General features: G+C 35.3%; 3 protein-coding genes across 4 annotated transcripts; 1 reads left to right on the top strand and 2 right to left on the bottom strand.

Annotated features, from left to right (window-relative positions):
- Positions 1-8,512: 8,512 nt before the first annotated feature.
- On the bottom strand, positions 8,513-65,058 carry LOC121419330 (protein sel-1 homolog 1-like). Its single transcript, XM_041613744.1, is given in 18 exon segments — positions 8,513-11,890; positions 27,541-27,663; positions 44,534-44,706; positions 45,386-45,460; positions 46,477-46,642; positions 47,264-47,412; positions 48,062-48,149; positions 48,927-49,067; positions 49,535-49,603; positions 50,467-50,523; positions 51,060-51,232; positions 52,655-52,736; positions 53,204-53,317; positions 54,093-54,255; positions 56,155-56,215; positions 57,417-57,467; positions 58,397-59,641; positions 64,577-65,058. Coding segments are annotated over 18 exon segments (3,117 nt in total). The 5' UTR covers positions 64,629-65,058; the 3' UTR covers positions 8,513-11,755.
- A 10,256-nt stretch (positions 65,059-75,314) lies between these two features.
- LOC121419329 (N-alpha-acetyltransferase 40-like) lies at positions 75,315-82,885 on the bottom strand. Its single transcript, XM_041613743.1, has 8 exons — positions 82,546-82,885; positions 81,449-81,493; positions 80,481-80,578; positions 79,254-79,349; positions 77,491-77,649; positions 77,060-77,143; positions 76,312-76,389; positions 75,315-75,869 (listed from the first exon to the last, which is right to left on the bottom strand). Exons 1-8 carry the CDS (start codon positions 82,549-82,551, stop codon positions 75,713-75,715), a joined length of 723 nt encoding a protein of 240 aa, XP_041469677.1. The 5' UTR covers positions 82,552-82,885; the 3' UTR covers positions 75,315-75,712.
- Positions 82,886-89,925: 7,040 nt separating this feature from the next.
- LOC121419328 (mitochondrial 2-oxodicarboxylate carrier-like) lies at positions 89,926-109,882 on the top strand. 2 transcript variants are annotated; one of them, XM_041613742.1, is made up of 9 exons: positions 89,926-89,998; positions 101,158-101,309; positions 102,322-102,370; positions 103,313-103,396; positions 103,912-104,041; positions 104,724-104,831; positions 105,510-105,674; positions 106,103-106,284; positions 107,118-109,882. In XM_041613742.1, exons 2-9 carry the CDS (start codon positions 101,258-101,260, stop codon positions 107,230-107,232), a joined length of 885 nt encoding a protein of 294 aa, XP_041469676.1. In that variant the 5' UTR covers positions 89,926-89,998; positions 101,158-101,257; the 3' UTR covers positions 107,233-109,882. The 2 variants fall into 2 exon arrangements, with proteins under 2 accessions (XP_041469676.1, XP_041469675.1); XM_041613741.1 differs by lacking the exon at positions 89,926-89,998 and adding an exon at positions 100,437-100,548.
- Positions 109,883-129,922: the final 20,040 nt, after the last annotated feature.

Genomic DNA, 129,922 nt, shown 5'->3' with positions numbered 1-129,922 from the left:
TGCTAAAGTGTGTACATGTCTTCAATCCATAGTGTAATGTGAAAATGAAACGTTTTGTATCATGTTGGAAGATTTGAGTTAAGAGGAGATAATGACAGTGAACGTAAATGTAATGTATATCATGGTGAAGTTTGGATATAAAGGAAATATATCAATTAACAAAACATACACAGCGTAAATATTATTCTCAAACTATGACACTAGTTTCATCTAAAAAAAAAAAAAAACCCTTAATAAATACCAGTGCCGACCGCACAGAAACGTTGTTAGCCTAACAGAGCGTTAACAGTAAGCTCAGTCACATATTTCAGATTGTTAATTCAACACATTTATTGCAATGTTATATACGTATTTAATGCATTGTAATATTCGGCACTGCGGCCACATTACCAGTTGTAACATGGCCTCTGTTAGTGCACTGTTAGAGCTAACAAGTTTTCTGTGCGGTCAGTACAGATGTACCAATAGAGGTGCAAAGCTGCTATTATCTTGTATAATACCGCATACTTTTATAACTCACAATACCCATACACATGTCTTTTATTTCCAATAATATGTCTACTTAATAGCACTCTCAAGATTGGATTTTGCGCAAACTTCATTGATTAACACTAAACCATATTTAAAAGTCAAACGAACAATGAAAATTGAACAATACAAAAATTATATAGATAATTATAAAGGCAGATAAAAAAAAATACACACATACAAACCCACCCACCCACCTACCTACTCACACATACATCATGCGTTCGTTATCGTGTTATCATTATGGCAACATCAATAGCTGAAAATTACCAAACGATTGAATAAATTAGCTTGTATGAATTATGAAAAGACTGGCAGTAATTGAGCAATTGAAAGTCGCTCAGTAATATTTTCCTTGAACTCACTTTTCTCAATTCAAACTTTGATAAAATCTTGATGACTAAAAATTACTTTCACTTCTTAGTAATATAATGAAATTGTTCTGTCTCCAGAGTATTTATCACACATCAGAACATACATATTAAATGATAATGCCTGGTTTGAGCTACTTCTAAGTTTAAGTTTTAAGATGAATATAAGATATTGTGTGGTTTATTTATTAATAAATCTCGTTAACTATATAATTAACGCCACTACGATATTGTTAAATAAGAAAAAAAACACACAAGAGACCTGTGAATATATTTTGGATCTCGAACCAAAGATGAAGAAGACCTAATAGGAAGTAACGTTTACTCAAAAACAAGAGAAAACACTTTTTTGATCATCATCTCTATGTATCCATTGCATTCAAACGGCCTATAATATACGATAAGATGCACTGGGTGATACTCTGATAGTTAAACCTTGGTTTAATCCTAGTCTAGAATAGAATTTTTAACCATATTTATATGGAATGCTGGTTCGATATTATTGTGGAAATTATTTCGTACCAATTAATTCATCAAATTGCATTATATTTCTGTATTTTCCCATTTCACGAATCAATAATAATGTTTGAATTTTTTTTCAGCAGGATGAAAATAATTTTGATTGTTGAATAAGTTGACAACCAGCATTCCATAAAAGTGTATTCTAAGTTAAACCTGGTTTAAGTTAAACCTGGTTTAACCATGATAAACCATGGTTATCAGAATACCATCCACTGTAACTACACAAAGAAGGTATGTCTATCATCAGTAATTGGTCTCTAGTTTTGTAAAACTGCATCAGCAATGTAATATAATCTGGTTTACCATTCATCAAAAGTTGGTCTAAATTCTACAGGGACTTGGAAATCCAGTTTTCAAGATAAGAGGAGAAGTGCATAATCATATATTTTTAGATTTTTTTTTCTCTCTACATAGACAGCCCCATCCCTCCTTCCTCCCTCCCGAACTTTTCTTCAGCAAAAATGGGGACCATAAAATATACTGTCAGCATGCAGCAAAATCATATTATCCCCAGTTTTTAGACAAATCTTATGGGTCCTTAAAGAAATAGTAAGCTTTTCTGCATTTATTTCACCCTTTAATGTTCAACTATAATGACGATTGTAACAATGAGAATGATGAAGATGATGATTAATAAGTTGATGTCATATTAAGAATTTCATTTAATTAAAAAAGATGCCCATCATGAAACCTGGAAAAATGATTGCATATCGACCCCTTCCATCCACTGTCTACGTACCTGCGAGTAATCAACGGATATATTTTTCTTTTCAATTATGCCACTATTTTATTTGTATTTTGTCTTTGATTAATTTTGCAATTGCTTTATTCATATCTACCTAAGATCGTAAGTTAGAAGAAAATCATAAGGAACTAATTAAAGAAAGGTATGGTTAGAGTCAAACTCACGGCGTTTTCTTTCATCTTATGATCGTTACACACACCTAACCTCAGACACTCGTTCAATCAAAAAAAAAAATCCCGCATAAAATTGTACCAATAATTCCTAGGCCTATATGACTACTGCGTGAGTAAAAAAAAACAAGTGGAACGCCTCTGGCAATATCGGCTGCATTGCGCGATTCGATATAGCACTAGTGCTGACTTTGAAATCAGCTAATGAATAATTTATTCACAAAAGAATAACTCATATGATAATAAAATACCTTGTCCATTGACCCAAAATAACCTTTGATCATGTGACCCAAGACGTGAACTAGATCTATAAACTTTCAAAGTTAAGACGCCAATATTATTCAGCAAATACCTTCAACGCGGCAAAAGTTATTGACCTTAAACGACCTTAGATCTTGGTCATGTGACCTGAACTCGCACAATATATTCAGGGATACATGGTTGCTTTTATGTCCAAGTTTCATGAACGAGATTTGTAAGTTATGATGACAATTCCACAAATACCCCATGACCAAATTAAGTTCATTGACCCTAGGTGACATGTGACCTGAAACTCAGGCAGGATCTTCAGCGATACACTAAATTACCCTTATGTCTAAGTTTCATAAACGAGGTCCATATATTTTCTAATTTATGAAGGCATTTCCAAAACTTAACCTTGGTTAAGATTTCGATATTGATTCCCCCAACATGGTCTAAGTTCATTGACTCTAAATGAGCTTTGGCCGTGGCTATGTGATCTAAAACTCAGGCAAGATATTCAGTAATACTTGATTACTCTTATGTCAAAGTTTCACGAATGAGGTCCATTTACTTTCTAGGTTTTGAAGACATTTCAAAAACTTATTCTTGGTTAAGATTTCAATGTTAACGACGCCACCCCTAGAAAAGCGGCGCCTATAATCTCGCTCTGTTATGCATAATTAACTTGACTCCATACAAATCCTTAATCTAAAGGGGGAAAAATATGTCATGAACGCATGATCATTATATGGATGGAGAGAGTATTTTCTTCCAAATAATTTGATATCATAATGTAACATGTTCAGGATGTATTTCTTTGCAGTATTGTATTTTTTTATTTGCAGCAAAGTAAGAAATAATTTCAATTAACGAAACCAGATGTAATGATGTCATAATCCTACAATGGTTGCATTGAAATCCATTGTAAAACAAATTTTGACAGAAGAAGTGTTTAACAAACACTGTTTAGTATCAATTCTCAAATTAATTTCACTGTAAAGGGATTTGCAAATAAGTAATGTTTACTAACTCATGTAGGATTATGACATTATTGGCAATTGGTGGCGTGGCTGCATGGAATCGAACCTTCGACATTCATGTGTAGCCAGGCGCCTTGGACAACACCTTCTCACGCACCCATATTATATTACACACTCGCCCACACACACAACACTCACAACACAATCGGACTCATATACCTTCGTATCCACATAGGCCCGTCAGACGCCTACGACGACCTAAAATTCCAGTTCAAATATGACATACCAGGATTCTATGGAGCTCAATGTGAAGAATAAAAAATCAAATCACACAGATTAAAGGATATGAATAGCCATCATAAAGCGCAGGAACGCCCTAAAGAAAATTATAGTTAATGTTGTAATCAATCATACGATATATTGGCAAAGCCAAAGCAAGACTTTATTTTAAGGTTATGAAGAATGAGTAAATAAGAACGCCAGAGCCGGAGGGCAAGGATACAAAAGACATTCGAATAAGATCATATAACTATAGAAAATATCTTGTAAGCCCAACCTGATTATTATAATGTCTGGAGTCTAAATCCTAACATCTCTTCTATACTAGATTCCTTCCCCAGTACGGTCCTGGGAAGGACGAAGTAAAGTACTTATTAAAGACCAGACTTGCTGGGCGAGAGACAGAGATCATGCGGCTTTAGGCATGATGTGCAGTATGTTTACATGGACGGCAGAAATAAAACGTTAAAAAGAAATCTTTTGAGTGGCCATGTTAACACATTTGTTTCTATCGGCTTAAGTGAGAGGGTATAGGAGATTTGGTAAAAGAAGCCCCAAATATGGATACACGGTATCTAGGTAAGGAGAAATGAAAGTGCGCTTAAAGAACTGACTGGGAAAACATTTAGAAAATCAGAAGCCTATCAAACAAAATATTTTTCAAGTAATGAAACAGACATGCAGGAGATGTCATGTTGTTCGATACTCAATATAACATTTTAGGAAAATTATACGACTCCTGCCCGCGATGAGTCCTAAATTACCATAATTTGATAATCTGGTATGAGAACAATTATCAGCTTCCATTACAACCTCATCATTTTCTTTAAACCCCCCCCCCACACACACACACACGAGGCGTTTAAGGTGACATGACTGGTCTGTAGTGATTGGTAAATGAAAGACTGTATTGTGGTGCTGATCCACGAATACTATGAAAGGCAAGATAAAGATAATCCGGTTTTTGATAGGGAGCCAGTGCAGCGAATACAAGATGGGGGCATGGACCTACTAACACATGATGGGGGTGATATGTGAGCGTTTACATGACAAAGTGACAATGCGAGCGGCTTCATTCTGAAGCTTCTGAAGCTTATGTAACTGAGCCTGCGGTAAATTAAACAAAAAACAAAACAAAAGATGAAACGAGTTACAAGTCGACAGAAAGAGTAGATGAAACGAGTTACAAGTCAAGAGGAGTAGATGAAACGAGTTACAAGTCGACAGAAAGAGTAGACGAAACGAGTTACAAGTCGACAGAAAGAGTAGAAGAAACGAGTTCCAAGTCGAGATTACGAGTAGATGAAACGAGTTACAAGTCGAGAGAACGAGTAGATGAAACGAGTTACAAGTCGACAAAAAGAGTACTGAGCAATGAATACTAAAGTCAAACGCTCTGTATCTTTGTTGAAAAGGCGTTTAGAAGAGGTGACTTCAGGTAAGTTTGTAAAAAGCGGAAACAAATAAAGTAATCACGGTTGACGAAAATATATTAACCAATAACAGAAATGTTTTACAGTTTGCAACCTCGCGAGTGATTTATCTCCATAAACTTCACTATCATAATTATTCCTCTATTTTGTTATCAAAACCTATTTGACGTGAAGGCACACTTCCGCCTTTAATGTAGAGTTGATAGTCTACTATTGATTTAGGGGTTGTTGATGATAACAGAGAGTGCGTGGATATATTCAACATGCTGAAATCGAAGAAAATATTCACTAACAAGCAGGAGGAATCTGGGATAAACTTTCATTTATAAACGATTTACAATCATAATCTCATTTATTCCCAAGACATTCCAACCTTTGAAAAACGCAAGGACGTTACAACAAATACGGGTAACTTAACGGACAAGTCCACCTCAACAAAGAGTCAATACGAATAAGAAGAAAAATCCATCAAGCATAAAAATGAAAATTCCATCAAAATCGGATGTAAATTAAGAAAGCTATTACTTAAAAACTATAAACTTAAAAACTGAGTTAAAACTATGCACATCCTGGTCAGCATGCAAATGAGGAGACTGATGGTGTCATCCACTCACTATTTCTTTTGTATTTTATTATATGAAATATTCTTATTTTCTCCTCATGGCAAGTGAAACAAAGATAAAAAAATCATCCCTGGAATGTGTAATTAGCATTATTATAATACTACATGGTTTAGTCAAGTTACACCTTTTTGTCATATCTGTAAAAGATTAAATATTTCATAATTCAAACAATAAAAAAGAAAGAAATAGTGAGGAACATCATCGACGATCTCATTTGTAGGTCACCGAGTAGTACGCATAACTGTTTTCTGAAAAATAAGCGAAACTTGAAAATGTCATAACTTTCTTTTACATCCGATTTTGAAGAAATTATAAGCGTTAGGTGAGTTTGATTTTTATCTATTTATTCAAATCAGCATTTTTCTGGAGTGGACTTGACCTTTAAACCGTTCCGTGTTTCAACTGAGGTCATCACTAGTTACATGCTTTGAACATCAGGAGTGATGTATCTTGGATATCTTATGGGATTTTAAGATGGCATAACCAACTCCTAGGCCAAGACACATACTGGGGTAATCCCTTTGCATTCAGTTGACGGTTAGTCTCTTTAGGGAGTAATTATAGTTGGACAAAATGACATACAATAATTCCAATTATGTAGTTCGATTTCTTTTTTTTAACATAATAGTGTTCCTGTGCTTAAGTGAACGAAGGGGTTGCTCATCATATCGTTACATTGAATATGACACATTTTAAACTTTTTACTTTATTTTTGTACGAGCACTTCGCCCTCAAAATTACAGAAAATTTAGCAATAAAGTATCTAAAACCCGATAGGAATCTTTCAGATTTATGAAAATTATGCGGGATTAGAAAACAGGTAATGGCGGCTGTTTGATAAAGATTACCATTACAAAATATCCTATACAGTGCGTATCAAAAAAAGTTTACACTTTGAAAAAGCCCTGGGAATTAAAAAATATACATGTGGGTACTTTGTTCACATATAATCTTGGGTTTCGGTCTCATCTATCTAATGAAAGTAAACGTTTTGACAGAATGTTACACTTGAGTGAGCACTGTCCATTTTTGTAAAGCTCGCAGAAATCTGTTTGCGCAGAAATGCTTTACACGCTGTGTCCAGGAGAAAGGGTGAAATCAAACTTACCCTGCGAAACATTTCTCACACATTTCCCTTGCACTTTTAGTCAATTGAAATAAAACGGATACGTTCAAACATTTTGTAACAGTTTTGCCACCCAAATTGGAATTTCAACACTTAGTAAGCACAACCTTTACCCTTTTTGTGCCAGCTGGATCTGAGGACATAACTGAATCTGAACAAAAGTTGATATCAGACATCTCCAGCATTTTTTCACTAAGTTTTTATCATTTAAAGTGGGTTTACATTTCATTTTTCATTTAATACTTGTTTCTCCACACTTTTCCCAAGCTTGACAATGATTAACAAAATGAAAATCAAGCCTGAGCCATTTCATGTAAATCACAGTTCAGTGTAAAGCAAATATCGTCACGATGACCCTCGGTGTGTGGGGGAGTGGGGTGGGGCGCAATGCACTCTTCGAAGTGTTTTGGGCAAGGAAACAAGTTGAAAAGGTAAAAGATATCTTCAAATCAATTTTACTAGCTAAATTCCATGTGTTCTTCATGATTAAGGTCTACTTTTATTCGCATAACTATTTCAAAGTTCTGCGCAAATCATTTTTCACTAACTTTTCAAAAGTGGTGCTCACTCAAGCGGAAATATTTTTCGACATTTATATCGTCATTTGCTTAAATGGATCTGTACCAATGTGAAAATGTGGAAAATTCCTCAGGATATTACAAATGTATGATTTTACAAGACTTTTTTCTAAGCGTAAACTTTTTTTTGATACGCACTGTATTTCACGACCTTGCCTCGATTCTTGAACAAAGAGAAAGCGAGCGAGAGGAGAAAAGAATCGCACCGCAGAGATGATTACCAATTTACACACTTATAATGCTAATGACAATCATTCATTCTTTTTCTATCAGTGTTCATTGGACTAATATTCGAGCCCCCCCCCCTCCCTCATGATAACAAGACATGTAAGACAAAATCAATGATGTTATTTGATTCTCACAACGTGCATCACTGAGGTTGTACTACACGAGAGGGAACATAGTAGACTGGGAGGGCCAAAATATCATATTTCCTAACTATCTGATGCTTCAGGCTAACCTGATAGAAGATGATATATCACATTTATGATGTAGCTTTATGTCTTTGATGTGACAGGTGATGGGTGTTGGAGATTATTAAAACCTGGTCGTTATGTCAAGGGTAGGACATGCTTCGACTGTTTGTTGAACAGTAGCGGAATAAAATAGAGTCTTTGTCCTTTCACACATGTCAATATCTTATGAGCAAACTCAGCCAAATAACCCAATCTAACATTTAAAAAGAAACTCTTGAATTCTGAAATACAACTAATAAACTAATGCATTTCATAAGAAATTGATAAAAGCAAACGAAGTTGAAAACAAGAGAAGCCACCAAATTCAATCACTACGCATAATTTCCCCATATTTTTTTAAGGAAATAATATTCTTCCGACCTTATTGGATCTACAATATATTCTGATATAAAGTAGCAGAGTATACCACAACAGAATCACAACATATGAAAACGGTTCTTTAACAACATTTAAATTAATTTATTTCTCTTCATCATTTACCCAAACACATAATATATTCATTAGCACTATTTTTACACAATGATTTTTTCATAGGTCTCCTTATTGAAGATACAATACAAACATCATTGTATGGTATATTACTCACCAAGGGGAAAATCTCTTCAGTGTACATAGGGGCAAGTCAACCTAGTCTCTACGATCAAATAATGGCCTACATCAACTAAATGAGACTTGATTAATAAGATAAAAGCATTCGCAGGAATAAAGTCCCTGATAGTAATATATCGTATTATCAAGGGCAGGCTGTTTGATCCATCTCACCCATGTATGAAATGAAAATGAATTCCTTCACCTTGTACATATATACTACCACTAAAAATGAGAAATACAATTGAAATTATTTAGAAGCTGTTAAATAAAAGAAGAGTAAAGTTTTTAGTCCATAAAAATATTCATGTTGAGTACTTAAGCCTTTATTATTATTGTTATTTTGCACGAAGTTGCTGTAATCACATAAAAATGAAATATTCAAATCATTTCATACTTTGTTTAGAATCAATTGGGTGTTATATAACAGATCCAGACAACTGAAGAATTTTTCCAATTTATTTTAGTATGTAGATAATTAGATAATTACCCAACAAGGTGAGTTTCACTGACAATAAGTTAAGATTAAACCAATAAAGGCTGCTTGATATATATGCTTGTCACTGAATATTAATTCATGAGCTATAAATGACATTTTCATGCTGAAGTTAAATGCCCCACACTTAATTTGGGGGTAGTTTGCAAATAATTGGCAATTATGCAATATGATGTAACTGTCTTTCTAGAGTGAAACTGAGCAAAAATAGTGTTAGATCCATATTAATGATAAAGTGCTAGTACTTCTTATTGCTTGAAATTAATAAAGGGGCAATGAGCTTGATATACTAGATTTGAAATGCTTTATTTTCTTTAGTAACTCCAGAAAAAAGTAGGGTGTACATCATATTCTTCAGGAAAAAGACACCTTTTACCAAGTCTAACCAAGTCTGAAGAAAATTTGTAGTGAGCTTTGTTAGTGAGCCTTGAACCATGTTTAATACAATACCTAAGTCATGATCCAAATTGCTGTGTGATTTCTCTAATTCACACAAGAGCTTTAAAGACCAAGATGTATCATGCATGGACATAGGTTGTTAAATTCACTAATTTACATCTGAGGTTCCATCCACATTTTTAAATCAATAATTAAAAACAATTATTCATGTGTGTGAATTCTTGAATGGCATATTCCTCACACATGCATATTTGAATTGTTGATACCTCTAAATGATGTATTAGAAAGTAAGAACATAATATATTTCAATCAGTTATTGATTTTCTGTTAGAGAAAGCAAGTCATATTATTCAAATCATTTTTTTTAAATCAAGGCATAACTATACTTAACCAGGTTCACAATAAACACAATGATTACTGCATTTCTATCAGCAAACTATCACTAGTAACCTATATCCTACATGTAGATATAATTAAACATGTACGGTGAAGATATGAAATGAAAATCAGAACATTTCCGGAAATCATTAATATGGTATTTTTGGCAGAATTGAACTCATCAACATACTTTTTTGTAAATGTATCCAGCATATTTAAGTGTAAATAGATCAAGACAACATCTGGATACCATTTGCATGAATTCAGATCTATGTTTCATTAAGTTCAACCACCTATAACAAAGCATATCATTTAGATTTTCTACCTGAACAATGTATGTCAATAAATATGACAATCATATTTCTACATCATGTTATGTATCTTTTTTTCTGATATCATATTCATTCATCTTCCATTTAATTGTGCATTTTATATTTTTGTAATTCTTTTGCAAATAATGGCTATTTCAATAAAAAACACCTTCAATCAGAAAACACTTAATTGTTAAGTATTAATAACAAATGGTGATACGTAGTAACCAATAGATGTGATGACATTATCTTTCTACACTATATGAAAGGTAAATATAAACTTCTACAAACAGCTCATGAAAAAAAAAGAATATAAGGCACTGTTTGTTATGATGAAAAATAATAACTAAATACTTATATATTAGTGCTTTATTGATAACCCATTGAAATCATACAAACTTAAACCAAAGCAAACACAGATTTACATCATATTAGATAATGTAAATCATAATATTAATAAATGAACTTTTTGAGATCAAATATAGAAATAAAACAAATTCAAATAAATCACATTATCTAATTTACAACCAATGTGATAATAGAATATATGGCAATAAAGCCATTACATTTACAACAAACAAATAATGCACTCATTGAATTGAAGATAAAAATTCATAGAAATCCATATAATTGAAATGACAGATATATAAATATGATAGACTAAAACTGGAATGAGACTAGGCTGTCATATTTGAATTTACCCAACATATGACCCATGTGTAAATAGTATGTCCTCTCAAAATTTTATATCCTGAACAAGGTTAACAAGTAATTGTCATCATCGAAAATAGTTGGAAATTGAAAGATATGTCAAAGATATGTACAACCCATCCTTATCCTTTGGCCAAGATAGGCCATATTTACTTCAATTAAATGCAAAAAACTATTCAAACAGATATGTTTAAAAAGCAATTTGCAATGTAAAGTGATCTGAGCCACATATTTCTTATGGAGAAGACCGAAAGAGAAATGGATTATATGTTGAATCAAAAACAAAGAAGATAAACCATTCCATCAAACCATGGAAGGGGGAGGTGATTATCCTACTATTGCGCCTCTAAGGTATTCATTACCAAAACTAGCCTTAAACTATAATCAAATAATGCAATCATTCACAGGTTTTATTCAATGAAACAAGGTTTCTTAAGTAATCAAGATTGGTTGCAGGTGGGAGGGGGGGGGGGGATAGTTACATGGATGCACCATTTTATCCTTACAGCATAATTTGGCAAAGTATTTGCATGTTGGGATGATACCAGCAGTCACGACAACTTCATATACTACGATGGGCAAAGGAAAAGGGGACATTCAATTCGTTATACATGTACATTCTACTTCCTTTCTGGTTGGGTTTAAATGATGATGAACAATCAAGGCTCATTACAGTAATACCCAGTCAAATTTCTATGTCCATTGGTGGGAATTAAGAGGAAGAATGGAAGGGTGGGGATAAGAATGGGAAGAGAGAGTAGGGAGGGGGGGGGGGTGTAAGGATGAGAAGAAGGGGGATTAAACAAAGTGTCTCCTGGCTAAGACAAGCACCCCAAGCATGATATTGAGTCCTAATAGAGCTGTGATGATGTATACATCCCAGTACTGACCAAATAATGCATCCATGTCCAGTGTCTTTAGTACATCTGAATTCTGTGGGAAATACAACAAAAGAAGAAAGAAAAAAGAGTAATAAATTGGAAACTCTTCCACATTATGAAAACGATGCAGCTTAGTTTTCTAATACAACGGTATATACATGTATGTATATTAGATTTCAATCTTGGAAGTCCTATCGAGGCAAAATGTTATCAGACGATTACAGTTTTACGTGTGACATACATATAAGCACTTGGAGAAATAGATGGTCAAGAAATTAGACTATATAATATGGGGGATGTAAAGTGTTGGTAAATCAAATGTTGAGAATGTGTTTTTTGTTACTTGTGCATGCATCGCATATGAACTGTGAATGATCAGGTTGTGTAGACATTGCAGTATATCAGAATTATGAGCCTTCCCTGGTATATTGAATTCATAAACTAAACAAACACAGTGGCAAAAAATAGACAATTTGCCTGGGGCTCACAACCATTCAATAACTTATTTTCTCTCTTGATCCACAGTATACATCACATGTATGATCTGTTGATTGAAACAAATTAGCAATCAAAATGAATTCACAAGATAGGTCTAGAGCCTGAGGGTGGAAAATATAGAGCAATACAGAGGAATTAGTGATCAGTTGCTGACAGCAGCTTGACACACATCACATTGATTTACATGCAGAGAAGTGCTACATTGGTTATACTGTTATGCACCCCCCCCCCCCGAGAGCCAGAGGGTGACCAATATTCTTGCGTAGGTAAAGCCGATTATTTCATATAAATGTAAATTACAAGGCAAGGGTTGCGGAGAAGACCTTGTCCAATATTTCTCTATAAATATTGAGTAAATTATGTGGATGTCCATCCTTCATCAGCATGACTTGATTTTAAGTCCCTTCTCATATGATTAGGAATTAAAAATTTGATATTTTAGTTTTCAAATAATGCTACATTAGCTGCTTGTTTGCACACTTAATTGACAACTAATTTCCAGAAGTTATGATATACATATATGGAGCAGTTCTTACATATTTTCATTGATGCTATGTAATATGTCTTAAACAAACAATTATGACAGTTTCTGTATCATATGTTTTAGACAAGAAAGTTGATATTGCACACATTGACATCTTTCCCTGTGTGAATGATCAAAATATATCACAGGATAAAATTATATATTTTATAAAGAGGAGATCAAATTGAGAACAGATGTCTTCTATTTGCAACTACTTTGCAGGAAAGATCCAAGAAATGAAAACTAAATGTGACAGTCTATTTAGTTAATCGTTCATCGTCAACCATTTGCGTGATGGCTGAAGCAAGTCAGAAGGTGTTTTCCATCCTACTGTTAATGGGTACTGTTAATCATTCACTCATGTTACAAGTCTATCCTCCATATGGCCTTTCATCATTAGAAAGCATTCATGCTCATTAAAAACAACATAAATCATCATTCACTATCAGAAGTTGGTTCCTAAAATCTTGAATGCTATCTAGCATCCTGCCTGTTTGAAGAATAGTAAGTAAACTATGCTAGAAATATCCCCACATTAAAGTTTAACACAATTCAAGTCTTTACTGTTAAATAATTGATGTGAAAATAGCTCAAACTTCATAAAAGCAGCCTGTGAACTCTTGCCCATAGTCCCCTCCCACAAACCCCAAATAATTTCATGTTGATTTGTATACCAGGGTTTGCCTACATAGTAATCATTTCACACATTTCTACAAGCAAATAAAAATATATGTACTTCGAAGCATAACGTCACAGTCAATGTCAGCTATGTGATACTTTGCATGGGGTAATAAAAAATATGACAAAGTTATCAGGTAACCTTTAAACCTTTCACATTACATCCAGTAGGTTCATATCTTCACATGATAAACAGGTCATACAGGATTAACATGATATAAGAGTTTGAATGTTAAAATAAAATTTGTGTCATATCCTTAAAATTAATACTTTATTTCCAGAAATAAATAAACCCAAGCATATGAAAATGCAAGATAGCAAAAATTACTAAAAAAAAGTAGGGGCGTAGTAGGGGTTAGCGGTGGGGGGGGGGCAAGAGTCAAAATTCCCGGTCATATCATGGCATAAACAGGCAATAGCGTAAGAAGGCAAAAATTTTGAGGGGGCACACCACTGCAAATGTGTGAAAATTTATAAAAAAGTAGCCAGCGAGCCAAGCAAGCCAGAAATAAAAATGGCCTTTTGAAATAAAATTCTAATTACATGATAGATTGTTACATCACAGCAAACAGCATGTGACATTAATTCTCTTCCATTCATTTCATTTGTTGCTTCCTTTATTTTCTTTAATTTCCCTTTAGCTATGGAACCACCATTCCTCCCCCCCCCCATATGCCAGTGCTAATTCAAGGTAAAGCTTAATCCAGGAAGGGTCTATACAGGGCCCGTTAAAGAGCCCTCTAAAAGTTACAGATGAAGAGCCCCATTGCAAGGGATCTTGGGCAGAAACCCCGGAGCTTTAGCAAGCTTATGATAGACTGCAATACATAAGGTTTATACCATCCATCTTTCTTCCCGTTCTTAATTTTCGATCCTCGGCTGCCTGGTTGTGTTATCTTGTTCCTTTTCTTCATTTTCCCATTTAGCTTTTGGTCCATTCCATTCTACCATAATTTCCTGCTTTTTTTTCCTTTTTCTCATCGCATGTTCTTCTTTCCTTCTTTTCCCCTTTTTTATTCACTTTTCCATTTGTATGTTTTTTCTTAGTTTTCTTTTCACCTTTTATCTCTTTCCCTTTCCTTTTTCCACACTTTCCTCATTTTCTTCCCTTTTTTTACTTTTTCCCCTTTCCCTGTTTTTTCTATTAGATTTTCCAGGGAAATCCACCAGGGAGGCAGCTTGCCCCACTGCCTGTTCCAACACTGCACAAGAACACTATTGAGGAACCATCATTTTAAGGATCTTCCATACAAAAAAAGACAACTCTGTCCCTAAATTTAAATTATTTGAGTCTGACAAAAATCCTCGAAAAATAATGATTTCCTGATGGTGTAAATCGTCACCAAGGAGGTGCCACATGTTAACCAAATTTCCAAATCATAAAAGCAAGACATGGTCTGTTGACCTACTTATCCATCCCTTTTCCCAGAAACCTATGGAGTTAAAGCTTCTTGTAATTTCCTCTCAATGACCCCACTGAATTCCCTGAACTGTGCACCTCTTGACATCAACAAATCTTATCCATAACAATCCACATGCCAGACAATGAACATGAAGGAGTACACTACAAATAACACTTTACCCATAACATACTCCTTTTATCACCTGCCTGGAAAGTCTGTGGACATGAGGAATTATTCTGCTCTAAAATTCTCTACAACGCCTTGGCCATATATTAGCGTTCCCAAATACCACCATCGGTATCCCAATTTCCTCTCATTTCATGGTCTGAGTGTCTTCAAGTTACATACCAGATAAGGCTCCATTTCAATAACATTACCATTTAGTTAAATGGGCATTAACAAGCTGTAACTTATTCCCTTCCCCTCTATCACATTCTCTCTTTATTTTTTTTTCTATGAGTTGATCTGAACCAAAGCAGAATCGCAGGCAAATACAATGTAATGTGTGAAAATGTGGAATAAATTTAAAGCAACGTTACCATCACAGGAAAATCGACGAGGTGAGGGGAAGGAGCTGCAAAAACTCAATTAATGAAATCACATAGAAAAAAAATCACAATTGAAAGATCTTTAAGGAATTTGAACATGTATTGTGGTGACCCAAACTATTGCATGTCTTCATTTCTACTCCAAATGAATAATTGGTGGTGATTTTTTACCTGATTGCTAAGAAAGCATGAATGCTTGTAAGCAAGCAACCAGAGGACCGACGGCCTAAGGTCCTCTCTGAAGGACCTGGTACTGACGATTAATGCCTTACCAAAGGGCACTAGAGCACCAAGTGGGAATCGAACCCGGGTCACCGGAATACGAATCCCCCCGCTCTGCCGACAGAGCTATCGCGCCTCCATAATCAATATCATCACAATTTGTCAAGCTGATTAACGATAGCCCATATCTGGGAAATACAATGCTACATCAGTGGTGGTTTTAATGAAAAGACATCCACAATAGAACAAGAAACTTACTTGTAAGTACCCAATGCAATTAAACACCAAAATTACACTTTGTAAAACTTTGTATTAGATATATTTGATACTCATTTCAAACATACATAATGTAAAGACTATCTTGGCTAATATAGTGAATACTATATTAAATCCTCTGATAATGAAAAAATTTTAGTTGTAAATGGTGAATTTAGTACTCTTGAAATGATGCATATTTTTTTTTTAATATCATTCCCTGTTGTAAAGAGTAGCCTTTAAACTGATGCAGTGAAGGTGTGGATTTCAGATGGTTGGGATTGTTGACGATGTGTCTCCAATGAGCACCTTACAGTGTGTGTGATCAACCAGGCTTAATAGAGGATGGTGGAAATAGCCCACAAACATAATGGGTGACACTTGAGCTTTATCCTAGTGGTATCTTCATATTCATTCACACCAGTAATAATCAGCTTTAGAAAAAAGTTCCAGAACTGTGAAAATTTAATTACATGAAATAAAGCCTAACAGAATAAATGAAATCATCATCGATGTGTTTAAATGGGTTGTATGCGAAATAAATCTGGTGGAAAATTGTAATTGTTCACTACTAAGAAAAATAAGCGTAACATACTGTCTGCAAAGAAAGGGATTTTTTTACTATATCTTATTTTATATAATAAACATGGGCCCATACGAACTTGTATTTGTAATTTTTCTTATTCAAAATTTTCAGCCCAGATTTATTTGTTCCCTGTGACCACTCAAGTTTAGCTGCCTGTAAACAGTTTCTCTTCTATAATTAAAAATCAAATTTGTCCAAAATGTTGTCGGTGATATGGGTCTCATGGTATAAAGGAAATTGAATTCAGTTTCAAGTGAAGCCATCAGAAAAAACACCACATGAATCAAAACCTGTGTATGAGACTGAATAAAAGGACACAAAAATTCCTTAAGTATTCTTTTGTTTACCATTAACCAAAGGGCATAAGCATGATTATTTAAAGTGTTTAATTCTGTAAAAGCAAAACACAGTACTTATTCTGAAGACCTCTTTATCAAATATTAATATACGAGCAGCAGAATTCACTAAAGAAATTTAGTAAGGATAATGAATGAGTTTACTGCAGTGTAAATGAACTATTGATAGTTAACATGTGGAAGGAAAAAATGTAGAGCAATTTCTCTTCGAGGACAACATAGTTATTTTTTCACAATGGAGCTTTAGTGGATAACATAATGTCCTTAGAATCAGACACAAGTGTTTTTAATAAGATTGTTATGCTTAAGGTGGCGATAAGAGTTGGTACCTAAGGGATACATTTTTTACCACAAGACAAAAATAATATGTATTTCACATATAAAAAATAATATAAAAGACGTATTTGTTCCCTTTGTTCTCATAAGCATATCTCACTTGAATAGTTCATCAACATAAGTCTAAATCGTTACGAACAATAACAATCATGAATGGAAAATATGTATACTTCAATAATATTTCACAGTGAATAAAAATCATAATGACACAAAGATGCCAAGTTGAAAGACCAATGATGCATGGGATTTTCTGTGACTGTGAAGTTTAGATCACCAGGCATGAGGTATAACTAGAGTTTCAGACTGTCAATCACCAGAGTACCACACGTTCAGACTAAAAAATACCCAATAACGACTTTCCGCATTCAAACCACCCCAAAGCACACCCTTTTTGGCTAAGTTCCTGAAGCTCTGAGCATGTGCAGTAAGGTCTAATAAGCAGGCGAGGCCCAACTGCTCACTGGATGGAGAAAGTTCTCATAATTTGCTTTCACACTGCCAAAATCCGTACAACCTTGGAAAAATCTCTTTGAAAGTTTTCACAAATTTAGCAAGAATTGACAATGTTCCATGGTTTTGATTGACTGGTTGAAAACTTTCATTAAAAAAAACTCCATGATCATATTGGCTTCTCAATTTGGTTTCATAAATAAATTTACCATTACCTCATACTATAATTAATATCTTTATTTAATTTTTTACTAACAACTTGTTGCAACGATCCTACACTTTTTAACATCAGATGTAATTGTGCAGAAAAAGGTGTGTGGGTGTGGATATTTTACAGCTATGAATTTTTGTATATTTCACAATCGAGATGAACTATCAATGACATAAATTTTGCAATTTATTGGTAGATTCAGTGCTGAAAATATGTATGAGAGGCCTTCATCTTAATATCTCAAAGACGAAAGTACTTCTGTAACTATGAAGACAATTGTCACATTCATGCAATCATCTTTTGGGACCAAAAAAAAAAATCCCCAAAGAGAATCCCATTTCTTAATGAATGAATTCACCATTCTCAAATTTATTCCCTTGCTTCATTTTCCAGGGAGCAACATATTTGTGGAAATTCTTTTTCAAGAAACTAAACATTCATCAATGTCATTCTGTCTTCTCTCATTCAAGAGTAAAATAAAAATTAAATAGGTTTGTATTTAATAGATCTGAAAATCTGTGTGCACGTTTTTTGAGGGCATTGCTCTCTATTCATTTCATAAGGTAAATTTAACTGATGTTTTTCATTGAAGTACATACATGTACTAGCTTTAGGATGAGTTACTACTTAACAGATTATATTCTTGAGATTAAGGGCAAACTAAGATTGGGAAGGATAAGGACCACATTCTTTAGTCACCAATTCTAATTTCAATTTACATGCATATCCTAAGGATGAATATCCAAGAGGAAGAAGAAGAATATCTCTGGATCAATGGATGTAAGAAGGATAGATATTTATCAAAGCTTAATTATGGAAACTTTTCACTAGACAACATGGCTTTATTTGAACTTCATTATCTTTTATGTTTTATCATGCTTTAATAGTAATAATGAATTTAAATTACATACTATTTGGAATTGCTTGAAGCAGCACAATACCAGAAAAGGGAGAAGTATCTGGATGTAAGCTTGGTACTTATGAACCTTAATCAGAGAAAATTTTCAACTTGGAAATGTGGCATGCATTTAAAAAAATACATTTTATTATAAATTTATTGAGCTTCAATGAAAAGTAATAAAAAATGACCCAAACATTATATAAACTAGAATGCTAATTCGTAAAAGAATTCATACAGATATCGCAGAAACTCATAAAAGAATGTTAACACAAAATGTTAAAATTCATTTCCATTAAGATTATAATGAAATACTAGAATCTTATTTCAAATAATCTTTGACATTTCACATTATATAATCACATCTATAGGCAGTACAACTCATTGAAGGGAGTGATATTGTGAAAGCCCTATATCTCCTCATATGCAAGGCGATGTAGTATAATACATATTTAATCATATACATTTATAAACAAAATCCCCATACCCCAGAATGCTGAAGGCTTCAATCCAGAATGCATACATACCAGTCATGCAAGAACAACAGTTTTGACTATTTCTACTTCAGATGAACAAAAGAAATCATCAACTATTGCTGTAAGTACATACATATAAAGGGAAAGAAATTATCAAAGAAGCTTTTTCATCAGTTGAATCTGGATAATGGAATATGAAAGTACACTAACCTGACTCAACAACATTAGATGGGGAAGAGAGAACAAGAGACAGACAGACAAAGAGAGAGAAAATTCTGTTCTACCCTGATTTCGATGTTTTTTTTCATTAAATTAAAGCCATTCAACATCTTTCTTCCCTCCCTTATAGCCTCTGGCTTAGCTGATTGCCCCGAGGAAAAAGTACCTTTGTAATCCAAAAACCACAATGAAAATCACACTCCAATCAATAAAATGTATACATTTTTAAAGCGCTCTCATGATACAATAAGTCCCAATACAATAAGAATCATGGAGTCAGACTCCCCTCCCCCTCTGCCCATCTATAGGGCCATCTGCGCCATCCCGAGTTTTCAAATTAGCGCGCTATTTCTGATCTGGCAAATTATCCCGATCTGAACAATCTCGAGATTATTTGCAATGCAGACGCAATTATCGCGCTATTTCGTAGGATTAATCTCGAGATTGCAATCCCAAGTCAACTTGGGATTATTTGCAAAATAGCGCGCTATTTCACAAATTATCGCGCTAATTCATACGTGCAGACGTACTCAGGATTATTTATACACGGCAATGCATTGATGCCTTGCTCGAGCAGGAATTGCTCTTCTTGCGATGGTGGAGACGGGGTTTCTTGAATCCCGAGATTAATCGCGAAGAGGGCCGATCGGGCTAAAATCTCGAGATTGGGCAAACTCGGGATGGTGCAGCCCCAGGGGGGGCACTCAGTATATAATGCATAGTGGGTATGTGCCGCGGAGGGGACCCCCATTTTCAAACTCAAATTTCCGTTCCAAGGAATAGCATTTTTGCCTTGTTGAGAAAAAGAACAAAGAAAGCCGCTCCAAGGCTTAGCATTTTCTTTTTATCGAGAAAAAAGAAGAGAGAAATCCGCTCCAAAGCTTCACATATTTTTCGTTACACCGCTCCGATCGCATTGAATGAGCCACAATTTTGGTGAAAAGCGGCTGCAGAGCTCCCCCGGCGGAGGCCGCGCTAGCTGCATCATGCACACATGACCGTTCCATAGGGATGCATACGCACTCACACGCTGGCGATCCGTTGCAAGGACCCCCGTTTTCACAAACATTTGTCGTTCCGAAGCCCGTTCCGAGGACCCTCCTTTTTACAATAAGCCCGCTCCAAGGCCCCCGTTTTTTGTCTTGCCCGCGGCACACCCCCACCACTTTTTTGGTCGAGTGCCCCCCCCCCCCCCCCGGGGTGCAGCACCGCCTTATGTGTCTAGAGTAACTGAAGGGGAGGAGAGAAAAATAAAGAGGGGGGGGGGGGAGAAAGAGATGGCCATTCTTTCATGATATTCAGTGTTACACAAGTAATTCTCATACATGTATACTCTAAATTCCAAGGATTTAAAATTCAAGTTCTAAGATAACAGCCTCTTATTTAACCTTAGTACATTCTAAATTCCAAGGACTTCAAATAAATCCACATCAGCTGTGAATAGTGACCAGCAGAATATTAGATTAAAACCTTCTTGATTTAAATATAAATCTAAAAGATTTGAATTTAAATCTTTCAAAATTGAAAAGTTAATCCTTAAGATTTAAAATAAATTCAAAATTAGGCAGGTCACTATTCACAGCCGATCTGGATTTATTTGAAGTCCTTGGAATTTAGAATGTACTAAGGTTAAATAAGAGGCTGTTATCTTAGAACTTGAAGGACTTTATATATATTTTTAGTATTTAAAACATATGACAATAGAGGTACAGTTTGGAAAAGAGGATTGGGGATTTTTTTTTTTTTTTTTTTTTTAGAAAACAAAAATAATCAAATTTATTTGATTTAAATCAGATTTTTTTAAAGATCAGTTTTGATTTTTTTTTATACAAATTTTTATAATAAGCACAAACACTAAAAATATAACCCTTTACACTGACATCAATTTTAAAATCATACATTTCACTACTAGAATTATTCTAAACAATCTATTTCATAATTAGATCCAGTCCAAACAGAATTTATAGAAAATATTTAAGTCTTGAAGATGCTGACTTTTCTGCTGTGTCTGCATGTTTCTACTGACTGGTTCAATTCAAGTTGAGGAACTGTCTTGGTACATGGAATGCTGTAAAGTTTATCTTTGGAGAATTTGAATCTCTGAGTCATGGAATTCTTCCAAATAAACTGAACACCAACTTTACAGCATTCCATGACTCAGAGATTCAAATTCTCCAAAGATAAACATTTTTTTTTCATGCCAAGGATTGAAGATCATGTTTGTTTGTTTAAACATTAGTTAGGGTGTGCAGTTATTGCATTTTTTTGCAATAAAACAGCAGTTTCTTTACAAAAAATGTGTTATAAATAAAGAAGAAGCGCAATCATACTGAGTTTGATTGATGCAGAATTTCTGTTCTGTAGCACTATGAGCCAACAGTGACTTAAAAGAACTTTAAAAGAGATATATTTTAACAACAAATTGTGACCATAACTCCATTGGTATTTATTTTCTTGTTGAAAGGATCAGATGTTTGATAACAAGGATTAACAATGCAAAATCTGTTGACAAATATTCATCATCCATTTGACATGACAAAAGTTGTTTATGTGAATGATCAAAATAAAAGAACTGCCAACAACCATTTACTTTTATATTTTCTTGAAAACTGTCCTCTAAAACACTTTTGGGTGTTGACATAAAGAACTTATGTCAACTGATGTTGATATAAAGAACTTCGTTTTACTATCAACAAAGTAAAATTTCACAGGGAAATTTTTTTAAAGCCCAGTACAATAGTGGAGTGGGAGTCGAGGTGTAAACTGCATATAGGCTACATGTACATGTACATCTTTGGTTTTGCAAAATTAACCTGTTTTTATTGATCTGATTTCAATTGTTAATGAGTAGATATGAAGGATTTATTCATGTTTTGATGGCATAAAGCTCACTATAATTATTCTTTTTTGTTTGAAAAAAAAAATACTGCCACTTAAGTTACAACCAAAACATTGTCAATCATTTGTACATGTTCCAATGAAGTGATTTAAATCAGTGATTTTTGTATTAAAAAAATCCTAGTGATTTGAATATACATCTTTGGTTTTGCAAGATTAACCTGATTTTATTGACTTGGTTTCCGTGTTGAGTAGATATGAAGGATTAACTTTCTGATGATATAAATTTGATAAAATCTTTTTTTTAATACAAAACGTAAAAACTGCTACACAAAAAATTAAATAATTTGTACATGATTTAAAAAAATCATAGTGATTTATATCGCGATTTGAATTAACATGATTTAAACCAGCCAACCCTGTTAGAAAATTTTAAAAAAAACTCTATTTGTAATATCTGTTCCCTTATTTATCATGTTTGTTTCAAAGGCCATTTATTTCCTTAGTGCAACTATGAAAAAGAAATGATATACGGGGATGTCAAGCTGCAAGAAAATGCACGTCACACAGGAGTAAACTACTGCACAAAGGTACAATAAATTATATTAGAAATTTATTGAATCATTTGCTTGTTATCTCAGCATATCGCAGGGGAAACTTGAAGCATTGTTCAGAGTTCACAAGACTGGACGTAAAAGAATATTCAAAGTACAGCAAAATGCTCAAAGCAGACATGAAAGCAAGCTGTTAATATTGACTAGCCTGGATATTGAAAACAAAATAAAAAGTTTATGAAACACAAAATGTCATTTGAATTCTGTCAGGCATGGAAAGGGTGACTGATTGTACAAATCAACTATTTAATTTGGAGGCTTCTCAAAATTCTGACTAAAAAAGATGAATTATTAGAAGATCATTATGAGTGGGTCTGTGATTTCTTGCTGAATCCTGTATTACAATGTATATTACACTTAAATAACACTGTATTGATGAGCTGAATTAAATCACAAATCAAAAAGCAAATCAAAATTAATCAAATTAAATACAATTGCTAATCATTCAGTTGTTTCTAATTTTCACACATGGTACTGGTTTGGATTGTGTAGGGGTTACATCCATATTATACTTTTTCATAATCTGAAATGGAAAAGGGGAAATGACCTCACATTTTCTGTGACAATTTGAGAAAAGTTTTACACCTTGAATGTAGATTTGTGCAATAGTTAGCTTAGCATTGAATAAAGATTTTAAAAGGAATTACATTGGAGACGCTCTTAGAAAATGCTCTATATTTTGAATTATGCATGAGACACAATGCCTCCAAATACAATAATTCAATGCACTACAATAATGACTGAACTATTAGGAGTTTATGCACCGAAATGAAGCCATATTTGGAAATAATTTGCCTCATAAATGAGCTATCATTATGCCATTTAGAAGATGCTTAGAAGTGGAGGCAACTGGCATGTGCCGGTCCCTAAGCTCAAATCAGAGAAGAATTGGCTAATAGCTCTATTCAAGAAAAAAAGCAGGATATATGCAGGATCTAAAAGTACATGGTATTCACTATTCAAAACCAGAAATAAATGAAAAAGAGGAGAAATCAATTGATTTTTATTTCTCTTCTTTGTTTGTGTATTCAGCAGTATTGATAAAATCATATTAAAGGGGAAGCTATTTTCTCATTCATCAAACAACTGGATCATTACAAAATAAATCATTCAAATTGAATATTTCATAGAAAACTATACAGTGCATATCAATGAAAAGTTATACACTTTGAAAAAGTCCTGGGAATCGAAAATTATACAACATCGGGTAATTCTTTTCACATATATTCTTGGGTTTGGGTCTCATCTATCAAATATAAGAATTTTTAAAAACAATGTTACACTTGAGTGAGCTCTGTCCATTTTTGTAAAGCTCGCAGAATTCAGTTTGTGCAGAAATGCTCATTTTCACGCTGTGTCTAGGAAAAAGGTGAAAACAAACATACATTTCTTAACATTTCTTTTGCATTTATTGTGAATTTATTGTGAATTGTTAAAAAATTGATTTTTTTAAATATGCATAAATTAGCACAAAAAACGTTCTGGACAAAATTTCAAAATTCTGTGCATAAGTTTTGAATCCCCCACCTAGTGTTATCACATAAAGCAAACAGAATTGAAATCGGACTTGAAATGGTGAAGAAGTAGCATTTTGAAATTGTGGACAGACGTCAGACGACGGACGCCACACCACGGCATATAATTAAGCTAATTTGGCCCTTCAGGCCGGATGAGCTAAAAACTATGTAGTAGATTTGATTACTCTATTCTGGTTATATATTTCAGTAATATATTTCAATCGATTTTCAAGAATTAAGAGTATGTTTTATAAATAATTATCTCAATATTTATTAAGGGTTCCAAGCTTTTCAAGAAAACGAATTCCCTGATGTAGTTTAAAAATTCCCTGATAATTATATAAATCCATTCCCAGTTTGTATGTTTTCTATAAAGTTGTTGCAGTGAATTATATGTCTTTTTAGTATAAAAACAATGATGTAAAACTCCGAGTCATTGGTACCACCATAACCAGACATTCAATGGATTCAGTGGTGACATACGCCCTCACGCCACGAACGCTATTTGCTATAAGGTCCAGGCTGCCAGAATGGCGTAACGAAAAATATGCGAAGCTTTGGAACAGATTTCTTCCTTCTTTTTTTCTTGATAAGAAAATGCTATGCCTTGGAGCGGCTTTCTTTGTTCTTTTTCTCAATAAGATAAAAATGTTATGCCTTGGAATGGAAATTTGAGTGTAAAAATGGGAATCCTCTACGCGGCACATACGGCGCATTATAAACTGAGTGCCCCCCCCCCTCCCTGGGCATAGGACGGCTGCATCATTTCAACTGCACTTTTTCAAATGAAAGAACATTTATTGAGCATTGAATTCCACAATAATTGCAACCTGAGCAGTAAAATGCACATACATGTACAAAATTTGGACTCGTACAGAGTTTACAGACGTGTGAGATGTTGAAAGCCATACATGTTCAGGCTCTTACAAAAGAAAGCAATCTTGCAAACAGAGCAGACTACCCAGACCAATATGCTGACTGATTGTCCTTTTACCATTAATACTCTAATGGACACATTTGAGTGATTTCAGCCATACAATCTAGAGGCCATTACATTCATATCTTGCAATATGCTTCCATTTTAAGCTGAAGAGAGAAATGAATACATGCTTGGTCACCCTTTCCATTGGAATCTAGAAGGTTGATGACCTAAGAGTGCACATGTAGAGCTGCCAACAGAAGATTTTAATTCATAATTTTGAGATAAAATTAATGATTTCTTACATGGTAAGCCTCCAATGAGTTTCCTTGAAAAGGAAATGGAACACTGTAGTGTGCAGGCGTTGCAGCATATATAAATATGCAAATCAATGTAAATAATGCACATTAAGATGTAGCAATTTCTGCCACACTTTTTCCCCAAGAATATATCAGGCAATAAGAAAGGTCAATGCTCTACGACCAAAAGATCTCTCGATCCAGATTTGCCAAACTTTAAGACAAATTTGTAATCCAGAAGGTGAAAACTGACAACTTTGAAAAGGAAATGTAAATTTCCTGAAGAGAGCAATATAACATCGAACCGTGCACCAAAAATGATGCACAATATGAAATCAACAGATCTATAAATAATTTATATACAGTGCGTCGCAGAAAAAACGAAACCGAGATTCAGCAATGATTTATTATAACTTAATCATAAATACAATAGACAAATGAGCTACTAATGTAAAGCTTAGAATCTTATTCCTGATTCACGGATGAGTGAGCAAAAACAATTCGAAGAAAGGATGCCAAAAACTCATTTGGCGGGGGGTATCTGAATTTCAAACAGAAAATCACATGACTAAAAAGTTCAATATCAGGTAGGATTGCTGGACTACTGATATCAAGTACCAGTAATTTATCATGTATCTCTACATGTGATTGTATCTCTGTAATTTATTCATTTTCCATCTATGTGGTCTGGGACCTTTGAACCGATGGCAGTGTCATGTGCTGTACACTATTTGAATTTGAGCAGATTTGACAATAAGGAGACACAATCAAATCACAATAGGCTACAACAATGGAAATTCTGTTAGGGGAAGATTCAAACTTTGATTCACATTACAAGAAATTTTAAAAATTCATGTACAAACAAAATACAAAAAAGAAAATAAGTAGGTGATTTCATCAGTTCCTGCACTTGCATATCAACCACAATTTGAAATGTTTTTGAAAGATAAGCAAAACTTTGAAATGTCATATATTTTGTATTTAATATCCAATTTCGAAGAAATTTTCAATGCTAAACTTCTATGATTTTTATCCGTTTTTATTGAAATAAAACATCTTGTTGGTGTGGACGTCCCTTTAACCCTAAATAGACTGGGCTATTTCGACGCCTAAGAAGACTGGGGGGGGGCTATGATCTCGGCTGTCGATCGCGCGATCGCGACGAAAATTGGCACGCGCATTACCCATGGCATTATCTATAAAACTATAACATCAAATTCTGCAAAAAATCTCATGTCTCATTAATTATGCTAATTTATGCGTAAAATCATAAGTTTGCTCTAATTAATAAAATAATGCCCCTGAAATGCAAATTTTTGTTTCAAATACTCTAGATAGGCATCTGATCAAATTGATATAAAAAAAATTCAAAATCACATTTATTTTCTTATGTATTCTATTGTTTTCTAAATTTCTTATGTATTTCTTTGTTTTTTTACTTTTTGTTTTTTATTGTTTTTTCAATGGAAATTGTCGGGGACTTTATTTTGACCATAAAAAATATAAAAATAATTGATTTTAAGCAGTAAAAGGAAAAATAATGATACATTTATGAATTTTGGTTAAGAACACTATTTGCATTGGATTTGTACACAAATTCACGTTTTTGAGAAATTTTGGGTCTGCATGCACTTACAAAATGTTGCGTAATTTTGGAACCGTGTACCCGGGGGTCACAATTTTGGTCTCAAAAGTTGCGCGAGACTTGAAAGTAAAAAGTCAGCGAGCCACGCGGTCAAAAAATTTCGCGCAGCGGATTTATCGCGAAAAATGTTGAGGGGGCTGGATCAGCCCCCCCCCAGTCTTTTTAGGGTTAAAGGGCACTTTATGTGATATATATTTGACATTCAACTTACCTCTTGGAGGTATTCCCAAGAATAGACAGCACCAAGTTTTATCAAAGCCAGCATAACAGGGACATAAGCATCTGGACTGGCCTCTGCAGCCATGTCATAAAAACGCTTTGCCAAATGAATATCCTGTAAGATATAATATCACAATGAATATCTAACAATATATATACAAGGCTCGACATTAGCGGTGGCCCGGGGCCACCAAAAATTCATCTCGGGCAACCATTATTGAAAAAATGTTAAGTTTTGGTGGCCCGAATCGGGCAACCAATAATTTTCAAAGTAGCGCAATTTTTCTCCCGATTTTGCATACATTTATCAACCTTCTACAGTTAAAATTGCAAGCCAATTCGTCATGCGCCTTTTTTGTTAATCTACACACAAATACACACACACAAAGAGTGCATAGTCATGACAGTATGTAGGCCTACCGCTAGCATACAGTAACTATTATTCAGCCGGCCGTGCCGGCTGTCTGGCTGAGCTTTGCATGCATGAAACCAATGCAGCTAGCTGTGCACGAGCAGACTATTCAGACCCAGGGAGCTGCGATACGAAATGTTACTGCTAAGAAATCTTCCCCAGAACTTTGGAAATCTACGTCAAAGTCACATTTTACACCAATGAAATGCCCTTCTACAGTCCATATTACTGAAACCTGATTAATTGCAAGCATTAAAAGGAGGAATTATGACCTCTCTTTTGACTCAAAAAGACCGATTCCCAAATGCATTAATACACATAGGTGAGTACATCACAGTCCCATATGTGCATTTGTATGTATGTTGATATTTGGTTTATTTCGAAGCTGTGTCTCTTTGAGCCAAAAATAAATAGGCCGCTCTTTCTTTCTTGTTTACAAATGACTTCTTAAACCATTCTTAAGGAAGTAAATACTTTGGGAATGCATTTCATTGATATGACATGTGATTTTTTTTCCATCATTTTGTCAAATATAGGGAAGGAATTGTCTGTTTTTTCCAGATAACTTTTGCCATTTTATTTTTTTCTTTCATTTTTTTCAGTGATTTAACCATTTATACCCCTTCCCATTGAAAATACCTGATTAAAGAACATGTTTCTACTGAATAATAATAATTTTCCCCATTTTTTGATAATTTTGTTTTATTTATTTTTCTTAAATTTTCTTTTGTTTTTCTCAAATTTTTTTTTATGACCTGTTCTTTGTTTTTTTCTTTCATTTTTTCTTTTATTTTATGCAAAGTAAAATAACAGCAAGCACGATTTATATACAAGATGTACAAAGAATAGTGGTACGTGTTAGTGATTGCAGAATATTTCAGTTTGTTTTATTCATTTTTAATTAATGTTTTTCTTTATATTTTTCGGGCCACCAAACTTTATTAGTGGGCCACCAAAAAAAATTATTTGAAGGTTTTGGTGGCCCGAACGGGCCACCACCAAAAAAAGTTAATGTGGAGCCTTGATATATATATCTTTAAATACATATTATACACACAAAGTTGATATTGTTCTGCACAGTCAGTCAACAAGAAGACTCAAAATGAAATTAAAACTCTGTAATGAAAGAATTATGAGGCTGTTCATAGAAAAGAAATCATAATGCATGACTTTGAAAAATTGCAAAATTATGATTAAGAGTGCATTATCGATTAATCTTTATTCCCCCTAATCAATCATTCTTGCCTTCATTATATTTCCTATTAATACAATAATTTCAATAATAATTCTTACAATAATTATCATCATAACAATAATTATATTATGTTTCAAAACAGTACCTCTCAACATTAATACTTGATATCACTAAATACAAAGTATAAACTACCAATTCTAATAAATAATGCTCTCTTAGTTTTGATAATGAACTATAAGTAAGTTTGAAAAATGATTTCATGGATTAAACAAAATATCACTGTTCTGGGTAGAATTACAGATGTGAAATTATTATTATAACTGCCACAATTCAATCCTTTGCTTATGTCAATTCTATCTCCTTCTGCTATGAAAGCTATAAAAGTAAAGTTCTTTAATTTTCATATGGAAGAATAAGAATTGGAATTTGAGGAAGAATATTTTCTGTCATTATCTCATGAAGCTGTTAATGCATTTTGGAAAGACGTATTTTATGCTGTTTTTGTTAATACAAGCAGGAAAAAATTATTGGCTTACCTATATAGATCCTTTTTTGAGAAACAATGCTATTCAAATAAGAAATAAGTCTGTATTTTTTTTCAATCGTGGCATGAAAAGGGGATTAAATTTATTAATGACTTGATTGATGGTAAAGGAAATTTACTTAATCATGGCGAATGTGAAAAAAAAATTGTTTTAAAGTAAATTATTTGTCTATTTTTCAAACAATTAAGTGTCGATGTCAAAACTTGTGAAAAGTACATGACTGGAAAGAATGTCAATATATCTATAAAACTTTGCTTGGAAAAACAAAATGTGTTCCTTTGACATGTTCAAAATGGGATCGATATTTAGATGACCCTCCTGATAATATAACAATTGAAAAATACCATATCATTATATTTCATTTTACTTCATATATTGATTTAAGTTATTTTCAGTATAAGAAAGTAAATAGAATATTATTTCTGAACAAACAAGTATATACGATAAAGTTTGTTAAAAATGAAATGTTCATTTTGTAATAGGGAGTTGGAAGATATGGTACACTTTTTTACGAATGTAAATTTAGTAAAAAAAAATATGGAAGAAAACAAAAAATTGGATTCATGAATGTTCTCAGGCACACGTTAAGTTTAGTTTCAAAAATGTAATCACTGGTTTTGATGTAAAAAGAAATGATGCATTGAACAGTTTGGTATGTATAATCAACAGCATTAATTTTTTCAAAAGTTAAATAGTACAAAAACAGTGTTTACATATGCAAAGGAAAAAAATGATTCAATATTATGAAGATGATTATGGAGATATATTTGTTCTATATCAGGTTTGTTTAACAAATCTAATACTAAATGAATGACACTTCATTCTTTATTTACTTGAGAAAATTTTTTAAGTATTATTATTGTTTGTGTTCATTTATCAATTGTGTAATAATGTTTGCTTGAGTTTATTTTGATATTTGACTTAATAAAAGACCTTTGGAGGGCTTAAAAGTTGGAAAAATAAGTTTGCTGGGCTTGAAAATGTGGAAAGTGCTGTTCAGGGTGCTGTGGTTGGCCAGACGTGGTCTGGTGGCTTCATTAATGTATCCATCTCGCTTTGCTTAAAATGTGTATGAGAGTACTGTAAATTCAGAAATATTTGTGGATTTCGCGGCAAGATCGGCGAGCACAAATTCAAAAACATGCAAATTTATGAGCATCTATTTTTAAATGTGATGCATGTTTTGAAACAAGGATCAATTATTGCTTGCATCATTTTGGCAAGCACTCTGTATGATTTGACCTATAGAGGGCAACATTTAAGCAAGCAAGCAAGCTTCAAAGCTTCATCATATATCGTGCACAAATATGTATACATATATATCGCAATAATTTTTTTTTCAATGCGACCATTTTTTACAGTCACAGATCGGTATTTGAATTATGATGTTGTTTGAAATATAAGTTGCTTTTGCTGTTAGATTTGTGAGTGCTCAGGTCTGTTTGACATACAATACCTAGTCTTAGTTTTCAAGAAGTCTTGTTGATCGCTTAGGTGGGTCGATTGATCCCATGCACTTTGAATCGCCGTAATTCCCCTGGTCACTACCTGGTGCTCGGCCCCATACCATAACATGCCAGCAGCACCTCCATTTTGCCTCCCCCGTCAATTGTCTGCCCCACAAAGAGAAGTTGAGCTAAATGTCACAAAAGCTAATGATCGGAACAAAACAATGCTCAATTACGCCACTGTAGAGCTAGAATATGAGCAGAAAATACAATTTTGTTGCCAGAAATGTTAATCAAAACCAGCCAGAAATCGTAAAGAAGGAATTGACTTTTTCATTGTGGAGTGTGCAGCGGAAATTCAAGAACCTGCGTAACTGTTTTGAAGCTGCCCAGCACGAAAAATTAATCGCACAAAATTAACAGCGTTTACAATAGGAGTGTATGCATGTGGTTATGTGTAAGTCATTGGCGGGATCATCGGGGGGGGGGGGGGGGGCAGTCATATGAATTGCTGTACACATGCGTGGCCAAAACATTTCCAAACACCCCCTAAACAAGTGTGCAAAATAACCCCCTAAACAAGCTTTTCATGTGCTTTATTTACACATTTTGACTCTCTAAACACGTTGTCGCCAGAATATGACTCCGGGGAAAAGCTTGGGAAAAAAAAAGACATACCCTAAATACGTTTGGCCCTGCAATTGACCAGTCTTTCAAAACTACCCCTTTTTTTTAAAATCAGTGTTTTTGATACCCTTAATAAGTGCGCACGTGGCCTGTGTCCAAAACTGAAATAAAAAACACTTTAAATTTGTTTGTACAGCAATATATTTGACTGCCCTCCCCTCCCTTTGTCTTTTTCTGTTGGGGCTAGCCTCGATAAGCTTTGCTTTACGAGCCCCGGCCACATTATTTACTAGTGTGACTTCATTATGTTGTACATTTAGTTCTTTTAGGTGTAACAATTTTTCATTTGTATTTCTGTGATTTTCTGTAATTTGAAATGAAACTGTTTGAAACTGGTAACTCTCGCATTCACTTTTACTATGATCCCTTTATAATTAGAAATCTACTTTGAAGGAACTTATTCCTCTCTTCTCCCTGACGGTGGGATTTATACCACTGATCCAGATAAAATACTTTATGGTTTATCAATCAGTGTTTGTAGGCCATCTAAATATCCTCTCTATCTTAAAGTCATGAGGGTGTGTTGTAGTAGCAGAAGCTAAAATAATACTTTAAAGAGATATAATCCACGGATTCAGTTTCTATTTACACAACCCAAGTCTCAATTAAAACAAATAAAAAAATATCAAAGCACACAACTAAATAAGCAATCAAAATGTAAATACAACTGATTCAAAGAATTTTCCCCTCTTTTTGTGGTTTGTTATTCTGACAAAATGAGATTTTTATCAATATACATGTATATGACACACAAAATGCTGAGGCAAATTTATTCACTTAAGTACACTCATATTGCAATTTAAACAATTATTCAAAATGCAACTTACCATGTAATCCCATGGAACTCCCTTTCAACTCCATCATTCAAAATGAGGTTGATGAATAGGAATTATTACAAATCCAGGTCCTCCTAATACAATGTTAATCTTTGCAAGAGTGCAAGAATACCATTAAACACATTTTTCCTATGTAGGCCTTCATGCAAAGCAAAAATACATGACGCATGCAGCCTTCCTTTTTCATCAAATGTAATTAACACTGGAAATATTGATAACTTCAAGGAAATGTTACGGTTTATATAAGTTTAATATGAACCTGAAATTCAGTGGTAAAAAATGTTTCACACTGTTCAGCTTTTGTGTCAGAAAAAGTTGAATACATTCATAGGTTTCAGAAATTGGATTTATAAAACTATGCTTTCAAGGGTAGCTATTTTTTTAACCATCAGACCTAAAGTTGACCGGTTTTGATTTATTTTGATAGGCGTTTTTCCTGATTGACCACTCTCTACCCAGATGTACATGCAGTAAATGCATACCAGGTAACAAGGAATTCCTTGAGCACTCTATCAGGGTAGACTTATACTAAAGTTGGGTATAACAGTGTGCAGTGCTTAGAAATATTGAATAAAGCGCTATAAATGTTGCATGTCATTGACTCGGGAACCCATTATTAATGCCATCAGATTGGAAACGTCTGAGATGTATGAAATGATCTCACACATGTAACTATGTAATTTAATAAAGTATTTATTTTCAATCTCAGCTCACTTACCCGAAATAGAAATTGACCAAATGACATGAAATCATACTCACATGATTAGTCATGCTTATACAATATTTTACCCACGTTTGAACTTGGCAAAATTCAGCCCTTTGTTAATTTCTATTTTACTGGGACTTTGGGGTCAATGAGCTTAAATTTTCATGAAGTTACTTTATAGAAAAAAGTGTATAATGCTATTACATGGTGTCCATGTACAAGCAGCATCGGGATGTTTACATTCGGTCCTAAAAGTCAAATTACAGCTATTAGGTTGACCAACACTTGATACATTATGCACATTTACTTTTTAAGTGGGTAGCAAAACACCTCAGATTTGCTATGCAAAGTTTCAAAAGAAAAAAAAAAGAATGTCATACTGTCCATGTAGCATTGGGAAATGTCACATTTGGTAGACACCGAGTAGCATAGTGACAATTTTTAAATTTTCCTTTGAACAGAAGAATTATATGCAAAGGAAAACTGAGGTACATGTATTTACAAGTTACCTGACTTAAAGGACAAGTCCACCCCAACAAAAACTTGATTTGAATAAAAAGAGAAAAATTCAACAAGCATAACACTGAAAATTTCATCAAAATCGGATGTAAAATAAGAAAGTTATGACATTTCAAAATTTCGCTTCATTTCACAAAAACAGTTATATGAACGAGTCAGCTACATCCAAATGAGAGAGTCGATGTCATTCACTCACTATTTCTTTTGTTTTTTATTGTTTGAAATATGAAATATTTTTATTTTCTTGTCATTGTCATGTGAAATGAAGTTTCTTTCCTCCCTGAACACGTGGAATTCCATTATTCTAACATTTTGTGCTTCAGGCAAGGAGGTCCTAATCATCAAATTCGTAAAAATTGAAATATTGTATAATTCAAACATTAAAAAACAAAAGAAATAGTGAGTGAGTGACATCATCAACTCTCTCATTTGGATGTAACTGGCTCGTTCATATAACTATTTTGTTAGAAATAAGCGAAACTTTGAAATGTCATAACTTTCTTATTTTACATCCGACCTTGATGAAATCTTCAGCATTTTGCTTGTCTGATTTTTAAGACCAAATGTAACTATCCCGATGCTACATGGAAATAAAAATAATGGTCCATGTTACAGCATTACACACTGTTTTGCTAAATAACTTAATGAAAAATTAGTCTAAATGACCCAAAAGTCCCTGTAAAATGTATGGTCTTAATACAAATATAAAGCCTACAAACAATAAATGTATAGTCAAATTAGTATTGAGTTATGCTGAAATGTCACAATTGTGCTCCAAATTCATGGAAAGACCCAATTATGCATCAATATCTACATGTATGAATATTCACATGGCGTGATAATAATGATAACATATCGAATCCAAAAAAATTGTCATTCTGAGAGATTTAAGTTGATTTTAAAAGAAAGTCGTTTTGTGAATTGAAACAAATGGGGAGAGGTCCAACCTGCATCACAAGGTTATGTAAGTACTTAGGCAGATAATATGAAATCCCCATACATAGTAAACTTTTTATTTAAAAGATCCCGATTTCTCATTGCTCACCTCAATTTTGTTCATACTTTTACCTACATGCATCTAATTCTCTTTTTTTGCGTGATTTCTTTCCTTTTAAATAAAATTACACTCGGCCAGATTCTTCTGTAAGTATCAAGTTATACTCCACATCCTATCCAATATCGTATCCCAAAGTACAGCCTACATGTAGTATCCAGTACCTATTAATAACAGGTGCAATAAATTATGACATTTACTATGTTTTTCTTTTTGGAGCACTACTGTTTCCAAATTTATCTGTTTTCATCTCTTAAATTCTCTTGATATAATACACCTGTACCCAGGTATATGGAGGAATGTAAATGATGGAGAGAGCTTAGGTAATGAAAGCAACTTCCATCCGCTCTGCTGCATTAAACAGCTAGGAGCCTGACAATTATCAATACTGTATAAAAATACATATTGACTTCCAGGTTGAAAATAGACAGGAGCTACGAGCAATCCCGCCCTTGTGTGCTTTAGAATAGCTCTGGCAACTGCCTAAATGTCCTAAGTACCAAGTGACACCCAACATGAAAATCGCTCCCGTTCGCGCCAATTCAGTCTCCCATTTACAACTGAATAGCTAGTAGTCAGACAGCCAGGAAAGCGCAGAGCAGTTTTTACTTTTATGCATCGTTGAGTTCTGAAGTGTAACTGAGTGGATTCTTTAGAATCATGCACACGGCACTTAATCAAAATATGCATCGAGTTTCAAACTTTCCATATCCTGGGTTCTATTTTTCAAAATGGTGCACGGCACCGGCGCCAAGTCTCACCGTTGCTTTGAAAGTAAAAATTTTCATTTTTAATTGGATTAATTTCGAAGATAAAATCCTAAATTTGCACGAAAATAAGGTCGTGAACTCTGAAGAAAATCACATTTTTTTTAAGAGTAATTTTTGGCGACTCCGCTTCTTAAATCTGAACTAAGCCAGTTGGTGCTCTGGAAATGTGGCACAGATCCCGCAATTTTAAGACCAAATGAGGTCTTTCATTGGAGATTTTTGGTAACAGTCAGTGCGAGAGTGTAAGTATTGGCGCTATTTGCAGTTTCATATCCGCCTGTGTTGCGGTGATGATTGATTGTCTGAGACCTGTACCATGTTCAGTGGCTGCGCTGGCATAGGCATAGCTTAGATTGAGTAATAGTTGATATGTGGACATGATGACGTTGACGTGTGATGCATTCACTATTTCATAAAATAATCTTCAAGTGAGTTTTTAAGTATAAAAGGATTCCTCTAAATACAAATTCTGTTCAAATTTGATAAACTTCATTCATGATATTCAATTTGATGGACAAAATTGTAAAGTTAGAACGTCCAATTAATTTAATATACAAGATACAAACAATAAACATGATATCTACATGTAAATGAACATTAAATTTAATAATAGTTGAACAATTAATAACTATGAAGAAAAAGTAAATAACAATTTAATAAACAATGTTTATCATTAAATGAATTTATAAACAAGCAAGACAAACTGCGATGTGAAACCATGTGCTGAATCATGAAAAAAATGGCTCTGGTAAAATGAAAAATGGCTCCCTACAATATAAAGCAATTTCAAGTTTTCAACACTGTTGACTTCAAACACTTTAATACAGTCTAGATATTCAAAGATAGCAAAATCCATTAGCAGGTGATTTGAAATCACCTTTAAGTATACAGTAATGACCATGTGAATAAAATAGCTTTTGAGTGGACAGTCTTACTATTTGCAATAAGGAGCTGAGTATGCAAATTATACCATAGTGATAGAATTTTCAGAGCAGACACCTATAAACGTTAGCTAAATTTTCTTGAATTCTTAATAAAAATATCATCAACTGGATAGAAATTCACTGCACAATGGAAAGAAAATGTATAGCCAATTTGGTGCAAAAAAAGCCAAAACCATCAAAATTCACTTCAACTCCCCTCTGAATACCTTTCTACCATTTTAAGGATATCGTATTAGAGAAAAAAAATATACTACAGTCCAGAGTGACATGAAAGGACTTCAGAGAAGATTATTTATGAATACCTTTTCTGCTACAACATCGGATTCATTTTAATATTAACAAGATTCTCAGTCAACTCTTCTGTAAAAGGCAAGCAGTTTGGGATTAATATGTTACTTACTTCAGATATTCATTATAAAGCATCTGCCATTTTTTTACTATTGATGTATTATAAATCACATTAATTACATCTCTGCATTACCGCCGCCTATAAAATATGCATTTAATGTCCAAATGTCGCAAATGGGGAGCAAAATAAATCATCTTCAGTTGGCAGGGTTTTTTTCTGCCACATGTGAATGCTAGTGTTATAAATTATTCTCTCAATGCTGTGGTAAACAAAATAAGACCATTTGGGGTTGCTTTCTATTGCAGACTATGGATATTCCAATGGCCTTATTGATCAAGAAAGCGAAGGCACATAAATATTTTACAATCTATTATTTCAGGTTTTAAAAAGGAACCCTGTATTAAGTACGTTCTCCCGTTACGTTTGTGCGCATCCAATTCTGCGCATATTTTACGCCATGCACGTTGACGTCACCATAAGTGAACAGGTAAGTTATCAGCTGACTTTTCCAAGCATCTGCACTCTTGACAACAAATCTTGATGTGTTATTTTTACAAAGGTTTCTAGCTGAAAAAAAAAATATACCAACTTTTATATTAGAATGTGTTAGTGACATAATCAGCTCTGTAATTTGCACATTGACCAAGATGAGCATATAATTGTTTTGTAAAATTAGGCAAATTTCTCAATGTCAAAATAATTTTTTAAATTTTGAATCATAGTTTTTATGAAATTTTCTGCAATACTTTATTTTTCCTTAAATTCAAATTAAACCACTTTGTTCTTTCTTTCATTCCTTTTATTTATCCTTTCTTTACCTTTCACTTCGTCTTCTTTCTTTTCTTTCGTCCTTCCTTTCCTTTATACTTCCTTATTATTTTCTTTCTTTAATCCTTTTTTAAGTGATAAAGGGACAAAAAATAATTGAAAAAAATAAACTTGCATCTTTTTAAAATGTTTTCTTCCTTCTTTACTTTTTGGAAAAATAGAAATAAAAAACAGTAAAAAAAAATTAAAAAATAAATGGCGGGGACAATAAAATGAATATCAGCTAATGCAATGAAATACATTCAACAAGTAAATAAAAGGGTCAATGTAAATCCTCCAAAACCAAATACTTTCTAAACTTCCCTTTTTGTAGTTGAAATGAGGGCAGTATTTTTAAACCCTAGTTTAACTATATATCATATTCGTCCAACTTTAATAACATTTTTAATTCTCTTATCTGTACTTCTTTTATTAACCAAAATCCTAAACTCTTTATCACTTTTTACTTTCTCACTATTACCTTTTCATATATTTTTCAAAACAAATTACAACTTCAAATAAAAACCGAACTTTCACATTCCTTTCAAACCACAACCACAACCTTCTAAAATGTTCTCTTAAAAATATTCAAATGTTTATTTCTTTCCCTATCTTTAATAAACCGGTCAATCTACATCAAATTCTATTTAACTTAATCACACCCCCAAAGCCCGTGGAATTTCCACGGGCTCTGCTAGTACTACATGGTTCAGTCAAGTTGGTCCTTATTGTCAAATCTTTAAAAAAATGGAATATTGTATAATTAAAACAATAAAAAACAAGAGAAATAGTGAGTAATGGACATGATTGACTGAGTCACCTCCTTGTACATATCACTGTTTTGTGAAAAATAAGCGACACTTTAAAATCTGATAACTTTCTTATTTCACATCTGATCTTGATGAAATTTTTAGCACTATGCTAGTTTGATTTTTCTCTATTTATTCAAGTCAGCATTTTCCTGGGGTGGACTTGACCTTTAAGTTAAACTGAAGTTATCGCGTTTACAAGGACGGCAGAAGGGTACGATAAAAATATGTCATGTGACCTTGACTTTTGACCTCAAAATCAATAGGGTTCCTGGGATCCATGCTAGTATCATACACAATAAATTATATTAGCCTAGCTTAAGTTAAACTGAAGTTATCGCGTTTACAAGGACAGCAGCAGGGTAAGGTGAAAACATGTCACTGTGGCCTTGACCTTTGACTTTTTGACCTCAAAATCAATAAAGTTCCTGGGATCTATGCTAGTATCATACACACCAAAGTATATGAGCCTTGATTAAGTTAAACTGAAGTTTTCACATTTAACAGGACTGCAGATGGGTACAATGAAAATATGTCACTATAACTTTGACCTTTTGACTTCAAAATCAATAGGCTTCCTGCTAGTAACATACACACCAAATTATATGAGCCTATGTTAAGATAAACTGAAGTTATCATGTTTACAAGGACTGCAGAAGGGTACGATGAAAATGTCACTATGACCTTGACCTTTGGACCTAAAAATCAATAGGCTTCCCGGATCCATGCTAGTATTATACAAACCAAATTATATGAGCCTAGTGTAAGTTAAAGGTAAATTCCTGTTGTGGTAAAGATATCAAAATGAGTTTGTACAGAATCCAATGAAATGATGTCAAAGTGTCTGACACCAAGCGTGATACCATCATATGTCCCGTCAAGACGGGCATATAAAAAATATATGCGTAATGTATTAAAGAAGTTATATATTAAGAAGAGTTATGAGCCCAAGCAAACTGCACAAAAATCTTTTATTTTCTACAATACCTTCATACTAGAAAATTTCCTTATATCTTTAAGCTTGTTAGCCCAAGTAACATCTCCAGAATATTAATGAGTAAATGCGTTAATACTTTTTCAATTTCAAAAGCTTATACTAGTGAAGACAATCTTTATATCCCCTGCAAGAAATTCAGCAAGCAAAATGTTAAACAGATACAGTGGAATTAGTTTGAAAAGGAAATAGCAATTTTAGGAGCCTTTCTCTTCAATTTCCTTGACAAGGGGGCTTACATGTCTAATTTTTGTAAATGTGAAGGTTTGGGGCAAATTGTTTGACTAGTTTAGGGTAAATTACAACATTCCACTAAATACTAGCAAATCAATAAATAATTATCATCATTCAGGTAATAATAATGATATAAAAATGATGAGACAGCTAGAGCAGATAAGGGACTCACTGTAATTAACTACTCCTCATGTATTTTTTTCACAACTTTATTTGATGCATAAGTACAGTGTTTTTCTATATGCATGTATGTAGCATGTAGACTCAGTCAGGTAATATTTTAAAACCACTTCAACGAAACCATGCATTCACAGTGAAAAGCCCTATGCATGGATGGTAACTTGTTCTTTGTCGATATGCAGACAAAGATGCATGAAATAAAACGCTTGATGTAAACTCAACTGCACATTAAAAATTTAGGCCTCTGCACTTGTCAAATTATGATATATACATGAACACACCCAACTTCTAACGATAAAGAAAAAGACTTTTGTTACCCCAAAGATCTACACAGATCACTGTCAAGCATATATGAAAACAACTTTGCATTTGAACCTTCAAAAGTAGTGCTGCAGCCAAACCGGCGAACCGAACGGAAGTTCACCTAACTTGGCACTTCCGAAGCGGACCAAACCGAACGCAAAGGCCTGGTTCGCATGTTCGGTAAAAAAAAAAAAAAGTATGTTAATTGCAATGCATAAGTGTGATGACTACATAGATTTAAGTATAAAATTTAAAAAAAAATATTGGTTAGTGATTATGCACAAAGAGAATTCCACTCAATATATTTCTAAAATGCACTATGATAGCTCCCATCTCATCTTTGATTGAACTGTTATCAACTTAAGAATATTTTATTAACATAAATATATTTTTTCTTGATAAAATGAGGGGACATTTTGAAGCTAAACTCGGTATAAAATTGTGGTGTAATTACGTATTGCCATAATCGATCCTGATCGTAATCAGACCTAATCATTTTGTATTTAATAAAGAAAAAGAACCAGACATAAATTCATTCCTCGTAAATGACAAAGTATGACAGTTTCGGTCTCGTGTTTGATTAAATTTTTATCATTTTCAATTTTTTTTTATAAACATGAATATATTTTTTTCCTTATAAAATGTGGGGACATTTTAAGCTTAACTCAGTTAAAAAGTGTAGTTGAATTACATATTGCTGTAATCGGACATACATTTAATCGTTTTGTATTTAAAAAAAGAAAAAGACAAGACACAAATTAATTTCTTGTGACTGACAAAGTAGTGGTAAAGTATATATATTCCACCTTCTGAAATTTCCATATTAATATAAAAGATAAATAAGAGATGAAGGAATGAGGGTGAAAAAACAGAAAAGATAAAAATTCAAACCAAATCAACGCATGTTCCCTGATCGATGTTCCGGAAATGGTTGGTAAGGAAAGTTGAAACAGGAAGTCAAAACAACCTGCTCTCGGTTGCTATTATACAGGTAAAATTCGTATTCCGAACTTGAAACGTTTTTCCGTTGTCACTATTTTCTTGAAAGTGGTTTAATCTGGTCAATTACTGAAAATGAAATGATAAATTATCATTTCCGTCCTAGTTCTGACGATCAACGCCGAGTGATTTCACAACACTAAAATACACAGTACAGTCCCATGTACTCATTTTCGTGTTGGAAATATGCTTGAAGTCACGTAGCGTCGATCTTTCTGGACCAAGAATGGATTGATATTTTATCTTTTTAAAGTAATTGATTGACCAGATTTTACCACTTTTCAGAAAATAGGGACTTTCTAAAACACTCATATTCTTTGGAATGTGAATTTTACCGGTATAATTACAGTTGAGTGGAGGTTGTTTGTCTACTGTTTCGACATTCCCGATCAATCGTAATCGATCATAATCATAGCTACATGAAATAATCATGAAAAAAAAAATATTCTGATCTTTGTAATTCTGTTTCTGTCCTGACTCTCTCGATATCATTATTTTTTTCTTTCGATTTTTTTTAATTTTCATTTTAAAATGAAAGTAGAAATGACTTATTATTTGTTTAAAGATTAAAACAAAAGAAAGTTCAACAATTTTCATAACTATTCTTTTTAGAAACAAAATTTATTATAAATATATGACAGATCATCCTGGAGATAACTTGATTGTGGGTGGGCGATCTTTATATGTTAAATTTAATTTGGCATTTATTGCCGAACCCCGAACCGAACCAAACTTCGGTAAAAAACTGCAGAACCCTGCCGAACCTAACCGAACCCGAACATGCCGCCTGACTTGCAGCACTATTCAAAAGGTTCTTAAGTTTTTGTGAGAACAAAATATTTCCATGATAATCACATCTGTGCCCTTTGACCTCATAACCACAATTTAATTAGATCTTCACACCTCCTACAAAGATGAGCCAAGTTTGAAATTGAACCCTCACACAGCTCTTCAGCTATTGTGAGAACAGAATATTTTTAGGTATGACATCTGTGACCTTTGACCTTGTGACCCCAAAATGTAATCAGATCATTGGTATGGTATTTATTAAATCATGCATCGCAGTTACAAAGACTGAATTGCACATGGATATACAACATTGAAAAAAAAAAAAAAATCACTGTCCATCCAATAAATGAATACATAGACCTACATGTACATGTGATATGAAGTTGATTCCTCAGTGTTTCGGTTACTGTAATTAATTAATGTACAGTTGCATTGTCAATAATCCAACTATCATGGCTGCAATGGGTTAATAAATAAATAAATAGAATAAATAAATAAATAAGTAAATCAATAAATAAATAAATGCAATAGCATCAATTTCAAGCCAATTATTCTAATTTTTACACTGGTTCATTTTTCATTCAAACAATCATGCAAGGAGTTTAGAATAAGATAATTTATCACACATTAAGACAGACGCCATTGAAAATATAATGTGGAAGTATACTAGTAATCTTGGTCTGTGATGTCATACATCTTGGTGTTATTCTGAGAGCTCTATAGGCAATTTCTAATTGATAATTACCAGAAGATATTGTTTCAAAATAGTGAAAACAGGCAATACAATAACTTTGATTTAAAAGTCAATGAATATCTAATTTAAGGACTAGGTTCCAATAAACTTTTATCTTGTATGTCTCATATACATGTAAAGTAGGGTTATTATTCCAAGTTTCTCATAGCAGTGATTGTATGATAATCCATAACTCCCACGAGAGGAGTGAGCTATATGGCTGAGGGAACTATGGTAGTTAACATTTCAGCGGCATAGTTGGTAGATTGAGGTTAAGCAGTAGGATTGGTGGGGAATCTGGTTGAAATATACTCATCAATCAGAATTGATTGGACCTGATTTGAGTCGACCCCCAAGTTGTTTGCAGTCCAGTGACGATATCAAGTCTTTTTTTTACATGTAATAAATGTTACGCTGTTACATTTTACAAATGTTACGCTGAAAATGGTTCATTTTTGTACTGTGTGCAAAATTAATTTGAGACAAAATTCATGAAAGGGTGATTTTTTTTCATGCAAAATGGTATGCTTGATTAAGCATTAATTTTAGTTGTTAAATGGTCTAATGATTTTCATTGAAAAAAATGATGAAAAACAAAAGATGAATGGGAAAAAAACACCAAAATACATTTAAACTGCTATAACAGAAAGATTTGACTTAAACTGTTATAGGACACACATACATTGCATATTTGTATAATAGAGGTGTCTGGATTGTCATTAAATATGAAAAATAGCATTCTTTGTCAAATTCTTTTGAAGTATTAGCTTAAGAGAAAAGCTTATTTGAATTGCACTGTTCCTTTTTTTCACATTTTACTATTTTTGGTATATCTTGTTGATTTGATGGTTGTAATATAAAAGAAATTGATTTTTTTATTATTTTTGATTGTGACAATTTATTATTTTTAAGTATTTCAAACTGTTTGCACCTAAATCTATGCATAAATTGAAATTGCATTTTTGTCTACTGATACGATAAATGCATTGAGCAGAGGCTTTTTATTGTCAATTTTTTCTTGCTATACGATTCATGTGATATACTCGTGTCCCATGGTCCTGTTATATAAAAGCTTCTCTTATGATAACTTATCAATCTAATGGTAAATTCCAAAGATGATTAGCATCCAATCAGAATCCAGGATTATCATGATAGTTACCATTGGATATTAAAATTATGAAATATGATTTTTTTATGCAAAAGGACCCTAAACTCCAAGTACCTCACCTGGATTGAGTGCAACACAATATGGATCATATTTTTAGCTGAAAAAAAAATGCTGAGAAAGTATTTGAACCCAGCACCCTCTGATTAAGAGATGGGAGTAAGAATCACTACATGCCTCTATGATGCCTTTAATAATAATAATAATAATAATAATAATAATAATAATTAAAAGAACAATGAAGTTGATGTAAACATGATGTCGTTGATGACATAACAATGATCATGGTGATGATTATTATTATGATAATGATGATGATGTTGATGTCATGATAGGGAAATAAAAAAGACAATAATAACTATGTGGGTAATAATGAAAACAATAATGTGATGGTGTCTTGGCAAGTATGGTGTCATAGATAACGATGATGAGAATGATTATAACAATCAGTGTTGAAATACAGAATTAAGAGTAAAAACAAAAGAGAGATGACATCATCATACTTACTCTTTTAAGGCCCAATCCTTGTTCATGCATGTATCCCAAGTTAAACATGGCTTGTGCATTATGTTGCTGTTCAAATGCAAGTCTGTAATGTAAAGCTGCGGCTTCATAATCCACATCGGTCCCATAACCATAATAGTGATAGTCACCTAGCTTGACTCTAGCATGGGTGTAACCTTGTCAAAAGAAATAAAAACAAAGAGTACTGCTCAGTCATATTGTAAACACAGCATCAAAAGCAAGTCCCCCCCCCCCAACAACCCCATCAAAACAAATTATCAAAGTTGAAACCAAGCAACAGATATAGCTTGGGATGTTAGGAGATTTTTAGAAAAGTTAGCAACATCCATGTCTTAACAGCTGGATGAGGAAAGCATGAACACAAAAAATGATGTTTTTTAAAAGCCCTTGTCGAATCAGAGAGGTAGTTTATGGTTTCAACTTTCACATGCATGGGATAGGATTCTATGAAAAGTTCAAAGCTGTCTCTCATGTGATAAACTTCCCGCCTTGGGGGAATCAAGTGACGCTTCGCTACGGTCTTCTGACATGGATGCAAGGTCACTAAGATTATTGAAAAAGTGGTATGTCACAGACTTGTGGCTGATAATGACCTGTTTGAGCAATACCAATCAGCATGCATACCACATCACAGTACAGAAACACCTAGGTTTAATCATCAGAATACTATCCATTATGACAACACAAAAAATATAAAGTAAATTATCACACACTAATTCTAGATAATAATCTGAATACAGCGTTCCTTGATTAAATCTTTGACCAAAATAGAATGATCATTGCCATGCTTATAATGAATGATTACATGCATATCATAAAGATATCAATGATTACCTTGTGCTGCAGCTCTTTGCCAATGAAGCAAGGCTCTTTGGTATGTTTCATTGAATCCAAATATATTTACTTCACCTGAAATACAATAAAAGATATAGAAATACACAATAATACAACAGCATATGGGTTGTTTCACAGGTTCCATGACATTTGCTCTGCTGTAAATTAAAAAATCCCATGGAATGACCAACTTCAACCCTGGATTTTACACTATACCCTATCCTAATCTTAACTCTATATCTAATATAAAACCCTATAGCAACCCTAACCCTATAGATGAAAGAAAACCCAGAGCAACTTTCTCCAGAGCAAATGTTGTGTTACCACTTAACAATCAAGGTATACAATCAGAGAATGGCTTTGTGTACATCATAACAAGAAATATGAAAACTTTAATCTCAAATCTATGATGGCAAGATATTAGACACTTTTGGAGCAACCTGCAGGGGAGAAAATATTTATTGAAATAAATGTTTATTCATCAAAATTGACCATATCTGGCAATGAAGGACCAAAATTATTTTTTCATGTTGTTTTTTCTTTTATTTCAAACACTTGGATATATTAGCAATCATTAAGCATTGTTTTAAAAATCAGAATTGATTATAACAGACCATTGTCATTCCAGTAAGCATACCGTAAGTAACGCACTATAAACTGCACCCGTGGATTAACCATACCCCCAACTTTGAAGTAAAATTTTAAAAAATAAAAAAAGGTGCTGTTAATAGAACGTTACTTACGGTAAATCCTCTAATTAAGAAGTTGATACCTCAAACGGTTAATGAGCAATCACAAGTACAATGTATGTGACCTTTGACATTTGATCTCCATACCTCACAAACTACTCAGTTCATTGTAACTCCCATATGCATCCATGTTTGAATATAAAGTCAGCCCTTAAAATTCAGAAGATAATATTCTTGCTTTAATGTATTGGCCCGTAACATTATAATTCTTTCGTAGTGGAGTTGAAAACAGACGGAACAATATGGCCACGCCCATGCCCCGCCCCTCCCCCCCCATTAAAACGTTACAGAAAATAGTATAATATGAATCAGCCAATGAAGTTCTGTCTTTCTCTGTCTTACCTCTGTCCAATAGGTATGCCACATTACTCTGTGCAACTTCATATCCAAGTTCAGCAGCGAATGAGTATTGTAGAAGAGCAGTGTGTATCTTCCTGTCAACATAGGCTTTCCTAGCTGACTCAAGGAGTCTAGACCATTCTCCTCTCTCAGCAACATTCTTGTACAGCTGAAAGATAATATTAAAACAGTTTTATTCATTGAAATTCAAATTCAAAGTATACTGAAAATTTGTTCAACCTAATCTCATCTCAACTGCAAAGAAAAAAAAAGATGTTGTCGTTGTGCATGAAGGATTCTACTAAACTTTGCTGATTGATATTAATAATAAGTGACACCTAAACCCTGATTTGTGGATTCATATACATAAAGGACAGACTGAAGATTGCTTGTTAACAAATTGACTGTTGACCTTTTTGTTTCATTAAAAATATTGTTTTCTAATGCTTTGCTTTGCCATATATCAGGGGAGAAATTATGTTTTTAATCAATTATCTCTCTGAGTAAATTGTCTTCCTTAATTTCTCATTGTAATACAACACAACATTAAGGTACCAGAGTGAATATAGCTTGATCAATATGCTAGTCTCTAGTGAATTTAAGCCATAGGGAGAAAGAGCAACAGTGACTGCAGTAAAACTTTTGGTTCACCTAGTAGAGTCTTCTTTTCCATCAAAGGTGCTTTCATTATCAATATTCTAACCACTTTGAAACGATGTTAAAGTACTATAATCCTTTGTAATTAAGAACAAATAAGAAACCACTAATTTAGATGTTAATATGATCTCACCTCCACAGCAGTATGACATGATCTCATGACCCCTGTACCAGTAGCATGCATCTGAGCTAGATTATAGATACCAAGGATGTGACCAGACTGAGAGGCATGATTGAAGTATTTCACTGCCATCTTATAATCTCGTTTTACTCCAAGTCCACCTTAAAATGAAAGGAAAATAAAAAACACTGCTGAAAATTCTTAATCTACTATTTGAGCGAATTCTGCTAAAGACTCAGAAGGTGGTTTAAGAAATTTCTTTGTAGTGATTCTAAAGCAAATTGCAATTTTGAAATGGATGATTAATTTTAATCACAGCAAATTAATTTAAACTTCCAATAAATAAAACAATCAATTGCAATCTTCATTAATCACTAGACTTACAATCAATTTTGGAAACTAAATGGCCTTTCAATTGGCACCAAGTTTTCTTTTTTTGGGGGGTTAAATGCTTCCAAGCCTTTTAACTAGAAAAAAAATGCCTTCATCGAAGCAATATACAACTAGTAATATCGAGTAAAATTTCAAATTTCATACATGCTCAATGCATTATTTAAACATAATATGATGCTTACTAGTATCAAAACCTTGTTGATATCTATGTGGAGAAAGTGTTAAGATAACTGCATTCTATCATTGAATTTGTAATTATAAACATTCTATTACCTCATTATAAACAAAAGTACTTAATTTCAATGTATGGATACAGCAATTTTTTTTCGTGTCTTCATGCCCTTTTAGTTTGCCCTTAAGGTATATCCCTGGACTACAATCGAACATGGTTTGATGTGAAATGTTGAATATACTCACTATAATACATTGTACCAAGATGAAGTTGACCATCTACATAACCTTGATCTGCTGCTTGTTGAAAGTACTGGAATGCCTGAACATGGTCCTGTATAATAATCCACATGATAAATTAATTATTTCATCTGTCAACTGAACTCTTTTGTATGAACAATGTTCAACTAACATTTAGGATTTAGTGTAATTTGATTATAACATATAAAACAGAAATTATGAAACAAAACATTTATGATAAAGATAAAAAACAAGGCAAAAGCGATTTTGTGTCTTGCCCACTTATGAAAATAACCAGAAATATCATGATTTGCGAGGGCACCAAACAGAACTTCATTGTGAAGTGACTGGGATGGAATAACACTTGTCATAAAAGCCTTGCACGTAAACTTTAACGTTGACCTGAAAATGACCTTTGACCTTACCATGTGACCTCTGACTGCAGCCTAACATGCAGGTCCCCCACATCCATCTACCATCCAAGTTTGGTTGAAAAGTGACTTACGGTTGCGGAGTTAGGTGTCATAAGAGAGTCTTGCATGTAAACTTTAACGTTGACCTGAAAATTACCTTTGACCTTACCATGTGACCTCAGACTGCAGCATAAGATGCACGTCCCCAAAGTCCATCTACCATCCAAGTTTGGTTGAAAAGCATCTTACGGTTGTGGAGTTATGTGTCATTAGATTTGTGACGGACGGACGACATTTGGATCCCTAAGTCTCGGCTTCACCTCCGGTGGGCGAGACAAAAAACATAGAATGTCTACTAACCATCATGGCACGATTCTTGTTTGTATAAGCTTTGTTTAATTCATAGATTGGGTATTTATCTACACATAACCCACAAGATGTAATGCCAAAACACCTACCCGTTCAACTCCTTGCCCATGCAGGTAAAGAAGACCTAGTCCACTCTGTCCTATGGGATTATTCTGATCAGCAGCTTTCTTGAAATATTTCAGAGCTGTAGCATTATCTTGTTTTACTAGAGGTCCTCCTTCAGAGTACATCTAAATCAAAACAAAAATCATTTGTATAATCAATATATTCCAAACAGAGGACATATCAACTTATTCAATCGTTTTTTTTTTTTTGCGAATCTATTCCAGAAAGGTATGCAGTTGAAAAAAACAGATTAACTTACAGGTTCAAATTCACTGATTTTTCACTTTAGGGTCATTCCTCATAGGCCATATCCCATGACCAAGATAATATTCTATAAACTGCTTAAAGAATTAGTTCGGATGTAGCAAGTGTAGAATGATGTGTATAATAGCAAAAATTATTATTACAATAAATTTCAAAGAGGTTTGCAGTTCACAAAAGTTTCAATCAAAATGAAAGATTACAAGTATAACTTCCTAGTCATTTCATTAAAGCATTGAATGTAGAATAAATATGCATCTTAATGGGATGTCCACAAACGTAGGATATATGATATGGAGTTAGAGACACAGGCCCACAATGATACACTTACTTTTCCAAGGTAGGCTTGAGCTGTAGCATCACCAGATTCAGCAGCTTGGGTGAAATACTCAAATGCTCTCTGGATGAAAATAATATATTGTCATTAACTTGAGTTTTCATGACTTGAAAAATAGTCATTTTCATTTGAATTAATTCTTCTTTCTTTCTTTATTTCTTTCTGTAATTGACACATCCATTCTGCATGCATGATTCCACCTTGAAAGGGATATATCTTTCAGAAAATAGCATAGGTACAACATCCCTACATAAGAGCATCATTAAGCAAAGGAGCACATGATAAAGGACATGAAGCAACCACTATTGATGCATACTCCTACTCCATGACTAACTCAAATACAATTACAATAGTAGGGTTGTCTGTGTACAACTAATTCAACCCCTTATAAAACTCCTCTGATAAACAACAATAGGTTTATTGATTTCCTAAAACATTGTCCCTCAGAACAATGAGCTCTGTAAGTGTGAATATTTACTGTCCAAAGCATGGAATAATCCTCTGTTATCTACCCAGTGTGCAGATTATAGTAAATAAATGTATTTCTCAAAACTGTCTATGAGAAACATATTTCACATGAATGTACACAGGACATGGAGCTAAGACTAACTGTAAGGTTCTTTTTTTTCCTTGATATGATATTCAATTAAGCGAGTGATTTTACAGAAAAAAAGCCCACAACTTTGAGAGAAAAGCACATATATCAAAGTCGACTGTAGTCATCAGAATCTTCAATGTTGAATATTTTCAAAATCACCTCTGAAAAGTTTACATTTTCTCTTCATTGAAAGAAGTGATACAAGCAATTTTTTTCACATCATGTCTTAATAAGGTCTAATTGAATATATAAGTATTCCACCAAATTCATGGTTTCTTCACCTTGACTTTTGTATAAAACACACTCCAACAATAATCTTTCTACTTACCTGATGATTTCGAAGGACTCCTCGTCCACCTTGATAGTTGAGTTGCCCAAGACCAACCTACAAAGTGTTGGTAGGAACAAGAAACAAAAACAATTTTGATCATAATACAGGTAGTTTCCAGCCCAATATCACCAAGTCTACAGCCTGGCTTACATGGTAAGTAAGCATTGATATCTAATGTTCCATTCATTCATGTAAAAATTTTCTATACTGATCAATTAACTTCTTTTAAGTGGTTAATATTGAAATAAAGGAAACTGGATAATTTTTGAAATATTTTCCAAGATGGAAATAATTCTGAAAATTAGTAGAACATGCGATTCCCCAAAATAAAAATTCAATATCCTTTTAAACTGCAAAATTATACCCAGGGTATAAATCACATGTAATTTCAAGTCGTAAAAGCCTGTAATGCAGGCAAATCAACAGTAGTTTTGAAATATTAACATTGGACTCAAATACATATTCTTTTTTCTAACTTCTAATTACGCTTCTCAGTACATGAAATACACAGAATATATAATACACCAATGACAGGCAGGGATCAATCACATTTCTTGTCTCTTTTTCAACACGTTTATAAAGAATAATACCTGAGCAGTGACATCACCCTTGTCTGCTAAAAATTGATAATACTGAATGAGATCGTCATCAAGCATTCCAGCATCAGTGTCTAGATCTTCATTCTCATCAAAGAGACGTACTCGAACCATAATATTACCCCCCACCCGGATCGTTGATTAAGAAACCACCACATTGTCAGCAACTGTTGAGAAATCACAATAATAATAATAGGCATTTATATAGCGCCATCTATCTAGAAATATTCTATTCCGAGGCGCGTTGTTATTATTATTACCCCGGCTTTAGCTCGAGCTGCCTCTCAGCGCTCATGCATTCAAGGAATTAATCCTGCCGGGTACCCATTCACCTCACCTGGGTCGAGTGCAGCACAATGTGGATAAATTTCTTGCTGAAGGAAATTACGCCATGGCTGGGATTCGAACCCACGACCCTCTGTTTCAAAGTCAGAAGACTTATCCACTGGGCCACAACGCTCCACTCAATCAATGTATGAAGCATCAGTACAATATAAAATGCTTTAAAAGTGCAAATGGATCTGTAGATGGGTAGCAAAATATAAACACATTATTTATAATCATGAATAGATTAGTCATTGACATTTTTTTAAGTAAACTAGTTGAGAAGCCTCTTGTTTGATCAGTAAACAATAATACAACAGATTATGGATAGATTTGATGGTGAATAGTGATTATTACTGGCAATATTTCAAATGAAAGAACAGCAAAAAGTAAGCATGGGTATTCTTGCAAATCAATGGAGATTGGTAGAAATGGATTGAAAATTAAACCAAAATAAAGATTTAAATGATATAGATAGAAAGAATGGCAGCATTCAATCAATATCAATTAATAATTTATATTCTTGCACTCTCTATTAAAAACATTGTCCCTGTTCATCATCGCAGAAACATGTAGGCCTATATATGTATCATAAAGTGGGATAGCCAAAATAAGTCTTGCCCCGCTTCGTGTGCATTGCGCTCCAACAGTTGTATGACCAGACAGTTTATACCTTTGACTATGTGGTGACCCTCAAATCTGTATGACAAATCTTCCTCCCAGATTTTGACACATATGAAAAAATAGGGGCAAAGTTATTGGCTATAAAAAACAATGAGCTTGAACAAGTTGTTGAACAATGCAAGTGTTATTTAAACTCTTTTGTGACCTTCGCCTTGCCATGATATTTTTCCAAATTTTATCACTATTGAGAAAATAGGGTCAAAATCATGGGCCATAATAGAAAATTGCTTTAAAAAAATTTAATGGATTCCAAAAAATGCAGAAATGGATTGATCTGCTGGTGACCTATGAAATATCGTGACCTTCACAATATAAAAAATTTGAAAGTATGTATGATTAATTTTCAATTCAAGTTTTTTAGATACTGGATCACTTAGAATACAGACGGACAGTGGAAAGATATTAAACAGACAAATCCCAAAGTGATCTCTTCTCACTCTATCTTTGATGCATGTGATAAAAATGATGCCAGATTAGTTGGAATAAATGCTCTTACATATGAGTAATAATACTATTGATATTAACAATATTTTTTCTTAAACACTGTTGTCTGAATCACCAGGTAACATAAAATATCTTACCTTTACTGGCTACTCTCTTGTAGTATGACATAGCAGTCTCGCAGTTTTGAGCTACTCCTACCCCAGACCAAAACCGGTAGCCCTATAAAGGCAAAGCACGGTATTGGGTATCATTTTCTAACATCTACTGTTTACTTTTCATGAGGTGTTTTTCTGTTTATTTTTGAAGTACACCAGCAGAGATAAAAGACTTAAAGAAAATGCATTTCATAATCATACAATGAAAAAATAACTCTTTTTCAAAGTTACTGACTGAAGAGTCACAAAATAATCTACACATATGAAATGCCTATGCTATAATCTAATTGATATATTAATTACATGTTATATGCATGGTAAAATATATTGATATTATTATTATGTGATGTTTTGGCTTTAAACAAAAAAACTTGAACTTGTAAACTTGTACTGAGAGAATCATAATCTTTAGTAGACCATGAACTGGTCTCATACCCTTTGCGTTATTCTCGACCTATTCAATTATATGGAGTTTCCAATCTGGGTGTATATATGCACATGAAAGATATATTTCACTTCCTAGCTACTCACCATCATCATTTGTCCAAAAGCATCCCCACCAAGAGCAGAGAAGGTGTAGTAGACCAATGCTTTGGCTTGACTAGAGTTAGATCCAACACCAGTAGCATGCAGGAAACCAAGACCCTGTGCAAAGAGGGAATATTAACATAGCACTCAATTTGAAATTTTACAACCCATATATACTAATGATAGGATTTCCTTAATAATGCATTAATGAATTGCCTTGTAACAGATAATAAAGCAATATTGCAAGGCTATTACAGAGGTACTGGGTTTCCATGATTGATCACTCAATATTTCATTACTGTACAATTCCTATTAACTTGTTGTACACAATCAAATAGGAGGCTGAATGTGCAATATTCTTACCATTTCACATATACCATCCAAAATGTATCGATGCACGGCTTTAAAAAAGATGTCACAATACAGTTCAGTTCATTGCGCTACGTAAGCAATATACACAAGGCCAACTAGCTGAATGCACACTGCTGCTGAAGGATTTCTTGTTGAGGAATTAACCTCAGAAAAAGTCTAATATTCTTTGCATTTTCCCTGATTTCCAAGAGTACAACACAAATAGTAAAATTTCTTATTCATGCAATCGTTCAATATTTTTCAGATATGCAAAATATTGTACTATCACACTCATGCCTATTCACTATTTGTATACCAATGCACAGGCTGGATAAAAAATATCTTGCGAACAAAAATTTTGTTATAGAACAATCCAATTTACAAATTGAATATAAAAATTTGGATAAAAAGTCCACAAGTACTTCTACAACATTCATTGATAAAAGAATCACGGGAAAATATCAATAAATCTATCAATTTTCATAGAATATGTAACTATTACTCAGTCCTAAAAAATAAACAAAAAAATGTGATATCTTACTGCTTGTCCGCGTGGATCTCCCAGGTTAGCAAGACGGGTGAATATGTCATAAGCTCCAGTTATGTTCATAGGTAGCTTGTCACCAAACAGGAAGGAATAACTGACCATTGACATAGACTTAGGATGTTCCAGGTATGCTGCCTTTACAAGAAGCTTGTATGCTCTGCCAATTAATCACGAGATTTATGTATAAACCCAAATTCAAATTGATTATTAGCTGTTATTTTCACAAATCACAGGGGTCCTCATTTCGCGAGTTATTGAATTTGCCATCATAAGATGTACCAAACACTTTCACAGCATTTCAGAAGCAAAAATAGTGCAAAAAATGGGAAAAAACATGCTACTCAAAGTCCCCATGGTGACGTGTCATTTGTACATAAATATGTCACTGTAAAAAAACAGTTACATAAAATGAAAAAACACCCTTTTTGTTTGTACCTTTAGATCTGAAAATTAATCATGTCCCAGTTTGATATCTGTAAGAGTAATCTTTGGAAGTTGTATTTTGTTAGATTCATTTTTTAAAAAGTTGGTTTTGGCACAAAAATTTTGAATTTTGTGAACAAAATTTCACACCTCAAAACCTCTGGTCAAGTGACTTATGAATATTAATGAGTATACAAAAAGCTGCCAATATACGTGTGTATAGAGTCAATCAGATGACAATTAAATCATACCATATTATGGAAAATACAATATAATAGTGCAGTGAGTAAATGAATATTGATAAACATATGTCAGGAAATAATTCAGGCTATGATTCTGTTTGAGAAATAAAAAAGTGAGATTCTAGCTAACTTTTTGAATTACTAACCATACTTTTTAACCTTATTTTTTGTACATAATATAGGTGCCTTTCTCCAAATATTCACCACACAGGATGCTTGAAATAGTAAAGCTTTGCTGTTGGGGACATTGGCACCAATTACTGATGTGTCAATATTTTAGCGCATTGTTAAATTTGCGTCACGGCCAATTGGCAATTCGCGAACATAACAGCTTTACAGTATCAATATCTTTACAGAAAATGGAAAATCAAAATTTGACATTGTTTCACATCAAGCCAAGATTGGGAAAAAAGAAATTATGTTCTTTCTACCTTTCAAACATAGATAATCATTCCACAGCGAAGCCTTCGTTTTCCAAATTTTGATAAATAAGAAATTCTACCTTGATTGGAGCCAATATCAATAGTATTCTTCTCCTTATCTGTATGTTAGGTTATTCAATCATCAAATTACTGATCTCTGCTTAATATTTAATAAGCCAGGACACAAGGGTGGTTTTGAAAACCCACGGTTAAATCCTTGGTTTATGCAGATTTCCTGTATAAATTACACTTAATTTGGCGCATATCGAGCGCGTGTATAAAGAATGTCTGATGCTGATGCACGATTTTGTCACAATGCGCCAAATTGAAGCCTGTTACTGTGGTTAGATACGCTATTTTATTCATGAGTCCATTGTTGGAAGAGTGGACTCATGAATAATAACAGTGGACTCAGGAATAAAATAGCGTGGATAACCACGGCAACAGGCCTCAATTTGGCGCACTGTGACAAAAGTGTGCATCAGCACTGGACATTTTTTAATATATGCGGTAAAATATGCATAATTTATACAGGAAATCTGCATGGTTTTCAAAACCACCCTTATGAATTCGGGCCATAGTGCTCAACAAAACTAGTCAATAACCATGACATCACAATGCTTCTTGTGTCTCTCCTTGTCTAGAGCTAAATGAATTCTTCTTTTACCCTCAGTGCTTAGCTCTAGCAAGAAGGGTCACTAGAAGCATTGTGATGACACAACTAGTTTGACTGCACATGGATTTTTGGTTTCCCAATATTGAATTTTCTTTCATGGTTAAATCACATAAAATAATCAGATACGTTGTATATGGCGAAATTCAGCAAGGATGAATAGTGCAATATTTAAAGCTGAATGCAATACACAAGCGCTTTGAAACCAGTACAATATAAATGATGATGTATTAAATTTTTATTTCCCAAAATATCATTGCATTCATTCTCATATCAATATACTTAGAATGACTTACAGATCAGACTGGTCTTCAGTAGAATTAATTAGTTCCAAAGCTTGTTGGTAAAGCTCTTCACCTGAAAAAGAGAAGGGGTAGGGAGAGCAAGAATAAGTAGGCCTACTATTAACCCTAAAAAGACTGGGGGGGGCTGATTCAGCCCCCCCCAACATTTTTTGCGATAAATCAGCCGCGCAAAATTTTTTGACCGCGTCGCTCGCTGACTTTTTACTTTCAAGTCTCGCGCAACTTTTGAGACCAAATTTGTGACCCCCGGGTATGCGGTTCGGAAATTACGCAACATTTTGTAAGTGCATGCAGACCCAAAAATACTCAGAAACGTGAATTTGTGTACAAATCCAATGCAAATAGTGTTTTTAGCCAAAATTCATAAATGTATCATTATTTTTTTTTCTTTTACTGCTGAAAATCAATTGATTTTCTCTTTTTTATGGTCAAAATAAAGTCCCCAACAATTTCCATTGAAAAACAAAGAAATACATAAGAAATTTAGAAAACAATAGAATACATAAGAAAATAAATGTGATGTTGAATTTAAAAAAAAAATTTTGATCAGATGCCTATCTAGAGTATGTGAAACAAAAGTTAGCATTTCAGGGGAATTATTTTGTTAATTAGAGCAAACTTATGATTTTACGCATAAATTTGCATAATTAATGAAACATGAGATTTTTGCAGAATTTGATGTTATAGTTTTGTAGATAATGCCATGGGTAATGCGTGTGCCAATTTTTGTCGCGATCGCGCGATTGACGGCCGAGATCATAAGGGGGGGGGCTGAATCAGCCCCCCCAGTCTTCTTAGGCGTTGAAATAGCCCAGTCTATTTAGGGTTAAAGGAAAGAAGTATTGCCTTAAATACTGTAAATGTACTGAGGTATGAAATACCCATTTTTTGTTGGATATCTGCATACATTATATATAGTGCAGTAACATGATCTTCAGTTTTGGTATCCTCTTTCAATTGTCACACCAAATAAAAGACACACCATCATTTCACTTAAAACAACATTCAACTTTTTATTTGTATACTGGTCTTTGTGCCCTGTCTCAGTAATGTTTTAATTTTTCTGAATAAATGCCCTTAAAACACTATTTTGTAATCTTGTAGATTTAGTGGATGCATCATATCAGAAAGTTATATGAAAGATAATAAACTGAAACTTTGAGCTCACTTAATGTTTGAAATGTGATTTTACCAAAAAAAATAAGGTACTTATTCTAATTTTATTGGAACAAATTCCAAACTTGGTAACCTACCTTTCCTCAATCTCTCCTGCGTTTCTGGGTCGACTGGCTTCTCGACTTTCTCTGTAATAGATACATTATACATAAATCATAGAAATGTATTATGTTTCTTGTATAATTCATCAATGTTTTAAATGTTTCTTGACTCTAAAGAGACCGTGCACTCCAGAAATAAACTTGTTATCAACAGATTAAAGAAAGAAAATTCCAGCGGAAAGTTAATGTAATAAATAATATAGGTACTCCCATAAGATGTAGATAAAACTTTGCTTTCATTTCCGAATAATCCCTCCAGATAAAATACATCTTTTAAAATATTATGAGAGGAATATGAACAATTTTCATGTTGTTAAGAATATATTTCTTGCATACATGTAAATTGTTTCTGTATTCTGAGTCACACTTAAATGTACTGTTTAAATTGAATTCTTAATACGCTTGTTGGGTAATCTTTTCTACCCTTATTACTCTTACCAAGAGAGGATTCGGTGAAAGAGTGAAACAACCTCATTTAATTCAAATCCCAGCATACAATGTACACACCCTCTCACAATTTCTTTTTTTTTAAACATAGCAACATGAAGAGTACAAGAATTAGAAATACACAATTTGCACATTTCATAATACTGCACAGCTTGCATCTTGTTGTGACATAACTATTTCATCCTTATCACAATAGATTGGTCAACAAGAGTGTATTTCACATCATGCATAATCAGTGTTTCTCTTTCAAGTGATACAAATTTCATTCAAATACTAGTTTTTCTGGGATTTCCCTTATCATACTGCACAATCCTTATTCTTCCCTGGGGTCAGGATACATTATTCAGTTAAAAGTTTCTTTAAATTTCAAATTCTCACTCGTGGCCTGTGCTACATGTACCTTTTATGTCTTAGGAAAAAGTTGGTTACCCACAATCCTCTCATGATAACAAATCTTTGTGGCGCATGTATAGTAGAAGTTATAAGTCTAAAAAAAAATTTTTTTTTACCTTTTTCATTATTCTCTACAGGAGGACTAGCCAGAGGTTTGATGTCATCATCTGAGATTTGCTCATTTTCGGATGCACTGGTCATTCTAATGGCTGTATCACCCTTGGTTTCCTTTGCATCATCTTCCTCTGTCTTCTCCATGGTGGCATGACCGGTTTGAGCAGAAGTTCCTTCATGTTGATGGTTGTCATTGAGTAGGTTATCAGAGACGCTCTGTTGCGTGTCAGGAGGGTTATATGAAGAACTAGAGGAAGGGGCACTTTCTTTTACTTTATCACCATGTACAACTGTTCTAGAGCTACCCTTTATATATTGATGTGTCTGAGCATTATTCTGTTGATTAAGATTTTGTGGTGTTTTGGATTGTGTCTGTGTTAGTTTAACTTCTTGTTCTTGTGACTGAGAAGATTGTTGGTCACCAACTGATTCCGCCTGTGGATCTCCTTCTTGCTGTTTATTATTTTCATGTGATACTGTTGATGGCTGTTGTAGCTGTTCAGTAGACCTATGTTGTTGTGGTGATTGATCAGTCACTGGCTGTTCGGATATGGGCTGCTGTTGTGGAACATTTCCTTGTGCTTGTGAAGATACAGTCTGTGCTTCCTGATCCTCCTGTTTAGATGGCTGAGTTTGTTTTGGTTGTCTAATAGGATGGATGTGCTGCTGCTTTTGCATTTGATTGTGTTGTTGATCATTACCCTGAGAAAACTGTTGCTGCACCACATTAGGTTGGTTTGGATCCTGGATTGTATTCTTTTGTCTGACTTGCTGGCTAGCTGCACTTGATTGGTCAGTTTGATCATGTTCGACAGCTGCATCAATAATATTTTGTGGATTAAGATTTACGTTTGTATCACTTTTCTGTTGCAATCGCTCATTATTAGTCCTTACGTCAGTGACACTCTGGTCCCTTACTTGCTCCTGCTTTAATTTTTCATTGGAAGACTTATGTTGCTCAGAGTTTCCTGAATGCATTGAATTATGTTTTCTCACAATTTCTTGTGCCCCAGTATGCTCTTGATTATCAGATTGTTTTGGGACTACTTTTGGAGTGTCTTCTTCACCTGCTTCCAATTGAGCAGCTGTCTCTAATGATTGCACATTTAAATCCTTTCCAGAATCAACATTTTGGTCTGCATTGTCATCCAGATGCAAAACCTTTTCAGTCTTTTCAGCGGTTGGATTCCGTTGAGGGTTGCTGCTATCTGGATTCAAACCCTCTTGAGCTAATGCAAATGCAGAACCTACATGTAGGTGAAAAGAAATGAGGAAAAATGTGATCAAGATTGATTGAAATATTCAGCAGCTTTGGTTTCTCAAACAAATGGCTACATGTTCATGTATATCTGTCTACCTGTAAATCAACCTGATTAACTGAATATTGACTTACATGTACATGTATATGTACATGTATGTCAAAACATGTAATCCCATCACCCCATTAACAAGGCTGTATGACAAAAAATAACGATTAATAAACGGTGGATTCAATTTATTTGAGGTAAGGAGGATAAATGAAAATCATTATTTAATTATCTTCATCTAAATAGTTAAAAATGTACATTTTAATTCTTGCATTTGCAGTATCTTGGGTTATTAAGGATCTCACTGTATGCTGCATACCTGTGCTGAATATTTTACTATGCAAAGAAATACAGCAGGTAGTGAGTAGCCAAAATTGTTAAAGGACCAAGAATTCAAGCATGCATTAAAAGGCAATAAGCATCTGTTGACCCACTGGTGGATCCAGAGGGATCACCCCCCCCCCCCTTTGAGCTCAAAGGCACATTTAAAATTTGTAATGTAAAAATGCCATTAAAACAGAAGTGTGCTCCCCCCTTTTAAAGCGATGACCTTTTTTTTATTGCTTGTTAATTTTTTCGTGGACGAAATACCCAAATTTGGGGATAAAACCTTTTTTTTTGGCTTGTCAAATGTGCCCCCAACCCCTTTACAAAAATCCTGGATCCGCCCATGTTGACTTTTTTTATATTTTGAATGCGAAATATAGCTACTCGTTATTTTACTAAGAAAACATGCTTTTTTCTCTTGTGTTTGAACTATGAAAATTACCTTTTCTGAGGAAATCCACACATGATTTTGAAATCATGAAGTATATTTTTCATTTTCAAATAATTTAATGCCCCAGATATGGGTCATTCCATGTCAAAAATCATCAAAGAATCTGCCATCATCTCAGATTTTCGTAAAACTTTGGGAACAGATTGGGACTCACTCAAATATTTTTGCTAAGAACCTCTAATTAGCACAACGTCGCAAATTCAAATGGCCATATCTCCAAAAGTATAACAACTAAAGAGCTGGTTTAACTTTTTGTGTCATTTTAAAGCTATTTTCATGCCCTATAAGTTGGTCTGGCCAACTTTTTTCTATCTCCAACCACAAAAAAGCTGTTACAAAATATAAACTTCAATCATGAATAAAAAAATGTATCCATCAAATTTCCTCAATTTCATCCCAGAGGTACCATATGAAATAAAAAAGCTTCCACATATGGGCACTCCAATAGTTTCTGAGATCTATATGAGCAAGAATTTACACGTACATACAATGTTTGGCAAAGGTTCGAAAATCAGCGTTTGTCATGTATTATTAGTGGTGGGCTATAGAATGTTGATGTTTCAGACCCAGAAGGGATCAGCTCAAAAGATGCAGCTTGTGCTCCTGATAATTTGGACACTTTATTTGGAAAATCGGTGAAACATTGAAGGGGTGCCGCTGTAAAATTTGGGGCAAAGAGGCTTCTGCACAAATTTTTAAAATGATTTTTGTGTCAATCTCAATTTGAACAAGGAATTCATTTTAAACAATAAAAAGATTGTTGTCTTTGTAGTTAAAATTCAACCCTAACCCTTGCAATGGGGTCAATTTGACCACCCCCCCCCCTTGACCAATTTTGACACTATGCGACTGAAGGAATATTTTTTTAACTCACTAATCAGCTTACTTTCAAGCCCTAGGCATCTTCTGAGACCAAATTTGTGATGCCTGAGTACAAGGTTTCAAAATTACACATTTTCTAAGTGCATGTCAGACCCAAAATTGCTCAAAAACATGTCAATAGGGGAGTGGGCCTCAATTTTTGTTTCTATTCGAATGAACAATGTAGTTTAACATATCGACACCTTCACATTTTATGGCAGCCAGGTTGATTATCTATCAATGTGATATGTTTCCACAGCTCCTCAGAGGCTCAAACAGTCTAGGTCAGCACAAAGACTTAGAAATGCCTATTTTTAGCAACAAGCCCACACACTATAGCCTATTTAGGAATGGATCAATATGCTGCATACATTTCCAGGCACAATTTATGGAGTATTTAAACCTTATTTTTCACTATTTTAGAATTTTTTTAGGTAAGTTTTGAGTAATGTGATGCTAATAAAGAATATATGGTAATGCTTTTAAGTAGATTATTTTTGTCCTACCTAATGTTTTGCCTTTCCTACCAAAAATGTGACACAGTTTGTCACTAGTTTTTGAGAGTATTTGTCCCCTTAGCGTTCGGGTAGGTGCAGCGGAGGGTAGCGGTAGTTAGGTGTAGTACACTCATGAACAAGGTTATGATATAACCTTGTTCTCTGTTACTCCTCCCTGTGTGGTGAAATAAGGTTGGCAATGTTTGGCTTATTTTCTATTTTTCTTTAGGACAAATGGTTGATTTTTTGACACTGTCAGGTTCCATTACAGCTTTTCATCATATTGATATAACTTAAGTAAATTTGATTCTTTGAATTATTTTTTCTTAATTAAAAATAGAGATTGAAAAACTACAATTGTCTTGCCATATTATTTTCCACAAATAGAGGGCGTACACAAAAATATTCCCAAAATAAAAATTTTCGAGCACTCTGGTGAGTACAAAAATTACTCCCAAGTTACTAATGAAAAATAAATTGGAACTGTATTGAAACTAGTATTTTTGGTCACAAAAGTGATATTTTAATTATTTTTTTAAATTGTGTGCTGTGTACAACATTGGCATACCATAGTCCGACCTGTAGATTCCTCACAAGCAGGACGGAAATGAACCCTTGAGTGGGAGTAGTAGAGCCTACACACAGACCATCGCCCAAGCAAGGTAGGGCAAGGAGTGAGTCTATGTCCGAATCACGGTAGTATGCTTTATGTCTTTTTTTCTATTTTACACGTGTTGCCTTTTTTACCCCAAAGTGAGTTTGTCTTTTAGTTTTTAAAAGTATTTATGGCCCAAGGGTTCGGGTAGGTGTAGCGGAGCTGAGGGCAACGGTAGTGATGTGTAACGTTAGTCATGATAGTGGAGCCTACATGAACCATTGGCATTGCCTGCCCTGAGGTAGGCAGGCTGGTGACAAATTTCATGATTGATAATCTGAAATATTTTGTGGATCAAATCTAATTTTTGACCAACAGCTTTAGTCTCTGTATTTCGGTTGTTTCGCTGAGCTACGTTGGCTCCACTCACCAATACATAGACTAAAGAGCTTGGAGGCCCGTACGTACAGCCAACGTTTTAGAATCCTCTGGATGATCGAGAAATCTTTCATCTAAGACATTTTCACCTGAGCTGACGGTTTTTCTTGCAAGTTGCCATCTTGAATGACGTCATTATCGTTATTAACTTTTGAATGTCTTGATATATCGAATGTCGTCTGCTAGCTATGGCTATGATTGTAGCGGTTTAGCTCGCATGTAGAGCAGATCGCATAATAATTAGTATCGATATCACATTCATAAATGGTCGATGCACTCTCCGTTCGTTTGTAATTTTGGCTGCTATTTTGGGAGTGATTCTGGTGTCCAAGTCGCAAGAAAACATTGGTAAACAGGTAAAGTACCATTTTCATACCTTTTCATATACATGTATTTCTTTGAAATTTATTCATTGATAATAAATTATAAATTGATATCTTGTAGTTGATAAATCCTTAGAGTGGAAATTTGATGTAAAAAGCACATTGAAGTCTGGACAGTTAATCGACAAAAGGATGTGATAACACATGTAAGCTCACACTAACACACTACCGTCGGTGAATGGGGATGATAGTAAAATGTCGGAAATTGTTGAATGAATCCCCATGGTTAGACCTATACCTGTCTAATATAATTTCAAGTCTAATAATTAATAGTCTAGCCCTGGCCCTGGCCTTAGCCTTAGCTTAGGCTACCATTTTCTTCTGTAGACCTAACCCAGGGAACTCCCGCCCGCTATGCGGGCGGGAGCCCAGGACCTTATTTGTAATTGACCATACTCACCTGATTAGCGTGAAGTATGGTCAATATAATTCTCCGAATAAATAGTTAAAACAGAAATCAAGCACTTACCATGATTATATGGATGAAGGTCTAACGAGTGGCAGTTTCCTGACATCTGGGCACAAACTGGAACCTTAAAAAAAACGAAAAGTTCTCTCCTTCTAGTTCTACCCCGTCTCGATCGGCCATTTTTTGTTATGAATCGTAACAAAATGGCCGATCGAGACGGGGTAGGAGAGAACTTTTCGTTTTTTTTGAGGTTCCAGTTTGTGCCCAGATGTCAGGAAACTGCCACTCATTAGACCCTCATCCATATAATCGTGGTAAGTGCTTGATTTCTGTTTTAACTATTCGGAGAATTATTTTGACCATACTTCATGCTAATCAGGTGAGTATGGTCAACACGTATAGGTCCTGGAGTTCCCTGGGTTACTGTAGACTAGACCAAAAGCTTCGGTCTCTGTTATGTTGGTTGTTCAGCTGAACTCCGTTGGCTTCACTCACCAAATACATCTATAGACCGAACTTCTAGCGCGATCTGTACAGGGGACTCAATGGCCATATGTTTATGTACTTAAGATCGGACAAAACGGGGAAGTGAATTTGCGTGACAGCCGAGGTAAGTCACTGTTTTTGTTCCTTTTAACTTGATTTTTCTCCGTTTTTTGGCAAGTAATGCCAAGGGAATATTAATTTGCATTTTGGTCGCAATAATTTTCAATTTTTTATTCATTAAAGACAAAAATTGAAGAGCCCCAACGGGGGGATTTTGCATTGCAAGCAGCGATTGCAAGTCCCCTAATGGTGGCTGCACGATAGCGAGCCGTCTGTGTACGAGGAGAAATAAAAAATGAAAAAAAAAATGTTAAAAAAACTCCTCGAAACAGACGGCTGCCAGCTGTCTAACTGTAGACCTAACTTACCTCTGAACGACAGGTACAGCATGAGAACAGTCAACTGGTTAACATACTTCATGATGAAGAATGGCTATTCTGTTTTCATCTCTGTGTAAAAACAAAAATATACAGCACAGTATACACTGCAGCTGCGGCTAGCTCGTCTTCTCCACCAGAGCAGACAAGCACTGCCCTGCCGGACTCCTCGCGTAGACCAGCACCGTTACCGTGCCTCTACTACCGTATGCCGTGCTACCCTATGCCAATTAAAAAAGCCGTCTCTTCGGCATGAACCGGCGAATACGGAGGACGCTAAATGTAATGAGTCTATTAAAACCAACTGATGGAAGATTTATGAATTCCCCAAACTTCTGAAGCACAGTAGTAAACAGAAATCAATGCCTTTTATTCGCAATGAACTGGGCCTGGGGCAATGATCCAATAAACAAGATTCATACATACAGAAAGACGTATAGCGTAGACGTACATCGCACGATGACCTTCTTTTCGATAGTCTAAATTACAGGCGCTGCTATGCTGGGAATAAATTTACGTAAACATAACATACGGTATATACCGGTAGAAAATTTTAAGATATGTTTTTGTTTAACCTGTGGTGATTGTAAACTGGGAGATATGTCTAATTCTGTTATTTCTTTAGTTTTATCTTATGTCACCACATAATTCAAACGATTCCACTCTTTCAGTTACATAATTTATATCCGGGTACGGCAACCCTCGGGCTTGGGCTTGCATATGGCGCCGTGGATCGCTTGGCCCCTTTCCATTTTCCTAAGTTAAAAAAAATCATTTGTGTGGAGCTATTTATCACGCGGAAAACCTAGGCCTATCCCTTTTATATAAGTCAATTAATTTACATAACATAAATTATCCATGTAAACACGAATCCAAGTCAGTCTTGTTAGTTTCAATTTTCGAAGCGCCCGCTCATTTTGCACTGACGTGGCATAACAGGTGCTCGCCACATAATATGCCCAGTTTACACTACCATATAACATAATTATGGCAAAGGGAAGTTCGAAATCAATGTTATTTTAGTAGTCATTACTGTCTTTTCAGTTCAAAAACATATAAACATCATCTGAAAAAAATATTACAGAAAGTAACATACCAATTTCAATTGCAGCTGAGTATGCATATCCTATAAAGTAAAATAACATTACAAATTACGTTCGACAGACCACATAAATTGCCGGGATCAATACACATGCATTGAGTAAAAAACATAGAAAATGACATTTCAATGGCTTTGCAACTGAACAATTACAAAGTTATTACAAAATATAACATAAAAAATGATTATATCGGGAGGGGGGCCGGGGGTGAGCGGTGACAGTGTGTATATTGTCCCCCTTGTTACGTCCCAGCTAGGTACGAGTCCTCGACTTTCCTTCTTTTCAAACATCACATTTATTATCCTCTTCATCGTCACTACTCGATCTGTCAAATTCCGTTTTTCAATCGCGTCTCTACTCTTTTTTAAATTTCTAATTCTCCTCTACATCGGCCCCTCCCCCTTCTTCCCGCCTTCTTCGTCAATCTTCTGTCTATGTAATAGCTCTCATGCATCATTATTTTGCATCCATATAGGCGGATCCCCGGGCGGATCCAGGTCAAATGCCGAACCCCCCCCCCCGGCGAAAAAAGAAAGGCGGAAAGGAAAAAAGAGGGTTAGAATATTATAATCGAGTTATATAGAATTTTAGAAATAACATTTTCCTCGCGCTCGCATTTCCTATTGAGTAAGAAAATAATCCGCTCAAAAGGAACATGGCCGGGGCTTAAAGCATCCCGTTTTCACTATATTATTTTCGATAATTTTTTTTCTGTTTTATCGAGATATATATGCATCCTTTTCACGATTACAAAACAGCGTTGAATGTCATATATAAAAAAAATTCAGCGCGCGTCGGAGCTTATCATTACAGCGAGATGGGACCGGAGACGCTCAGTGGGTTATTTATCCTCCGACAAACATTCTTTGAAATGTCCCCCTTTTCGCAGATACCCTTGTCATGGGGTCAGTTAAAAAAAAACACGGCTTATATAAAAACGTGCTTAAAAAGTGTCCATTAGAGTTTTCAGACAGGAATAGCAAGCATTCAGCTCGCGCTTCGCTCTGCAGTCTCTAATTTATTTAGCTAATCCTTTTCACGCCTTTTTACAAAAAACAAGTGCATGAATATCCCGTTAGTATACATCGACCCCCGAAAAATAATCAGTTCGCGCTTGCAATTATCGTTCGAGATACAAATTCTGTATTTAAAAAAGATGGCTTCAAATGTGTCGTTTTTAATTGATCCCATAATATTCAGCTCTCACTCTGTGGTCTATGATCGTTTGGGACATTTTTTTTTCTTGTAAAACAAGAGAGGAGTTAGAATGTCCCATTCTTAGGTCTACATCTATATAAAATTCAGATCGCCCTACAAGAATTGGCTACCGGGGGGGGGGGGGGGGTGGCACTTACATTGACGAGTGGATACCATGCGCGACCCCTAAAACACGTAAAAAGGATGTCTTTCAAGATAGGGCACGTTACGTACCTTACGTGATAAGGGTGTAAAAAATACAAAAATAATGAAAAAAAGGTATCTACTTCGTTAGGAAATATAGTTTCGTGTTTATAGGGTCAAATTTGCGGGATGATAAAACAAAATTAAAATGTTTTATAAAGGATGTCCTTTTTGCCCTAACACTAAACGTGTGTAGAGTCCGATTTGCACGACGTGTGGAAGGTGGGGCCGTACTAGGACTAAACCAAAATAATGATCTGTAAAAGTAAAACCTACGACCGACCGACGGACCCGATATATCGCTACTTAATTAGGGGTTCATTTCAGGGAATACAAGAGTATCGTTTTGTTTCCAATACTTGTTAAGGGTAGGGTTTTACTCGCCAATACTTGCTAAGGGGTGCATTTTCAAAATATGGAAATACGTGTTTAGGGTGCTTTTAGTCGAGACCCCATGGTCGCGCATGGTATCCACTCATCAATGGAAGTGCCACCCCCCCCCCCGCGATTGTTTATCCTTACTATAATTTGGCCAATCTTGTGTGTCCTTCCGTTTGTTTGACGCCGCTTTTCTCCGCGGTTTTCCACTCAATCGAGCTGGATTTTTTTTCTAAACATGGTTAAATTGTTCACAGATTGTCATGAGGGAGGTTGCTTGTGGTATTTTGGTCGCATTATTTAAAGATTTTTTTACAATTCGTAACTTTTTGGCATTCCTTTTCGCAGCCCTGAGTATAGCTTCGAAGTTCCCAGTCCCTTTTACCTCTCTCGGGTCAGCGAAATAGAGATAAATATCCTATCATTTATAAGGGCTTATAGAACTGTCCCATTTTCAAGTCTGGATAACAAGAAATTTAGCTCTCGGTTCGCGCTCGCACTTCATTACACTTTCTAAAACTACTTTACTGGAAATCTTTCCTGTTCATGATTAAACACAAGTAAACAACAAAGTTTTTAAGTCGGAAATACCCCCCCCCCAAACCTAAACAAAACAGCTTTTAGCGGCCCGTCGGCCCCTCGTACTGGCAAAAGCTGATACTTTTGAATGCATGTATACGACCATTGTGCCCTCTGACCTCATCCCCCCAAATCTAAGTACCCATGTTAAATGGAGACATAAAAATGACAATGAAGATATAGTAGATAACCAGACACTCTTCCATTACAGCAAATAGCTTAATCTGTAATTCTTTTCTTACACTGGTTACACCATCCAGTTTTCTTTCAAGTACTTTTCTTCTAATCAGCAGAGATCAACCATTCTTTGATCTTGAAAATATTTCAAGAAAGACTTTCCATATAAAACTTACAAATTAAGACAAAGTCACTCCACTCATTTTTAATGTAAACAAAGACTTTAATACAAATTTACATACAATATTTACACTGGTAATGCACCCATGTGTCATACAGAAAACCTAGCCAAAGTTAATAGTCATTGAAAGACAACTCATTAACTTATTGTACATTCTGGACATGCCTTTATTTTTTGCAACCAAGTGAGTCCTGAATAGTCATTCTAAAAGACTTTGGGCTCTGCTGTGTCATCATAAGAAAAAAAGGTGCATTCGGACACATAACAATTTGACATTGCTAATGCTACATGGTCAGTTTTACTAGATGAATAAAAAAGGAAACCTTTTTGTTACTGATTAATATTTCCTCATAAAATATTTGAAACTTGAGTTCCTCTTATCCTTTATCTCCTGCAGTAAAGGTATATTGAAATTATGAATGGTTGACTATACATGGAGCTAACATATTCATTAAAAATTCAGCAATGACACTTTAAAAAATACACCAAAAAATGTGTTTAACATTTAGTGTCATTTAAAGACGATTATAGAGGCCTATGGTTCACCATAAGAGATATAAAGGATGTTGGAGTGATAGAGATAAAAATGAACGGTGAGAAAGAGAAAGATGGGAGTGAGAATTATCTTACAGGATATAAAGTGAGATCCTTAAATATACTGTAAACAAGATAAATCGATGACTTGGAGTAGAGGAGAAGTCATGGCAGTGATGAGCAGTGGTGAGTACAAATTAGATGAACGGCAGTGAGTAGACAAGCAGTGGAGACTTTATGCGATGAGAAATACACTCTTGACGCTCCAGGCAGCTGTGCTGTCCGTCATCTGGAATGGGTGCGTGTCTAACTTGTCCTCCAGACAGAGAGGCGCGATAGCTCGGTCGGTAGAGCGGAGGTTTCGGATTCGGGTGACCCGGGTTCGATTCCCACACGGTGCGCTAGTGCCCTTTGGTAAGGCATTAATCCTCATTACCAGGTCCCTCGGAAAGGACCTTAATCAATCAGACATGATCATTGATGGGTGGAAGAGCAAAGGTGAAAGTGGAGGGGGGCACAGGGAAAAAAGGGCACCTTTTCTTTCGAAAAGAGCACTATCTTAAACATGGCCATATGCAGAATTTTTTGCTAGGGGGCAGCACGCGTAAACTTTTTAGACATAACTCGAAAGCGAGGGAGCGAAGCGACCAAGCTTATCACTAAGGTGCTTTCGCACCAGGGGGGGGCAACTGCCCTCCCCCTGCATATAGCCATGGTCTTAAAACAAAGAAAAAATCACTTATCTACCACATTCACATGACTCGTGAAACTTAAGGCACGTAGGATTAGTTTTTTGTTCATTATATGCACTTGCATGCTGAACAGTGCTAAATAAAAACCAGGCACTCATCGGGCACGAAAAGACTGGTGTTTCAGGACACCCTATCTGATATGAAGAACAGGAATTTCGAGAAGACAAAGGGGCACTTGCTAACGGCATAAAACAGATTCTTATCAGGTGAAAGGGGCACACCTATAACATCAAAACAATTTCTTGAAAACCCTCATGTAGCTTGTATTACTGGCACACGACACAGTTTTGATGAGGTAAGGAAGATCTGGAGGGATCGTTAGGAGACCTTAGTTGAGGTAGTATCCTCCTGTTGGGTTTCCATTATAAATTTGATACCAGGGTGGTGTTTACTGATGTTATATAAGAATCAATGAAGGTTGGGAGTGCTGCAAGGCCAGGCAGACAAACAATGTTAGTGGTTTTAACCCTAAATCTCCCAGGTATTTTGATTCTTGTCATTCCGGGGGGAGGGGGGGGTGGCATCATGGCCCCCCTTAAGATCTCAGCTGCGGATTGCGCGATCACAACAAAAATTTGCATGAGGGTAGAGAATGACGTAATATATGCAGTTGCATTGGTAAAATTCACCGAATTCATATATTTTTATTTTATATAAATTATGTAATTTATTCATGAAATCATACATTTTGCTCTGATTCACTAAATAAAGCTCCTAGAATGCTATTTTTTGATGAAAATATTCTTTATAGCATTCCTAACAATTGTGAATGAAAAAAATTCTGGAACCAAGACCGATTCCTCATGTATTTTTTTTTAATTTCTTATTTATTTCTTTGTTTTTTTATTGTTTTTTTCAATGGAAATCGTTCCAGACTTAACTCTTATCATAATCATGGCAAAATTAATTAGGTTTTATCAGTAAAAATATAAATAATGATAATTATGAATTTTCGCTAAATACACAATTTGCATTGGATTTGTACATGAAATCACGTTTATGAGCAAATTGGGGTCTGACATGCACTTACATAATGTTGAGATGGCTGTAGAAGACAGAACACCATCTGAATGAGTGAGAAGAAGATCATAGATTGGGTCTGGGTATAAGATTGGTTCTAGAATTAGGGTTAAGGGCTTTGTGTTCACAGTGCTCCATACAGATATTGGCTATGATAGGAGACAGTGGAAACCCATTACTGTGCCTTTGAGATGGCTGTAGAAGACAGAACACCATCTGAATGAGAAGATCATAGATTTGGCATGGGGATACAATGGTTCAGGTGCTGTGTACTTGGTCAGAGATAAGGTGTTGCTGGATGATAATGCACGCTCTGTTGACAAGGATGCTGGTGAAGCGTAAAATAACATCAAAGCTGATAAGGGTGTCATTAGGTCCAATTATGATCTTGAAGATGTGGTTGACAAAGAGCTGGAGTTGATTTCATGCTGCTTGGAGAGGTCTACTAACAGTTGAAGTGTGGTTGATGGATATCATGCAGTATTGTAGCATGGAGGTCCTTGGGTGGAATTGATGAGTTTAAGAAGGGTGCAAGGTTTATGGATCTTGGGTTGCCAGTAGGGTGTGGGGAAATTGGCTAAAGAGGAATATAGTTGGTATTACATCGATATAGGCAGTGCATCGGTCAGTGGAGGGGCAGTAGCTTGTGACTGATTCTCCTTTCTATAGTTAATAATGGGTCTCAATCGAGTTTGGTTACTCCTTGGAATCTGGGAGTAGGACATTGATCATCTTGTCACAGTGTTCTCTATCCATGATGTGGCATCACCCTTAATGGCTTGAAGGGTATGGATAGATTGGTTGTTGCAGAGATTCTCAATAGCAGCATGTTCTCTCTTGGAAGTGTTGAGTTTTGGTGCTTTGGAGACCAGAGAAGACATTAGCTTCCTCAAGTCAAATGTCTATGGCAGCAGATTTTTGGAGGAAGTGGAGTTTAGGTTCTATCTGTTGGATGATGCCCAAGAAGGGATTTTGTTCGTGCCACAGCAAAGTAAAGTCCCACACCTAGAACGTCAGGTGATGATAGTGATATGGGGGGGGGGGGGGGTGCAAAGTGCAATGTTGATTAGATGAAGTGCATTTGTGTGATTAGAGTCAGTCTCAGTTCTGCTGTGGCACCCAACAAAGTTCTCTTCTCAGTCATCATCTTCAATTCCTCTCTAATTCTGCTGCCCTAAACATTAAATTTGAGACAACCAAGGTCTTGTCTGCAGCAAAGCCACCTGAACCCAACCTCTCCAAAGAACATGTTGTTATTAAGGACCTCCACAAGAAACAATTTATCCACATCCTAAACTCCAAAAAGAGTAATACCAGTCATCATAGATAGAGAAGACTATGATTAGATGATCAACGAACTACTCACAGATTTCAAGAATTAACCAAACTTGACTGAGGCCCAACATTAACTACAGAAAGGAGAATCAATCAGAAGCTAGTGCCCCTCCACTGACCGACGCACTGCCTAAATCGATGTAATACCAACTATGTTCCTCTTTAGCCAATTTCCCCACACCCTACTGGCAACCCAAGATCCACAAACCTTGCACCCTTCTTAAACTCATCAATTCCACCCAAGGATCTTCATGCTACAACACTGCATGATATCTAGCAAACCACACTCCAACTGTTAGTAGACCTCTCCAAAGAGGATATCAATTCCAGCTCTTTGTCAACCCCATCTTCAAGATCATAATTGGACCTAATTACACCCTTATCAGCTTTGATGTTATCTTACGCCTCACCAGCATCCTTGTCAGCAGAGCGTGCAACATCATCCAGCAACAACTTATCTCTGACCAAGTACACAGCTGCTGAACCATTGTATCCCCATGCCAAATCTATGATCTTCTCCTCACTCATTCAGATGGTGTTCTGTCTTTTACAGCCATCTCAAGGCCACAGTCATGGGTTCCAACTGTCTCCTATCATAGCCAACATCTATATGGAGTACATCAAACACCAAGTACTAAGAACATTGACAAATATCTGCCTATCTCTGGCAAAGGTATGTTGATGGCACATTTGCCATCTTGCCTCATAGCACTCTTGGGGGGCATTTCATGAAAGGACTTGTCGACATTTCATCCGACAAGTACCAGTTTATCTGACAGTTACCATAGGAACAGTGCCTCTCAGCCAATCAGAATCAAGGAAAGATGTCAGATCTGACAACTTGTCGGATAAAATATTGATGAAACGCTCCCCTGATCTTCATCAATAAGATCAATTTAACAACTAGCACCCAACGTCTAATTCACCAAGGAAACCTAACAAGATGATGCAATCCTCTTCCCAAATGGTCTTATCAACAAGGTAACATCGGGCTAAATATCACATCAAATCTACCAGAAATCCAATTCCCACTACCCCAACTTCCGCTCTCATAACCATCCCTCCTTTGAACAATTAGTAACAAATACCTTAATCAGACAACTGGATTATACCCATGTCTGCATAATGGTCACTCCTATAATAATGTCATATTTTACCCAGGGTAGCCACTTCAGTTCTGACAACTTGCATCCCAACGGGCCCTGCATAACATGATAATGTAATTATTACCCCCGCTTTAACATGGCTACCTTGATCGGGCACTCAAGCATTTGAGGAAATTCTTTCTACCGGGTACCCATCGCCTCACCAAAGTCTATTGCAGCACATTGTGATAAATTCCTTGATGAAGGAAAACACATCACTCCTACCCTGCCACCGCCAACACTCACTCCTGATGGACAGTCCAGCTGTCCAAATTGTTGAGACACGTCATCACATCTACTTTTTACTGCTCATCTACTCATCTTCGCCTATCAGTGCCAGGACATCTCAGCTCATCTCCTCTAAGTCACAAATGCTTTAGTTTACAAGTTTCAGGACTAACTGAATGGTGAACCATACGTAAATCTTATCTGTATCACCATGCAAATCTTTGAAGATCAACTTTTTATCAATGGAAAGAGTAATCAGAATAAACAATGCAAGTTTCAAGTTTCATGAGTTTTCATCCATGACCATCTGATTAATTTGCTTTAGAAGCTTTGTAAGTTCACCAGGTTCAATTTCCAAGACTAGAAATTTTAGTGTTTCTAAAGCAAATACTGGGCTGATGAGCTCAAAATATGCATTTTCATTCAGTTATTATTGTTTAAGTCGAAATGGAAGTTCCATTAGAAAGACGATTTTTCCTGCAAATCATGTACCTAAATAATGAACTAAAATTGAATAAATCTGCATCATACATAAATATGATAAATACATCTGGAAAATGAAATTAAAATTCTGAATAAATTCCAAAAGATATCAAATTTCAGGGCATAATATCCGAGAATATTGAATTACTTTAAAGTACCGGTACACTAAAAGTCCAGATAGCAAGATATCAGGGTAAAGAAAGAAGACATATGTGATTCTCATGTTGAGTTGATGAGGCCAAAGTAAAAGTAGAAAATATATCCTTGTCCTTCTTTCATATATCTTGTATTTTCTTCTCTTGACTAAAATATCATGTCTTATCATCGAGAATCGTCTCATCTCTTGTGCACATTTATTTAAATGGCAATTAAAATTCAAATTTTACTACTTAACCCAATGCCCCCCCCCGGACGCTTCGCGCGATAATTCCGAAACGCAAAAAGATAGCAACGCGAAATTTCTGACTTTTTTCTTTGGTGGCATACAGGTATAACATTGCGACACCACATAACTGCCGAAAATAGCTTATATTTATACTTTGTGTAGTCTATGGGAGAAGAAATTCATAAAAGGGTGATTATATTTAGTTCTAATTGGTCTGCCTTATTAATTTAGGGTTTAATTTAGTTGTTAAATGGTCTGTAATAATTTCCATCGAAAAAAACAATAACAAAAGATGAAAAAACAAAGAAATACATAAGGAAAAAATTGGCTTTTGCAACTTTTCTTTGTGAAAACCATTAAATTACATTACAAAGATGAGATCTGGAGAAAAAAAAGAAAATTTGGTGTGAAAGTGGGTGTTAAATTTGAAAATGTTTTTCACAAATAAATTTGCATAATATATTCATAATACATAAATAATTGAAAAAATAATCATTTTCTTATTCTTTATTTTTCATACTGGCTTGTAGTTTATGTGGTTAAGAACGTGCCTGTCAAATTTCGGCATGATCGCGTGAACAGTGACCAGATCAGAAGGAATGAGAGGGGGCCCATTATGCCCGCTCCCCCCCACAGCCATCAATACCTCAATACTTAAACTTAACCAGCAGAGGAACAATTAAATAATTTCATTAAGTGTTTTCAGTGTTGAAGTCCTTACAAAATAATGCTTAAAGGTAAATGCCACTTGTGGTAATGATCTCAAAATGACTTTTTACAGAATCCAATATAATGACCACCCAAGTGTCTGTATGAATAAAAAATATGTGCCAATGGATTCTGGAAGAAATTGTGTAATTGCTAAGAAATAAGCAAAATAAGTGCGGATTTAGGCACTTCCGTCTGGTCTTTATTCCAGCAATAATATAACACTGTCCCACGTGTACCTATCTGTGTTGGCTATCTTCAGTGTGATTGCTTTTCTGCTACGATTTTATGATTTCACAAAGTTCACTTTATGTAACTTTACCAGATCTAGATCCACGATGATATAGTAATACTTAACCTTGATTTTACAGACTTTCTCACCTAATCAGCATTTTACTGCAACTACTTTCATTTAGCTTTCATCACGATTTGCAGCCAGGAATAAACTATTTACCATACAGTCGCCATCTTCATCATTCAACTTTCAGGATAAATGCTCTGGGAAACCAAGAACACATTTCTCATACTTATTGGTGTACCAAAACATGATACACAAAGGTGCAAATTATCAGTAGTCGTTCATGGTAAGGTTCTTCACTTTTCTGCGGTTCTATCAAAGAGACCTGACAGCTCAGCAATTGCACCTACAAGGACGACTCTTTTAATCTGGGCCAAATGAGTGCAGCATACCATGACTTACTACTTCTACAATTTCTTTTCATTACATTAAGAGCTCCCGTCCACTGGCTAGATAACCTTGAGGCTTGACTGGTTTGGTGACTTTCTTTGGTTTGATTGTTTTACTCATAATCTCATAGCAGTACTCTTCAGGGTTCATTGGGTCATAGATGCTGGGAGACGTCTCGTCTATCTCATAACTGAAGCAATTCAAAGAGAAAAAATTAACAAGATCATATTACTTCATCAGTTTTCAACACATCAATGTACAATTACATTCTGGACACCAAGTTTGGATTATTTGTTGAAGGATACTAATTGATAACACAAAAATATTGTACATGAAAAATAGATTTACAGAGTTTGAAAGTTTTTAAATGTGATATTGAATATAATTGAAGAATCAACTTAAGACCTTTCAATGGAAAATATGTGTGGATATTATTCTTCCTGTCTAAATAAATATTGCATAGTGATACAATCTGAGACACTGATTGACAAAAGTAAAGTGAAATCATATGCTTTAGTATCTGATCAAATGAATCCATCAGGTGGCACTATATACAATATATGGATTGTTTTAATTGCTGATTGACATTTACTTGTTTAAAATGTAATTATCATCATCAACAAATAACTTACTTGAGTACTTTCTTGAAGAAATTTGTTGCAACAATATTGTTCTTGAAGACTGTAACCATTACCTTTTTCATCTTGGTTCTAATACAAGAGAAAGCAAAGGAAGTGGAAAAAAACTAGATGAATGGACAACCAATAATGGCTCCCGCAACCAACTATAGTGGGTGGGGCTATACAGACCTAGAGACATTTCACTTCTTAATCAGGGGTGGGAGATAAAATATCAAAGAACAATATGGAAGAATAAAAATTTGACACGGCAAATTGATTCACTCTAAATATATGACAAAGTTATTTCTTTGACAAAAAGATGGATTTTGAGAAAAGCGGTCATCGCATTCATTTTATTTACATTGAATATTTGTCACATGTAAGAGGTGTCTAGTAAATAATAGCATTAGTCTCCCTATGTTTCCACAATGAATGCGATGACTGAACAATACTTATTTTGTGTAACAATAAACTAATGTGATGTAGCTTCTTTTTTTTATCAATTCCAATTCATTTTCAAAATATTGGACAAAAAAGCAGGCCAAAGGTTTTTAATTACTTATTACACAGGTCCATTTCAACATATTTTTCTCACAAATGTATTTTAGAATCCATAATAAAATGGTGACAGGGAGATGTTTTTACTTTAATTTGGGGAGGATTGTCTAGACAAGCAAGTCAAGTTAGCAAAATCTGCTCATTTTAATGACAAAAAATAAATATAAGCAGAGCATATTTTCTTACAAAATCATCATTTTACCTGAATGCAAGAAGCTCTAATATCTGCATGAGAAATTTACCAAGACCTTTTCTCCTCACTTCAGGTGTAAGCTGTATCTCATAGCTATATGGGGAAAAACAGTGAAATTAAGACCAATTACCTTTGACCAAAAACTCCATTGTTTGAAAAGACTAGCTCATACACATGTAAAGGAATTATCACTGGGGCATTATGATAATGACAGCAAACATTTTAACATCAATTCAATAATAAACCCACAAATACTACAACAAAATGAATCACCAAACCAAACAGACATAAATATTCTGGCAAAACACGATCCAAAATATTCACAAAACAATTTGAAATAGTATTATTTTTTGTTGTTGAAACCTGTTCATACCCATAAATTCTGTACAGGAACCAGATTTGAAGGAAAATACTGAATATCAAGTGATAGACCTACTCACCAATAAATGACTTCATCTTCAAAGTCTAAATCAAATCTAAAATGGCAGAATCCAACTAACTGATCGTCTGCTGTTCTTGCAATCAAATATTGGGCTTGTTCATCTAACAACTCTTCTTTTTTCTCTCGTTCTTTCCATCCCCAGTCACTGTCTTCATACCTGACGGAAGGTAAAACATTGTTATACAATTAAGTACTTAAATATTAGTGAGAGTGGAGCTACATGTAGTAGACTGAATGTAATTCTACAAATAGTTTATTTGTCAATACAACATTTACAATTGCAAATTTTTACAATAATCCACAAAATGTCACCCAAAATATACATACACCAGATATTTCAATATCAATTAAGATCACGAAAATGCCCTCAAAGGCAGCTTGGTGACTTCGCTCTCTCACTTGTAAATGTTCTTGAACGTTTTTAGATATTTGTGCCATCCCCCCTTGGAAAAAAAATATGGATATGGCAATGTAATATATACAGTTGAGGCCAAAAGCTTACATCCACCCATGGAATTCAGTGAATTTGTTTGCTTGCCAAACATCGTAAATTTTACTACATCTTCACAAATGTAAATACTACCATGAAAAATTTGATATCAAATGAAAGAGCATCAAGCTTTTTCACATGATTGGGATGCCAATGGGATCAAGTATATTTTAGGTTAAATTTTCTTTGAAGAAAAAAAAGTAACATCCGTGTCAAATATATTCTATTGTTTGTTATTATATTTTCAAACATCATTAAATATAGAAATACATAATGTCAAATCTATGGTTTATAGCAAATTTTCTATCATATGTCACCACTGAACAAAAAAGTGTAATCTGATGTAAGAACATGACATACTCATTTGTTCGATATAAAATTTGTCATGATAGCACAATTTTTTAATAAGATACAGTATATTTTATGATGTTTGGCAAGCGTCAACTTTTATTTGAATTTATTATTATTATTATTATTTTATTTGGCACTTAATCGAAAAGAAAACCTTATGTACAATGCAAGATTGACAAATATTACAAAAATACAAAGTGTTTAGATCTTTTCTCACCCAACCAGGTAGCCTGGGTAGGGAATAGGTCAACTTAATGGCCAACACCCGATTGAGTGAAAAAAAATTACATATAATACAGTTACGAAATATAAAACAGGTAGGTTGCACAAGAAAAGGAATCAACTTACGTTTAACATAATAGAAAACCAGGAGGAACAAGTATTTGATTAAAATAAAATAACATAATTGTGCCAAAATTAGAAATCAGTTGAAGTAAATAACTTTATAACGCATGAGATAAAGGATGTGAATTTCCTGGGTGTATGTACTTCTGGCCTCAACTGTATACACGTATAACCTCAGTGACATTTAATCGTGATACTCCACATACAGAAGAGAATATTACCCTGTGTGTATCCATGAGCCACGTTTGATATTAATAGCATGGTCACATTTGTTCTACGGCGGCCGTATGGCGAGTCAAAAACAGCCGTTTTAACGTTTGTTTGTACCAGCTACATATAGGTGGTTTTAGTAAAAATAAATAAAACGGCTGTTTTCGACTCGCCGTACGGCCGCCGTAGACCAAATGTGACCATGGTATAATCCATTAAATGTTATCACCATTAGAATAAAGACAGAATGAATGGAGAATCAGAAACGTATTTACCTCTGCCCATCACCTGTAGTGGGCCCCAGGCTAAAGAATTCAAATCAATTAGTAATAGAAACTTCCAACATGGAACCTTTTCATACTCACAATGATTGCATGTTGGTCTTGACTAGACTGAATACCCAGTCTGTGACATCCTTCTCCAGTTCAGTAACCTTCTTGCATTCAATGGTCAGATCAAGACTAGAAGAAAAACACAAATACAAATAGATTAGCATACATATCTTTAATGACACCCACACCCCATACCGAATAGACCGGTTCGTAGTTACTTCATGGACAATTTTGGTCAAATGAGCTTTCCTTTCTTTCATTATGATAGGCAGATTTCAAAGCAAGATATTACGTAAGCTTGCCTTACATAGCAGGATGAAGAAATTGAATAGACCAGGTGACTAGAACAGCACACCAATAAACACTTTATGAAGGTATTTGTTGCATTCCTACTTTGAATGCATATCATAGCATGTTGCACAATATACTTGGCAAACTGTGAAATGCCAGTCATTTGTGGACGCATTATTTTTTGTTGATGCAAATGAAAACCACAATTCAAAAGAATATATGAATAATCAGGAGGACATCAAAGTTGGTGCTTATCTCATTAGATTTTAAACCACCATGTTAGTACAAATGACCTTCCTCTGATCATGCGTAGAATCTTTTGATCATGCGCAGAAAGGAGCGAGAACTGGCTTATACTACATGTATGTGAGGTGGTGGCAGTTAATTTTTCATTCATTACAGCATTGAATTGCCACTGAAATTCCCAATTCTTGTACTTAAGTGTGAACATCAATTTTAGATAATTTGCCCCCAAATCTGACCCAAACAATTTTTAAGAATAATGTTGCGAAAATCAATATTTCAAGAACAGCAAAATAAAAAAGCACCTTTATATACAGGCATATAAATTGCTCATTGTGCAAAAAGGTACCCCAGGCGGAAATTGCTCAGCAGCATTTTTTAGTGTTGAATCATACAACTCATGCTAAGGAAAGGTACTTTGAGATTACTTTTTAGACCTGGATTCCAAATATATACTGCATCTACATCCATCTCATCAAAGAAAAAAAACTCATATATTTGTACAGGGTCTGTGGATTGGACCATAACTAATTTAATCTAAATCTTATCCTAATAAAAGTGATATATGAAAGTGTGTTTTCTTATGGTTACTGCGACATTGAAGTTATAATATATGATCAAAGCTTTTATTATTAAAGCCTAATATAATAATCACTATCAAAATGGATGTAGAATCTTATGGAACCAAACTCTTCATATAGCACATGTAAAACCTAAATAACTTACTCTTTATATTTCTTGAATGGAGCTAAGTCTTGCATTGGATCTTCAAGTTTTTTAGCTGCATCAACCACAACCATAGCAGCTGCTATTCTGGCTTGCTCCTGATGCAAAAGAAAACATTAAAATTTTATAATAGACATGCATGAAGTAATAAAATTTTTAAGTACCTTACTTTTAAAATGACATGATACACATTCCTTTTTTCAGGAGTAAATATCGCTTATTTGTTTGCTTTTGTTTAAAGGGTAAGGACACTATTTATTGCATAATCATAAAGGAATAGAAACATTTTTAACAGCCAATCAGGGGGATTAGACAAATAAAATTTATACTAACTTAGCCTCATAATTTTTACCCATAAAATGATTGTTTGTTCCTTTTTTTCCTTGCCAATTCTGAATTCTCTTGTCAATTTAAATCAACCACTCTCCAACCTATAGGAGACTAGCAAATTGTAACATGCACTTTCTCCAAAAACGGGTTTACCATGAAAGATAACTAGGTAGATCCGAAAAATAAGGAATAAGTTTTATTCATCATAATGAAAAGAGGGAAACTTATCTATGTGATGAATGCAACTGGACTCATAGCAAACAATAATAATTTTGTGCACCATTATGTCCAATGAGGAGTATTCACATATTTATGGAAAAAGAGATCTGAAAATCCTAATAATCCATGTCTGGTAGTAGGACTTCCATTATATTTCATACTTATTTAGTGATATCCATAAACCACGAATCTCAAACCATTAGGACCCTGTTTTATATTTATTTTCAATTCCTCATGATTTCTGTTTTGAAATTGAGACAAATTATTCAAAACACTCCCTTAAGCCCCCCCCCCCCTGAATAATTGGAGTCACAGAAATATCACACCCCACTCCCCAGTTACATGTATATAGCTGGGTGAAATTGTCCAGGAAATTCTTACTGGATTACATCAAATCTATTGTATATGTATATACTCACCTCTTTTCTTTTCATCTTCTTTTCTTTTCCTTTTGCACTTTTACGCTGTGTGTTAATGAGAAAACAAAGTTAAAAAAGCAATCGCAGATATCGATTCCCTTCTATTTCTAGGTCTTAATAAACTTTATCATTGGAGTATTTTTTAAACCAGATCTGTGCTAACGTTAAATGTAATGACTGACATTAAAAATAAAACTATGACCACAATCATAATGACGAGGTACAGGAAATGTTTGCAACAAACCATGATCATACTATAAGGTTGTAATTCTCCTTCAACAACAACTGTAGTCGATGCCTTCCATAAAGAAGTATAAGACCCCATTGCAGAAAAGTAATATAAATGTATGACCTTTCTTGTAAATGTCTCAAAATCAGTGATTTGAAGCCGGTTCGCAGTACCTCACACTTATTTGCGCATGACCCGTGCGCAATTCGTGTTTGCCATTTTGGATTCGGCAGTGAATTAATACGCGAGGGATACTCCGAACCGGCTTCAAAAGATCACCGATTTTTAGACGTTTACAAGAAAGGGCAAGGAGCGAGTCTGTGTCCGATACTCCGTAGTGCAGTGTAGAGCACGCATGCTTAAATTAATGTAATTTTTTTTCATAACTTGTTGCCTTTTTTACCAAAGAGTGACACAGTTTGTCACTGGTTTTTGAGGGTTCGGGTAGGTGTAGCAGAGGGTAGTTAGTAAGTTAGACTTAGAGGTAGTGAAGTGTAACTTTGAGCCCAGACTACACAAACCATCGCCTGAGCCTGAGGCAAGTTCATTTTTTCCTGTTTTGGTGCATTTTCAGGCCAAAACGGAATTTCAGTCTAACGTTAGTTCTTTTAATATATTTTCATGAAATAAAGACAATAATCAATGAGCCCCGTTGGGGGGACATTGCATTATTGTTAACCCCTGCCCCTGGCACTCGCATGCTTTAAGTTAGAGTTAGACTTAGTCTTAGTGGCGGCTGAACGATCGCGAGCCATCTGGGTTTCGGGCCGGGGTAGGCCTACAGCTAGTTAGTCATGCAGGCTAGTAGTAGATTGCAACTTTTTCCAACCCAAGAATTAAATGACTATGACTTGACTTTTCAACTTACCCCCATGGTCAGAAGTTCAGTTTGCTCTAACTTAGTTAAACAAGTTACTTAGCCAGGACAAAATAGCAGCAGTGCAGAATAAGCTCAGTCGAAGTTGACAGTCAGACCAGACTTTGACCTTTGTCTTTGGAAATTGTTGAAATGAAGTTGACGACAGTTGACAAAATCGTTAAACTTAGTCCTGTTCAATTCTGGTTCCAATTACTTAGATTCTACTAGCGTTTACAGAATGTAGGGACGTCCAATAACCGCTTCGCAATGCCAAAGATTAAACTTGGGGGAAATGTAATAAAAAAATGCAGAACTAGGCCTAGTACGTACACACATCTCTCGACCTGTATCTACGAATCAGGGACAACTCGGACCACGGGACATCTCGGACCGCGGGCCGAGTTGTCCCACCCAGTACGAGATTTTTTTTCCACAAGTTTGCGTCTATTTTTCCGTAATTTCGAAATTTCTTGTAAAGATTTTCTAGAGATATGGTCTGATGGTAATGTTCTTCACTTTCTATTACTTTTTTTTCGCTGAAATAAAAAAAAAGTGTAATTTTAGGCGTTTTTCGACAGCTCGCGATTCCCATAGGCGCGCGTGTATTAACTGTGTCGGTGCTCGGCTCGGCCCCGCTCAATAACTGACTTGATTTTGTGATCATTTCTCCTCAAAGTACCACTTTTATCGCAAAAGATGGACTTTGTTGTATTCCATTACCTCCATTTTCTCATCACAAGGATAAAATTTGGTGTATTTGCACGATTTTGATCAAGTTTTTCACCTTTTTCTCTCTGGTCGCAAGAACGAACAACCGATGAACGGTCCGCTGCTCTTCATCGTAATTCTCCGTAGCTCGGCCGCCTAAACTGGCGGGGTGGGATTCAGACCGAATCCACAATGGAAGTGGGCGTGCACAGCAAAGAGCTGAGCTTGACTGAGTGAGAGAGAGAGTGAACTCGAGTTTGAAGCTTGGCAGTGTCGTATAGGCTCTGCCTTTTTTTGTAAATATATATTTTTCAATTCTTTCTATATTGATTTTCCCTGGTTTCGAGCTCTAAGATTGTAATGATATAATTATGCTTCAATTTCTTTGACTGAGTGTGACTATGGTGTGGATGTTTGAGTTGCTCAAAAATATTTTTACGTGGGTGGGGGCTCGGGGCGATTTCACTCTTGCCCCCGAAATGCGAAAAAAATATATTCGGGGTGTAGCTGTGTGGGCATGCCGGGCTGAGGCTAGCCATCAATAATTTTTTTTTTTTTTTTTGGAGGGGGGGGGCTTAATTTTTCACTTTAAATTGATCATTTTTAGGCCTTTTTTTTCCATTTTATTTTTAATATTGAATTTCCGTGGTGTAGAGTTGAGTTTTAAGTTGCAATAATCAATATGCTTTAATTTCTTTGACTTTGAATGTGACTGTGGTGTGGATGTTTGAGTCGAACAAAAAATACCTTTACGTGGGTGGGGGCTCGGGGCGATTTCACTCCTGCCCCTTAAATGCGAAAAATATTCGGGATGTAGCTGTGTGGGCAATTAATAAAATATATTGTATTTACTAGATAATTTGAACAACTGGACCAAATTGTGGCAAGATTAATGAGCTATATATAAGTGACAATGGGGAACCCGAGGCTGATAATGATATGATTTGAGCAAAGAAACAATAAAAATTTGATCAAAATCGGATAAGGAAAAACAATATTATCTATCGCTGCATTTTAAAGAATGTATGTATTTTTCTGGTGAAACAGGTCTGGCGTTTCTTCATGGATATTTAATCAGCAACCTCATACATGATGTCATATCCTCACTTGTTCTTTGTATTTTATTATGTGAAATTAGATTAATTTTTTAAAGTTGAATTCAATATAACCCCGCTATTTGTTATCAGATTTTTATGAAATAAGCACTTTGATATGTGAATGTTGCTATGTCTACATTATTCATATATAAATATTTTCATCCCAGAGCATCCCTTTAAATGATTTATTTATTATTTCTTTTTCTCGAGAAAGAGTATAGTCTCTACAATAAAACAAGTGGAATGCCTCTGGCGGTCTCACCTGCATCACGTGATTCAATATAACAGTATAGTGCTGACTTTGAAAACTACTATTATACAACTCGCACAAGATGTTCAGTGATACTGGGTTACTCTTATTTCCATGTCTTATGAAATATACCAATACACTTAAAGAGATATGATGGTAATTCAACAAATACCCCCAATGTGGCCAAAGTTCATTGACCTTACATGACCCTTGACCTTGATAATGTGACCTGGAACTCGCTGCAGGATGTTCAGTGATATAAGTTATGCTGTCATTTAATAACCTTCAGTTATTAAATGACAGCATTAAGATTTGATGTTGATGCTGCCGTCGGAAAAGCGGCGCCTATAGTCTCACTCTGCCATCCAGGTGAGACAAAAATCATGACATGCACAGTGATGAAAAATAAAGCAATAAAATGAATTTAATCAAAAAGAAAAACCACATGCTATGTAAAAGAAATTAAATTTAAAATCATAAATTCTTCATTCAATAAAAATGACGAATTTAATTTATTTATAATTGGAAAAAAGGATTACCCCTATTTTCTTTCAATGTAACCAAAATACTTGTAGGGCCTAATATGATTTTTCATCACATGACATGATTTTGAACAAAAATCAAGCAATATTTTTGGGTTATGTGGGACGGAATCTACATGGCGGCATTCGTGGGATGGATTTTTCTTCTTAAATCTATCTCTGCCGGCTATTCACCTTATCCCCATCCCTCCCATCATCCTCGTCCCTATCATCATCCCCTTGGGCGCAAAACTATCCGCAAAGGTAGAGGGGACCACAGGCTGCAAAATTTGACAAACATTTAAAAAAAAAGGTTATCGCCCAAATGTAGTGTAATTTTAAACCCCAAAACAATTGACAAGAAAAAAGAGGGGGTTTTCAATAATAAAGGTCATTTAGTCCTAAACACATGTATCATTTCAATTGTGAATGATTCATTATTTTGTTCTCCATGAAGAAAAATAGTAGGGTGGACATTTGGTATTGTGTCCCCCTATTTTTGGTAGGGGGACACGTCCCCCCCCCCCCGATTTCCTCCCATAATCATCCCTCACATCCTCGTCCTTCTCACCATCTCATGCACCCCTCTTATCAAGAGTCATCATCATCATCTCTCTTATTTATATCCCTCATGCACCTCCTCTTCCCTCTCATCATCAAGGCCCACCCCTTATCATCGCCATCCCTCACATCCTCATCTCCATCTCTTTCCCTTTGTCCCTCTCATCATTGCCCACACCTCGTTATCGCCGGTATGCTATCATCGCCATCCCTCACATCGTCGTCCCTTTTACCCTATATCCAAAACTCTGCTCTCTACACAAAGGAAACTTAATATAAAAATTAAAAATGAAATTGGCATGCCCACACAGATACACCTAGAACATTTTCACATTTCGGGGGCAGGAGTGAAAATGCTCGGAGCCCCCATCCACGTATTTTTTGTTCGGCTCAAACATCCACACCACAGTCACACTCAAAATCAAAGAAACTGAAGCATATTAATTATTGCAACTTAAAACTCAACTCTCTACACCAGGGAAACTCAATATGAAAAATAGAATGTACAAAAAATAGGCCTAAAAATAATAAATTTAAAGTGAAAAATTAAGCCCCCCCCAAAAAAAACATTTTTTTATTGAGGGCTACCCTCAGCCCGGCATGCCCACACAGCTACATCCCGAATATTTTTCGCATTTAGGGGGCAGGAGTGAAATCGCCCCGAGCCCCCACCCACGTAAAAGTATTTTTTGTTCGACTCAAACATCCACACCACAGTCACATTCAAAGTCAAAGAAATTAAAGCATATTGATTATTGCAACTTAAAACTCAACTCTACACCACGGAAATTCAATATTAAAAATAAAATGGAAAAAAAAGGCCTAAAAATGATCAATTTAAAGTGAAAAATTAAGCCCCCCCCTCTCCAAAAAAAAAAAAAATTATTGATGGCTAGCCTCAGCCCGGCATGCCCACACAGCTACACCCCGAATATATTTTTTTCGCATTTCGGGGGCAAGAGTGAAATCGCCCCGAGCCCCCACCCACGTAAAAATATTTTTGAGCAACTCAAACATCCACACCATAGTCACACTCAGTCAAAGAAATTGAAGCATAATTATATCATTACAATCTTAGAGCTCGAAACCAGGGAAAATCAATATAGAAAGAATTGAAAAATATATATTTACAAAAAAAGGCAGAGCCTATACGACACTGCCAAGCTTCAAACTCTAGTTCACTCTCTCTCACTCAGTCAAGCTCAGCTCTTTGCTGTGCACGCCCACTTCCATTGTGGATTCGGTCTGAATCCCACCCCGCCAGTTTAGGCGGCCGGCCGAGCTACGGAGAATTACGATGAAGAGCAGCGGACCGTTCATCGGTTGTTCGTTCTTGCGACCAGAGAGAAAAAGGTGAAAAACTTGATCAAAATCGTGCAAATACACCAAATTTTATCCTTGTGATGAGAAAATGGAGGTAATGGAATACAACAAAGTCCATCTTTTGCGATAAAAGTGGTACTTTGAGGAGAAATGATCACAAAATCAAGTCAGTTATTGAGCGGGGCCGAGCCGAGCACCGACACAGTTAATACACGCGCGCCTATGGGAATCGCGAGCTGTCGAAAAACGCCTAAAATTACACTTTTTTTTATTTCAGCGAAAAAAAAGTAATAGAAAGTGAAGAACATTACCATCAGACCATATCTCTAGAAAATCTTTACAAGAAATTTCGAAATTACGGAAAAATAGACGCAAACTTGTGGAAAAAAAATCTCGTACTGGGTGGGACAACTCGGCCCGCGGTCCGAGATGTCCCGTGGTCCGAGTTGTCCCGTCCCCGTATCTACGTACGTACGTGTATTAGCTTGTGCGTCTGAATCGCAGCTGTTCAATTTCCCGCAACTCGTTCAAGAAATGTGGCGCGAAATAATTATGAAGACTTTAACGCAAGAGGACGACAAACACATTTGCAAATCAAAATTTTATTACAAAAAAAAAAAATTGGCGAGGTAATTAATTCAAACAAGTGAGATTTTTAGTATCATTAAAAAAAAAATCACTGGCGTCCAGATGGAGGGGGGGGGGTCGGCTAGGGGCCATGCCCCCACATTTTTTAAATCACAACAAGAAAGAGAGAGCCAAGAAAAAAAAAAAGAAATGAAAATTCCTTTTCATCCGAGGCTGGCACTACTGACAATACCGGGTGACAATAATTGCTAGGCCTAATATTAAAATCTATCACCTAATGTAGTCTTATATAGCACTATATCAAAGCACTTTACAATGTAGAACATACGAAATATGCAAACAAAAGTGAAATTAGAAATACATTTAAAATCTAAAAAGGTCATGTTCTTAATTGCTAGGCTTTGCAAAATCCCCATACGTCTTGTATGCTCCTAACTAATGCGTAACAAGTTTCAAGTAAAACCCAATACGGGTCAAACATAGAGATGTATAAGTATATATTTCTATGGGGTCAAATAAACTAATTTGGCCGACTGCTGATACGCGGATCCCAAGCTTCCCACGGATCACTACACAATGAATTATAAAATATAGCAATAGTGAAGTGTACGGGCCACGTGACACGCCCAAGTCTTCGAAATCCACGGCCCCCCTCACTCACAAAATGTGTACTCCTAAACAGTGGCAGCACCAACGGATTTTTAGAGAAGGATCGGTTTGGCCCGGCCCGAAGGCCCGGGGGGGGGGCCACTTCCATTCACGAGTGGATACGCGCGACCATGGGGTCTCGAGCACCCTAAACACGTAATTTCCATATTCTGAAAATCCCTTAACAAGTATTGGCGTGTGAAACCCTACCCTTAACAAGTATTGGAAACAAAACGATACTCTTGGCAAATATTCCCTGAAATGAACCCCTAAACAAGTACAGGAATGTTTTATTGTTACGGGTACTTTGGTTGTCGGCTTTACCTTTTTGGTTTAGACTTTAGTACGCCCACCTTCTGCACCTCGCGCAAATAGGACTCTAAACACGTAGTGTTGGGGCGAAAAGGACATCCTTTATAAAACATTTTAATTTTGTATATCATCCCCGCAAATTCGACCCTAAACACGTAATTTTCCTAGCGAAATAGATACCCTTTTTTCATTATTTTTGTGTTTTTGACACCCTTTTCACGTTACGTACGTAACGTGCCCTATCGTGAAAAGGACATCCTTTTGACGTGTTTTTTTGGTCGCGCATGGTATCCACTCGTCAATGTAAGTGGCCCCCCCCCCCGGGCCCGAAGGCAGACACATTTTTTTTGCCAGCGTGCCCAAGTTAAAAAATCGAGCACGAAGCAGCTGAACTTTTATGGGCCCTTATTGAAATTTGACATGGAACTTGTTTGCAGTGATGACCTGTGAAGTTGATATCTCACCATTATAGGCATAGTATTAGATTCAGCACTTTTTGTAAGGCCTAAATATAATTGAAAATTAGGCCTATAATTGTACTATCTCGCTAAAACATGAAAACATCCCAAGAAGATTAATAGTTTGTTCCGCGACTCGGACTCTGCATTAATTTTGACTGAGTCCAATTGTTTTATATAAATTGAACAGATCATCAACGGCCACTGCTAGTGCAAACAGAAAAAATATATTGGTGAAGGTTTAAGGATGATCCATTTAAGATTAAGCATAAATTTTCTGAGAAAATGACATTTCAGTGATTTTTTTTTACAATTTTTTTTGATTATACGCTATAAACGCGGCCACTCGCATTTGTCACAACTTTTTTTTTCCTTTGATGGATTTCAGTAAACCTAATTTTTCTGCAATATTTATTATTATCATTATTATTAATGATAATAATATCATGCACTGTTATTGTTATCATTATTGTGCTATTTCTACAACAAATCTTTTGTCAGGGTGAGCTTCCCATTTGGTATTATTATCTTTGAATCAATAGTTAAAAAAAATCAATTGTAAGACCGGCTTTGCGCGCCCATCAACAGTACTCCTAGATATGCCCCTGGTTTGAATTGAATTGAAGTTATTACCAAATATTACTGTCAGGTACAATTACAAGGAATAGTACATCACATATAAACAAAACATTTGGTAATTGGTTTATAGACCTAAACTCTATATAGTTGAAAGGCAAATTTTCAAGAGGTTGACAATAGAGGAGCTAGTGTCTAAAAATAAAATAAAACCAAGAAACAAAAAAATTGCGGCGGCACCTTTTCTTTTTGGCGATAAATTCTCGGCCTAGCTCCTCCGGTCAGATCGGCCTAGCCTCGCACGCCCCTCCCTCATCCCTGCGGCGCGCGCCCTCAGCTCCATGCATAGCGGCCCTGTACTACTCTCAGCTCAGCTAACTGGCAAGCACCGGTACGTGGGCAAAGACGGCCTTGCACTGGGTAAGTGATTTCATAGATATAGCATTTTCAATCAATTTTGAATGGTGGAATTTCCGTAGTCATTGATAAGTTAGTCAGATTGCATTAATTATTTGGAAGCAAGATTCATTTTTAAGAACTAAATTTCCCTAACTCGCTTGTCAAAACTGAGTGACCAAAGACAAAGTAATACCAATGGCCCCACATGCAGATATTCACGTTATGATATTTGTTGGTCAGTCAGTAGATTGCCATAATTCAGGGTTGTAATAAAAAACGTTTCTTATGAAAAAAGAAATAAAACGTTTTTTCTTGTTATAAAACGTTTTAAATCGTTTTTAAACGTTTTTTTGTCTCACCTGCGAAGCAGAGTGAGACTATAGGCGCCGCTTTTCCGACGGCGGCATCAACATCAAATCTTAAGTTAACCTGAGGTTAAGTTTTTGAAATGACATAACTTAGAAAGTATATGGACCTAGTTCATGAAACTTGGCCATAAGGTTAATCAAGTATTACTGAACATCCTCACGTACGTGCAAAGCGCCAACTTAATGTGTTCCGCCATCTTGCTTGTTGGTTGCCGATAAAATGCGCATTTTCAGATTTTTTTACGCTCAGTCATTATCCATGACTGAAACATTGACCAATCAAAAACTAAGATTCTATAAGAAATATGAATATTCATATACGAAAGTATAAACATAGATAATTTAATTTTATGTGAAATTTAAACACAATTCTTCAAAATTGGGTTAGTTTTATGTCTGTAAAATGACCCTTAAAACCAAAGTTTTTTTTCGAAAAAATAAGGGTTTTCCCAAGTTGTCATGGTAACATGGCCTGAATTAAAAAAGCGTAGCAAACACTTTATTTCAGTGATCGAGGATGTATTTGTTTACGGTATACGTCTACAAAAGTTATAACATTTTTTTCCAGACCATGGATGAACTTTCAAAAAGAGATATTTTAGGCAAGTTTTTATGATTTCCGGCAATTTTCTGACATAGGCATTTTGAAGACATAGTTTTTACAGAATTAGAAGAAGACATGGATTTTCCTAATTATCACGACGGATATGCAACTTACTTGTAAATAAATCAAACAAAGTCTATGATTTATTTTCGATAATGCAAAAAGAGACATTCAAGTCTCTGATTGAGAGCCGCAGATTTAACATTCGCACGGCGCAATGGTAACGTTTTCGCCGAATTCGTTGGGGCGAAAACACCAAGCGAGCCGTCCCACTCACCAGTCCCGAACGCTGCGCTGTATGTTTGATGATATATCTGGTGCCATTTCGTGCTTATAAATTTGTTTTTTCTACAATGCCACTATCTCATTAAAATTATTTGTCATGATAACATTGAAAATATTATCGTTTAATGGCCCAAAGGATCGACTGTAATAAAATACACTTTGAAATATTGTCAGAGAGTGATTAGTTAGGTGATGTTTATGGTCAGAATTTAGTCATGGCTTCGGGTGAACTTACGCGAACGCGGTCACTTGCTCACGGGGCGAGTCGGCCTGGCAATTTGGTGGAGGGCCGTTACGTGCAGTGCAGCAAGAGCAGAGTTGGGGAGTTAAGTAAAAATACTTTGAAATAAGTAATCTGCAACTATTTTTCGTCTTACTCTTATCCCTTTAGATTAATTAGATAAGAGATTAAAATTCTAAAAGATTAAATCCAATTTTAGACAGTGGCAGAACAGAGTGGTGCTTTATAATTTAAAGTAGGGGGGGTTCGTGCATATGCCCCCAATTCAGAAAAAAAGAGGAAAAAGAAAGAGAATCTTGCGAACTTGTTCAATTGGATTTTTGTAACCAAAACATCAAAATTATGCTCATGTCGGTTGCAACTTACTAAATTCTTTTTAAATTTTGCCTGATCGATACGCCATATCGTGTATATAACCCCCAATTTTTTTTCGCTCGTTCATGTCGTTACGCCACTGATATAACAGCTAGTTTATGCCAACATTATTTGGTTGCGGGATCAATTCAGCTATAACTAAACATTTATACTTTATGCCTGTTCAACTTCATACAGGTTTAGGCCTGTATTTATGAGATATTTTTAAGATCTATGGGTGCCTTCATTATTTTCATTTTCAATTAAAACAATTATTAATTATGTATTAATTTATAAACTCCATGATACATTTTATTGTGTTAAATCGTGCCATTTCTGTTATATTAAGCCCTTGTAAAAACATGCTCAGTAGCAGACCCCCTCCCATATATAAACACAATATAAATGTATATAAAATGAATTGACCCCCCCCCCCCCCCCGGCTTCCCTATCGAGGACAAAATGAAAAAAAATCAAAATAATTGACCGCCCCCCTTTGACGAGGCAGCTGTCGGTGGCATGAGTGGCATGATGTCTTCTTTGACTTTTGCGTGTAAAAATAATACTGAAGAAATATAGGGGCACTCTAAGTGTCCCCCATGAAAATCAATCTGGATCTGCAAGTGCATGGGGCTGCGCCCTCTCCAACGTCATAACTTCACCATGGCTCCGTAACACAAAGATTAGCGATCAATCGCTAAATGAATTGGCTAATCAAGATCAATGTTACACGTGCATTTGTCGCAAAATACTGACTAAGAACCAATCAGAAGTGTTCTTTCATTTTTTGCTATTCATCGTAAACCTTTGTGTTACGGAGTCCATATGTTTACGTTCTAGCTCTCATATTTTTCATCTCCCTGATTTTTGGAAGAAAAAAAAACAAGGCGAAAGAAAAGAGTGAAATAAATCCAATACGATTAATCACAATTTGAGTTGTTTGAAAGAATTATACTTTATTAAATTCTACAACCATGATGAAGAATAAACAGCAATCTTGATAAATTCTGGGGTTTTTTTTCAAAAAATAAGAACCAATTAACCTTTTTCTGATTTTTCTGTCACTTTCCACATTTTGAAGAAAAAAATTAAGTTTTTCATCGACGCCGGCCCTGCACTGATGATGAAACTGTATCCCCACTGGGTCCTCTTAACTCCCCCCCCTCTCTCTCTCCCTCCCCCCCCATAAAGCGCCTTGCTCATTTCTCTTATCTCACCTTGACCTTAATTAGTTAATCTTAACGATTTGGCGGTACTGTCAAACGTGACTGGTCGCCATCATAGCTTCATCCCCAACAAACACGGAACAAACAATCACAACAATATTCTGGTGTTCGACCCAACATCATTCCGTTCAATACGCGTAAGGCCATACATGTACGTGGGCATGCACAAACAACGTGGGTTCTCAAAAACTGACCCGCGTTTGGACTGAAATTGTGATTAAAATAAAAATGTTATAAATATCACAAAAATATGGGTATAATAACGGATATTTGATTAACGGAAAAACATCAATCGCTTATTCATAATAATTCCGGAAAAGATTTGAACGAGGTTTTTATCAATGGTAATCAAGAGGAATTAGTGTATAGATGAATGGCGCTCAACGTTAGCCGGGTGAGGGCGCGCGCAAAATCTGGCCAGAATCTGGCAATATGGCGTCGCCCTTTAAGCTGACGTTGGGTCTATGGCTCGTGCACGTACGTGTCCTATTAGAGTTTCATGTCACATGACCAAGGTCAAAGGTCATTTAGGGTCAATGAACTTAGACTATGTTCGAGGAATCAACATCGAAATCTTAACCTGAGGTTAAGTTTTTGAAATGTCATCATAACTTAGAAAATATATAGACCTAGTTCATGAAACTTGGACATAAGGTTAATCAAGTATCACTGAACATCCTGCATGAGTTTCACGTCACATGACCAAGGTCAAAGGTCATTTAGGGTCAATGAACTTTGGCCGAATTGGGGATATCTGTTGAATTCCCATCATAACTTTGAAATTTTATGGATCTGATTCATGAAACTTGGACATAATAGTAATCAAGCATCACTGAATATTTTGTGCAAGTTTCAGGTCTCATGATTAAGGTCAAAGGTCATTTAGGGTCAATGAACTTTGGCTGAATCGGGGGTATCTGTTGAATTACCATCATAACTTTGAAAGTTTATTAGTCTAGTTCATTAAACTTGGACATATGAGTAATCAAATATCACTGAACATCCTGTGCGCGTTTCAGGTCACATGACCAAGGTCAAAGGTCAATGAACTTTAGCCGAATTGGGTGTATCTGTTGAATTACCATCATAACTGAAAGTTTATGGATCTGATTCATGAAACTTGTACATAAGAGTAATCAAGTATCACTGAACATCCTGTGCGAGTTTCAGGTCACATGATCAAGGTCAAAGGTCATTTAAGTTCAATGAACTTTGGCTATGTTGGGGTTTTTTGTTGAATAACCATCATATCTCTGTAAGTTTATTGGTCTCGTTCATAAAAAGTGGACATAAGATTAACCATGTATCACTGAACATCTTGTGTGAGTTAGAGTAGTATTCAAAGTCAGCAATGCTGCTATATTGAACCGCGTGATGCAGGTGAGACGGCCAGAGGCATTCCACTTGTTTCCAACGAATGAAGCAATTTTCCGTAAATCAATAAACTTAGGCTACAGCACTTGAACTTTGACGACTTGTTCACTGCAGTGCAACCATCTTGCCTGTACTCTGTAGGCCTAGTGCAGTGTGTGGGGATCTAGACTATCATGACTATGGGATGCCAATGCTGTACGTGGCACACACTTTAAAAAATCATTAAAATATCACTTTTGTGACCAAAATTACCTATTTCCATACAGTTGCAATTTATTTTTCATTAGTAAATTGGGAATGAATTTTGTATTCACCAGAGCGCTCAAAAACTTGAATTTTTGGCATATTTTTGTGTACACCCTCTATTGGTGGAAAGTAATATGGCAAGAAAATTTTCATTTTTCAATCTCCATTTTTAATTAAGAAAAAATAATTTAAAGAATCAAATTTACATAAGAGCCAAGTTATATGATGAACAGCTGTATTGGAAACTGACAGTGTAAAAAAAATCAAGCATTTGTCCCCTACAAAAAGAGAAAATAATCAAAAATTGCCACCCTTATTTTGCCACACATGGAGATGTAACTGAGAACCACTCATTCAATGAACAAGGTTATAATATAACCTTGTTCTCAGTTATATCTCCATGTGTGGCAAAATAAGGGTGGCAATGTTTGGCTTATTTTCTCTTTTTCTTTGGGGCAAATGCTTGATTTTTTTCACACTGACAATTTCCATTACACCTATTATTCATACAACTTGGCTCTTATTTAAATTTGATTCTTTAAATCATTTTTTTCTTAATTAAAAATAGAGATCAAAAAATGAAAATTTTCTTGCCATATTACTTTCCACCAATAGAGGGCGTACACAAATATATGCCCAAAATTCAAGTTTTTGAGCGCTCTGGTGAATGAAAAAATTATTCCCAAGTTACTAATGAAAAATAAATTGCAACTGTATGGAAATTAGTAATTTTGGTCACAAAAGTGATTTTTAATGATTATTTAAAGTGTGTGCTCTGTACAACATTGGCATACCATAGTCCTACCTCTAGATTCCCGAAAGGCAGGGTGGTAGCAGTGAACAAGTGCTGAGAACAAGGTTATATCATAACCTTGTTCATTGAATGAGTGCTATACAGTCTGATTTCAGCTCTTGATGTTTTAGAAATTTAAAGACTACAATTTCTGTTACTGAGTTTCCAGCAGAAAAGTTAATAGTTCCCCCAAAATTACTACCGTAAATCATGAAAAAAGCTTATAAGTTTATTCCTCATACATGTACATATACATGTACCGTAAGTAACGGTGTTTTAAACCGCACCCGTGTATTAACCGCACCCCCAATTTTGGACTAAAAAAAATAAAAAATAAAAAAATTCTTCTCACATTAACATGCATATTTGAGGTACGAAGAAACAAAATCTAAGTTTTAAGATTTCAAAGTATCCAAAGAGATTACAGGTAAGCAGAAATCTGCTGTTCTTGATCAATTCATCTACAAATGTTAGAAAGAAAGAACGGTCCCGACAATATTGGCAACTTACACAGTCACAATGTACACACACACACAGAGCACTGCCATTACATTGCAAACTACCAGTCATGCCAGTACGTCTTATCAAATTATGATCTGTGTCTTTCCCAGCGTAGGAGGAAGAAACATTCACATTTCTTGCCCTCACAATCACTTTCAGAAATTTGATGTCTTAGCATGAATTTTGGATACGGGATTACAGGAAGGTTCAAGAAACAAAGAAATTGACATTTTTTCCAGTTGTTTTTTACGGCTTCGTGCCGTCTTTCTCGTGCGTGGTTTACATGGTATCTTATGAAAAGCAAACAGGAAGGAAAAAACAAGCTGGCGCGAAACGGGACTTTGAATAGCGCCAGCTTAAGTCGCACTATAACCACATTACAACGCAATCTCTCAGCTCACTCCACTCTCACTCAGCAGTGACAAAATATTACCGAGTATGCTTGGCGTCTCTTTTGAATTAGCCAGGGAAATTCACTACTTTGAATTGAGAATAAAGTCAAAATTAGTGTCATGAAGGTGGGTGCGTTTGTTATGGACAACATTTAATTAAGATCGTAATAATCGCTTCCCATTACCCGCGGCTCATACCCCTCTAAACGACATTGCCTGGGCGGCTACGCCCGGCCACTCGATGTGTTGTGAACTGGCAGACATCGTACATGTACATGTACGGAGGGGTTACCGTGGGCTGGCTCAGACCCGTCACCGTGTATAAACCGCACCCCCGACTTTTGCTTCTATCCCGCCGAGAAAAAGGTGCGGTTAATACACCGTTACTTACGGTAGTCCTGGGATATTTTGAGCCTTGTCAATCTAGGGGAGGGGGGGCGAGAAGAATTTGCACAGAGGATGAAAATGACATACTGTAATCTATGGGGTTTCAAAGCTTAATTTCATTAAATCAAGAAATGCTTTATTCCATTTGAATCAATAATGCCAATTTTAGTTAAATCTAGCCACTGAATTGAGGAATTTAAATCAAATGCATTTAAGAAAAAAAAATCAGTACAAAAATTTTTTTTTACTTTTTTCTTTATTTGAACAGAAATTATTGGCAATAATTTTAATGTAAAAATAGGACAAATAATGATATAGATTTTGCCAAAAATTTACAATTGGCTTTATACATATATCATGTTTTTGAGCAATTTGCGGTCTGAGGTGCACTTGTTATGTAATATCATAAATGCATACCCATGCATGCATCCCAAAATAGTCTTGAATGATATGACGTGACTCATGTTTATAGATTTATCATATAAATTTTTGAGAGGGCCATTATGGTCCCCTGGGATTGTTATGGTTAAGGTTTGCTAGCTGATACTGTTTAAAGCACTTTTCTTCATCTTTACAAAGCGCAAAGTTTCACCTGCTTTCATGTGTACCTTAAGAGTACGATGTCAGTTTTACAGTCTATTAATTGTCGCCTTCCCGCACAAAGGCCGGTAGCGCGTCGCCTACCTGCACAAAGGCCTTTAGCGCACTGCATGGCGCCTTCCCACAGAAAGGCTGTTAGCGTGCAGTTAACAGTGTGCGCTAACAGCCTTTGTGTGGGAAGCCGATGCGCAGTCGCACTAATGGCCCTTATGCGGGAATTTGGCAGTTTCTAAAATATTATTATGCTTGTGCAAAACTTCCATTTCATTCAAGTACTACTTTGTATTTGAGCTTTTTTTAAGTAGTGTCTCTTTCCCTGTCCAAAAAGTGAGCACATCACTCAGATATTTTTGTTGAAATGAGAATATTCTTAATATGGATTGATGTACATAACTGAACAGGTAGGAAAGGAACATGACAAAGCAATGGAGAAGGGAAGAATAAAGGGGGAAATAGTAAGAGGAGAAAAAGAGTGGTGTTGAGAAAGAATTTTATTTAGTTAAAATAAAATAGCACACCACTTCAGAAAAAAAGTATGGAAAAAAAACATCTAAAATCATAACCATGCAAAAATAACACACAAGTCTATGCGGTGTTTTAAAACAAGTTTTTAAAAAAAAAAACGGGTGTTTTAAAACACGTTTTAAACAGTGTGTTTTAAAACACACCATTTAAATCGTGCCAACCCTGTATAATATACAAATAATGCATCCAGCCGAGTGTGTTAGTGGAAATGCAGAGCACACAAGGTTTCTTTAGATAGGTGCCGCACTGTGCACGAGCCGCTGGCGGCGAGTGCCCAGTGTGCACTATCTGAAGAAACAGAGCTTAGTTTCTGCCATAGACAGCTGGCAGCTGTTTCGAGGAGATTTTTAACAATAACATTTTAAAATTTTTTAAATTTCTCCTCGGACACAGACGGCTCGCTATCGTGCAGCCAACATTAGGGGGGTAACAATGCAAAATCCCTGCAATGGAGCTCATTCATTTTTGTCTTTATTTCATAAAAATATAAAACAGTACCAAAATAAAGATCATTCTGTTTTGGCCTGAAATGCACCAAAACAGGAAAAAAATACTCTGAAAAGGGGAAAAACAGTGACTTCGGCTCTCGTGCAACTTCACTTCCCTGTTTTATCCGAACTTAATACATAAACATATAGCCATTGAGTCCCCTGTACAGATCGAGCTAGAACTTCGGTCTCTGTATTTGGTGATTGGAGCCAACAGAGTTCAGAGAACAACCAATATTAACACTAACAGAAACTGAAGCTTTTGGTCAACCTCGGCTCAGGCCACTCGTTCGCGCCTACAGTACCATTCGTCCAACAGTGAAAAGAATTGGATGGGACTGTATTACTAAGAAACACACTCATCGAGGTTATATATCCAATATAACCTCGTTCTTGGCAGCATACCACACAATGGACAAAATATGCTTCTTTTCCTCCCCATCCCTCAATCCCAGTATCACAAATTGATAACTAGAGATCTGCTGTGGTGATACTTGGATTAACATTCTGTCATTATTTAAACAAAAGTAAGAAAAATTAAGAAAACAATGAATAAAAAATCACCCATTTTTTAATCTGATGCCTCCGTCATCGATCCTGTTCGGTCTATGGTGTTTAACAGGGACAAAAAAAAAAAAAACAGAAACATAGAGGTTTATCCATGGCCAAAACTCTGCTCATGATGCATTCTTGTATGGAAGTCTCGATAGCCTCTATGAAGACAAATTGACAATTCAAGAGTTAAAAAGTTTAATGACTTATTTTCCCGAGGATATTTAAGTAAAGCATCATAACAATGCCAATGGTGATATGATTAAGCAAAGGAACTACCTACGCTGATGGCGCGCGGCGCTACAATAATTGGAAGCGGTAGTGTGAAAAATATAGTGACGAAAATTTTATGTGTCAGGTGAGAAAGAGACTACTAACACTGGATCTCAGAGCTTCCTATTATTAGCTTCACCGGAAACAGGTATATCTGCGGTGAGAAGTAGCATCATCAAGCCCTGTATGGTTGCTACCATTAAAGCTTTTTTTTCTGCACAAGAGGGCGTTACTCATGCACTCCATTAATTATACATATATGCAAGAATAATGACAAATTTCCTGATATATTCTGACGATTCCCAAAGATTTCTTACAACAGATGGATATATTTCATGAATTGCAAGTTCAAATAAGGCTACAGCCGAAGGAAAGGCAAGAGTTAGGATCAGAGAAAAATTGGTAAGCCAAACTCTGAAAGACTTCCTTATGTCCCCTCTACTAATTAAAAAAAATACTCTATCCAAAATCCTCTTTCTTTTTCTTTTTTAGCTCATCCAGCCCAAAGGGCAAGATGAGCTTATGCCATGGCGTGGCGTCCGTTGTCTGTCGTCCGTCCACAATTTCAAAATGCTACTACTTTGCCATTTCAAGTCCGATTTCAATTCTGTTTGCTTTATATGATAGCACTAGGTGGGGGATTTAAAAATTCTACACAGAATTTTGAAATTCATTAAATATGCTAATTCATGCGCATTTTTCAAAATTCACAAAAATACTTCTTTATTTGTTGACCGATTTTGATTTTTTCTTCCATCTGGTAGAGCTTCATGAGGTTCACCAATCTTCTACACAGAATTTTGAAATTTTGACTAGAACATTTTTTATGCTAATTTATGCAAAATTAATTTATGCATATTTTTAAAAATTCACATAGAATGCTTCTTTTTCTTTATTTGTTGAACGATTTTTTTTTTCTTCAACCTGTAGAGCTTCATGAGGTTCACCAATCTTCTACACAGAATTTTGAAATTTTGATTAGAACAATTTTTTTGCTAATTTATGCGAAATTAATATATGCATATTTTGAAAAATTCACATAAAATGCTTCTTCTTTATTTGTTGACCGATTTTGATTTATTCTTCAATTTGGAAGAGCTTCATGAGGTTCACCAATCTTCTACACAGAAATTTAAAATTTTGATTATAACAATTGTTATGGTAATTCATGCGAAATTAATTTATGCATATTTTGAAAAATTTACATAAAATGCTTCTTCTTTATATGTTGACCGATTTTGATTTTTTTTTCAAATAGCTGTTTAAAGTTGATTGTCTGGACACACAACAACTGGGTATACTCTACTACTGACAACCTCTTCTAGAATACATGAAACCACTTGGCTTATAGATTAACACTGTGTATGTATTTCTTTCATTGTTACAATGATGGAAATTCAATCACTGTAACAATGCATCCATTTAGATATCAAATGTTAGAGATTCTCTTGTTATATTACAATTTATTTCTAAATTTAATACACTGTATTGCATACTTCATTAATTTAAAGTTAGTAATCCTGAATTGAAAAAAATATATAGGATTTTGAATTCTGATTGATTATTACTGTAAAATGCATCCATCAAATCAAGCCAAATACATGTACTACATGTATCAATACAATGGAAATCATCTATTTTTCTCTGAAACTTGTCTGTAATGACTATCCTATTAACAAAATGTGGCTTTTATAGGTAGATGGCTTTCTGGCGTATGCATGACTTAATGAGAATCGGTCATTATTGTTGTGTAGCTGCTACAGAGAGGTAAAAAATAGCACTGATTGACATCTTGTTGCCAGTTCAGTCCATGAGGGTTTGTCATACAGTACCGAAGGTGATGTATGGAAGCTTCCCATCTGCCTTTATGAACAATGATAATGACCCAATTTATATTGACTTGTAACTTTGACTTTCCAATCATTTAAACAAATCATATTTATCTCAGTTCTGCATTTGATTCTTTTACAGAAAAGCCTAGCAGTGATGCACTTGTAGTATTAGATGTTGCAATATCAACTGAATCGAGTGTGCTTCTTATCAGAGAGAGAGAGAGTGAGCGTAAAGAAACATGGGAAGATTAAAGGAGGCTGGACAGCAGATAACGGCAGGAGGCTCGGCAGGTTTGTCATCAATTATCCTTTTTTTATATATAAATTGGGGAGGCGTATATAGTACTACATGTACATTCCCTCCAATTTTTCTTTCTTCTTTGGTTCTTCCCCCTTGTGTGAGAGCACCTTGTATTTCACATTTTGTAGGAAAATAACTTTTTGTTTAATTGACAAGATATAATATCCTGTCAAAGTCCTGTTTCTCTCCCTAAAAACAAGAAGCCACAGTTAATTGCCATATCTGAGGCGAGGCCGTTATCCTGTACACCATTATTTTTTTAGCTGACGATTTTACTCTTTTCAACACTATTTTTTTTAGATACATGGCTACATGTAGTTGCCATGTTATGCTTTATTGGCTTCTTGTTATCAGTATGCATAGCCAGTCTATCCTTTACTATATTCATGCCTCCCTATAATTTGTTCTATGATGCAAGTGATTTCATTATTGATAGTACATTCAAAATTATGATGTGGAGCATATATATGGAGATATATACCTATGTACTGTTAAAGGTATTGTTTAACTTTGTGAGCAGCCGATTTAAAAAATTCTCAAACCAAGATGAAACATGTGTACAAGTGCATGTATAAGAAGTAATAATCCCTGAAAACAACCATTATTGAGAATGAGAAGCTAAAACTACAAGGCAAATCCCGATTTTGTAAATAGATGTCTTTATATAGACGCCTAAATACTACACATAAGTGTATGGGATGAAATTAAGATGGTGTTTCCGGTCACTTTATATTTCAATTTTTGAAGCACTAAATAATTATTTTCGAACGCAATTTTTTATGGGCTTCATTTTTGTAACATATCACAGACACAGGTGACAAGTGTGACCTTCTAGCTCAGATTTTTAAAAGTCAAACCAATGTTAACCAATCACTTTAATTATAGTGAACTATCAAAGATCATATAGTGTTTGTATATTCCTGTTACATTATGCTGTTATTCCCCTTGACATGTATTGATTTTCCTTTTCATAGTTTGATCCCTCCTTTGCTTTACCTACAGGTCTTGTTGAAGTCAGTATCATGCATCCACTTGATGTGATCAAAACAAGGTATTTAACCTTTTCATATCTTTTCCATCTGCCCTTGACTCATAGGAAGATCCTGTTGGAATGAATACTGTCCTTGTACTTCCGTTAATCCTCATTCAGATATGGTGTGAAGAGGCTAATTATTTACCATAGTATTCAGATACATGTATAGTGAGATAAATTGCCTCCTTTTTTGAATGATAATTAAAGTTCATAATGCCCAGCAACTTGTATTAAAAAAAACACAAAAAAGAGATGTGTGAATTTCTGAAACAATAAAAGCATTCTGATTATTTACCGGTAGTTGTCATGAATCTTGATATCATAATAAATTCATAATGAATCTATTATGAAATTATTTCTTTTTTTCTTTTTTTTATTCAGTTTAGGAATAGCCCATATCACACCAAGAATCATCTCCAAAATTCCCCAAATGGAATGCTTTGGTGTTGCATTTCTTCAAGAATCTCCCCAACACTGCTACTACTACTACTACTACTACTACTACTACTACTACTACTACTACTACTACTACTACTACTACTACTACTACTACTACTACTACTACTACTACTACTACTACTACTACTACTACTACTACTACTACTACTACTACTACTACTACTACTACTACTACTACTACTACTACTACTACTACTACTACTACTACTACTATACTACTACTACTACTACTACTACTACTACTACTACTACTACTACTACTACTACTACTACTACTACTACTACTACTACTACTACTACTACTACTACTACTACTACTACTACTACTACTACTGCTATTACTACTACTAATAGTAATAATAATAACAATAATAATAATAACAACAATAACAATAATGATAATTATGATATCGATGCCATGTCTATTGTACACTTTCAGAGTTTACAATTATTTGGTTGTTTTTAGTTGAAGGTTACTTGATCTTTTCATTCATCCTGCAGGTTTCAGATTCAAGGTGCACCTAACAGCACAATGAAGTACAATGGAATGTGGGATTGTGTCAAACAGATGACCAGGACAGAAGGGTTAGTATTCAATCTTTCATCTATTTCTATTAACCCCTTGACAAATTGAACCATGTTATACAAAGTCTATGGGAATAAGTAACAGAATACAATTTTCAATGGGTTAAGATATCTTCATGTTTAATTGTATGGTTTAACCAATTAAACAAGGATTCGATTCAAAGTAACCAGCAGTTCTTCTGATAAAAAAAATGTAAAAAGAACCTGTTTTTATAATGTATTAAACAGTATATTTTTAAAACCTGTTATTATTCAAAAGAAGGAAAAAAATAAACCGGATGGACGTTATAATATTGTGTGTAATGTCCGTTGAATTGCTTGATGGCTTAAAAAGGACATGATTGTAATTTTTCTAATGTCTTTGTGATGAATTTATAAGAAATCTTAGCATGATTCTGGCGACGTTTTAGATTTAAATGGGGATTACCCCTATCTTCTGTTCTTGTAAACCCATTTACAGCAATTTTATTCACAAGTTAAAAGGAACTGATAGGATGTTCTTTATCTATTTTCAGAACCCTGTCCCTGTACAAAGGTATATTACCTCCCATTATGGCAGAGACTCCTAAAAGGGCCACTAAGTTCTTCACTTTTGAACAGTATAAAAAGATATTCCTCTTTGGAAGTCCCTCACCAACTGCGCTGGTAAGTGTATTCAGATTGCAGGGGTCTGTAACACAAAACTAGTTATTGACTGTACAGATAATTTGTATGTTTGAATAGCACATAATTAATTTTATTGAATAATAGAAAATCAGCCCTATGGTCGTGCTATGCTTTGTGCTACAGAACACGGGAGCTGTTCCTAGAATTTGTTTGAATATTGCCATAAACTGAAGTATACAGAATGTTTACTGCTCATTATATTGTGCAGAATGTGTGCTTATTTATAGAATGTGGGGAATATTTTTATCTTCTTCCTTTTTTTTAAAGGAATGACAATAATCATGTCTTCTAACTTGAGATAAAAAGTTACATGTGAAGTAATTAAGTATAAGTTGTCATTTTCCGGTGTTGTTCAATGGCTGTGTTTTATAGAATATTTGTTTCGTCCATTAGAAACAAAATGTAAATGAAGACAAAATAGATACATTTATATGAGAGGACTAGTGGAAGTCATCCTAGTCAAAACCATTGTCTTTTCTTCCACCTTCTACACCCTGTTTATTCTGTGAGGTTATATGTTATTTTCTTGAGCCATTTGCTTCTTGTGATTGTGTATTGTGGGGGATTGGGTGAGTTAATGACAATGAGAGTGATCCAGTTTATACATATTGTTTATAGATTCACAAAAATATGATAATTCTATATGATATTTTGTTTGCAGACATTCACTCTTGCTGGGCTTTGCTCAGGGTTGACTGAGGGAGTACTAATCAATCCATTTGAAGTGGTGAAAGTAAGGTTACAGGCTGATCAAAATACATTCAAAAAGGTAAGTTGATCTTTCTCCTGGTAGTAATGGGTATTAAGCCCAGATAGAGTAAAGTTATGTACAGTGATGAGGAGAAAAGATGAGGAACTGTTTGTACAATTCCAGTATGTTCTTTAATTCAGTGCAGTTTGAAAACATGGTAATAATGCAACTGTTTAAATTCATTTTGTATTGAATAAATATCTTTTCAGCAAAATAAATATTTTTCCTCAGAATGAGGAGTCCCACTTATAAAAAATTGACGGGGATACCCTGTGAAAAAAAGTGATAGTGGTCTTTAGTTTCTTTGCTTACCATATTTCAAGTTGTTTTATCTTCTTTTTCTTCTTAAATTAATATTAAAATAGCACAGAATGAAAGATGCTAACGTTGCTCTCACATATTTTGTATGTACATCAATGATTTCTCATCTAATTATCTTGTTCTCTTTTATCCAATTCACGATGGGTGTGGCAACCAGGTGATTTGTTAAATCAAAGGTTTTCATGTCAGTTAAGGTACATTGCAAGTAACATGCAATCCATGACCAGTCAATTGTGATCAGTCTCAAGTCTTCAAATGGCAAATTTACAGTTGTTTGCTGACCTGCTTCTTCCAGCAAAACTCTCATTGATTTGCTATACATGTATTTGATATTTGCAATTGATCGCAACACAATAACTGTTACTATTTCTCCAGCAACCGAGTGCATTTGGAATGGCAAGGCATGTGATAAGAACAGATGGATTTGGTTCTGATGGGCTCTTTAGAGGACTTACAGCTACATTGGGTAGACATGGTGTCTTTAATATGATCTATTTCAGTTTCTATCACAATATCAAGGATTTAATACCATCCTCACAGGTAATTGATTTTTTTTATGTATCTATTTTAAAACCATTATTTGTAGTTGTAAGGAGAATAGGTACTTGCTATTATCAGTATTATTTACATTTGACCCATCTGTGTAGCCCTGCCCTATTTAGATAATGTTGTATAAGTTAATCTTCTTGTGATACTTGTAGCTTCACTACATGTAATCACTACTAGTATGTGGCCAATTTGAAATCCCAGTGATTGTTGAGGTTTCCATTTTTTCACAACCTTTTAAAATTCATAAAACTATTGTATTGTATGACTGAATTTATCAAGCTTTTACCTATTTTTTTTTTCTTATTTTTCCTTTTTCTGTTAAAAAACAGCTTTTCATATGGCTTGGATTTCCACGTTAATATTCTAGCTGTGCCCATCAAAGTAGTTATTGAATCTATAACCACATTGTTTCCTTCTAGGATCCACGACTAGAGTTTGGGCGTAAGTTTGTAATTGGTTTGATGGCTGGTTGCCTAGGATCTACAATCAATATTCCATTTGATGTTGCTAAGAGTAGAATACAAGGGCCACAGCCTGTACCAGGTGAAGTCAAGTATAAAGGATGCTTTAGGACTATAGCTATGGTGTATCGAGAAGAAGGGTAAGACAATATTACAAAGCTAGATAGATTACCAAAATTTACAGTTCTGTTTATCTCTCTCTTTCTTTGTATTCTATTTCCTACCAAGATTCAGTATAACTCTATTTCAATTCTGTTTGTCATTTAAAAAAAATAAAACACATTAAAGCGCAATTCTGTATTCCATGAAAATGCAATTCTGTATTCATACGATACGTTGCACAGCACAACATATTCTGTATAATATATACCAGTGATAGAACTAAATTTTTTTTTTTTTTATTAACATCTCCCCTGATGTAATATAATTTCTTTACATAGTTGGCAGCAAACATACTAAGACATTGGTAAAAAGTGAAATAATATTTAAAGGAGGGGAAGAGAAAAGAAAGGAAGAGGAGGTCGTAACAGGTTTACACCTAGTCATGATTCGAGTCATGATTGAAACAGTGGTCTGAATTTTAGAACAATCGTCTCAGATCAGCCATGGAAATCATATAGATCGTAGAAAATTTTTGAAAGGTTCATTTTTTTTGCGATCTGCTATGAAAAGCCAATCGTGGCCTTCGTAACCGATCACGTGACATGACAGATTGAGGTGTCACAGGTGTATAGTGGGAGTCACATCAATTAATTTTCATGTTCTGAGGACTTTAGGTGAAGTATATTCAACCGATCACCAAAAAAGACACTCAAATTTCCCAATAACATTGTTCCTGGCAACTTCTTCCACCTTCACCTTTCTGTACAATTCACACATCAACTTTACTTCAGATGTCACAGTGCCAGACATATAACAAACAAATGTGTATTCTTCACTTTTAGAGTTTTTTTCTTTCATTTATATTGTATAGATTCTTTGCTCTCTATCGGGGCCTTCTACCAAAGATCATGAGACTTGGACCAGGAGGAGCTATCATGTTACTAGTATATGATCATGTTTACACTTGGCTCAAGCAAAACACATAACATGCACTTCAGTAAAGGGTTTGTTTACTCACAAGTCAATGGCTTCCAGCAGTTGGCATGATTTATTGTTAATTTTGTTGCCGTGGTTTAGTTAGCTTTTTGTTTTTTGTCGATTTACATGTCCCCAAATGCCTACCTCATCAAGTCTTGCAGACACGTTTTTTTGCACTGAGTGAATACATGTACATATACAGGTACATAGCAAAGAGTACTGCCAACCTTCAATGCACGGTTGTTATGTGGAAAACCACAAAAGCCTGTGAAAGATTACCTTGATGCCAGCAGAAGCAGCCATCATTGGTCAACAAACAGTCTAACCATGTTGAGGTATGGTAGAACTTTATATCTGGCCAGGATTAGGTCAGTTAAACATGTATACATTCATTTTCCATTTGATGAGTACTTAAAGTACTGGTAAATAATTGGTGACCCCATGTACTAATTATATTCATCTGATTTTTTTTGCTCAATTTTCCTGGATTGCAAACCTATTAGTGCTTTGTGATGAGATAGAGCACATAACATGATCTATATATAACCTTAGGTTATTCCTCTCCAAAGAAATTTCCAGAAGAGCACTTTTGTAACGTCAGTGGTAGTCTATTGCTGGAACAACACGGTCAAATTATCAAGATTGATATTAAATTTACAGTAGATCAAGTGAATAGTAATTACCTTTGGATGTTTTGGATTTGCTGTGGTTGGATGACTTGATTGTATGCATTCTATGTTTATATATTAAATACAAATCTGATATCAATTGATGATCAATTGGCTATGCCATTTATTCAGGTGTACTAAAAAGAGGTCTTAACCTTGTGGGTATGAAGTCGATGCAGTTCCTTGCAGATAAATGTTGTTTAAAACACATCTTTAGTATTGCATGTGAAGAAACCAGTACCCGTTATTATACTCGTCACCCTGTTTGTCAGGGATGTGAGAGTTCAGCTAAAACTGATTTAAGATTTCTTATCTTTTTTTCAGCCTATTTTTCATTTTTTAAAGATATTTTCTCCAAAATGGCAGCTTTCTCTTTGTCATAAAACTTGAATAGTGAGATGAAACCAAGTGTGGGCTCAAATTGCTGTAGTCAAGCCTTGGGAGAATACCACCCTATTTTTCATATTTGATTTGTAGATTGGTAGTACTTTGCTACCATTAAAAGGAATGATTTATAGTCTTGTACACTGCCAATGATGGTCCCTTGTAATGTGTGCTAGGTCTATTGATTATTATAGAATTCAGTATCAGATATGAATGAAGATTACTTGATGGGCTACATATTTCTTGTTTCATTTATTTAAATTTCAAATGATTTTCCTTTGAGTAGAATTAAATGAATTCCATTTAAAGATCAAAACAAATCCTTCTCTCAAATAATAGATCACTCAAATTTATTTTGACACTTGTCTTTGTCATGATCTTGATGAATTATCTTACCAAGTAGATTGTAGTGATTTGCTTTGTTTTGTTTTGAGAAGATGAAAATGCAATAAATCTACTGATGACTCAGGTCTGGTCATAAAATGTCTGATAGGATGATTAGATTTGAACATAACAAACTCTGAAAAAAAGCTCAGGCTCTTTTGATTTCTCGGTAGGACTCTATTTAATTTTTTTTATTAAGTAAACAGATCATTTGAATAACCCTTACCTTGGGACTTGTAAAGTGGATTGGCAACCACTAGAAACAACATTATAAGATGAACTTATTTTTGTGGTTTGAGTTTCTTTTAGTCCTCTGATCTTCTTAAATTGTAATTGTGTGTTCACTTGGGTATATTTGTACGTAAATGAATGAAATGTTTTCATTTTTTAGATTTTTTAAAATAAGTTTGTTAAAAGATACATAGGCTGAGTGATTCCCCCCCCCCCAAAAAAAAAAAAAAATCCTCTATGATTACTACTTTGGTTTTGCACTTCTTGTGACTGGTAGGTTACCAAGAGAGTATTGTACAGTTATTAAATGATCTTTTAGTATGACTGCGTTTTTATGTTTTTGAAAGAAAATCAATACGTATACCTTGGACTCACTAAAATTGAAGAGGTTGTCGTTTACAACAGTTTTTATCGGAGTGTACAAAATGGTCTGTTGATTCATCTTACCTCGTAATAGTTGTTTAAAGAAAGAATGTTTTATGAATATTTATTTTTATTTTCATCTTTGAGATATAAACAAGATTTCACTACCAAAGAAATCAAGTAGCATTTCATATTTTTGAAATTTGTACTTAAAGGGTCACATTCATGAATGCCATTGTTGTTTGATTTTTCAAAAAAACTATTCTCAGGCTATTATGGAAGAAAAAGAATCATAGAAGACTAAGAATTTTCCCATGGTCACAAATATATTTTGTCTTCTATTTTACTTATGCATAAAGTGTATTCCATTGTTAATTTTTAGCATTCCAATGCTGAATACTCAGTGCTGCATACGTACATGTATATATCAATAGAACATTTTCTTACTGAAATCGTAATTATTTAATATATTTCTGTAATCATGTAATTCAATCACATTTTATCATACATATCAATGTATTATAGCTATTTTGTGTACACAATGGCTTGTCAAGCTTAAAGGAAACCAAAACCCAAGAAGATAATCAATCTTATGGGAAAGAGTAAAATGAGAGGAACAATTTAAAACACGTTTCATCAAAATCGGTTCTGAAATAAGCAAGTTATGGACATTTAAATGGCCTTGTTGTACTTTCTATGGGGATCCTCAAATTGGCAAACATGCTTCAAAATGACTGGTTTTGTGGACAACTCTCCATTTGTTTTTTACACAATTTTTCATATTTCTTCCCGTTTTTTTATCTATCAAATTGAATCTTGCCTCCTTCTGGGCATAACATATGTCATTGGAAAATATAATTCACACCACATATGTCAAGGTCAAGAGGTAATGATGTGAAAATGTAAAATAAAGGAAAAATCTAAAAAATTTGTGTACAAAACAAATGGAAGGTTGTCCACAAAATCAGCCATTTTGAAGCACATTTGTCAATTTGAGGATCCCCATAGAAAGTACAACAAGAGTTTTTAATGTCCATAACTTGCTTTTTTCATAACCAATTTTGATGAAACTTGTTTTAAATTGTTCCTCTTGTATTACTCTTTTTGATAAGATTACTTCTCTTCTTGGGTTTTGGTTTCCTTTAATTTGTGAAGAGGTCAGTATGAGGTATGGACTAATTTACTGAAAATAGTGAAAAAAAAACTGTTACAGAATTTTGAATATACTGCAGTGTATTGCAAACAAACGTCATAATATCTTGTCAATATTATTGTCATATAATGACATTCTTTTTAGCACGATCAACTGTAATAAATTTTGAGGACTGCTATACATACACGTACATGTACACATAGTCCTTCATATTTCTGCTCCAAATGTTTTTGAGTTTATACAATGATGTCTTATTGGGCATGGTTATTTTACTTGGGTATTTACAACCTAAACCTCACATTGTTTTTCTTTATTTTTTTTTATTTTATCTTAGTTTGAATGAACTTACTTATCATGGATACCCATTGGGTATTCGTCATTAATACATTACTATTATGGATTGCCATATTACAGATATTTCATTATGGATTGTTATTATACTGTCAAATTTCTTTGAATATTGGTTTTCCTTTCATCCCTGTATATTAAGGGAAACTTAATCATACTGCAAAGAAAGATTATATATTTTTTTAATGAGTGCCATGTAATTAAAAAGGCTAGTTAAGCAAGTGTCTTTGTTGTTTGTGGTTAGCAACATTGTGCTTCCCTTGTCGGGCAAAATATAGTTAATAGAAAACAAATTGTAACTCGACTGTAACCATGTTGGTTAGACTCAAAATACACAGCACTGGTTTGGATGAGAGTACTTAAATGTAGCGACATCAGTAGGACAATAATGTGTATGCTGCCATCTGTAGTTGACTTGCAAGAACATTTTGTATAGCCTCGAGTACTTCATCATGTCTTTGATTCTTAATGAAATCAAACAGATGAACCTAAATGTCTTTGTATTTTAGTTCCATCTGATGTTGAAATTATTACAGGAGTTGTGGAGTGCTATGAGTAACTAATATTGTTTCCATGGAAGAATGATATTGTGAATAGTTTGGTACTGACTTGTATCAATACTTTTTAGCTACATCTTATTCACATGGTATACATTATGTCAAAATTATGCTGCCGTCCAACCAACTTTGTTTTTGCCATAATAAACAAAACTACATGGAAAAAATAGAGAAAACAGTTGTTAATTTCAGCTCATGAGAATTCCTGCTAATGCAGTAATTGCTAAGATTTAAGAAGCGTGTGTGAATTACATTACACCAGTGCAATAATTCACAATAGTGTTGTCGATGATAACGACAATATGCACTTCAGATGTGCATATTCTTTGTCATACATATTTGTATTTTTGTATGCAATGTCATTAGAATATGATGATTTTTTTTTGTCTTTTGATCTGTTTTCATATTTTTATGGAATAAATACTTGGAAATGTATTATTCTTATACATTATTATTGTTGAGAGTAAATTATTTTTTGAATGTTCATCAGGAAAGTGATTTCTCAAAAAGGATAATATGATCATGTTTTGAATAGATGTTTCATTTTGGCACTGTCGAATATGAGATAATCAATTCTTCAGAGTTTAAACATGAACCCTGAATGTCTTAGCCATTTTTAAGTTAAGAACTACAAGGTGGGCATATTACCCTTATTTTCAGGATCAACATAACAGCCACAACAAATGGAATCCCCAAATATTAACTTAAATGCTACAAGCCAATAAGAACAAATTGCATAAAAAAGAATAATATTAAAGGAAATGATGGGGAGATTTACAAAGACCTTACAGAAATACAGTTTTACGAACTGATGAACATACATATACAATTCATAATGGTTTATAAGTAAAAAATATCCATAGATATGGAATTTTCCGTGCTTCCTAGCCAAATAATACTCTCCTTTTTATAATGCATTACAGTTTGGCTTCTTTTTTGGTCGAACCTTAATAACACCCAGTTTTCATATACAAGTGTTTGGAGCTTGGGATGAAAAAATAGAATTTCAGTAGCAAAAAAAATAGAAAAGCATGCTATCTTATCCGTTATCAGCAGTGTATTTCAGGAGACCGTGACTTTGCTTCAAGGTTCCTTGATAACCTTCACTCGTCTCATTTGATTTCATTTCTTCAGTCATCCGTGTAATATTACATTGTAATAATCCTCTTGGTTTCCTTTCAATTTTACAGGTATGATTATTCAAAGATAATATTTTTAAAAAAAATGCGTCTCAATCTCCATATGGTGTATGTGTAGGCGTTCTTACATCTACAAGAATCTTCAATTTAAATTATTAATTTTATACACAGCAAAAACTGTGGTGTTAACCGGTGTACATAGAGGAACACACCAGTTATTTTACAGCGGTGTTAAATTGGTGGTGTTAGTTTTACACCTATAGGTGTTATGTGTAATCCCTAGGGTGTAATTTTAACACCTCAGGGTGTGGTCCTCTATTAACACCAGTTGGTGTCAATTTTTGAACACCGAAGTTCTTACAGTGTATGGATGATGAAAAAGGAGAAGATGATGATGATGAATTAAAAAAGATGATGATGATGAAGGGGAGACGGAGAAGACGAAGAATCAGGAGAAGGAAAGGAAAAAAGACAAGGTAATTTTAAAGAGAAAGGGGCCATTCTGTTTAATCTTCAAACTGAACATAATGCCTAAATGCGTTTGATGTCTCCTATTTGAAAGAGAAACATGATCCGGTGTAAAAGGTGTTTGACCGAGAAGACCGTGTAGATCAGTGGATATGGATCCGCAGTGAGTTCTGTCGCCCCTCTCTCCGTTCCAAAACTCTTTATTACAAGAAAGTGGAGTAAGAAAGTCATGGTCAACCCTTCGCCACGTACGGCTGGATGTCTGAAATGCATCCCAGCGCTGTCCCGTACGGCACGCCACCAAATCATGCGTGAAACACGGGCGGCTTATCTTCAAAGCATCTTCCATCCACGTATATCTTCAATGATGTTCATGGGGGCAGATAGATGCGCACAAATGGTGTTGATTATTGCTTGATGAATGGAGTGTACAAAATGGTATCATGTTTCATCACGCGTTCATTGTACATGATTATGCAATAGCCTTGATGTCATATTTCGAAAACTGATGACAGATGAGGAAGAGATTCTGCTCACGGTATTCGAGTTGGTATCGAAATTGACAGCAAAGAAATTTGCAAGATCCGATTCGCCATCATATGATACATAATTATCTACATTACTAGATAGGGAAATGTAAATCATGAAAATAATTATTCCATTCCCAAACCATGACGGGTCGTGGGTTCGAATCCCAGCCATGGCGTAATTTCCTTCAGCAAGAAACTGATCCACAATGTACTGCACTCAACCCAGGTGAGGTAAATGGGTACCGGTAGGAAGTAATTCCTTAAAAGCTGTGTGTGCTATGAACGCCTAGCTTAGCCGGGTAATATAGGAGCGCCTTGAGCACCTAACAAGGAGGATATGTGCGCAATATAAATATTATTATTATTATGACATTTCAATCTGCATGTAAATTTGATTTCACTGGGAATGTCATCTGCTTGTGAGATAAGACTGAGAAAGCAAATCATTGGGTAAAGACTGGCTTTTGATAATTTAATGTGAACAATTTATTTTCTTATCATCTCCTCCCAAACAACTACACAAAACCTTGTCAGAGATAATTCGTCTTCACCTTGAAATTACAAGAGAAGATACAAACCTCAAAACATGTTCCCTTGTATTATACGGACCTCGAAGTTGTTTACATTTTATAGCCTATAATGGTGCTACATGAATAGAGCATCCATCTTTTTTTGTTCATAATTCTTTTATAGATGAGTTTCATCTGAACATCGAATTTGTGACACAGATCATGTTGTATACCCATGATTATTAAGACATCAAGAACAAAGTTCTAAATTTACTCAACTTTGAGACCTCCATCAAAAGGAACAACACTACACGCTACTTTAAATTTCTCTCTTTGGTACAATTCAGAATTAATCTAGAGTTCCTTGGTTTGGGTTATGCTTGGCAGGTTTTTAGAAGGATTTGACTGTTTTTCGGTTTCCATGTTTTCGGAAGTAGACGTAACCAAGGCAGAAAGCCCTGAAAGGTCGTGGCCTGGAGGAGCTTGAACTATAACACTGGAAATAACGAGGGAAACGAGGTGGAGGAGGAGAAAAGAAAGTGGGGGCGCCGTGGCAATCTAGCAGTTATGAAAAGAAAGAAAAAAAAAGTTACAGGTGCGTTTTGTGGTTTACAATATTCTTCTGCCAGTGCATAGATTCTCAACATTAACGAGAAAAACGCGACATTACCCCAACAAAGAGTGTGTGGGGAGATTTTTTTTCTTTTTAGATATAATATGTTTCTCATTCTTTACTCCTTTGTTCATCTCATCCTATTTTTCATCGTCTACCTCTTCTTAATCTTCTTCTTGTCAGCCTCCTTCATTTCCTTTTTTTTTCGTCGTTCCGTAAAGTTATTCTTCTCTCCTCATCATCACTCTTAATGAAAGTCTCATCCTTGTTTTTACTTACACACGACTTTTACATATTATCCCAAAGTTAACTCAGGACGTCCTCAGTTTATGAATCATTGCTTATGTTCCCAAAATCATAAGGTGTTTTTTTTTTCCTTTTTTTTTGTTGAAACAAAATGGTCCTCGGCTAACCAGATTCCCACTGACACTGCACTGCAAAAGCTCCGGTGTTGATTTAACACCAGCCTGAAATCTATGTCCACACCCGTAGAGAGACGTAATACAACACCAGTTTGGTTTTGGTCTAACACCGGATAGGTGTTTATACAGCACCAATTAGTATTAAAACAGCATCGGTTTGATTCCAAACTAGTGTTGTTTACATACTTATCTTGTGTGGACATACAGTATATAGATTCCGGGCTGGTGTTAAATCACCACCGGAGTATTTACATCGTGGGTGAAAAAACATACGTATTTGCTTTTGTGCGTCTAGGTGTGAAATGTGTGATGGTGGATGAGGGTAGGTTATGGTTAAAAATAATTTTAATAGTTTAATATAACTGATAGCAATGGTGTCGATCCGTAGAAAGTTCTATTCATGGGGGGATTACGTAATAATGCAAAGCGCCATCCACCTAACGAATAGCAAGCGCGAGCGGATCGACGTCCAAGACTGATAGGAAGCAATAATTGTTATGTAGGCCTAATAATTCTCACTCGTACTTATTTTAGTTATGCTAGGTTCCCACTGCCGATCAAACCAGCCCGACCAAGCCCGATCAAGCTATTTTGGCCTGGTCGGGCTCGGTCGGCAAGGGCGATCGGGGTCGGTCTACCTTGATCGGTATCGATCTGGCTTCCTACACGACATTTTTTGGCATGCCAAAAAATATCGTGTAGGAGTCGTGAAGGCAAGCCATCGTACAGCGATCGTGTACTGATCGAGTAGAGATCGAGTTGATCGAAAATCGATCGTGTAGAGGTCTAGTTTGGTCGGGGTGGATTTTTTCCGCCGATCACTACCCGATCATCTCGATTCACACACAACTTCTACACGATTGGTTCCCGATCAACTCGATCAACAACTCAACTGCTTTACGACCGATACATGTCTGCCCTGAACACTTACTCGACCGAACTCGCTCACTTCTCGACTGCTTTACGATCACATCCCAATCACTTCTCGACCGCACTCGATCTTTCGGATCGCAACTCAACCAAGGGCAAAGACACAATTACGTGCTGATCTTATCACATTTTCTTCGTACCAATAGGCCTATTATTGATATTAAAATTAATCAGTTCTGGAATTGGGAGTGATAACAGGTGACTACTTGCAGCTCTTCACATAGGGTAAGTGTAGGTAATTGGAGACCGTTAAGCTCATTTGCATAATTTACATGAACATGGAAAATGACACACTCTTAAAAGTTATTTTTCCTCTTCAGCAACTTCTACTCTATATTTGGTAACAAAATGGTGAACACAAATTAATTGATTAATAAGATAATGAGGATTAATGACGTCATCATCAAAGGTCTCTCATTACCTAAATGTGTAGGTAATGAGGGACAGTTACAAATCATGTTATTTGCAAGAAAACTTTAGTAAAAATGGGATTGTCATGCTAAGTTCAAACACTTTTCTTACAGAAATACATGTAGCCAATGATTTTAACATCATTTTAAAACAATATGAACCAGATGTGGTTGAAAACATGTCTTTTTGTTTGCAATAATAAATGATGCTTTAAATTATAAATGTTCTGAAGTGCTTTAAAAATAACTTTTCTGAAAAAAAAGAAAGGAAAGTAGGCCCATATTTATTCTCATTTCTGCAGTCATTTTTTTAGATTCATTACATAAAAGAAAAGATGCTTTGTCAAGGACTTTCCTGTGACACCTGCCATTCATAACAAACAGTCGCCATGTTGGTGTCCCCCATTACCTACACTCATTATTGGACTGACCAGTTCATTGTGGCCACAGTATCACCCATACACAACACACAGTGGCCGTTTTTAGTGTTTGTGTGGCTAGCCCACTTACAAAACTTCCTCTTTGAAGTACTTTTACCGATCACCTCTTCACTATGAGAACACGCCCCAACATTCCTTGAAAAATGAATTTTCACACCAGAGCAAAATTTGAAGATGAAAATATCATACCTTGACCTATTTCGAAGTTTTTTTGCTGCACTAAATGACGACCTGTATCGTAAACAAGCAGAGTGATCTTGCAGAAGTATTGTAGAAACTTTCCTGTGGTAACTCCCAGAGAATTACGAAATGAGTATCAATAGATTTATATTTGAAACGACTATTTCATCATGCTTTTAAAAAGGTGTAATTACCTGAAGTTAGTGTCCTGCTTCTTTATTCGAGGCGATATGCGGTCAAGAAGCTCCCCAAATATGTCGGCGTCCACTCTCACGAAATTTTTAAACCCTTTTGGGTCCTCTCTATTGAGCTCATTCAGCAGTTGTTCATATTGTATAAAGAGCGGTCTCCGAGTCAACCACTGCCTCACCCAGATTTCCAGGGGCGTCGATCCATTTTTTAGATTGGGGGGGGGGCAAAATTAACGTTCCAGAGGCGCTCGATCGTACAAACACCCGCCCACATACACATACACCCTCTCACACACACACACACATATATATATATATATATGTGTGTGTGTGTGTGTGTGTGTAAAGTTATACATGTACAACAGCTTTTGGCAACTCCTTTTTATTTAAATATTGTAAAGAAATGGATGAAGAGAACAATGGTAGGCGTAGCTTAAATCAAGGTTCCCCAGAGCTATCTACCCTTTGGAAAAATTGATGATGCCGAAAAAATGTCTCTGCCGGGAATCGAACCCGGACCCCAGCTTTGAACGCCGGTGCCTTAACCACTAGACCACAGAGACGGGTTAATGGCTAGGGCGAACCCAATCCGATTGACCGTCAGATAGACAGATTTTCGACACTATACCAATTTCCTTTGTCGGGTGTAGGTGGGTTTAGAACAATGACGAGCCGCCATGCCTCAGCTGGATCAAAGCTATTGCTTCGATACAGTACATGTATGGGAGAAGAAATACAAATGTGTAAAGTTATACATGTACAACAGCTTTTGGCAACTCCTTTTTATTTAAATATTGTAAAGAAATGGATGAAGAGAACAATGGTAGGCGTAGCTTAAATCAAGGTTCCCAAGAGCTATCTACCCTTTGGAAAAATTGATGATGCCGAAAAAATGTCTCTGCCGGGAATCGAACCCGGGCCCCCAGCTTTGAACGCCGGTGCTTTAACCACTATATATATATATATATATATATATATATATATATATATATATCCCACCAACAATTTAATGCGAGCGCGATTTTTTGTTAGAATACTGACAGGAAAAGCGTGCCTGTTTAGGACCGTTTGTAGTAACTCATGAGAAGGATAAATACATGTATCTCACTACACAGATAGTACGAGTGCCGAGAGTGAGCTGAAATTGCTTTATATTCTGACCTGAAAACTTGACATTCTAAGCATTTATGGTAACAAGGATTAAGATTTGTATCTAAAAGAAGAATAGATGCGAGCGCAAAGCGCGAGCTGAAAATTGTGATATTTCGATCTGAAAAATGACACTTTAATGAACGTTTTTGATAAAGAACAAAATATATCTCAAAGAAAAGATGATTGCAAATCGAAGCAGGAATTCTTTTGAGGATTAGAACTGAAAACAGGACATTTACATTCACCTATTTAATCATGAAAAGTATGGGTTTTTGCTACAGAAATGATGCAAGCGCGAAGCGGAAGCTGAAAATTTTTATATTCCAATCTGAAAAGCGGACATTTTCAGCACGATTTTAAATAAAGAACGAGATGTGTATCTCATTCTCGCTTGCTGAACATTACAATCGTGTTGTTTTTATGCATATCCAGAATCATGGGGGGGCAAAATGATATGTTTGCCCCCCCAATATTTTCATTGGTGGGGCGATCGCCCCCCCTGCCCCCCCCCCCCCCCCAGGATCGACGCCTCTGCAGATTTCCCTGTGCCGTTGCTGCCTACGCGTCCTCCTGCATCTACGTTCATCAACTTCTTCTTTCTCGAGCTGAACCACAGCCATTACCCTGTTTCTCTGGAGCTCTAACCACCTAGCCCACAACTGTAACTGTTCGATTTCCATCTCTTTCAAGTTTGAGATGAACTGAACCCTGGTAAAAAAAAAGAGTACTGTACCATCAGCTGACGATAATGTTTGTGCAACCACAGTGAATTCACCACTGATCTTGGATCTCTTTTCGAACAAGTTGATCTGCTTGGGTCTAGATTGTGTAGAGATCGGATGGACGTCCAGCTAGTCTAATAGGGATCGCGTTGGGATCGTATGTAGATCGGAATGATCGAGAAGAGATCTAAGTAGTGGTCGACTGTACGTCGTGAAGGAGTCGTGAATGGTCGAATATGGGTCGTGAATGGTCAAATAGCGGTCGGGAAGAGCCCGTGTTCAGGCATGTGGTCGGGATTGGTCGGGGAAAAATGGGTGATCGGGCTTGATCGGGCTCGGTCGGGTTGGTTTGATCGGCAGTGGGAACCTAGCATTACGGAAACCAATATTTGTGGATATGTGAAATTCTATAAGAGAGGGAATAAGAGGGATGGAATTTAATCTAAGGAAATATAGAGTTTACATGGTTGTCATTCGACTTCGGGTTGTATCAGCTCTTTCCACACGATGTCGATGAACGTACAGTATAACGATGTGCATGCCTTGTAGATTGAGTGGCTGCATTTATTTTCAAAAAATCTCAAACATTAGTTTTTATATTAACGCTCACATGATAATGCGTACATATTTTTTTTTTCAAATAGAGTCCAATAACATTTTTATATATTTTAACCATGCCTCAAAGAACATTAATGTAGATATTTAGGTTTATTTATGTGAAAAATCATAATTTCTATTCTAGTGGGCCCTATTTATGCAAACTTGTTCAGAATGTTGTGTTGCTGTAGGAACGTTTATCTATTTCCTATGCATGCCAGCTTATAGTTTATGTATTTCGATTTTATTTTCTGATATCAGGAAGATATACATGTGCATATCTAGAATTAGTTTACACCATAGAGTTAAATACGTGTTTAGGTTTATATAACTCTATGGTTTACACTTTAAAAAAGTCCGGGAAATTGAAAAATGTACAACATGGAAATGAACATATTCTTGGGATTGGGTCTCATCTATCAAATGAAAGTAAAAATTTTGACAGAATGTTACAATTGAGTTAGCACTGCCCATTTTTGTAAAGCTCGCAGAAATTTATTTGCGCATAAATGCTAATTTTCACGCTATGTCAAGGAAAAAAAGGCGAAAACAAATTGACCGTGTAGTATATTTTATCATACATTTCTTTTTCATTTTTAGCGAATTTAAATTGAAATAGACACATTTGAATATTTTTTTAACAACTTTGCCACCCAAATTAAAGCACAACCATTACATATTTGGGTACCAGCTGCATGGATCTGAAGACACAACTGAATTGTAAACAAAAGTTTATTTTGAGACATCTCCAGTATCATTTCACTAAGTATTTATCATTTTAATTAAGACCATATTTCACATTAATAAAAAAAATTGTTTCTCCACACTTTTCCCAAGCTTGACAATGATTAACAAACCTAAAATCAAGCCTAAGCCATTTCATGTTAATCACAGCTCCGTGACGGTAAAGCAGATAAATCATCACGATGGCCTCGGTGTGTGTGTGGGGGGGGGGGGGCGATTGCTTTCTATGAAGTGTTTTGGGGCAAGGAAACAAGCTTAAAAAGTAAAAGAGATCTTCAAATCAATCTTCCTATCTAACGTCCATGTGTTCTTCATGATTAACGTCTACTGCTATTCTCGTAACCATTTCCAAGTTCTGCGAAAATCATTTTCACGAATTTTTAAGAAGTGGTGCTCACTTACGGAAAGATTTTTCGACAGTTATATCCTCACCTGCTTAAATGGATCTGTACCAATGTTTAAATGTGGAAAAGCTTCAGGATATTACGAATATATGATTTTACAGCATTATTTCTTAGTGTAAACTTTTTTATATGCACTGTGTACATGGGAAGGCTAGATTATATATTAGTAGATATCCTAAATAAAAGATGTTAATGTTAAAATAAATCATCCATTCACAAAAAAAATGGTAGAATTTTCTGAATATTCGTAATAACGAATCTGTGAGCTTCAGACAAACATTTCAGTCATTAAACCCTTTAACGTGATAATACATAATAATATTTCATAATCTTACAGTTTTGCGTAAATTGTGAGATATAAATCTATATTCCAGAAATCCAATTTCAAAGAAGCATTCACTTATAATGGATTTTCATAGATTGGAATCGGGAGGGAATAAACGGAACATAAAAAAATCGTTTAGAATTTCACAAGCATCATGAACGTATTGCGATTTTAAATTGTCATACTGCATTTTAAGGTGTCAAATATTCATTAACTGCCCCCCCCCCCATCAAAACTATTTTATTGCTAGGATTTTCATCTCTAATATCATTAAATTTTTGCTTCTTAGAACAGCATTTCGTTTTGTTTATTATGAGGGTTTTTTCAGTAACAAAAAGAAATGAAAGCACGATAATATGCAATATCGTTAATTGCAGTTTATTCAAAGATTTTGATTAAGCCATCAAATACTGTCACAAACGTTACGCTACGGGCTACAACCGTCCCGCCATCGACCGCGAGTTCATTGTAAACTCGCCCAACTCTCTCCGCCCGTCTACTTCTTGTCGTCGCTTCACGCCCGACCATGAAGGCCGCCCCTGCCCGCCTGGGGTTCATCGCCCCAGTCCCACCATCTATCGGGGTTACGCCCCGCTGCAAACATTTCCGAAAACATTGAAACTAAGCCCCATTACCTCATTTAACAGCACCTATCTGGGCAAGTTGGTGATGGCGTCACCAGAAAGGTCATAAGACTAAATTTAGTGATTGCATTCGATTTGGTGGATGCAAGTGAAGAGAGAGGTGATTTTCACTTTTGCAAATCACAATTCGTGCTCTTTCTCAAGCCTTCAAGACCCTAGAAAAGAGTTTGTGACCGAGGGTAACCTGTATTTCTTGATTATTTCCATTAACACGTTTATCTATAATACGTTTACAATATTGGAGGTATATTTAATTATGGCGACTCTTGGGATGATTATTGTCAGATAGAAGGAGTCAGTGTTTCTGGTTGTCTATAACCGTAACATTAACGTTATTTCCAATGTCCTGCAAACATGATTGTGTTGGTTTTGACAACGTCAATCTCAGTGCGGTTGTCCGAGCTGTGGAATATATAATTTTCAATTTAACGGTTTTATGCATCGAAGAATCGACTTATAAGTTGAGTGGACAATGTTTGCAAAGAAAAGAGGTCATGTCCAGGTCCAGTATAAGACGAATATCGCTAGCCGCTAATTGGCTTTTAATAGTTGACCAACGTCCAAGGCGAGAAGTGAAAGCACTTGAAGCTAAGTCAAAACCACTGCTTGCGGCCATATTCACGAAACCACGCCTCACTAATTACACAGGCCGCCATCGTCCACATGACTGCGTTGAAAGCATCTTTTCGATAATTTGGGTGTTTTAATTAAATATAGAATTATAATTATTGTGATCCTTTGAAATTCATACTCTTTAAATAGGCGAGGAGATGAACAGGGTATATGTGTAAATAAATGTTATTTGTTTGTATGACCTATCAAGAGGAGAAAATTCAAGAGATAGAGAGAGGGAGGGTGTGTATAGTGGGATAGTATGCGAGGGTTTGTGTACTTGTGTGTATGTGAAAGAGATGGGAGTGTGTGTGTGCGTATGGGGTGTGCCGTGGCCGAGTGGTCTAAGGCGCCTGGCTATACATGGAAAGTCCGGAGTTCGATCCCCGGCCGCGGCACCTATGCCCGTGAGCAAGGCGTTTAATCTACAATGCTCTTTTATCCTGCTTTCAAATAAATGGAAATGCTATATGCATTATTGGTAACAAGGTGTGCACTTGTTAAAAAAAAAAAAAAAAAAAAAAAAAGTGTGTGAGAGAGAAAGGGATAAGATGTAGGAATATACCGGTATACTCTCGAAAGATAGAGCTTTATTTGACGAAAATTAAATTATGATAGATGAAAAAAGTGATCATGCATGTTGACACGAGCGTGATGGTGAGGGAATGAAAACGTAATTCAAAGAGGGGAAACGTTGAAAGTTATGTATTAGCAATGACAGAGAACCTCATTCGAATTCAATGGCGGCAAACTGGCTCTGTTCTGATAAACTGATAAAATTAACAAACGAGAAAATGTCCAACGCATCGATACGGAATGATCAAGTTGATACCCCTTTCTTGCATGATTTTCAGCACCCTCCACTGGATTCATCGGCTCACTTCCAGCTGCTTTCTTTATGGTTCTTGATGGTAGCATTCAAGCGGGGCAAGAGAGAGGAACAACTAGGGCTGGTCGAGTGACCGAGACCATAAACCCTCTCAAGGTCGAGAAGAAAAGGAAGGAAACCATGTCCAATATGCCTCCTAGATAGCACCCGAAGAACACCCTCGTTGGGTCTAACACTCTTCGAGAATAAAGGGTATGACCAGTCATGAGTAGGTTTAGGAGGATGGGTCAAATGGATGGAGGGCTTTTTCGGGTGTGGAGGAAGTCAGTCTTTGATAAATATTCTTATGATTAACCTTGCCAATAATACAGGTACATTAATGATGTAGATTATTTTGAGAGTATAGTGTTCTTTTTAACATTTCTATTTTATACGGTTCAGTTCACATCTCCATTAGATCTACAAAACTCCCTCAACCCCATCCCCTGCGTACGACATCAATTATGTGTGAATAATTTCAAGCAGAAAATCAGCGCATTTTCTGTTTTAATCCTTCATGTGATTTTTCAAAGTGATTTTTTTTAATATTACCTCATCATTTGACATTCAAAGGTTATACTGTTATGAATAACATGCTCAGGTCCCTTTTACAGGAGACATAATAATTATGTCTCCTGTAAAAGGATCAGCCACGAAAAATATCATATTACCATCCAAATATTTCTTCATTGAATTGCTTAAAGTTTTTTTTCAGTGCTAAAATGAAATACCATCTATTTTTAAGGAAATACAGCGAATCTAACAATAATATAACTATTTATGTAAACGAATCTGGTATTCAAGTCTAGATTTTAATGAAACATATTTAAATGTAAGTTTATGTTTGTATATGTTATCAGATTGATATTGAAAGTTTAATCGAAAACGGGGAGTTAAGTTCTCCTCGCACCTCTTTGATAAAAAGGCCCCTGAAGCTTGTAAATGGTTAGTTAGAGTGTTAAGGGAGCGTGACTGTTGGGATATGTCATCGTATGCAGGGTATATGGGTCGATTAACTCTGATAGACGATTAATTAGGAAGTTGTGTTACGGGAGGTTCCTTGACTGAGATGTAGGACTGATATTGACCTCTTAATACCAAGGTCGATGTCCTCTACGAACTCTCCCATTTCATTGGTGTTCTTGAGTCTTTTAGTTATGAGAGTAACTTGTTTATTATTCGTTCTAAAGGAATAATAAAAAAAATCAATTTAAGTGTTCCACTTTATAATAGTTTATTATGTTACTTATTTGAATTGAATACTAATTTACATATAATTTTGGCCTGACGCGGCCGGGGTTTGAACCCCCGACCTCCCAGTTGTGAGACGGACGCTCTACCAACTGAGCCAACACACCCGTCTAACTTTGGTATAAATATAATGATGAGTACGAGAGTGATGACACAGAGAGAAAATTGAGAAAGTAAATGATTTTGACGTTGATTTGAAGACGGGGGGGGGGGGTAGAGGAAGCACAGGAACAAGCCAATCTGCCCATTCATCATCTTCTCTTCCTTTTCGTACAGCAAATCTTTCTCATAATCTTTGCGTCTTGGCATGCCTGGCACACTATAGCTGTTTCATCACAGCTCGTATTGATATTTTCTTTAACAAATGAGACTAAAATTTACAAGAAAATATAATTCTAACTTTTAATGGAGGTAAATGGTTCAAATCTTTCCGAAACTCTCTTTTGATGACGCATGTAGTGGTTTGGTCCTTTATTCACGCTCTTGTGTAAGCTAAATGATCGGCATTATTATTTCACTTTTCTGCCATCCATTTTAGCCTCTCTCAACTTGATTTTATTCTCAATAATTATCCTCTCTCTCTCTCCCTCTCTTTCTTCTCCTCCTCTTTCTGTCTCTTTCTCTCATATCTAATGGACCTTTTCATTGTCTGTATCTATTCCCGGCCTGGATGCGGAAGAACGCTCTTGCACGTCTTCATCCATTACGACTTCAAGACCGTGATCGACCTTGAAGCGGCAAGCCAGCCGAACTTGAAAGAACTTGGAACACCTCACTACTCTTCAGCAATGGCTCGTGACCGAAGAACCAACATCTTTGTATATGTTTTCAATTTCTGAAATTCAAGTCGATTGAAATAAACAAATTGCATGTTCGATCCCTTCAAATCTCTTTTCCTTTGCTCATTTCGGCAGATTCGGCTTCTAATAATCAGAACGGTAGCTCGCGATGACAGAAAGAAAGCGTTTCCGTATATCTTCCGTACGTTTCTATTGTTCTCAACTACTTCGTCTTTTTTTAGAGAGAGGGGAGGGGGTGGGGGAGCTGCGTTAAATGGCGCGCATGAGCTGGCCAATAAATCTGTCCAATCATATTTTTACAGTAAATCCCAGCTGATAGGCGAGTTTGAATCCCTACTCGACCCCCTACAATAGGCACGAGTTATCATCACCTCGTCATTACACCATTAAGGGGGAGTTTAGCTGCAGGCATACCGAGCAAACTTACTAGCTAGCTACATGCATCCAAATTCATTTTCTCTTCTCTTTATTCGATGCATGTGTGAGTGTCTATCGAGAGGTGACCAAGGGTTAGGCATGGGATTTTTGTCGCTTACTTCAGCTTTTGTCCAATCCATCATCTCCACATCAAGCGCCGTAATCATTACAAACTGAATTACGCGACAACTTTTAATCACATGTTTCTATCTTCTTCCCTTTCTCATCACTCCCAAGATGCCTTACCAAGGTGACTGCCATGGTCCCCGGGTGAATACCTCAAAATATCAAGACAAATAAACTGCAGGGAAACAGAAAAAAAAACTTCTCGGTCATCGACCCTCTTAAAAAGCAGAATTCTAGCCCGGCCTTCAACCTCTATAGTCCTACATCATGACATTCTTTGCGTGGGGCGATCCTATATCCGAAGAGATACAGAAACAAAAGATCTTACAAATCATCATGACCGGTAATAACCTTCAGAAACAATGACATGCATAACAACAAGTCGTCTTATATCATCACCAACTAAGACTTGATCTGTTCTGACATGATGAATAATAGCATGCCTTGCTCAATCTGAAATCATGTCACGCAGTCTTCTATCGGCACTCATTTATATTTCATCTGACATTTTTACAACCACTTTGAATTATTTGATCGATAAAGTTGTAAGTCCCCCTAACATTAATCAGTCACAATTTGATATACATCTTCTCCATGTCATATGCACAGTCATAACAGTAGAAGAGAAGAATTACAATTTGCTAATCGAAATTATTTACTCTGAGTTCACGTTGTCGAACTGGCATTATGGACAAATATTTATTTTATTTTTTCATTTCACGCCCAAATTATAATGAAGAATACAAACTGGAAGATAAAGTTCACTATAATAATCGATATTCGTATTCTAAGCTTAACAGACGCTTCAGTCTTTGTGATTACAATAGTAATTTTGTTTGAAATCACAATGTGTGGAAACAAAAAAAATATGCTTTTGCCAAAACCGTCACCACCTTCATCGATACCACCACAACCACTAACATAACACAATTTTATCATCAAAATAATCGTCATTATTCCCACTACCAGTATACGATCACCACCAACATCATCATCACCACCACCATGAACACCACCGATATCATCATTGTCACCATCACTACTACCACCACCACCACCACCATCATCATCATCATCATCATCATCATCATCATCAACGTCATCATCGTCAATAAGGAAAACATGTGACTACTGTGCGTTTCTAGAGTAACAAATTCTGCAGAATATAGGAGAAAGCCTATTCATCCCAATAAAATAGATATTCAAATTAATCCAGCAGCCTAAATATACGTGTATTACTAAGTTCTGATACTTCCTCTTCTATCTCAAATTCATGTAGTTGCTAAAACAGAGTTCATGATAGAACGTTTAATTACAACCCTAAAGCAAATCGCCCACTCGCTAATCACTTCCCTGACAATGCAAGTGAAAATGAAACAATATTGTGATAGAAATTGAATATAGTCAAATTATGGATGCGATGAAAACTTAGCCCCATGGCAAATGATGAATCTTTTTCCTCCACGCCTAAACTTGGTCAGAGCAGCCACCGTCTTTTGTTACTGCACGCTCAATGACCTAGCACGCCCTCAGGCGGGGGATAATTTCGAGTCAAGTTAATCGGATGGCGTTTCCAGTGAGAGGATCTGGTTTTGACGATTTGAATCGCACACCTGATTTCTTTATTCTCTACTTTGATAAAATCCGTTGACAGATTGGATGATGATGAACAGGTATATGGGAGGGGTCTATAATATCTATCTTAAACTGCTCTTCATTACTGGGTCCCTTAACAGATCCTAAATCGGTCATTCGTGGTTATTTTAAATGGATATTAATGAATAGCCTACAAGTTGTAATAAGCGAATTCTTAGAGTATACAATCAAATTATTTTGTTAACTGTTATCATTACTGATTTGAAAAAAATCCATATATTGATAGCATACCTGATAATGAAATGAGGTAGCAACACACAATGTTTGTTTTCACTCCCCACTATAGCATTGTTCATGTTTGCCCATGTGACGAAAAATCTATAATTAATCAGATGGATCTTAATGGTCATAAGATCCATCTGATTAATTATAGATTAGTCAAACTATATAGTAAATAAATGATCACAGGAAAATAAGATGCAACATGATTTCAATTTTAGTCATTAAAACAATGTTGTTGGACAATCTGTTTTCTGGAATTCAGTGTTGGTAACTTATGTTAGTTATTTTTCTCTTGTAGCTAAACCAATTGTTGATAAAATACGCAGATCTGACATTTCGAATATTATTTTTAATAAAATAAAGACAAATATTGTCAGCCTGGACAGAAATATTGTATTGTTAATTCTACACAACTTTGCACATCCTCTAACATGCCGATAAATGATTACTAAACCAAACAACACAAAAAATTAAAGGCAAATATTGTCTTACATCCAATAAATAAATAAAGTTATTTTATACCCATTAGGAATTTATCTATATATCCTCTTTTGTGTAAAATCCTTAGGGTATGCCTAAATGCATATAGGATGTTTTTTTATTGGAATAAATCAATATGTATATTACCTTCAATTCCATTGGAACGTACAATAGGGATAGCTTTTCATAAAATGATATTTTTCTCAGGGATGTTGCGATATTTATCTTGAAATCTGACCGACATAATTCTCATAAACTCAATAACGTCAAATGTTATTTACATTTAAACATTCTTTGACCAACAGGTTATCATAAACTTTAACCAATTAAAATAACCTCATATTATTTCTTAGAGTGCACGAGGTTAAGTATCTTATAAAAAGAACATTGTTGTGTTAAAGATTAATCCTAAAACAACAGAGATGAGTTATATTGTAAACAACTTAATTTCATTTTACAAATGACACTAGTCTTGTTATCTAAAATGTAAGGTTGTAGAGAAATCAACTTGTCTTTATTTCATTTTGTTTGTCGGTGGAAATGGTGGTTGCTGTCTCTGAATATTATTTTGATATACAGATGTTAACTGAAACATATTTATGTCGATTCTTGGCAACAATATTTCAATTAATCAAATATAACATAATATGAAAGGGAACATTCTAATAAGACGAATGAAGGCAGTGAAGACTGTCATAATTTCATTGATTACACAGCCAAGGACTTGCCTCTCTTTTTTTCTGTAATGAAAACATCACAATTTCCTTTTCATTCCAATTGAAAATGTCGCTGTCCTTCTTTACCCCCAAGCTGGGTATCCAGATGAAGTCATTTCCAGACAAGAAGTCATCGAACTCATTGAAAAAAATGGAGATACTCAACTCAAACAGAACCATGTACGATTCCTGAAAATAGTTTTCCGAACGGGCGTACACGTTCAAAAACAAGAGAAAAAGTATGATAAAGAGTTGTAAATCAAGAACGAATGCGTCGGTGAACTGGCGCTCGCAGCCCCGGAATATCAGGCGTAGCGTTCCTTGCATAGAGGCATAAAGCCGTGACTCCTTACGGCCATGATGGGTAGAGAACCAAACAAAGGAGGCCTATCCAAAATCATGAAAAAAAAGAAAATGAGAAAATTGAAACACGGGCAAAATTGAAAACAGACCCCGCCCATGGTGTAACCTTAGTAACCCTTAGACAGGTATAAGGGTTGTAGAAATATATAACTTGTGGATGATGTTGGTATAGCTAGCACCTTATTCTTTAATGCAGATGGTATTGATGTTGGCTTGCCGTAACGCCACAGAAGGACGCAGGGGTGGAGTTTTCTAATACACCCATAGAAAGACCGGAACGACATTCCCTATTGACATCTTCATCTGTACTATTAGGAATTATCATCAATAATCATTTTGTTTCGTTCAATAGACTAGGTCGTCATTGCTCCATCTCTCAAATATTTCTAAAGGAACACTGCTCATTAATTTGCCGCGTGTGTTAATATAAGGTAAGTTACTCGGTATACATCATAATACACACCTTAATGGTTAAGCATGGTAAGTGAAAATTGTGTATAGTTTATTTTCATTAATATCTCTTTACATGGTAAGTGAAAATTGTGTATTGTTTATTTTCATTAATATCTCTTTACATTATTATATTAAACTACTTGATTACGTCAATGAAAGATGCATGTATGTTGTCAATGTGATTGAAGTAAAAAAAAATCGGAAAAAGTGATATATTCTTAACCTT

Source organism: Lytechinus variegatus, chromosome 7 (assembly GCF_018143015.1).
Source record: "Lytechinus variegatus isolate NC3 chromosome 7, Lvar_3.0, whole genome shotgun sequence".
In the NCBI taxonomy this organism is placed as follows: Eukaryota; Metazoa; Echinodermata; class Echinoidea; order Temnopleuroida; family Toxopneustidae; genus Lytechinus; species Lytechinus variegatus.
Note: the sequence above shows the minus strand (reverse complement) of the source record. Positions and strands in the feature narration are given on the sequence as shown.

Coding starts and splice junctions, on each gene's coding strand:
- LOC121419328 (XM_041613742.1), top strand. CDS start 101,258: ATGGGAAGATTAAAGGAGGCTGGACAGCAGATAACGGCAGGAGGCTCG. Junction 105,675..106,102: donor ATTTAATACCATCCTCACAG/GTAATTGATTTT, acceptor GTTTCCTTCTAG/GATCCACGACTAGAGTTTGG. Junction 106,285..107,117: donor ATGGTGTATCGAGAAGAAGG/GTAAGACAATAT, acceptor TATATTGTATAG/ATTCTTTGCTCTCTATCGGG.
- LOC121419329 (XM_041613743.1), bottom strand. Junction 79,350..80,480: donor CCATTCAAGAAATATAAAGA/GTAAGTTATTTA, acceptor TTTTTCTTCTAG/TCTTGATCTGACCATTGAAT. Junction 76,390..77,059: donor TTAGAGCTTCTTGCATTCAG/GTAAAATGATGA, acceptor CTCTTGTATTAG/AACCAAGATGAAAAAGGTAA.